This window comes from Loxodonta africana, chromosome 24 (assembly GCF_030014295.1).
Source record: "Loxodonta africana isolate mLoxAfr1 chromosome 24, mLoxAfr1.hap2, whole genome shotgun sequence".
Lineage (NCBI taxonomy): Eukaryota > Metazoa > Chordata > Mammalia > Proboscidea > Elephantidae > Loxodonta > Loxodonta africana.
In genome coordinates, this window is record NC_087365.1 from 35,938,782 (window position 1) to 36,059,684 (window position 120,903).

General features: G+C 47.1%; 2 protein-coding genes across 7 annotated transcripts; both read right to left on the reverse strand.

Moving 5' to 3' along the window:
- Positions 1 to 926: 926 nt before the first annotated feature.
- Positions 927 to 32,419, reverse strand: DSN1 (DSN1 component of MIS12 kinetochore complex). Of its 5 annotated transcripts, none has more exons than XM_010591662.3 (11): positions 32,231 to 32,413; positions 30,205 to 30,253; positions 29,669 to 29,995; positions 27,501 to 27,574; positions 26,158 to 26,230; positions 24,470 to 24,557; positions 20,052 to 20,111; positions 19,573 to 19,644; positions 7,944 to 8,088; positions 6,382 to 6,469; positions 927 to 5,755 (listed from the first exon to the last, which is right to left on the reverse strand). In XM_010591662.3, the coding sequence occupies exons 2-11, from the start codon at positions 30,236 to 30,238 to the stop codon at positions 5,652 to 5,654; spliced, it is 1,065 nt and encodes a 354-aa protein (XP_010589964.1). In that variant the 5' UTR covers positions 30,239 to 30,253; positions 32,231 to 32,413; the 3' UTR covers positions 927 to 5,651. The 5 variants fall into 5 exon arrangements, with proteins under 5 accessions (XP_010589964.1, XP_003411581.2, XP_023405986.1 ...); XM_003411533.4 differs by having other exon boundaries at positions 7,944 to 8,091; positions 32,231 to 32,411; XM_023550218.2 differs by lacking the exon at positions 29,669 to 29,995 and having other exon boundaries at positions 7,944 to 8,091.
- A 2,376-nt stretch (positions 32,420 to 34,795) lies between these two features.
- Positions 34,796 to 119,516, reverse strand: MTCL2 (microtubule crosslinking factor 2). Of its 2 annotated transcripts, XM_064276051.1 has the most exons (16): positions 118,656 to 118,763; positions 95,655 to 98,167; positions 94,636 to 94,860; positions 86,468 to 86,626; positions 72,548 to 72,610; positions 70,535 to 71,716; positions 68,050 to 68,190; positions 64,312 to 64,437; positions 62,395 to 62,625; positions 56,343 to 56,447; positions 55,184 to 55,351; positions 53,625 to 53,876; positions 49,111 to 49,182; positions 47,977 to 48,047; positions 45,325 to 46,675; positions 34,796 to 42,550 (listed from the first exon to the last, which is right to left on the reverse strand). In XM_064276051.1, exons 2-16 carry the CDS (start codon positions 95,703 to 95,705, stop codon positions 42,398 to 42,400), a joined length of 4,350 nt encoding a protein of 1,449 aa, XP_064132121.1. In that variant the 5' UTR covers positions 95,706 to 98,167; positions 118,656 to 118,763; the 3' UTR covers positions 34,796 to 42,397. The 2 variants fall into 2 exon arrangements, with proteins under 2 accessions (XP_064132121.1, XP_010589966.2); XM_010591664.3 differs by lacking the exon at positions 95,655 to 98,167 and having other exon boundaries at positions 118,656 to 119,516.
- Positions 119,517 to 120,903: the final 1,387 nt, after the last annotated feature.

Here is a 120,903-nt window from a genome sequence, read left to right on the forward strand (position 1 = left end):
GTTTTTGGTAGAACCCTTCAGGGCATACCATTCTCAAATACGCCCAGAGACGGTCAGCGTTTAGCATGTGGAAAGTAATTAATTTTTACCCAATGAACACAACAACTTAACAACCAGAACCTAAGACTCAGGTCTTCTAATTACCAGTTCTCCATTAAATCATCTATTACAGCTGTCAGCCACACCAAGTACTTTAGAGTGTAACATGTGAAATGGCATTTTTTTTTTTTCCAGAATGACTGCACACGTTAAGTTTCAACACACAACAACTTAAATAACACCAAAATGCACAGGACATAATCACTGCTCCTAAGGAGTTTTTTAGTTAGCCTAGTATTACTGATTAAGGAGACCTGGTGATGCTGTGGAAACCCAGGTGCTGTAGTGGTTAAGTGCTACGCTGCTAACCAACCGGTCAGCAGTTCGAATCTACCAGGCGCTCCTTGGAAGCTCTGTGCGGCAGTTCTACTCTGTCCTAAAGGGTCACTATGCGTCTGAATCAACTGGACAGCAATGGGTTTGGGTTTGGTTTGGTGATTTTAGAGCCCTAGTGGTACAGTGGTTACCAGCACCTTGTCAGCACTTGAAATCCATCAGCCACTACTTGGAAACCCTGTGGGGCAGTTCTCTGCCCTACAGGGTCAACTATGAGTTAGTATCAATGGGACTACAACAGGTTTGGTTGTTTTTTGGTGGTGGAGTGGCTAAGTGCACGCTGCTAACCAAAAGTAAAAAGGTAAGAAAATACATCAGTTCAAATCTACCCGCCACTCCTTGGAAACCCTACGTAGTAGTTCCACCACTCTGTCCCTATAGGGTCGCTATGAGCTGAAATCCACTTGACAGCAATACATTTTATTGCTGATTAAAAGGTTTTTTTTTTTTTTTTTAGGGTTGCTATGAGTCAGAATCAGCTCAACAACTGGTTCTTTTTTTTTTTTTTTAATTGTACTTTAGGTCAAAGTCTACAGCTCAAGTTCATCTCTCATACAAAATTTTATACACACATTGTCACTGACACTAGTTGCAATCCCTACATATGACAGCACACTCCCACTTTCCACCCGGGGTTTCCCAGTATCCTTCCAACCAGCTCCTGCGCCTTCCTGTCTTCTCATCCTGCCTCCGGAGAGGAGCTGCCAATTTGGTTTCCTGCATCTGCTAAAACTAAGAAGCATGCTCTTCGTGAGTATTATTATTTTTTTTTACAGTCCTGTCTAATCTTTGAAGAGTGGTCTTCGGGAATGGTTTTAGTTCTGGGTTAACGTAGTGTCCAGGGACCATGGCTTCGGGGGTTCACCCAATCTGTCAGACCATTAAGTCTGGTCTTTTTATGTGAGTCTAAATTCTGTTCCACACTTTCCTCCCACTCTGTTGGGGGGTCACTGGTGGTAGCTAGGCACCATCTAGTTCTTCTAGTCTCAGGCTGGTTGATGTGGCCCTTTTGTCTCTTGGGCTAGTATTTTCCTTGTGTCTTTGGTGTTCTTCATTCTCCTTTGTTCCAAGTGGGTTAGGACCAAATGATGCATATTAGATGGCTGCTTGTAAGCTTTTAAGACCCCAGACGCCACTCACCAAAGTGGGTTGCAGAACATTTTGATTAGAAGATATTCTCTTAACTGAAGTAGGCCAAATGGAACAAATATTACCAAACATCTAAAAGGCAGTAACTGTATACAACTTAAAAAAAAAAAAAAAAAAAAACTTTTGTGTTTTCAGTGACAGTTCACACAGAAAATTAAGTTCCCATTTAACAATTACTACACAAAATGTTCAGGGACACAGGTTGTATTTTCCACAATGTTTTAACATTCTCATTAATTCCATTCTGGATGTTTGGCTTCCAATAATCTCATTTCTCTCTCCTCTTACCCTTTCATCTTTCCTTTAATCGTTACCATTTCATCTCATATAGATGATTTTTTAAAGGTGTGCAGTACTCTCGTAAAATTATTTCATGAGGCAATCTGTTACTTAGCTAAAAGGTGACCTCAAGGGCTAGCTTCGGTTCTAGGTTTAGGAAGCATCTCAGGGTGATAGTCTCAAAGTCCTCTAGCCTCACCTGGTCAAGTCTGGACTTTTTGAGAATTTGAGTTCTGTTCCACATATTTCTCCCCTTTTATCAGGATCCATCTATTGTGGTAGCCGGGTACCATCTGCTACTTCTGGTCTCAAGGCAGATGTGTTATTTATCTTTGTAGGCTCAACCTCAAGCAGAATTCCTGAACCAAATTTGGGGAGAGGGAAAAACTAGCATTAATTGAACACAACCCCTTATTACATGACTTAAGTTCATTCACTAGCTGTATGTTGTTGGCTAGGTTATTAAGTCTCTCCATGCCCCAGTTCCTCATCCATAAGGAGAAAACAAAACAAAACTTATCTCCTAAGGTTGTAGTAAGAACTAAGCAAGAGTATGCACGTACAACACTTATAGCTTAGTAAGTATTGTTATTTTTCTATGCTTCATCCTGCTTAGCTGTTGAGGACACAAAAGCAAAAACACACTTCTTATTCTTGAGTTTGAATAAATTCTTATAATTCAATATGATATAATAAATAAACTGGAGAAAGGTACAACCACCTTTGGAGAGAATCAATCCCCATTTCACAGACAAGGAATTTGAGAATAAGAGATAAAGATTCACTCCAAAATCTACATGCATTCCCTTATACCACTCTGTTTCCAAGAGTAGGCAATTAACACTACTCCTTTGATTCTTAAATGCTGACTTTTCTTAGGGCCATCCAAAGTTTCCTCTCTTGTACTATTCTCTGGACAATCTCATTCAGGCTTCAATAACTAGACATTCGTAACTTCAAAGTTTTGATCTCTAGTCCACATTTTCTACCCAGCTTTCCACCTATATATCTAAGTCTAGTTGACTTCTGGAAACCTTAGTGGCATAGTCGTTAAGAGTTTGTCTGCTAACCAAAAGGCTGGCAGTTTGAATCCACTTGGTGCTCCTTGGAAACCCTATGGGTAGTTCTCTGTCCTACAGGGTCACTGTGAGTCGGAATCGACTCGTCAGCAATAGGTTAGTTGACTTCTAAACTACTGGCATTCCCATTTCATTAATTCGTTCATCATCCATTCAGTTGTTCCAGTCTTAGAAACACCCTCCCCCACCTGCCATCATATTGATACCACTGTTCAAAACTTACTACTATATTATTCAATCTAATCTTTATTTAACATCCCTGTGATATACGTTCTATCATTCTCCCAGTTTTATAGGTAAGAGGTAACTTTTCTTGGTCAGTTACTGAATGGCAGAGCTAGGCTTTTAACAAATATGTTACATGCCTACTATGTTCCAGGCACCATGAGCAATACAGGCAGTCCTTATTCATGCACTCCCAACACTTAGCATAAGCCATCATTTCTCACATAGGCTACTACAAAAGTCTTAACTGTTCTCCCACGTTCACACCTTGCTTGTTTCAATCTATTCTTCACACTGCCACTAGAATGATCTTTCAAAAATTAAGTTCTGATCATCTCTCCTCCTCTTAAAACCTTCTAATAATGTCTTGATTTGTTTTTCTCAGGTCACTCTTCCACTGGTGCTCTGCACTCCTGCTTTGCTTTTGTGTCCCAGAATGCTTCAGTCTCCCCCCTCTCCTCACGTCTTTCAAAATGTGTTCCTTTTGCCTGAAATACTTGTCCCATCTAGCTACTTCATCCTTCCCAAATCAGCTAAAACATCATTTCTAGAGTTTTCTCTTTTTGTTTCCTATGTTGCCACTAGACTATGAGCTACATAAGGGGAGGAGATCCTGCATTGTTTTTGTTCTTTGATCTCTCTCCAGTTCCTAAAACTGTACCTGTAGCCAGATCTCAGTAAATACATGCATGAAGCACCTTGAGTGCCCTGTAACAGAAAAGCTGCATAATGTCACTGACAAGATCCACAGCAATGTGTGGCAGTTTCATAGATGAATAAAGAAAATAAATGTAGGTTCATTGCATAGTGCCTGGGGTCTTATAAGCTTGCAAGCAGCTCTCCAAGGCACAATAATTAGTCTCTTTTCACTGGAACAACACAGGAGAGTCAGCAATAGGAGGAAGATATGGAATGTGTGGCTAACTGCCTCCACAAACAGCTATCTCCTCTGCCATGAGACCAGAAGAATTGGATGGTGCCATTATGAAACATTTTGATCAAAGATTCCATAGAATTCTGATCAAAAGGGGGTAAATGTAGAACAGAATTTACAATTTTAATGGACTCCAGACTTCCCGGAGCCATAAAGGATGGATGAACCCCTGAAACTACTACCCTGAGATAATCTTTAAAACTTAAACTAATAATATCCACCGGAGTCTTCTTAAAACCAAACACCACTTTAGCTTAATGAGTAAAAAATGTCTGCTTCAGCTTTTTGCTCTTTTAAGAACTACCTATATGGGATCAAACTGACAACAACTTGAAAGATTAGACGGGAACCTTACGGGCAGTGAATTTATGTTAGATGAGGGAGGAACAGTTCAGAAAAGGAGGGTGAGAATGGTTACACAACTCAGAACGTAACCAATGTCACTAAATGGTACATGTAGAAGCTGTTGAATTGGTGTGTGTTTTGCTGTGCATATATTCTCAACAACACAACAAAATAAATAAAATTAAAAGGAAAAAAAATGCATGTAGGTCAAAGCAAGGAGACATCATCTCTCACAAACTAGTGCTTGGACCAAGGTTTAAGACTTCAGATTTTGACCGGGTATTTTAAATGAAAGAAGTTGTGTCCCACAAGGGGGATCAGGGAACAAGAAACATTAACAATAAATTAGTTGGTGTTTTACTGGTAATTAATCCTGAGGACTGTCTGCACACTACTATTTACTTCAGCATCTTGGCAGAGAATTCTATTTTCTGCTAAACCTTCTTTGTGGCTTATTTTCTTATATACTCAAAATACTCATAAAGAAAACAGAAAGCTTTTTAATTATATGCAACTATTAACAAACACAGACAGCAATTAAAGAGAATTTAGCCCCCTCATGTCATGAGTCCAGGGTATAGCTTTCAACTCAATATTAAAAGCTAAACCCAACAGGCATCAGGGCATATAGAATAAGTGGTATTTCCTTCAATTTGGACATCTTGTAAAGTGATATACATAGCTCAATGCTGTAAACAATGCTCAGAACTTTTCTACCTAAAATCACCTTCAGAGCCACACAAGAAAACTGGTCTTGTGTCTTTACAGGCAGATCCCTACTTGGCCCTCAAAACGTTTCACTGGGCTTGGTCTTGAATGAACAGACTGTTTCAAAAACTGCAAAACATCTTCAGAGGTTGAAGATTTCTGACCATGAAGTAAGTTTTAAAAGAATGGGCCAATGGTTCTGAAGGCCATACTAAAAAAGAAGTTCCAAGCGTTTTGTACGTCAATGGAAATAGTGTCTAGGATTCCATGGAAAACTACCGTTGAGGGTAACGATGTTCTGTTGGATGCATAAATTCCAGCACTCTTAGAAAAAAATCAAAGTGCTTTACAGTCACCCTGTCACCTTCAAAGGCAACAGAGCCTCCAGATTATCAGTTAGAGATCACCAGCTCAGGCTGCCAGGCAGTCAGCACGTGCTGGACACTCTTCCCATTCCTGTCATCTTGACAGCCTTGCGGCAGAAAAGCTGCATAAAGTCACTGACAAGATCCAGTGCAATGCGTGGTAGGCGGATTTCGTAGCCGAAGCTTGAGCAGTTTTCGAGCTGGTGAGGGATCTACTCGTTGCATGCTTCTCTTCCCTGCAGAGGAAGGGAGTCAAAAAATAAAATTTCAAGTGAATTCATATAACATTTATTAAAAACTTACTGCACAGTCATGTGCCAGACAGTGAAGGACACTACCATGATAAATAAGTCTCTGTCCTCAAGGAGATGGAAAAGTAGGAAAGCCAGCCACAACTATAATAGATTGCAAAAAATAAGAAAATTCAGGTGTGTATGGAAAATATTCTGGTGAGGGAAAGCTACAGAGAAGCAATGTCAACGTCAACTGAGTTGAGTCTTGAAGAATAAAAAGACTTGGATTTGCCAAAACAACATGGTTCGTGGGCATTTAATTCTCAGCCCAGTGTGTTTCCGAAAAATTTATATCTGGAAATTTCCCATCAACTATGAGTACCTACAACATACTAGTTAGTGCGCGTGTGTGTGTGTGAGTACCTACAACATACTAGTGTGTGTGTATATGAGTACCTACAACATACCAGTTAGTGTGTGCGTGCGTGTGGCGGGGGGGGCGGGGGGGAAGGGATCACCTGATACAGTTGCTACCCTCTGGGACCATATGCTTTGAAGAGCAGTTTGTGACTGAAGGGCTAGCTAAACCCACAAAGCTATTCAAGCATCCCCTAAAGAGGCATGCTTACCAAGCTGTACTGACACCTTCTGGAGACACTGGGTACTTTCATCCATAAAGGCATGCAACTGCTTCGCCGATCCTTGCAGTTCATCCATCTACAGACAAAGATAGCTGTGAGCTTAAGGGCTCACCGGCTTCTTTGATATTTCTCAAATACGCCAGGCAAGCTCCTGCCTCAAGAGCTTTCCATTTGCAGTTCTTTCAAATTGGAATGCTTATGTCCAACATTTTCTGCTTGCTCCTCCGGATCCACACTCCACTCTTCTCCATCTCAGATCTACGCCCAGATCTGTATGACCCCAAGTCCTCTGGTTTCTGGTTGGGTTTGGTCAATAGGGAGCCCAAATGGGAGGGAGCTGAACATGGTCGGGGTATTTATTACCCAGGATTGCTCCTGGAAGGGTCCTCTTGAGTTGGCTGTGTCCCCCAATTGAAGGTCATGGCTCTTTCAAAGCACCTGACTATGTGACTTTCTCCCTCCAGATGCCACTGTAACTGCTCCTCCCACTGTTCCTTAGGGCCTAGAGGTAGTAATAGCTCAGCTGCCCTGAAGTCACAAATTCTTAAGGCTTCAAAACACTCACACACTTATAAGTTTTTTAAAAAAGTTGCCATCAAGTTGATTCTGACTCATGGCGACCCCATGCGTGCAGAGTAGAACTGTGGTGTATAGTATTTTCATGGCTGTCAACTTTTGGAAGCAGATCACCAGGTCTCCTCTTTTGCGGTACCTATACCCGTTACAGAAACCCCGGTGGTGTAGTGCTTAAGTGCTACGGCTGCTAACCAAAAGGTCGGCAGTTCAGATCCACCAGGCGCTCCTTGGAAATTCTATGGGGCAGTTCTACTCGGTCCTATAGGGTCGCTATGAGTTGGAATCGACTCGACGGCGGTGGGTTTGGGTTTGGGTTTATACCGGTTACACCAAACTCATTGCTGTTGAGTCAATTCTGACTCACAGCGACCCTATAGGACCGAGTAGAACTGCCCCATAGAGTTTGCAAGGAGCACCTGGTGGATTCAAACTGCCGACCTTTTGGTTAGCAACCGTAGCTCTTAACCACTATGCCACCAGGGTTTTCTGGGGTACCCACGGGTGGATTCAAACTTTGTAGTAGTGGCTGAGATCTTAGACATTTGCACAATACAGGGCACACTTTTATACATAGTCCCTCATAAATAAACTCTCCTCGAATTATCCTATTTCAAGTGCCATCTGCTCCCCACTGATACTTAGACTGATACAATACTACTGCCCCAAATGTCCTTATGGCTCACTCCCCCACTTCTTTCAAGTCTGTGTTAAAATGTCACCTTACAGAAGCCTTCAGTAACCACTCTGTAAACAGCAAGCTGATGCTCTCCCCGTCCTAGCTCCCCTACCCCGCTTTCTTAGCACTTACCACCATATGCTTACTTGTGATTTCTTATCGTCTTTTCGTATTTCCCTCAGGTGGAGTTGAATATACTTACCTCTCAATACACATATTCTCCAGGCCTCTTAGATTTCTAAGGACGACAAAGTGGCAAAGCCAAATAATTCAAACAAATAAACATGAGCTAACTCACCACCAACTCCATACAATCAAAGACCTTTTCTTGGTTCTGTAATATTTTCTGGTAGTCTGGTTTTGTATTCAGAACTTCACTCTGGGAAGACCCAAGATATGTTGTAGGTTCCACTTCAACTTCAATACCTTTGCCTTCAGCTGACCTTCTAAAAACAAAACAAAGAGCTATCGAGGAATTTATAAACATTTTCTGGGGAGGGCAGACCAAAGACAATCTTGGAAAAAACCTCCTATGAGGTTTTATTAACTTGAATCAATATTCATTCTACAGTAGGTATACCAACTCCTAGCCACCCTGTAGGACAGAGTAGAGCTGCCCCACAGGGTTTCTAAGGAGTGACTGACTGGTAGGTTTGAATTGCTCATCTTTTGGTTGGCAGCTGAACTCTTAACCACTGAGCCACCAGGGCTCCACTATAGGTATCGCCTCTCTTAAAAGGTTCTGAAATGATTGGCCAGTATTAATGTTTTTATACCACTGGACTCCTGAAAATCCTGGTCACTTGACGAGGTCACCTGAAATTCAGGCCAGATGACTCCACCTAGCAGTACGGTCCAGGTATAAAAAGGACTATATCTGGGGCAAAACGAAGCCAAGGCTTGATATCTTTAAGTCGGTGTCTATAATCTTTTTTCTTTTTAATTTTCATTGTGCTTTAAGTGAAAGTTTACAAATCAAGTCTCTCATACAAAAATTTATATGCACCTGGCCATATACTCCTAATTGCTCTCCCCTTAATGAGAGAGCTGGCTCCTTCCCTCCACTCTCTCTTTTTGTTTCCATTCCGCCAGCTTCTGACCCCCTCTGCCCTCTCATCTCCCCTCCAGACAGGAGATGCCAACATAGTCTCAAGTGTCTACTTGATCCAAGAAGCTCATCTTTTTGAAACCCATTGTCCAGTGCAATCCCTGTCTGAAGAGCCAGCTTTGGAAATGGTTGAAGTCTTGGGCTAAAAGAAGGTCTGGGGGCCATGACCACCAGGGTCCTTCAAGTCTCAGTCAGACCATTAAGTCTGGTCTTTTTATGAGAATTTGGGGTCTGCATCCCACTGCTCTCCTGCTCCCTCAGGGGTTCTCTGTTGCATTCCCTGTCAGGGCAGTCATTGGTTGTAGCCGGTTGTAGTTCTTCTGGTCTCAGGCTGATGTAGTCTCTGGTTTATGTGGCCCTTTCTATCTCTTGGGCTCATAATTACCTTGTATCCTTGGTGTTCTTCATTTGCCTTTGCTCCAGGTGGGTTGAGACCAACTGATGCATCTTAGATGGCCGCTTGCTAGCGTTTAAGACCCCAGACGCCACTCTTCCAAGTGGGATGCAGAATGTTTTCTTAATAGATTTTATTATGCCAATTGACTTAGATGTCCCCTGAAACCATGGTCCCCAAACCCCTGCCCCTGCTACACTGGCCATCAAAGCATTCAGTTTATTCAGGAAACTTCTTTGCTTTTGGTTTAGTCCAGTTGTGCTGACCTCTCCTATACTGTTGTCTTTCCTTTCATCTAAAGTAGTCCTTATCTTCTATCTAATTAGTGAATATCCCTCTCCCTCTCTCCCTACTCTTGTAACCATCAAAGAATATTTTCTTCTCTGTTTAAACTATTTCTTCAGTTCTTATAAAAGTGGTCTTATACAGTATTTATCCTTTTGCAACTGCCTAATTTCACTTAGCATAATGCCTTCCAGATTCCTCCAAGTTATGAAATGTTTCGCAGATTCATCACTGTTCTTTAACGATGCGTAGTATACCATCGTGTGAATATACCATAATTTATTTATCCATTCATCCATTGATGGGCACCTTGGTTGCTTCCATCTTTTTGCTATTGTAAACAGTGCTGCAATGAACACGGGTGTGCATATATCTGTTCATGTAAAGGTTCTTATTTCTCTAGCATATATTCCAAGGAGTGGGACTGCTGGGTTGTATGGTAGTTTTATTTCCAGCTTTTTAAGGAAGCGCCAAATCGATTTCCAAAATGGTTGTACCATTTTACATTCTCACCAGCAGTGTATAAGTGTTCCAGTCTCTCCACAACTTCTCCAAAATTTATTATTTGGTGTTTTTTGGATTAATGTCAGCCTTGTTGGAGTGAGATGGAATCTCATTGTAGTTTTGATTTGCATTTCTCTAATGGCTACCGTTCGTGAGCATTTCCTCATGTATCTGGTAGCTGCCTGAATGTCTTCTTTAGTGAAGGGCCTGTTCATATCTTTTGCCCATTTTTTAATTGGGTTATTTGTCTTTCTGTAGTTGAGTTTTTGCAATATCATGTAGATTTTAGAGATCAGGCGCTGACTGGAAATGTCATAGCTAAAAATTCTTTCCCAGTCTGTGGGTAATCTTTTCACTCTTTTGGTGAAGTCTTTGGATGAGCGTAGGTGTAGTGTCTATAATCTTTAACCAAAAAATAAAGCTGGCTAACACAACATTCAATGATGAAAAGACTAAGACCTTTCCCCTAAAAAGCAGGAACAAGACAAGGAAGCCCACTCTCACCACTGCTATTCAGTATTGGTCCTGGAAGTCTGTCTTAGTTATCTAGTGCTGCTGTAACAGAAATACCACAAGTAGATGGCTTTAACCAACAGAAATTTATTCTCTCACAGTCTAGGAGGCTAGAAGTGCAAATTCAGGGTGCCAGCTCCAGGGGAAAGCTTTCTTTCTCTGTTGGCTCTAGGAAAAGGTCTTGTCATCAATCTTTCCTTGGTCTAGGAGCTTCTCAGCACAGGGACTCCACGTCCAAAGGACACACTCCCCTCCTGGTTCTTCATTCTTGGTGGTAGGAAGTCCCTCTCCTGGCTGCTCATTTCTCTCTTTTATATCTCAAAAGAGATTGAGTCAAAATACAACCTAATCTTATAGATTGAGTCCTACCTCATTAACATAACTCTCTAACCCTACCTCATTAACATCATACAGGCTAGGATTTATAACCCTTAGGGAAATCATATCAGATGACAAAAAGGTGGACAACCACACAATACTGGGAAACATGGCCTAGCCAAGTTGCCTCACATTTTTGGGGGACACAATTTGATCCATGATAAAGTCCTAGCCGGAGCAATTTGGAAGAAAAAGAAATGAAAGACATCTAAATTGGGAAGGAAGAAGTAAAACTATTCCTTTTCACAGATGACATGATCCTATATATAAAAAACCACAAGAAACCTACCAGAGCTAATAGATGAATTCAGCAAAGTTGCAGGGTATAAGATTAACACACAAAAATCAGTTGGGTTTCTATACACCAGCAATGAGCAATCTGAAAAGGAAACTAAGAAAACAATTCCATGTACAATAGGATCTAAAAAAATAAAATACCTACGAATAAATTTAGCCAGGGAGGTGAAAGAAAGGCTTGTACACTGAAACTATAAAACACTGTTGAAAGAAATTAAAGAAGACCTAAATAAATGGACTGCCGTCAAATCTATTCCGACTCATAGCCTTATAGGGTCGCTATGAATCGGAATCGACTCGACGGCAGTGGGTTTTTTGGTTTAAATAAATGGAAAGACATTTTGTGTTAATGGACCGAAAGGCTTAATATTGAAATGACAATACTACCCAAAGCAATTTGATGCAATTCAATCCCTGTCAAAATTCCAATAGCCTTCTTTGCAAAAATGGAAACTACAATCAACAAATTTATATGGAATTGCAAGAGGCCCCAAATAATCAAAGCAACCTTGGAAAAGAAGAACAAAGTAGAAGGTCTCATACTTCCCGATTCAAAACTTACTACAAAGCTACAGTAATCAAAACAGTCTGGTACAGGTATGATGATGGACATATAGATCAATGGAATAGAACAGAGTCAAGAAATAAACCCATATATCTATAGTCAATTGATTTTCAACAAGGGTGATAAGTCTATTCAATGGGTAAATAGTCTCTTCAATAAATTGTGCTGGGACAACTGAATCTCCCCATACCAAAGAATGAAGCAAGATGCATACCTCACACCATATATGAAGATTAACTCAAAATGGATCAATGACCTTAATGAAAGAATGAAACCATAAAACTCTTTAAAAAAGCCAAACTCGTTCCTCTGAGTCTACTGTGACTCACAGCAACCCCATGTGCTTCTACAGGGTTTTCAACGGCTGATTTTTGGACAGCGGATCTCCAAGCCTTTCTTCCAAGGAGTGGACTCCAATCTGTCAGGTAGCAGCCAAGTTTGTTAACCGTCTGCACTCTTAGAACAAAACATAGGAGTAATGCTTCGGGACCTAGTTTTGACAAAGGATTCTTAGATATGAGGACAAAAGCACAAGCAACTAAAAACAAAACAGGTAAACTGAACTTCATAAAAATGAAAAGCTTTTATGTATCAAAGGACCTAATCAACAAAGTGAAGAGACTATTGAATGGGAGAAACTACTAGGGAACCGTACATGTGATAAGGGTTTAAATATGCAAAGTTTATAAAAAAATCCTACAACTAAACAACAAAAAGACAAACAACCTAATCAAAAAATGGGCTAAGGACTTGAATAGACATTTCACCAAAGATACACAAATAGTCAGCAAGCACATGAAAAGATGCTCAATGTCATTAGTCATTAGGGAAATGCAAATCGAAACTACTTTGAGATACTACACCACTTCACACCCACTAAGATGGCTATTATCAGAAAAATGAAAAATTGCAAGTTTTGCCAAGGATGTAGAAAAATCAGAACCCTTAACCACTGCTGCTAAGACTGTAAATGGTGCAGACACTGTGGAAAACATTTTGGCAGTTCATTAAAAAGTTGAACATAGAACTACCACCCGCACTATCCAGCAATTCCACTCCTAGGTATACACCCAAAAGACTTGAAAACAGGAACACAAACAGATACTTGAATACCAATATTCACTGCAGCATTATTCACAATAACCAAAAGGTGAAAACAAACCACACGCCCATCAACATATGAACAGATAAACAAAACGTGGTATATATCCACACAATGGAATAATATTTAACCATTAAGAGAAATGAAGTTGTGATACACATTATGACATGGATGGACCCTGAAAACAGTATGCTGAATGAAAGAAGTCAGACACAAATATTCTATGATCTTACATATTTGAAATATCTAAAACAGACAAATGCATAGACATCAAAGTTTATTAGTGGTTATCAGCAGCAAGGAGGAGATAGGGACAGGGGCACTGGGTCCCTGTTAAGGGTGATGAAAAACTTGGAAACAGACCGGTGATGGCTGCACAGCATGGTAAATGAATGTAATTACTGCAGTGTCAAATGAATTGTACACATACAAAAGGTTGTTGTTGTTAGGTGGCGTCGAGTCGGTTCTGATTCATAGCGACACTATGCACCACAGAACAAAACACTGCCCAGTCCTGCGCCATCCTTACAATCGTTATGCTTCAGCCCATTGTTGCAGCCACTCAGTCAATTCACTTCATTGAGGGTCTTCCTCTTTTCTGCTGATCCTGTACTTTACGAAGCATGAGGTCCTTCTGCAGGGACTGATCCCTCCTAACATGTCCAAGTATGTAAGACCCAGCCTCGCCATCCTTACTTCTAAGGAGCATTCTGGTTGTACTTCTTCCAAGACAGATTTGTTTGCTCTTTTGGCAGTCCCTGACATATCCAATATTCTTTGCCAACATAACAATTCAAAGGTGTCAATTCTTCGAAGTCCAGCTTTCACATGCATATGATGTGACTGAAAATACATGGCTTGGGTCAGGGGCACCTTACTCTTCAAGGTAAAATCTTTGCTTTTCAACACTTCAAAGAGGTCCTTTGCAGATTTACCCAATGCAATGCATCTTTTGATTTCTTGACTGCTGCTTCCATGGCTGTTGATTGTTGATCCAAGTAAAAGGAAATCTTTGACAAATTCAATCTCTTCTCCATTTATCATGATGTGGCTTACTGGTCCAGTTGTGAGGACTTTTGTTTTCTTTATGCTGAGGTGTAATCCATACTGAAGGCTGTGGTCTTCGATCTTCATCAGTTAAGTGCTTCAAGTCCTCTTCACGTTCGGCAAGCAAGTTATGTCATCTGCATAACGCCGGTTGTTAATGAGCCTTCCTCCAATCCTGATGTGCGGTTCTTTATATAGTGCAGCTTCTAAGATTATCTGCTCAGCATACAGACTGAATAAATATGGTGAAAGGGTACAACCCTGATGCACACCTTTTCTGACTTTAAACCAAAAAGTAGCCCCTTGTTCTGTCCGAACAACTGCGTCTGGATCTATGTACAGGTTCCTCATGAGCACGAATAAGTGTTCTGGAACTCCTGTTCTTTACAATGTTATCCATAATTTGTTCTGATCCACACAGTTGAATGCTTTTGCATACTCAATAAAACACAGGTAAACATCCTTCCGGTATTCTCTGCTTTCAGGCAGGATACATCTGACATCAGCAATGATATCCCTGGTTCCACATCCTCTTCTGATACCAGCCTGAATTTCTGGCAGTTCCCTGCCAATACACTGCTACAGCCGCTTTTGTATGATCTTCAGCAAAATTTTACTTGCATGTGATGCTAATGATATTGGTTGAGAACTTCCTCATTTGGCTGGATCACCTTTCTTCGAAATAGGCATAAACATGGGTCTCTTTCAGGTGGTTGGCCAAGTACTTATCTTCCAAATTTCTTGTCATAGATGAGTGAGCGCGTCCAGCGCTACAACCATTTGTTGAAACATCTCGATACTCCATCAATTCCTGGAGCCTTGTTTTTCACTAATGCCTTCAGCGCAGCTTGGGACGTCTTCTTCCCGTACCATCGGTTCCTGATCATACGCTACCTTTTTTTAAAAAAAATTTTTATTGTGCTTTAAGTGAAAGTTTACAAATCAAGTCAGTCTCTCATATAAAAATTTATATACACTTTGCTATATACTCCTAGTTTGCTCTCCCCCTAATGAGATAGCACACTACTTCCCTTGATTCTCTATTTTCATGTCCATTCATTCGGCCAGCTCCTGACGCCCTCTGCCCTCTCATCTCCCCTCCAGACAGGAGCTGTCCACATAGTCTCATGTGTCTACTTGATCCAAGAAGCTCACTCCTCATCAGTATCATTTTCTATCCCATAGTCCACTCCAATCCCTGTCTGAAGAGTTGGCTTTGGGTATGGTTCGAGTCCTGGGCTAACAGAAGGTCTGGGGACCATGACCATGGGGGTGCTCCTAGTCTCAGTCAGACCATTAAGTCTGGTCTTTTTCCCAGAATTTGGGGTCTGCATTCCACAGCTCTCCTGCTTCCTCAGGGGTTCTCTGTTGTGTTCCCTGTCAGGGCGGTCATCGGTTATAGTCAGGCACCATCTAGTTCTTCTGGTCTCAGGCTGATGTTGTCTCTGGTTTATGTGGCCCTTCTGTATCTTGGGCTCGTAATTATCTTGTGTCTTTGGTGTTCATTTGCCTTTGCTCCAGGTGGGTTGAGACCAATTGATACACTTTAGATGGCCGCTTGCTAGCGTTTAAGACCCCAGACGCCACTCTTCAAAGTAGGATGCAGAATGTTTTCTTAATAGATTTTATATGTCAATTGACTTAGATGTCCCCTGAAACCATGGCCCCTAAACCCCTACCCCTGCTACGCTGGCCTTTGAAGTGTTCAGTTTATTCAGGAAATTTCTTTGCTTTTGGTTTAGTCTAGTTGTGCTGACCTCTCCTGTATTGTGTGTTGTCTTTCCCTTCACCTAAAATAGCTCTTATCTACTATCTAATTAGTGAAAACCCCTCTCCCTCCCTCCCTCCCCACTCTCATAACCATCAAAGAATATTTTCTTCTCGGTTTAAAACTACTTTTTGAGTTCTTGTAATAGTGGTCTCATACTTCTCCTTTTGCAACTGACTAATTTCACGCAGCGTAATGCCTTCCAGATTCCTCCCTGTTATGAAATGTTTCATGGATTCATCACTGTTCTTTATGGATGCATATGGTACCCCTTGAAATGGCTGAATGGCAAACTTTTTTAAAAAGAAAATAACTGCTAAAACTTGACAGACTTACATACAGAGTAACAATATGTAAGCAGAATTTAAAAACTTGAAGAGCTAAGTTTTTTTAAAATTTGTAACTTTAAGATGATCTGCCAGACCAGAATCTCACAAAGGGATTAGAGAGTTTACTATGCAAATAATTTGAGTAAAAGCACTGCAGGGACTGGACAGTTCACTGAGCAAATTAGGTGACTGTGGCCTACCAGGGAATTGGTCAATTTGTGGTCTTGGTGGGGGGAGTAGGCTTATAAAAGAGCCAATCCCACAGAAGTCGAGGGGGATCTTATTAGCATCAAGAAGAAGAGCCAACGGCTCCATCTACCCTGAGACCAGAGGAACTAAATGACACCTAGCAATCGCTAATGACCTGTTCTCAACAGGGCTACAAAGGATGGAACCTGGTAAACGGGGAGAAACTTAAATTCTTAGGAAGTCCAGACTTACTGGGCCAGTTGAGACTAGAGGGCTCTCTGAGACTACTGCCCTGAGATACTCCATAAACTCTGAATCACAACTACTCCCGAGGTCACCTTTTAGCTAAATAACATTGGCTTATAAAATAAAGATTACTGATGAGTACTGTGCACTTTTAAAAAATTATCTAAATGGTCAATAACTGCTCTAAAGCAAAGATGAAAGGGTAAGGGGACAGGGAAACCAGATTACTGGAAGCAGAACATGAGGAACAGAATTAATGAGAATGTTAACACATTGTGAAAAGTGTAGCCAATTTTGATGAAGAATTTCTATAGTAAATTTAAAATGGGGACATAATTTGCTGTGTAAACTTGCACTGAAAATACAATATTAAAAAAAAAAAATCTGAGCTGGGAGTAGAGTGAGTCCTTTGGACCTGGGATCCTTGCACTGAGAACCTCCTAGACTCAGGAGACAGAGAGATCTGTAACATTGGAGATGACACAGAATGGCAGTGGCAGGAGACAGCAGCAGTGAGAATAAAGAGACCAGTGCAAGTCGGTTGTGGTTGGCTTCCCAGCCCACAGAGCAGGACAGTATGAGCACCTACAGGCAGGAAACTTGCTGGCAGAGTGCGGTTCTTCTGGGCACTTAATGGCAGAGCCAAAAGAGCTGTAGCACTTGCCCAAGCAGGGGCCAGGGGCCAGTGGCAGAGGCCAGGCCTGAGAGGGGGCTGGTGGGAGAGGCTGGAGCAAGGCCCCGCCTGTAGACACAACTGAGAAGCACGGCTTGCCTGTGGGCATAGCCAAGAAGCAGCTGAGAGTTGTCTTTGTCGTAAGCTGTCCTGATTGACAAACTGTATCCTGTCTCCTGAGTTGTTCCTGTTACTCACGATTTGGTTCTGATCGGAGTTGTAGCCTGTTACTTTCCTAAAAACCACTTAATCCTGAGTATGGTCTTTGAGTTCTATGTGGCCACTGCAATGAGTCCAGTAGAGAAGTAGAAAGTGCTCTGGGGAGGGCGGCCAGTATCAGAACTGGTATAAAGGTGGAGAGTAGAGTAGAGGGACATCTGACTTCTGCTTCACAGGAATCACCTTTGGGCTGATGGTGATTCTCATTCTCCCCGCTGAAGTCAGAGGACCTCTGATGCTACGTTACAATGACCCTCTAACAACTCAATTTACTCAGTGCTTACAAGGTGCCAGATAGAGCTAGGCACTTTCCATTAGAAACTTCTGTTAACAATCACAATAACCCAGTCAGGCAGGATATCCCCATTTTCAAATGAGAAGCCTGAGGCTTAGAGAGATTAAATGACTTGTTCGGTCACAGAACTAAGGAGTAGTAAGAATCTGAAGGGAGGCCGTCTGTTTCCAGACGTATACCTCTTAACCAATAATGCCACATCAAAAGCTTTTATTTTTAAAGTGTTATCTTATACCTTCATAAACAGAACATATAAGCGGTGAATAAAGTACCTGACAATACGTAATGACTAGATCAGGCAAGTTTGTCAAATCCTGTTCCTCAAGGTCCCTCTCTACTAAGAAGCTGCTTTTGCAATTAGTTTAGGCTATGGTTTTTGAAATTTTGTTTCTAGCTAAGATTCTGTTTGGGGAAAAAAGTTTAAAACCACTTGTTTGGATGCCAACTAATTAAAAATGTAGCATTTCCCCACTCTCCTATGCCTTCAAGATGCAGGAAGAGATCCTATCTCTTCTGTACACCCTCCCTTATTACCCCTTTCAAAACTTTGATCTCCCACAAAGGCCCTGACCAAGGGTCTCTCCCACACCTACAGTTCCAAGGCCATATGCTCACTGATATCCCTTGACTACTGTTCTTGGCCCTGCCCCAGGTTGCCAGGTACAGGGCTGAGATGTGCCTAACTACTCCAGGATGTGGAACAGCAACCGAAGACACGTCTATGTTCTCAGACTGAAAAAAATGACACCAACTCTCTCCTTCCTTCCCCTCACTGTCCGTTGACAGTCAGAGCGCTAATATACACTTCACAGAGGCTTATGAGTTCACTGGCCTGTGAGAATGCATTCATCATTCAGTCTGTACTGTTGTTCTTGTTAAGCGCTGTCGAGTCCATTCCGACTCATAGCGACCCTATGCACAACAGAACGAAACACTGCCCAGTTCTGTTTCACCCTCGTAATTGTTGTTATGCTGGAGCCTATTGTTGCAGCCACTGTGTCAATCCATTTCATTGAGGCTCTTCCTCTTTTTCACTGACCCTCTACCCCAGCATGATGTCCTTCTCCAGGGGCTGGTCCCTCTTGATAACATGTCCAAATTACATGAGACAAAGTCTCACCATCCTTGCTTCTAAGGAGCATTCTGGCTGCACTTCTTCCAAGACAGATTTGTTCATTCTTCTGCCAATCAATGGTATATTCAATATTCTTCAACAACACCATAATTCAAATGCGTCTACTCTTCTTCACTCTAATTATTCTCCTTCACTCTTATTTATTCTCCAACTTTCGCATGCATGTGAGGCAACTGAAAACACAATGGCTTGGGTCAAGTGCACCTGATTCCTTGTCACGGATTGAATTGCATCACCCCAAAATACGTGTCAACTTGAGTAGGCTGTGATTCCCAGTATTGTGTGATTGTCCACCATTTTGTCACCTGATGTGATTTTCATATGTGTTGTAAATCCTGCTTCTATGATGTTAACAAGGCAGGATTAAAGGCAGTTATATTAACGAGGCAGGACACAATCTACAAGGTTAGGTTGTGTCTTAAATCAATCCTTTTTGAGATATAAAAGAGAGAAGCAAGTAGAGAGACAGGGGGACCTCCTACCACCAAGAAAGATCAGCTGGGAGCAGATGGTGTCCTTTGGACCTAAGGTCCCTGTGCTCAGAAGCTCCTGACCAGGGGAGATTGATGACAAGGACCTTCCCACAGAGCCGACAAAAAGAGAAAGCCTTCCCCTGGAGCTGGTACCCTGAATTCAAACTTCTAGTCTCCTGGACTGTGAGAAAAAAAATTTGTTTGTTAAAGCCATCCACTTGCGGTATTTGTTACAGCACACTAGATAAATAAGACAGTCCTCAAGGTGACATCTTTGCTTTTTAACACTTTAAAGAGGTCTTTTGCAACAGACTTGCCCAAATGTGTACTAAAGGAACTGAAATCAATTCAGATCAAACTCCACGAGGTAAAGAGATGGTTTCCTGTTTCCAATTCGTAGATCTAACCTGGATATCTCTTCAGCCTCCTTCTGGTAATGCAGCAAGAGGTGATCCCAAGCCTGACGTTCTAAAGAAAATCTGTAGAATGAGAAAAAAGTTAGTTAATGTTTGATCATCTCAGTCTGAATCACTCAGGGCACCAGTAAGTACAACAGGTATATATTCTGGTTCTAAGATGTGAATAAAAAGGTCATTAAAAGATTGGCAATTTCTACGGATTCAGAAGATATCCAAGTAATTCAATCAAATCAAACACGAGTTTTTAAAATCATGTTAACGTCCTTATTCCCTAGGCTCCATTCTACAAAACTGGCCATCAGTATAGACCATAAAATGCTAATAAGGAAGTTTATTGTACTTTTAGTACCAATAGAAACAACATTTTGAACAGAATGTTTATTACTCATTTTTACCAGGTTTAATTATTTTTCTTAGGTTGAGAATGAATTCAGATTTTCCAAGAAAGGTTGTCTCATTTCACTTACTTTGCTATATATTCCTTCATCTCCGCCACTGATGCTTCCAGAGACAAATCTAATTCTTTTCTGGAATAAAACAAGATTATGAGATTAACACAAATCTCTCCAAAAAAACTCTTTCAATAGTATGATACCTTACATAATCTTAGTGGCAGTAAAAAATGGTCAGAATTTATCTTTCCACTAATATTTATTCTTGGACGCCATTTCACTTTTGTACTTAGATAACAGCTTTCAAAATGGTCACTTTATCTTCTATTTCTCCCATCAGTACGAATTCACAGGATGATCAGATAAGCCTTTCTTAAAATATACCTCTTTTTCTTTGCTTAAAAATTGTGTGACCCTATTTTTTTTTTAGGAAAAAGGTGAAAACCCCATCACTTGGCACTTACGGCTCTTAAAAAAAAAAAAATTTTTTTTTTTTTTTTATATTCTGGCGCCACACATCTCACCAACTTTTGATTCCTCCTGTTACCCTGTCTACTCTGTCCTATCATTCCTCATCGACTCGAGGGCACTGGGTTTATCATTCCTCTCAGCCTGACCTTCAAACACCTGGGGTTTTCCATCTCCACATTTTTTTTCCCACATCATTTTTTAGTCTCTTCTCCCATTAATCAAAACCTTCACACCCTTTTAAGGTCCAACAATAGTTTTTCATACAATCATCTGTGACCCCACTAAAACTGAAGCTATCCGTGGGCAGGGATTGTTTTATTCACACCAATGGTTCAGCTCTGTTAGGTAATTTTTTTTTTCTGGTTTTATTATTATTTCTATTTTATCCTATTGTACTTTAGGAGAAAGTTTACAGCTCAAATTAGTTTTTCATTCGAAAATTTATACACAAAATTTTTTATGACATTGGTTGCAATTTCCACAATGTGTCAACACTCTTCTCCTTCCCTGTTATACCCTGGGGTTCCCCGAGTCCATTTGTCCTGTTTTCTTGTACCTTCCTGTCTTCTCATCTTTGCTTTTGGGCAGGTGTTGCCCATTTGGTCTTGTATACTTGACTGAACTAAGAATCACATTCTTCAAGTGTGTTATTGTTTGCTTTATAGGCCTGTCTAATCTTTGCCTGGAAGGCAGACTTCGAGAGTAGCTTCAGTTCTGAGTTAGCAGGGTTTCCTCCAGTCTCTGACGGACCAACAAGTCTGATCTTTTTGTGTGAATCTGAATTTTGTTCTATATTTTTCTCCCACTCTGTCTGGGATTCTCTATTGTGATCACTGTCAGAGTGGTAAGTGGTAGCAGCTGGGCACCATCTAGTTCTTCTTAGCTGATGGAGGCTGCGGTTCACATGCTCCATTAGTCCTTTGGACTAATATTTTATGTCTTTGGTTTTTTTCATTTTCCTTTGCTTTGGATGGAATGGGATCAATAGCTATATCTTATCACAAGCTTTTAAGATACCAGAAGCTACTCACCAAAGTAGGATGTAAAACATTTTCTTTATGAACTATGTTATGCCAATTGACCTAGATGTCCCGAGACCATGGTCTCCAGTCCTCAGCCCCAGAACCATGGTCCCTCAGGACGTTTAGATGTGTCTAGGAAGCTTCTATAACTTTGCCTTGGTCAAACTGTGCTGATTTCCCTTATGTTTTCTTTCCCTTCATGAAAGTTAATTGGTCTACCAGTTGGTGATTTTCCCTCCCTACGCCTGTAACCATCAAAGATTGTTTTTTTCTGTGTACAAACTTTTTCTTGAGTTTTTATATTAGTGGTCTCATACAATATTTTGCACTGGCGAAAAACAAGGCTCCAGGAATTGATGGAATATCAATTGAAATGTTTCAACAAACAGATGCAGCTCTGGAGGTGCTCACTCGTCTATGCCAAGAAATATGGAAGACAACCTCCTGGCCAACTGACTGGAAGACATCCATATTTATGCCTATTCCCAAGAAAGGTGATCCAACCAAATGTGGAAATTATAGAACAATATTAATATCACACGCAAGCAAAATTTTGCTGAAGATCATTCAAAACTGGCTGCAGCAGTATATCAACAGGGAACTGCCAAAAATTCAGGCCAGTTTCAGAAGAGGATGTGGAACCAGGGGTACCATTGCTGATGTCAGATGGATCCTAGCTGAAAGCAGAGAATACCAGAAGAATGTCTACCTCTGTTTTATTGACTATGCAAAGGCATTCGACTGCGTGGATCATAACAAATTATGGCTAACATTGCGAAGAATGGGAATTCCAGAACACTTAATTGTGCTCATGAGGAATCAGTTCATAGATCCAGAGGCAGTTGTTCGGACAGAACAAGGGGATACTTTTTGGTTTAAAGTCAGGAAAGGTGTGCATCAGGGTTGTATTCTTTCACCATACCTATTCAATCTGTATGCTGAGCAAATAATCCGAAGAGCTGGAGTATATGAAGAAGAACGGGGCATCAGGATTGGAGGAAGACTCATTAACGACCTGCACTATGCAGACGACACAACCTTGCTTGCTGAAAGCAAAAAGGACTTGAAGCACTTACTAATGAAGATCAAAGACCACAGCCTTTGGTATGGATTGCACCTCAACATAAAGAAAACAAAAATCCTCACAACTGGACCAATGAGCAACATCATGATAAACGGAGAAAAGATCCAAGTTGTCAAGGATTTCCTTTTACTGGGATCCACAATCAACAGCCATGGGAGCAGCAGTCAAGAAATAATTGCATTGGGTAAATCTGCTGGAAAGGACCTCTTTAAAGTGTTGAAGAGCAAAGATGTCACCTTGAAGACTAAGGTGCACCTGGCCCAAGCCATGGTATTTTCAATTGCATCACATGCATGTGAAAGCTGGACAATGAATAAGGAAGACAAAAGAAGAACTGATGCCTTTGAATTGTGGTGTTGGCGAAGAATACTGAATATACCATGGACTGCCAAAAGAATTAACAAATCTGTCTTAGAAGAAGTACAACCAGAATGCTCCTTAGAAGCAAGGATGGCGAGACTGCGTCTTACATACTTTGGACATGTTGTCAGGAGGGATCAGTCCCTGGAGAAGGACATCATGCTTGGCAGAGTACAGGGTCAGTGCAAAAGATGAAGACCCTCAACGAGGTAGACTGACACAGTGGCTGCAACAATGAGCTCAAGCATAACAACAACTGTGAGGATGGCTCAGGACCAGGCAGTGTTTCGTTCTGTTGTACACACAGCTGCTGTGAGGCGGAACCAACTCAAGGGCACCTAAGGACAACAACATTTGTTCTTTTGTGATTGATTTATTTCACTCAGCATAATGCCCTCCAGATTCATCCATGCTGTGAGATGTTTGACAGATGCATCATTGTTGTTTATCCCTTTATTCCAATGTGTGTATGTACCACAGTTTACCCATTTATCGGCTGATGGACACTTAGGCTGCTTCCATCTGTTTGCTACTCTGAATAATGCTGCAGTGAACATGGGTGTGCATATGTCTATTCGTGGATACATTCCTAGGCATGGGATTGCTGCATCATATGGTACTTCCATTTCTCGCTTTTTAAGGAGGTGCCATATTTTTTTCCATCACAGTTGTACCATTCTACATTTAGAGTAATTAATTCTAATGGAAAAAAAGCAGGCAATGAAGATGCTGAAATATGACAGATGTATTTGGAACTCTGCCTGGCAAAGGCAAATTATTTGTGCCACCTTTCATTCATGTTTTTCTACTGAGGCCTGTAATACACAGCCTCTACCAAACTCTGGCTGAGATGCAGACAGGTGCTTAAACACACTGCATTAAAGAAACGCTATGTTGAACTAAAATATTTTTCATTTCCTGACTAGCAACATCAATCTAAGAGCCTGTGGAAAAGTATACCTTTGTGAAGTCAAAAGTTAGTTCATAATGTAAGCCCAAGTGACATGATATAGTTCAGGGCAAAGGGAGGAGGGGTTTGGGTATGGTGACCTTGTCCCTGTGGAGGAACTACCAGCTGCGGCATGAGATTTTTCAATTGCTGCTAATATTCTGGCTCGCCAACAGCCAAAGAACATGAGTTTATCTCCAACTTGCGTAGCTAGCAAAGATCTGAACAACGCTTTTACCCTTGTCTTTCCATGGCTGATTCCTTCTCATCATTCATGTCTCTCAGGTCTCAGCCCAATGGTCGTATCCTTAAAGGTCTTCCCCGAACACTACCTAAAGTTGCTCACTCCCTGAAGTCACTATCACATTTATTGATTTCTTAAAACTAGCACTGGCTGAAATTACTTCTTTTTATGTATTTATTTTGACTGTCTCTCTTAGTACAATGTAAGCTTTATGAAAAGTGGGGCCTGTTTGACTTCTTTATCACCACATCACCAGTTATCTAGAAGAGCCTGGTATATAGAAAATACTGGAGAAATGTTGATTGAGTAAATGAACAACTGTCTAATTCAATTATAATTTATGACAGAAGAAATTGCTCTTACCCTTTTGACTTTTCAAAGCATTTTTGTAGAGTTCCATCACTTTCCAGTTTGTCTGCAAAATGTTTTAATTCTTCAGAAAGAGAAGACGCTAAGAGAGAAAAAAGTTACTTGTTATAAAATAAAGATAATATAAACTTTCACAGTGAGCTGCTGACAAAGATATAACATACTTAGGATGGTCTTTATGGTTCCCTGTTACATTCTGATCCTCACCCACCCAAGAAAGTGGTATAAATACGCAGAAAAGTTTTATCTTCCTTCTTTAGTAGACTGGATAAATTGGAAGACAACTCTTTATGGCATTCATGATGGTGTTTGTATGCTTGACCAGTACGAATGCAGTTAGGAAAGTATATCTGAATGTGACATTTCTTTCAAGAAATTTGAACCCATGGCACTGGAAAGAAAAACATATTTATAAAAGCCAGGCAATGGGCAAGGGTGTAATAAGACATGTGGGAGACAGAGTCATGGGCCTAAGACGAAAAGGGGTCTCTGTGTAGATCTGAAGAGTTCACTATTGCATTCAGTGAAGAACGCAGAGAGAAAAGGGCATGCTAACTAGCTGTCAAGATAACTCTGGCACATCTATGCTAATTAAGATGACGGTGCAATTCTGAGAGAAACAATTTTAACTAGCAAGTAAGTCTGAATTCATATATTTTCTGGGTAACAGAGTATTTCAGACTGTGGGTTATTGTGTAGTCGAACTGTTAGTAGAACAGCTACTACATAGAGTTAAAACTGACTTCTGGGAAAGGATATTTGCAACTTATATCACAAACAGCTAATTTCCTTAATATACAGAGTTCCTACAAATTAATAGCAAAGAGACCAACATGTCACCTTAAAAAAATGAACAAAGGATATGAAGAGACAGTACACAAAAAATAAAGTACAAATGGCTCTAAAAAATATTTTAAAATGCTTAACCCTTTAAAGGAAAAAGGAACGTAAGTTAAAAATACAAAATACCCGTTACCACATACCGAATGGTAAAAAAAAATCTAAGTTTGATAAAATTGTAGGTGTGTAGGAGAAAAGAGCACTTGCATATATTGCTGGTGAGAGAATAAAATGATAGAACCTCTACGGAAGGCAATCTGGTAACTCCTATCATTTCATTTGACCTAGTAACTCTTAATTCTAGAAATTTATCTTATTTTTATTTGCATATATGCCAAAAGTTTTGTGTAAAAAGGTATTAATTACAGTATTTATTGTAACAGTAAAAGACTGGAAACAACCTTAAAAGCCCAACGACAAATAACTGGTTAAAGCAGATACAGTACATTTACATAATGGACTAGTATACGGCTGCCAGAGTGTCAAGGCAGCTCTATATGTGCAATACGAAACAATCTGCAAGATAAATTAGGTTTAAAAAAGGACAAATATGTATGCATTTGATTTAAAAAACATAAATGTTTGGAAATGCAAAAAATATCTCTGCAAAGACATGACAGAAACTAGTGGCTGTGACTGCCTCTTGGGAAAACAGCGAAGCCTGGCGGGGAAGCTCATTCTCCACCTTTGTACCTCTGAAATTATAACATAAGCACATATTCTTATTTCTAAAATATGAATTAAAAAAATAGGAATGGGGGTCCTACAAGTGAGGCTTCAGCTGACCTTAAGAGAGGGTACAGCCCAGGATCAAATCATACTCACCTATTCTAGCAACTTACCTTTGGCTCTAAAACTTTCAAGACTGAAGCCCTCAGTGTCCCTTAGGAAAGGTTCCAGTTTCTGAACAGAGAACTAAGGAAAGAAAAGCATTTTGAATACAACCACCAAGATTCTCCGGGTCAGTCCTGAGTTCACGTAACTTTAGATTTAATACACGTAAAACTAAACATGATTTAATTTTTATATCTAAGACTTTTCAAATGAACAAATAAACAGATGAGGAAAAAACTCTTTGTTGGTCAGAGTATACCTTTTGACTTTTGGTTCAGGAAATAAAAGATCACTTAATTTACACAAATAATGTGCTGTGAGGTTAAAAGTTACTTTTCGTCAAGCAGTTTGGCCTTTGTCCCTAGCCTCTGTGAAATAATCCTTAGAGCAATTGGGCTACATTGGCTACATCTGAGGGTTTGTATTAACGAGTGGGAGTCAGTCTGGGAGCCAACCTGGTTAACAAAATGAGCATGTGAGCTAGCTGATAAAAGCCTGAAACACTGAGTCTTGAGGAAGCTTCCTGTGGGAGAGAATCCTGGAAGGAGAGCTTCCTAGGGGAGGGACGTCATACCCTCTGCTTCAGGGACCCTTACAAGCCTTGCCTTAAGTGCCTTTATTTTGCTTCTGAGTTGTATCCTGTTATTCTTGCCTGTTCATATTTTGAGTGACTCCTGAGTTGTACTCTTTACCTTAACAGACCATATAACTGGTTAAGAATAGTCTGTGAGTTATGTCACATTGCAGCAAATTACCAAACTCAGCAGAGAAATAGAGTGCCGTGAGGAAGGGAGAAGCTGCTGTCAGACAATGAACAAGTTGGAAATCAAGAGATATGCTTGATCTCTACCCTATAACAACCGCTTTGTGTTGATTCTTATTCATAAAATTTATGTGCTTATCTACAATGATGTAAGCATTAGCCACGTTAATACATAACTTGTTCAATAAAATTATATAGCATGGGTCAAATATTATCTTAGTATACAGCCGGACCTAAAATGTCCACATTAACTTCGATTTTGAACTCTGCCCACTATAAATTCCCATCATTTGTTGCCATTGAGCAAAGGATACTGAACTGGCGAAACTTCTGCAGCAGCTTAGTTAGCAGGAGCAGCAGCAGCTGCAGCAGTCACCCATCCGCAGTACCAATGGGACCGGCAGAGAGCCCAATCCAGCGAGAAGTCAGTTAAAGGGGAATAAACGTGGCTTTTAAATTAATCCCAATTAGGGAGAAATATGTTTTAATCTTAACCAGTGTATCACGTATTAATTTCTGTTTGGGGTTGTGACAGTGAGTTTAAAAAAAAAAAAGAAAGAAAGCGTCTCCCAGTCCCAAGCATCTCACCTGGAAGCTGGAAAGCAGGAGGGCGCCAAGCCGCTTACTTTCTGCTAAGTTGACACTGATGGATCTGCTGAGCGCTAACATAAAACACCACATTAAAGAGCTAGATACTTATACACTTAACAAAGTAACAAAACTGGAAAACTTCCTCCTTCTTGGCGCAGTCCAGCTTAAGACCAGAACACTCAAGCAGCCCCCTCCGGTTAAAGGGAGAATTCATAGTCACATCTAATTTTTCCAAGATCACTTGAAGATCACATTTACCCATCTATGCATCCAAAACTTTGAAAAACGTTTATAAAAAGTTTTTCTGTGTATTACATTAAAATCTTATCTTGTTAAACAACGTAGATAAAAAGAAATTTAACTTTTTTTTTTGAGGACTCATATTCACCACTGGAAGAAAGTATATGGGAATGTTTGAGCATTTTTATGACTGACACTTATGTGCTTCAGATACATCATCTTAAGAGTCCTTTAATAAGTCCTGCAAAGGAAGCATTATTAGCTCTGTTTTACAAATGAGGAAACTGAAGCTCAGAGAGCAGATGACATATCTGAGGCCAGGGATAAGTGGAGCCAGAATGCAAACCCAAGTCTGTCACCAAAACCTGTGTTTTTCCCACTAATACCATGCTGCCTCTCTATAATGACTTAATAATAACACCGCTAGCAAGCATTTGTTGAATGCTGTAGAAAAGGCATTTTGTTAAATGCTTTACACACATCTCATTAGACCTTCAGGCAAGCACTCTTATCGGTTCCATTTTACAGATGATAAAACTGAGGCACAATGGCTAGGTAGCAGGTAAAGAGGTAACATGCCCAAGGTCACACAGTGAGTCATCAGCCTGAATTGGATGGTGTCCATATACATTTTACATAATCCTCAAACAACTCCAGGAGGTATATATTCTTTTTTTCTCATTATCTCCATTTAGATAACTCCAGTTATTATACAGCAAAGAAAGTGTGCTTTGAGAATTACGAGAGATATCTATCTTTTTGCCCTCCGGGCTAAGCTGGCTCTGTTTTTACAGTTCTCATCTCCTTTCTTAATTCTCATTGCTATGAGTCAAGAAGAGCAGGATACCTTGTCTGTAACCAAGGAAACTCGGTAGGTAGTCAGGAATAACAAGGAGATACCCAGTCCCACTACATCAATGATTTTCTGTTATTCAGAATTTTAAGCCCATATGCTCTAGGGTAGAGATGGGGGGCGGGGAGGAATCTTAGGGAACTGCTGATGTCTTCTTGGTACACCTATGGAGTAAGCTACATGGGCACTGTGACAGCCATTTACTGATACGCTGGGTAGCTGTTTTTTCCCAGGTTTACTTCTAGACATCTGGTCACTTGGAAGTGGGGTAATATCTTAAAAATAATCACAATAGCTAACATTTGAGAGTTTACTCTGTGCCAAGTACTATGTTATGTATCAACTCATTTATAAATATTAATCCTCACACAACCCTGTGTGTGACAGGTACCGTTACCATCCCCAGTTTACTGATGAGGGCCTTAGGGCAAAAGAGGTTAAGCAGACTGCTCAAGGTCACACATCTACCAAGTTCTTCCTGAAATGTGCTAGACTTTCCACATTATATCCTGTAGTTTGATGCTGAGATAAAGTTACTGCAGTAAATTCACACAAAATCATACAAATTACATTCAAATACAGCATTCCTAAAAACTAGGTTTTCATGCTCAATATTTTTCTGTGTCTTCCCTCTGAAATATTTTCAGTTATAAGGTCTAAAATCAAGTGCCAACCTACCCACCTTCTGTTCCACTTTAAGGTATAAGGCAGAAAGCACAGGAAGGCATCTTTAACGCCTCTGATCCTAGCAGAGGGGAGTGTTGGACAACTGTAAGTCACAATTTCTATTCATGGTATAGATTACAACGGGCAGCTAATACGATTTAAATGGCGATGATACTAAACACTCACTAAGTGTTTTACATTAGTACTTATAATCTTAGACTATTCCCACAAGGTGGGTAGTACAGTCTCCATTTTATGGATGAGGAAACTGAGGCTCAAAGAGTTCACATGAAGTAATTTGCTCAAAGTCAGCAAAGTCAAGTCTATGCTCCTATGCTCTTTCCGCCATACCTCACTGCCTCTTAACTGAGCTGGAACGTCACTGTCTTAGTAGATAGCACCCCACCTGTGATGCCCTGGTGAAAGGGAGGCAGGGACTTCCGCCGGTTCATTCCTTTCATACTTGCACGCCGCCAGGATTGCCTTCTGCCTTGATGATGGATAGATTGTTCTTGGGGGGACAAATGAAGGGACCTGGACTGAAGTCCTTCCTGGTGGCTGAGATCACAACTTCCCCCTTTTTGAGGACTAGAGCCAAGGTGAATTCTTTCCTTTGAAACATTCTGAGTCATCTCCAGGGAGGCAGGCGATTTAGCACACACTTCCATAAGGTTGGGACTTGATTTCAACCGATGATCGTGAGTCTTAGACATCACTGGTTCCTCTTCTAGCTCTTGTTATAAAAAAGTTAAAATACAAAATCAAACCCATCACAACAAAGTATCTGTGCAATAAGATGAAAAAGGAAAGTGCATGCCCCCATCATGGAAACACCGAGGAAGCATCTCTGCAAACTAACGAAGATATGATTCCAGATTCACCAGGAGCCAGAAAGCCTAAACCCCAGAGGCAAAAGGTACTGAATTTCACTATAATACTCACCTCGAACAGTCTCTGATCTAGACACTGAAGTCATTCTGGGTGGAAAACCCTGAAAATAGGAAAACAAGGTGATCTGTTCTCCACACTTCAGCCCCAGTCTCACTGGGGCTTTGCTACTTCAGAACAGGCCTCTTCCTCTCCAGTCTTTCTGAACTGCCCACTTCACCAACCATCTCTGCCCCGTGAAATGCTACCTACCTGGCAACACCATCTAGCACAATCCCATCTCACCTCCTCCACAGAGAATCACCAACTACTGTTGAACTTATTTCTAGAAGTACTCCTATCTCCCTTTGACACATATCTTACTTTGCTTCCCAATTATTTTGTGTTGAAGGAGCCCTGGTGGCAAAGTGGTTAAGCGCTTAGTCAACTGAAAGGTTGGCAGTTTGAACTCACCAGCCACTCTGCAGGAGAAATATGTGGCAGTCTCCTTCCATGAAGGTTACAGCTTTGGAAACCCTATGGGGCAGTTTTCATTTGTCCTATAGGGTCACTATGAGTCAGAATCAACTCAATGGCAATGGAAAAGGGAGTCCCTAATTCCCTAATTTAGTTCATGGCGTTTGATCTACCTGGTCTTCCAATTAGAAAAACTGTGTCCTCCTTTACTTCTCCTTATTCTTAACTGTCCAGATCCAAAGTCCTCTCTGTTTGACCTCCAATAGTCTCTTTAAATCTTTTCCCCATTCCCACTGTTACTAGTTTAAACCAAAACCAAACCCACTGCCATGGAGTCGATTCTGACTCATAGCACCCTACAGGACAGAGTAGAACTGCCCCCCATAGTTTCCAAGGCCATAAATCTTTAAAGAAGCAGACTGTCACATATTTCTTTTGCGGTGCTGCTGGTGGGTTCAAAGTGCCAACCTTTTGGTTAACAGTCAAATGCTTTAACCACTGTGACACCAGGGCTCCAGTTACTAGTCTAGTTCAGTCATAATATGCCCCTGGACTAATGTTAACAGTCTCTCCACTAGTTTTCCTACCCAGCGTTACTCTTCTCTAATCCATTCTTCACACAGCAGCAGCAGTTTTTCTAAAGTGTATTAAACATCTTTCATAAACTAGTCCCAACCTACCCCTTCCTGCTCTCTCCTGCCACTCCCCCCTACCTCTCCCATGTACACTGATAACACCATTCTCCGCACCACTTGTGAATCACTGCACGCATTGGTCTTTCTACCTGAAAACTTATTCCTCCTTCCCAACCTAGATCAAATGTGAAGCTTCCACACAACTTCTCCTTGGTGAAGTTGGTTGCTCCACTCCTTGGTCTCCCAAGCAGTGGCTGTGAAGTCTGTTCACAGGTCTCCCCAGCCAGACTGCATCTGTATTCCTAGTGCCCCTCACATACAAGTGGCTCCAAGAGGACAGGGACATGACTGAGGCATCTCTTCATCTTCTAGCCTTCCTCCTCCCTCCCAGAAGAAATCTGTACATAGGGGTGCTTTGTAAAAAGAAATAAATCTATGTGGAAAGAAGATTCAGAAAAGATAATAGGAAAAAGAGGGTGGCCTCGGATCTAAATTCTCAACAGTCCTTATGACTGCATCACACAGAAGATAACAAGCCCGGATAACAGCAGCAACTGTCGCTTGTTAAGAGCTTATAATGGGTCAGGACCTGTGCGATGTAAGCGCTTTATTTACATCATTATCCCATTTAATCCTTTCCCCAACTCTAGGAGATAAGCACTGTTGTTAACTCCACTTGGCAGAGTGGGAAAATGAGGCTCACACAGGCAAAAAGTCTGGCTCAAGCTTGTTACGCAGCCAGACTGGAGCACAGGTGGAATTCGAACCCAGGCCTCAATCAACGTTCTCGATCGTAGACCGCAGGTTCTACAAACCGGCCCCGAGCGGGCGGCGCGGCCCGTCCTGAGGCTTCCTCCCCCGGGAGGAGGTTCCGTCGCCTCCCGGGGCGGGGGGGAAGATGGCGGCCGACCGGGGCTGACCCGACGCCAAAAACGCTGCGGCGGGAGCGAGCGGGGCCGCGTCGGGGGAGAAGTTTGCGACTTTCTGACCTCAGAGCGACGCCCGTCCAGCTCAGAGCCTCCGCTTCCGAAACACAAGCCAAAAGCCACTCTCTTCGCAGCCCCGGGTCAACCACGAATGCCCGCAGCCGCCGCGGCCGCTCCTTCCGGGTCCCGATCCGGATCTTGTGCGCCGCCCCCCGTTTGCTCCGCCAGCGCAGCTTCCGAAACTCCCGCCAACCCAAGGCCCATGCGCGGCCACCGTGGGCCCGCGCACGCGCTACGCGGCTCTGCACCAAGGCGCATGCGCAAGTGGGTGGTCCGCGTTCTTGTCAGCCCCGCCCCCTCGGCCAAGTATTTACTAGGCCCGGCGCGGGCACGCCACTGTCTTCTCTGCAGTCCGCAACTTTGGCATGTGCGGTGTCTTCCCGGCACTCACCCGACAGGACCCGTCTAAAGTAGGGGAAAAAAGACCTAGGGAGGTACTTGCCCAAGGAAGGAAAGCTAAGCAGCAGGTACCTGATGCGCTGCCCCGTAGCTCGGCATGGATCCCCTCTATCGTTTTAACTCCGAAAGTGTGGACTTAGAGCTCCAGCCTGCCTGTCTTATCCCACTCCTGCTCTAGGACTTTTTCTCCTACTGTAGCCCCTTATTACATTGGCCAAGTTCAAGAACTCTCCAGCCTTATCACAGACAATCCACTCTCCAAGTTGCTTGCAGCTCCTCTGCCCACCTCACGTTGCTTCCTGCCTCTTCCTTTGCTCTAGCCTTTTTCTCTGCCTGGCAAGCCTTTCCCAGCATTTTTTCTGGCAAAACTTCCAGCTGAGGAATCCTCTCTCTGAGTCTTCCCTGAGGCCCCAGGCCGAAAGCCAGATGCCTCTTCTGCGTTCCCAGGAGCCCAACCTGCTCCACTACCCTTTGCTGGCCTAGGAACCCCCAGAGAGCAGGCTGCATCCTCAGCACCAAGCATGGCACCATCAAAATGTTCCCTTGGTGTGCAGCCCTTTCTTTCCAATCTGAAACCTCCAAATGTTGAAGAGCAGGCCACAAAGTCTGAAGTGAGATGGCTTGGGAGCATGACTGTGGTCATCCTACCATAGTAGCTGTGGTCCTTGGAAAAGTTTTCTAGTGACAAGCAGGAATCTGCCTTTCTGAAATTTCCACCCTTTGATTCCAACAGACATCTGAAAGCAGAGATTTGCTCTTGGTTCCCTGAATACAATTTTCTGGGGCTCAATGGTACCCAGTTCCTTCTATGCCCAGTCCTTGTTTCCACTCTTCATTTGTCATTGTCCCAAGAATAGAACATAGTGTTCCCAGCCAGGGCTGGCCATCCTGGGGCACAATGAAAATATTGCTTCATGGAATACAGACCTAATACATTATCCAACTATGTCATTTCCCTGCTTTGAAATCTCATGGCTCACTACTGCCCACAGAATATATAAAAATTCTTTTGCTTGTAAGGCATCGTGTGATCTGACCCAGCCTCCTCTTTCATCATTCCCCACCCAGTTTCCCAGTTCTGCTCTGCTCTTTTACTACTAGGCTTTCACACATGCTGGTCCCTCTCCCTAGAACCATTTCCTCTCAGTCTCCTGCCTACCAATACATGACCATTCTCTTTGCTGGTCAGCATCTCAACTTTCGGCCTCAGCTCAGATGTCCCTTCTTCCATGAAGCCTTCCCTGATTCCTCTGGGCTCTAGAACCCTCAGCTCCCTCCTGCCGTTGACATTTGCTTCCTTGTCTTCTAGGCCCATCTCTTGTATCCTCAACAGATGCCTAGAAGATGCCTGACTGCTGTTAGGCCCTCAAAAAAGAGGAGAGCTAAAAACAAATATGTGGTTGCCATTTCCTAAGATGGCCCCCAATGATCCCTGCCTTCTGATGTTAATGCCCTCCCACATTGAACAGGGTGATCTGTATAACCAATAAGATATTGCAGAAATGATAGTATGTGGTTCTCAAGGCCAAATCAAAAGACATTGTGACTTCTGTCCTGCTCTGGGGGAAAGTCCACCACCATGTTGTAAGGACACACAAGCAGTCCTGTGGACTGCCCACAGAGTGAGGAACTGAGGCCTTCTGCTGACAGCCAGTACTGACTTGCCAGGCACTGTGAGTGAACCACCTGGCAAATGGATCTTCTGGCCCCCAAGTCTAGCCTTCAGATGATTGCCAGTCTGATCAACATCTGACTGCAACCTCATAAGAGCCTGAGACAGAACTACCCAGCTTCTGAATTCCTGATCCACAACATCTGTGTGAGATCAATGTTCTATGATAATTACACTGCAATAGATAATTAACCTGTCTGAAGTATCCTTTTTTTATGTCTTAAGTACGAAGGTTCATTCCGTCTTTTTTCTTTTTCAGCAGTTTGTATTTGTTTCTCAGTAGTCATATCGCACTTCGTGGAAGACTCTGAGGTGTCAGCAGTCAGCAGCCGGGGACACCTGGTGGTCCCTCCCAAGTGACCCCAACCAGCCAGCTTGTTGTGGCATTCCCAGACCTCATCCTTCCCAAGCAGGTGGGGGTGGGGTAGAGTTAGGTTTCAAATCTCCAGGGGCCCCAACCAATCCACAAGGGAGATCAGAGAGGCCAAGTCCAAGGAAACTGTTCATATGACATACTTTATTTCCAATCTACAACCATTAAAAACCCTTTGTAAGTTTACACTGTACAGTTATTCTCATGTTTGAAATAAGACACAGGGCGCAGGGAGAGCTGGTGGATTGGGCTGTGGTCATCCTGGCAGCCATTCCATCCTGGGAAGGAGCCTTCTGAAGACAGGAGTGGGGAAAAGAGAACAATAGACAGGAGAGAACAGTTTGGCCCAGGGATGCCCTTGGTCCTTTCCCTCCCGAGGCCCTTTTCCTGGGGGTCCCCCAGGGCCCACGACTGCAGGACCATCACCAGGAAACCAAGCCAAGCAGGAAGGGGGCTTCACAGTATTGGCAGGGCTGGGCAAAGAGATCAGGTAGAGGAGGAAGGACAGCTTCTGGCTCTCTTGCCCAGCCACTGGGGGTTGGAGCTGTTTTTTGGCACTGTCTACAAGGTCTCCCTGGGGGCGGGAGGAGGAGGAGATGGAGATTCTTCCCTTGAGGAATTAGGTTTCTTTCCATTTGCAGGGAGGCCACTAGACTCATTGTGAGGTTCCCAAGTGATGAACCAACAGGATCTTTTGCCTCTTGCTCCCCAAGACTCCCACCCCTGCCTGGCTGGCACAACCTCACAGAGCCTTATATAAAATCCAGACGAGTGGGAGAGGTGAGCACGGATGGAGCCAAACCAGGCACAAGGAAAGGAAAAATTGATTCCTTTTCCCTGCCCTCCAGCTTCCAAGATAAGACCACTGACTGAAGGATTCCATCTCTCAGGAGTCCAGATGAGGTTGGTGTTTCTACCTGCTCTTGGCCTAGGTCAATCCCAGACCCTTCCTAGGCTGCACTAACTGATAACCTCGATCAGCAGTTGGCAAACTCCAGTTGGAGGGCTGCTGAAATCCAGATTGCTGGGCCCCACCCCACAGGTTCCATTCAGTAGGTCTGGGGTGGGACCAGTAATTTGCATTTCTAACAGTTCCCAGGTGATGCTGATGCTGCTGGTCCAGGACCATGCTTTGAGAAACACTGGCTAGAATGATACTTCTGACCTCCTCAACTTCAGCAGCCTGGCACCCCTGGACAGTACTAGGGACCTGGGGCATGGCTGGCAAGGCCTAGCCTCAGAGGCACCAAAATATCTGGGAAGATGCTGGGGATGGTTGTGTAGTGAGCCCCCTGTGCAGAGAAGTAAACTAAGGCACAGAGATCAGTGGCAGAGCTGAGAGAGGAGCCAGGATACCAGGGCCCAGCAGAAAGGGGATGGTGCTACAAGACCCCCAAAACACGAAGGGTGCTCAGAGGGATCACTCTGGTGCTTGTCACAGAATTCTAGAATTGGGCGGGCCAGGCTCAGAGAAGTTAAGAAATCTGCCCAGACCTGGGCCAGGTCTCTAGTCTTGAGGCCGAGGTCCCTCTCCATAGGAGGAGTTTGAGTGGCTTCAGAATGGGGTGTGACAAGGCAGCTAGGCTCGCACTGTCATGGCCTTTCAAGGATACTTAGAGGAAACCGAAGCTCCTTTCCTTGGGGACTGGTGTCCAGAGGGCTGGGGAAGGGCAGGAAGAGAGGGGACCAGGGCTGATGGGGTAGACAAGGGAAAGTGGAGGGTCTAAGGAGGGTAAGGTAGGGTGGGCAGGGCTGGCTGGTGGTGGGAAACTCAGGCCCAACATCATGTCCCCAGTCCCCTTTGCTTCTTGGGCCTGTGGACTTTGCAGACTACATACACCGTTGGGAGGGATGATGGGTAGGGCCAGGGTTAGCTATAGGTTCTCTCAGGATAAGCTGTCCTGTAGGTGGTGGGATTCAGGGAAGAGCAGAGGAAATGGAGGGGTGTGAGACAGACAGACAGCCTCTCCCTCCTCGGTGGGAAGTGCTGAGATTGAGGGGACAAAGAAGACAATGTGGCTCAGGACTGGGACTGGTGGAGCTCAATGAGGGCAGGCCAGGCTGGTGCTGCCTGAGGCATTGGAGGAAGGGGCCCCTTTGGTGGGAGAAAATATAAACATAGAACCCAGGAACCATCACCCAATCTGACGGCAAACACTGGAGTTGGGAGACCATAGACACAGGTACTTCTCTGATAGGGCAAGAATGTGAGGGCCTGGGGGTGGGGGGTGCTGGGATTACAAGAAAATCCAGGAGAGGGGTGCAGTGCTGGGTTGGCCATTCTGGGAGGACCGAGGGAGAGATGCTACAAGTAAGCTGGGGATCCAGAAGAGGAAAACCTACTGTGGACCTGGGCCACTCAGTCTGCTGGCAGGAACCAGCCAGAAAAGAAGAGCAGGCAGAAGGGTGGGAAGCTTTGGGGGAAAATGATACAAAAGAGAGTGGCCAGGAGGAAGAGGGCAAACAGACTGAGCTCAGAAAGAGGAAGGGACTCACCTAAGACCACAGAAAGGAAGGGCAGGGTCTCATTCACCACTGGAGATGCAGAACCTGCTGGCAGCCAGGTCACATGGGTCCTAGTCCTGGCCTGCCTCTGGTTTGCTGTGTGACCTGGGGTGAGCTGCTCCCTTCTCTGAGTCCTCAACCTCAGTCTGGGTTGGTCCAGATGATCTTGTGGCCCCTTTCTACTCACTAAGACTCAGTGAGAGGGGTGGTGTTGGTGTCACCCCCAGGGCCAGGACACTGAGGAGCTGGTCTAACTCAGACCCCTTTACATTTATGCAGAACCTTATGCTTTTCCAAGTAGACTCGCAGGCACAGTATTGTATCTGGTCCTGACCACACAGCCACATGAGGTAGGAAGGGCATTATCCCCACTTTATAGCTGGGGAAATCGAGGCATACAAAAGCCACATGATCTGGTCAAGGTCATTCAGGATGCTGGCAGTTAAATATTTTTAAAAAATAGTCACCTGGAAAACAGGTTATCTTAGGTTCACCTGCTGAAACACCAACTGGCTCAGTGCATTGAAGGACACATGCTATAAATTAGTAGCAGAAGAATTTGTGTCCTGGTGCAAACATGCTTGCTTCCCATGATTGGATGATGAAAGTTACACAACCTGATGTGTTTCTCCTTTTACTGTGGCTGTCAGGTAACTCAACAATAAAATTTAATTGCATGATTGTGGTAATAATACCAGGTAGCTTTGGGGAATAATTCTTCTTGCTTTTTGACTTCCTATTTCTGTTGTCTTGGTGAACATATATGACTTAAGATTGTAAACTGCTTTTGATGTTTTTGGGAAATTCTCAGGGTTATTAAAACAAATCAGAGCTGGGCTGAGGACCAGGGCCCCAAACTCTCAGCTTAGTACTCTTTTTAAGATATAGCATCGTACAACATTGTGGCTATTGATGAAAAGAAAGATGGCTGTGAACATAAATGGTGTGGCCAGTGGTGCTCAAGGTCTCCCTGGGGGTTTGTTAAACATGCAGATTCCTGGCCCTGAAGTCTGGGGTGGGGCCCAGGAATCTGTATGTTTAACAAGCCTTCAGCAGATTCTGATGCAAGCAGAACACCCTCTGGGACATGCAGGTCCAGGCATTTGGAGTGGATTTGTTTCATGTCTGGGTTGGGCGAAGGCATATTTTGTGTGTTTTATACCCACACAAAGCCAGCAGTGGGGCATGTGGGCAGTAGGTTTGCACAGCAAGACAGAGTTGAACTGGGGGATCCAGATGGCCAAGGTTCTGGTCTAATACTCAATAACTTTCCAGTTGTGCGACTCTAGGATGACACCTGAGCCTCAGTTTCCTCAATTTTGAAATAGGAGCACTAACCCCTGTCCTTCCAAGGCTGCTTCCCAGAGCTGTTCGCAAGAGGTCTGAAGGAGATGCGGGATAGGGAAGTAATTTCTAAATAGTAAAGTGCTCTAGGCGGGATGTGCGGGGGATTATTATTAACAAAGAGGTAGTGGGAGTTAGGAGGGCTGGTGAGGCTGGAAGAGGAGGGATATTCTGGATGGGAGGGGAGAAGGAGGAAGGGCCTGGAAGTTGGGTGTACAAGAGGAGGAAAACAGGCTGGGTGATAAAACCATGAAAGGTACATGGGCGTGGGCATGATGGAGCCATTTCAGGGGTCAGGGTGTAAGAGGGTCAAGTCTTTGGGCCCTTGGCCTTGTCAACAAAAGCCAGACATGTAGGATGGCACCTGGGAGGGCAGCTGGTAGAGGGGTGTTTCTGGGAGACCAAAGGAGGAGGTCATTTTGAGTTTATAGAAAGTAAGACCTTTTGAAGGTGCTTTTAAATTAGGTCAGCCTTTAGTAGAAAAAGAGCTGGAGGAAAGGGTTGGCAGGGAGACAGGGAATTGGATTCTGACACCTAATGCATGCACGGCCTAAGGCCCACTGATGAACAAAAGTGGTTTAATTTTCATCTCAGATACAGACACCATTTCTCCCAGGAGGGCCTAATTTGGCTCTGGGAAAGGGTCAGATGTAAGAAATGGGAAGTTTAGAGTCAGCCCTGCTAATTGGCCCCCCACTTCCCCTCAAGCAACTGGTGTCAACCCATGGACCCAAGCCAAGGGGACTCTAGGAGACTGGGGCCCCAGTGTTCCTTGGGACTTTGGTTGTAGAGAGTGGGAATGAGGGTGGGGGTGGCAAGGAGGAAGAGGGACAGAAGAAGAGGAGAGGGTTAGGTGTAAAAAGGCAGAAGGGTAGTGAGAAAGGGGAGAAAGGCCGTGTTCCTTCCTGGGACCCCAAACCTCCAGGGAAATCCCTACTGTGGGTCAGGCAGTTTTCTGCTTTGGGAATGTTACCAAGACTTAAAAGGCATTTGAAGGAACAAACCAAACTTAGAAATTACATTCCAAAAGAGTAGAGAGTTTTTACAAACCAACCCTCCCACCCCAAAAAAGAAACACAACCAGTTACCAATTAAAATGCTAAAAATCAAATCAAACCAATATTTACACGTAACATTTTCAACTCTATTAAAGCCCCATGTCCAGAGGCTTCTGTAAGAACGGTGATGAGTGACCTTGCACAGCAGCATGCAGAAGCTAGAAACGGGGGCTTACAGAAAACCGAGAGCTGGAGCCCCTGACACTGACTGGGGGCTGGGGCCTGGGTGTTGAGACAACGAAGATGGCAAGGACAATCTTGGACGAAACGATGGTAAGGCTGAGCGGTCCGTAGGCTGCAGGGTTCAGGTCTCACGGGGATTTCTCCCCAAGGCTGGGAGTGCAGCCTCCCTGGCCTTCTGCCACTCTGGGAGGTGGCAGAAGGCTTCTGGTGACTTATGGCCTGCTATGAATCCTGTCACCTGGAGGTAACCTTTAAGGGGCCTCCTGGATCTCACTGGGTGGGGAGCAGTGGCATCCTCTGGGAATTGGCCCCTGGCTCCATCGGCCCACACAAGTCACAATGGCACAAGGGTGAGGCTGGTAAGACTGGCATGGTCCTGATGTTCTGCTGATGGGAAAGAAGAGGAAGGACTTTGGGTAGCTGGTCCAAGTGACCCTTAAAGGGCAGGACAAGGAGATGGCAGGTAGGAGTCAGGAGTGCAGAGGTGTCTCTTGAGTCCTGGGGGAAAGCTAGCTAAGCTGCTGGCTTTTGGTCTTCCTAATGTGGAATTCCGCAGACAAGTCCTTTCAGCCTGGTGTTTTTATTCCGGGTCCCCAGGAGTTACAGGACTGCTGTGTGCATGTGGGCATGTGTGCAACCAAAATGGTTCGCTGGCACCAAGGGGGAGGCCATATCGCAATAACTCAGATCATAATCCGTCTGATCACCCGGGCAGTTCACGTGCCAAGTGGGGGAGGGTGGGCAGTGGTGTTGGAGCAGGGAGAAGAGCTGTGAGGAGCCATAAGGCTAAGGAGACAGGCCGGTGGAAAGGCTGGCAGGCTGGTGAGAAATGAGCCAGGTGGATACTCTCTGATCCATGCGCAAAGCTGCAATAAATGACATTCTGGAAGTTCAGTCCTGTTTTCCTGCAAGTTCTCACTCAGGGAACTTGGAGGGATCTCCATGCTCTTTACAGAGTAAGCCACGGTTGACTCATTTAAAAAACGTGTCAGAAAGAGGGAGAAAAATGAGAAGCGAAATGGGAGAGGATTTGGGAGGTGGTATGTCAGTCCAAAGGAGCCCTGGTGGTGCAGTGGTTAAGCGCTCGGCTGCCAACCAAAAGGTCAGCAGTTCGAACCCACCTGCTGCCCCTTGGGAGAAAAATGTGGCGGTCTGCTTCTGTAAAGATTACAGCCTTAGAAACCCTATGGGACAGTTCTACTCTGTCCTCTAGGGTTGCTATGAGTTAGAATCGACCTGACGGCAACGGGTTTGTCAGTCCAGCCCTGCACCCTGTTAGCAAGCATTGACAGACTGACTGCTCGGGGTTGGGCAAGTACCAGGTGTTCTTGGAGGCTAAATGGTCAGTGGTGTTGGGGGATCAGGCTGCAGAGTTCCTGCAAACCTGAGTCAGGAGACCTGAGCTTGGATGCTGAGCTGTCTCGTCCGCATAGGGGATCCCAAGCCTGTCCATTGTGTCAGAAGTTTCAGTTTGTCCCAGTGGCGAGAATACACGTCAAACTCCAATAAATTACCTTAGGAACTTTGGGGTAAATTAAATTATTAAAATAAAGTAAACCACCTTAAATATTTATAATAAGAAAAACTCAAAAACAGTCTAGGCGAGAAATGCACTTTCAAGCCCCAGTTTACTCCCGTGTCCTGGGGCACTGACCTCTTGGAGCTCTCCTTGGCCTGGCCTGGCCAATCAGAAGTCTCTTACTGGAATATCTTTGTCCTCCACCAGCCCCAGGATGTAAACACAGTGGAGATGTGGTGCCCTTTCAGGCTGCTGAGAAAGAGGCCCAGGGCCAAGGCAGTGAGCATTTAGGCCTTTATGCCTGCACCAGGTCTTAAGACTGACTCTAACCTGTTTCTGTCCTCATAGAGTTGCCCATGAATTGGGGCTCCCCCAAGTCACCTTGGCAAGGGTGGCAGTTCCAATGGCTCCCGACCCTGAGCGCCACATGTTCCTACCTCATCTCCTGGTCCTTGCTGCATCCAGACTGTGAGCAGGGAGATCCAGGGCTCCGGGATTCCAAGCGGAGATTCGGCCCTGGTACTGCCCTATCATATCCCCTAGAGTCACAGCAATCTAGAGCAGCAGGGCTGGGAGGAGGAGGTGGTGAAGGGAAGGAAGGGGTGGACACCGTGCCCAGCTCCTTCAGGAGCCACGAGTTGATCCTAGAGCAAAGCCTGGTCTTCTTGTCGATGTTTCCCCTCCCAGGGAAGGGGTGTGTGGTTGTCATGGAACAGCTCTGTGAGCCCTTTTTCCCAAGGGGCATGGCCAAAAGTGTATCCCATCCTCGGATCTTCCAGGAGGGTGAGGGGTAGAACCAGGCAAGGCTGGCCCAGTCCACCTTAGGACCCCGGGAATGGGTTCCGACGTATCTTTCTGTAGATGCTTCCAAAGCCCAGTTTTGGTCTTTCTCCCACTCACTGCCTTCCCTGGGAAGTTGGAGATCACCACCCGGCGGTCAGCAGGAGACCTGCTTTACCTTGATGTGAAAGCTGTCTTCTGGCAGTGGTGTAGCTGTTATGCTTCCATGGCGAGACGATGCTGAGAGTACAGGCCCCTCACTGTCTCTGGTGTCTCTGCTGATTCCCTTCTGCTGTTCAGGGCTGGGCCGGTTGAGGTGGGGCACTCAGGTGCTCTGTCACTCGCTGGGGGGGGCTGCCCTCTCCTCCCCACCCCAGCCGGACTCTGAAGGGTGCAGCCTGCACTTGGAAGGAGAGTGGCGGATGGCAGAGCGGGATGGCCGGGCAAAACAGGAGGTGAGAGACTGGGCACTACAGTCACAAACAGCATCCTGGGAAAAGGGAGGGAGGGAGTCAGGAGGAGCCAGGAGGCACTGACCACCCAAGGAATGGGTGGCCAGCCAGGTGAGGCAGTTGAACTCAGTTGTGCCCAAGACCAGGGCTTTGAATCAGCTCTGTCTGGTTAGAAACCTGGCTGAGAATTTACGTGGGGTGGAAATACAAATTCTCAGCAGGGTTCGAATCAGAATGAACCGGTTCAAAGCCCTGCCCAAGATCAGTTCCCAGGGGCTACACCCCTCCCTGGGCTGATTTTTCTTTTTATTGTTTTTCTCCCATTTTAGCAATGAATAGTGTTCATCATAATAAATTCTGGAATAAGCAGAAAAGAAAATTACGCTGTCATGGCCCTAGAGATCAAAGATAAATTCTCAAGTATGCTTACACACACATTTACCAAAATGACCTCATCTTCTATAAACTATTTCTCAATTGCAAAACATGAACACTTTCCTGTCTCTATGTATGTCTAGACCTCCTTCTCTTTAATGGTTGTATACTATTCCACCAAAAGGAAATACCTTAATTTATCTAATTTACTTTTGATGTGCATTTAGGTAGTTTCCTTTTTTTTTCTTTTTACTATTACCAACACACACATATACAAGCATTGTGGTTAAAAGTGCTGCTTTAGAACCAGACTACTTGGATCAAATCCCAAACCTTCCACTGACTGGCTGTGTGACCTTGGACAAGTTACTTAACCTCTCTGAGCCTTGATTTCCTCCTGTCTAAAACGAGGGGTATGAAACCTTCTTCAAAGTTGCTGTGAGGGTCAAATCTGGTAAGGCATGTAAAGCATTTGGCATAATGTCTACTAAGCACTCAATAAAACCAAAACCAAACCACTGTCCATCAAGTTGATTCTGACTCATAGCAACCCTATAGGACAGAGTAGAACTGCCCCATAGGTTTCTAAAGCTGTAAATCTTCATGGAAGCAGACTACCACATCTTTCTTCCACAGAGTGGCTGGTGGGTTCAAACTGCTGACCTTTTGGTTAGCAGCTGAGCACTTTAACCACTAAGCCACCAGGGCTCCTCAGGCATGCAATAAATGTTAGCAATTTTTATTAGTAATACAGTACTTTTTTTTTTTTTTTTTAAATACAAGTATCTTTTTCCATCTCTGTGAATATTTCCGTAGGCTACAGTCCTAGAAGGAGAACTACAGGGTCAACAGGTAGCATGCACCTTTTATATATTGAAAAAATATCTGCATCAACTTTAAAAACAATAAAATACAGCCACCCTTGTACTGTTGTTTCTTGATATAGGTGCAGGCTATATGGGTGTGCTCAGTTTGTGAACATTCAGTAAACTGTATGCTTACAGTATGCTCAGTATGGGCAGAGTGATCCAGGGCTCCGAGATTCCAAGTACATATTAAACTTAAACTATATTTACAGACTTAAAATAAACTATATCAATAAACCATATTAAACCTAAAAAACTTTTTTAAAGTTATTAAAAAATAAATATTTAAAAGATTTTTTAAAATGCAGCCAGCTGGATGAGAGTGGAAGGAAAGAGTTCACATACTAGGAGCTGTATAAATCAGACACAGTCTTTTGAAAGATAATTTGGCAACACTTACCAAATACCTTAAAAGCATTCATACATTTTTATCCTAGAATCCCATTCCTGCAACTCAAGCCTAAGAAAATAGTAGGAAATGTGGAAAAATGTTTTTGCAGCAAGATGTTCACAGCAGCATTATATTTATAATAGAGAAAAACTAGAAACCACCTAAACATACAACAGGGGAAATGGACTTGTGGGTCAGTCACAGCCCATCCCCCACACAGCCCTTCTCACTTCTCTGAGCGCCCGACTACAACCTTTACTGAGTGCACAGTGGACCACGATACTGCCCCTGGCCACAGCTGAATGGACCAAGGAATACACCCAATTCAAGCTGAAACAATCAGAGTTTCTTCCAGAAAGGTGGAATTGGGACAGAAGGATTTGAGTCTGTCTCTGTGAGGTGCTGGAACAGCCCAACTAAACCATGTGCAAATGCAGCAGAGAGAGAGAGGAAGAAGACATCGGAGAAAATGCAGCTCAAGAGAGGGCAGAGGGACAGAGAAACTGTTAAAGGCCTTTGGGTCCCCGCCCTTCGGTTCCACAAGATCCTCTAGCACTCTTCTGAGATGACTTCCATTCTGCAAACCGAACTGAAATGCATTCTTTTACTAATATGCAAATAATCCCTAACTAAATCAGGAGTATATCCGGATATACTCAGGAGTGAGGTGTGCAGCAAAAGATTCTCAGAGAAAATGTGAACAGTAGGTGTGGAGTCTTGGTGGGGTGGGGCAGTGTTGTGCTAGTAAATGTTTAGCATCTTGCTTTCTGGAAGATAGCAAGGAGCCTTGATTCGTAGTGTTTGCCAATTCTCATGGTGTAAATCCTACTGCCCTGGCTGATTTCAAAATATTCCAAGGTAATATTACTGAACACGGAGATGCACACAACTGGCTCCAGCATACCATCGGGTGGCAGAAGAGCAGAGAGCCAGATGGGATGCTGACCGTCTCTGGTAAAGCGGCTGGTTAAGCCATGCTCACTAGTTTCCTGGTATTCAGACCATGTGTCCATCAGCTCTGTGTCATTCCATGTCTGAGGCCTTCCAACCCCCATCCCAGACCAGCACAAGAACTTTTTGAGACACACAACCACATTCCTCAAGTCGAAAAACCAAAAGAGCTTGGATCTTATAAGCCAACACCACCTCCCAAGAAAAAGGGCAGGCCCCACCCACCTACCTCATTGGGAAGGACTAGGGCTCCGTCTCCGTCCCGGAGGACACCATCCTTCCCCACCTGGGGGAGCAGGGTAGGCCTGACCTCCTCAGTGCTGCCTGACTTGGCTGCCTTCTTGTTCAGGAGCCTGGCCACACCCTCTGGCTGGTGGTAGCTGGCAGGAGAGAGGGGCTCCGACTTCTTGGTGCTCTCCTCCCCTGCCACGGAGGTGGGGCTTGGCGCTCGGCCGCACACATTGCGGAAGAACTCCTGCACAATGCCATACTTGGGAGGCTCGGGCTTGGCCCGGGCCTCAGACATACCCAGTTTCCAGACAGACTCAGTGCTCCCCGAGTGCTCCACCACGCTGAAGAGGCTGGACAGCCCGTCGTTGATGTTCCTCAAGACGGGGCTGTCCCTCGTGGTGGTGGAGCGGGCCCAGGCCGAGCCGTTCTGCTTACTCTGGTGCAGGTTCCACAGGCTACGGTCCTTGGTGCTATCCAGCTTGGACACTGAGCGCCTCTGAAGCTTGGGTGAGCCATACTTGGGTGAGCAGCACGGCCGCTCAATGCGCGAATGGACCTTGTCCAGGGAGGAGGCGATCTGCTTGCTGCGCACAGAGACGAGCGAGGAGCTGCGGGGTGACCAGCTCTTGCTCTGGAGGCTGCTGCGGGGTGGGTCAGTCTGCAGGCCCACACTGACTGTGCGGATGGTCTGGGTGCCCACACTGGCCAGGCCCACCGTTTGGCTGGACGTGCTCTTTACTTTCCTCCCCAGCGAGCCCGAGCGCATGGCCTGGCGCACACAGTTGGTGATCTCCTTCATGTCGTCACTCATGTTGCCCGACATCTCAAAGTCATGCAGGGACGCTGGGAAGCCGGGCCCAGCAGTCGAGGGGTCGCCCCCTGAGCTGCCATCCAGGCGCTGCCGGGAGAAGTTGCACAGCCACCGGCCGTACGAGCTCTCAGCCAGCCCGTCTGCCTCAGCCGACTCTTTGGGCTTGGCCGTGGTGAAGAGGAAGCCAGGCTCAATGATGATTTTGCCCTCCTTATCGTGGACCACAGGGACACCCAGGCGCCGGGCCACTGGGGGGCTATAGTAGACGCGGATGCCTGTCTTGTCGGGAGCCGTGTAGCTGCGCTGCATTTGTCTCCCCGACGGGTCATGACAGGCCATTGCACCCAGGTGGTTGCAATCCCGTGGTGATAGTCCAGGCTTTTCCTTCGCATCCTTCTCTGGGTCCACTGACTCAGGACTCACAAAGGCAAAGGCAGGATTGCTGGACAGCTTCTTGCCCCGCGCAGCTTCGCCAGCAAGGTAGGGGGAACAGTCAAGCAAACTTTCAAACTCAGACATCGAAGAAACAGACTTGGTCCTGGGAGGAGCAGAAGAGGAAAATGGTATTAGTGGAAGGTAACATAGACCCAGAAAACACACTGGTCCACCTCCCTGGAACATACGGGGCAGGAGGGCAAGGACCAGGGCTGTCTTGCTCACTTCTTGTAGAAGACACTGTTGGTGGCCTGCCTCATACTCTCTCCACACTCACACCTACACAACCAGAACTATAATGTGCACACCTGCCATTCTCTACCTGTGGGCTTTTGTCTGGCTGTGGGAGCATACTAACCTCCACACAGAGAAACTGGAAATATCACAGAGTTAATGTCCCTAGACACAACCCTCATTAAACAACACATGATGATTTGGTGGAAAAATACCCCCGGCTCCTTATTCCTGGGGTGGGATTGCTGAGTTGCACATTCCACATCGGCTCCCAGAGTGTCTCAGTGAGACTGAGCTCCAGTTGCCCGCAGGAGAACCTGCTTGATAACACTCCTCTACGGGCTGCCTCGCTTCACTTCCAAGTGTTTCCTGGAATCCTCTCCCAAATAAACCACTTGCTTTCAAATCCTTGTCTCAGAGTTTGCTTCTAGAGGGTCCCAAACCAACATTCCTTAAGGTTCCTGATAGGAACTTGGCACCTTTGTTACCTGATGACTGAAAGTGCCAGGCCTCTGTAAATGCATCTCATGTGTCATACCAGTTACTCCTCCCATAAACTCCAGGAGACATCCCCACTTTTCAGGTGAGCAGACAGAGAGGGGGAGTCCTGGCCCAAAGCCACAGAGCTAGAAATGGCAGAGCTGGAATTCAGACCTGGCACTCTTGACTCCAGAGCCCCCCTCCTAACTCCAAGGCCCATCTTGCTGTATGGCCCAGGTGGTTTCTGCTTCCCTCACTCCTTTCGTGGGTTTCCCATTGGTGGAGACATGGTCCTTAGGCCTGGATGTGCCCCTCGACCATAGCCCAGGGCTGGGCCCAAAGGATGCTGCTCACTCATGCCAGGAACGGACATCCATCTTGACTCTCCTAACTCCAGAGATAGGAAGAAAGAACCTCAAGAGGCCAGAATGGAGAGAGAGCTTCTCTCCAGCTAGGATATGCTGAGTCCCAGTTTTCCATGCTCAGAATCAAACCAACAAGAAAATCGCAGGCTGGAATCCTGATCACCCCTAGCTTCCGAGCTCCTGGGTGGCTCGGGTTCCACAGAAACCTGTTGCTCTCCCACCCCTGCTGAGATGCAGTGGTGGGCACATGGGACGGGGGAGGAGAGAGGCAAAGGGCTGGGAGGGCCTGCAGGGCAAGGCAGAGCAGGGCAGGGGATGCCAGCACCTCTTTAAGCTGGTTCCCCCAATCTCAGCTTCAGAAACAGCCCCCTTGTCATGAGTCTTCTCACTGTGCACCTGTCAGGGAAGAGACAACAAGGGTCAGTTCCAGCTGTGAGAGCCCCAAGGGAAGGTGACAGGAACTGTGGGTGTTCCCAGTGTGGGGGCTGACCCTGGACAAGTCGCTTCTCCCTATGCCTCAGTCTCCTCACCTGTAGAATAGGAGGGACATCAGCAATTATCTACAATGCCCATTGGTCAGTTTTGCCTGCAATGTATCTAAACCCCTTCCCCCCGTTATTCTTTCTTCTCCCTGGCAGTGAGGGTGTGGGTATGTGTTCTAAGCTCAGCCACTCAGAGCTTCAAGAGAGAGCTCCCCACCTGCCCCTGGGGAAGAGTCCATTTAGAACTTATTCTGAGGACAGCAGCAGCAACAAAGCATCCAGTGGCCAGTTGTTCTGTTAGTGGTGACAGAAGTGACCCAGTGGCTCCTGCTCAGGGGCTTGTTTCCCCTTGGTTCCAGAGGCACAGCCCCCCTGGATCTATGCTGATTTTCCGAACCTGCATCACCAGGCCCCTCAAGTCCCCAGTAAAATCCTCTCCTGTTTCAGCTTCCCAGAAATGGTTTTTGTTGCTTGCAAACAAGTCTTTTGCTTGACATGCCACTTCTTCAGCAAAAGGGCTTGTGTGTTCAGCTTTGTTATTCTGTGTGTTGCTATATTGACAATGCCCCTGAGGCTTATGTGAAAACTTCACCAGTGTGACCTCATTGATCTCTACAACCAGGGCTGGGCCAAGGCAGAGAATGTGATTCTCACCTTACCAATTAGGCAACTGGGGCCCAGAAAGGGAAAGTGGCTTACCCAAGACCATACAGCCTGGCTTTTCAGAGAGGCATAAAATGAAAGCAAGATAGGGCAAGGGAACTGGCCAAGGATACATACAGAGGCACCCAGCCATCAGGCATGGAGAGGGCCCTTTGCAGGTCCGAAACCACAAGCAGGAACCATGAAGTAGAGACCCCAGGTCTGAGGAGGAGCCCAAGGTGCAAAGATGTAACCTATGGGAGTGGAGTTAGCATCTTTCTTTCTGGTGTAGCCAGGAGCCAAGAAGAGAGCAGACGATCAGCTAGCCTACTCACCTCTTTCCAGCTGTTGTCCTGTTTCTCCAGGTCTGAGTGCTTCAGGACCCAGGTGTCATCAGCCTTCTGCAACTGGACAAGGGTAAAGCGGATGGCTCAGTGGGAGGGAAGCTGGTGAGCAGGGCCCCGCCCTGTGCAGGGCTGTGCCCCAGCTCCTCTCTGCAGCACAAGGGAAGGCCCAGATCATGGACCAGGAACCATCTGCCCAGTGCACAGCAGCATCAAGCCACTCATAAGGTAGAAATGGATTTGAAGAATGATAGTGAAAGCAAGTATCTACAAGCCTGGTAATACCAAAAGCCAAACGCACTGGCGTCGAGTCTATTCCAACTCATAGCAAACCTACAGGACAGAGTAGAACTGCCCCATAGGGTTTCCAGGGAGTGGCTAGTGGATTCGAACTGCCAGTCTTTTGGTTGGCAGCCATAACTCTGTAACTCTTTAACCACTGAGCCACCAGGGCTCCACAGGCATGGCAATAGGTGCCATTACAACTACAGTAGAAACGGTTGTTATTACTTCGTTAATTCATGCTACCATTCATGGAACAGCTCTATCAGCTAAGCAGCAGCTATGTCACATCAGGATGACAGATGCAAGACCCTCATACTCCCGCTATGGTTCTTATCACCAGTGGAACTGGGGCACTTTTTCCGCTGAGCCCTGAGCTGGCCTCTGATCCACCCCTCTTGGTACGCCGTCACCTCCAGGTGGTGTGTGAAGGAGCCCGTTTGCTATTCACACATTAGTTAATTTAATCTTCACAGCACCCTTACAAGGTGTTACCGTTATCATTTCCATTTCACAGGTGAGAGGCTCAAGATTGAAAGAAGGAAAGGAACTGCCCAAGGTGGTGCAGCTGAGTGAGTGGCAATGATAGTCACAGTGGCACAGCAGGTCCTGTGTGTGGTAGCCTGTCACCCACCTGTTGCTGTAACCTTCTTGGGAGGATCGCCTTGGGCAAATGGAACTCACTTGCAGCCAATAACAGACTAATGTAGGGCACTCAGAAGGCCAGCCCCTTGCCTCAACGTGGGCAGACTCTATGCGACAATTTACTACTTATACACCAGAACTCTCCAAAGGGTCAGGCTGAGGGCGGTCTTCAGCTCAAAGTATATCCTTGCTTGACCTCCTCCCCTCTCCTATCCCACATTCCTCTTTCCCTCAAGAGATCACTTGCACACAGAGCAACCAACCCACCTTGGTTTGCCCAGGACGTTCCCAGTTTTAGCACAGAAAGTCTCACATCCCAGAAACCCCTGAGTCCTGAGAAAACTGGGAGGCTTTGCCTCTTTCCACTTCATTTACTGTCCTAGTTTTAAAGCTGAAAGACATGGGAAACTCCCAGTCCCAGGCAAACTGGGACAGGTTGGTCGCCCTGCCTGTATGTGAACCCATGTCTCAGACTTTGCTTCTTGGGAGCCAACACAAGACAAATAGTAATAAGGGAAACAACAAAAATAACACCCATGTGAATGACAGCAATGACAGATGAAGACCACAGAATCAAACCAAGCCCCAGTCAGAGGGATATCTTGGGAGCACTCTGAATTATCCCGAAGTATTTTCATGTCTATCTCCTTTCACCTCTATAGCTGCCCTGTCAGTTGAGAAGGTCAACAACCATCCTCCCGTTCTATAGATGAAGCTTGGAGATCAGACATGACTTGGCAGGGGTTGCACCTGGCAGCGCCAGGTGAGGATGGAGCTCCTAATCAGAACCTCTTTCCCTCCAACTACCCTGGCAGCTGCTTTCACAGGGCTGGTTTTCGCAGGCTTCAGTTAGATGGGTAGTTCAGTTCAAAGAAGGAGGCTGCTTTTTGGGGCCTGGTTTGAAGTGGAGGCGGCCAAGGAGTGTCAGAGAGACACAGGAGGCCAGAGCTCAAGGGCCAGCCAGTCCCACGCAGGATCCCCTGATGTGGAACAATGGTGGCACCCAGACTCTGTGCCCTGATAAGCCCGCAGGACGCACCCACCACCTGTGGGCTGCTACATGTTTCTCAGGTATGTCATGCAGCTTGTCTCATGATTTCAGAACAAGTATTAAAATATTTTGTGTTAATATAATAAAAAGATTTTCTAGAGAGGAATTTAGGGAGCCCTGGTGGCACAGTGGTTAAAGCAATTAGCTGCTAACCAAAAGGTCAGCAATTCAAACCCACCGGCTGCTCTGCAGGAGAAAGATGTGACAGTCTGCTTCCGTAAAGATTTATAGCCTTAGAAATCCTATGGCGGCAGTTCTGCTCTGTCCTACAGGGTCACTATGAACCAGAATCGACTCAACAGCAATGGGTTTTAGTGGCTAGAAAGGAATTTGGGCCGATGGTACAAATAGATGCATCTTATCTGCTTTTCACGTAGTACATGGACTGTTCTGACTTTGGATGCTGTCCTGCACTCGCCAAGCACAGATTCCTAGTGGCGGTGACCCCGAGGGGAGTTCTGTCCCTGCAGGGGAGTGGGTAGGGCACAGGATCAGGAACTCACCAGATTTCCAAGTTCTGCCAGATCCTGGTCCTGCCCCTTACTCACTGTATGTCTTGGGGGCAAATCATTTCACCTCAGTCCTCTCATCTGAAAAACGGGTTTAGTGACAGCAACCTTTGAGGACTGCCAGAGGATCAGAGATAACACATGGAAGAAGAAAGGCAGTCAACAAATTCATGGAAAGATGCTAACCCTTGACTAGCAATCAGAGAAATGCAAATTTAAACAATGAGATAGCATTTTACACTATGAAACTGGCAGACATTTTAAAGACTGGGAATAGCAAGAACTGGCAAAGATAAGGCAAAACAGGGCCCTTCTTGCCGTGCTGCTGTTGGGAAGGCCAGCCTGGAAATTTCCATCAAATATAAAGGTGTATGCCTTTGGACCTAGCAATTTCACTTCGAGGAATCTATCCTACTGATATACTCATGCACGTCCATTTACAAACAAAGAAAATCGTGTGGGGATGTTCATTGTGGTACTGCTTTTAACAGTGAAAAACTGGAAATTAGATTTCCTTAATATGGAACAGTAACTTATGGTGCCTTCATACTGGGGACGCTAAGCAGCAGTTAAACAGAATGAGACTGATCAGTTCTTCATAAAAGAGGCAAAGTGTAGCCAACATGTATGATTCAACTTCTGATTAAAAAAATATTGCTGTGGATATTAATTTAAATATCAAGAAAGGGAGGGAGTGGGTTAGAGTAAATTTTTATTAATGTTTGGGTCTTATATGAAGTTTTGATTTATGTAATTAAAAAGTAAAGCACCACTCCCAGAGTCTCCTTTCAGCCAAACAATAGATTGGCTTATAAAATAAACCATATCATCTGTGAGGAAGGTGCTCCCTTAATCAACTATATGAGACCAAAAGGTCAACATTTACCCAAAGCAAAGATGAGAAGGCAAAGAGGGGCAGGGAAGCTAGATAAAAGGGAAGCAGAATGGAAATAATGAGAATGCTGACACATTTTAAAAATTATAACCAATGTCACAGAACAATTTGTACAAAAATTGTTAAATGGGAACCTAATTTGCTGTATAAACTTTCACCTAAAACACAATAAAATATTTTTTAAAAAAAAGTAAAGCAAAGAAAACAAAAGTAGGTTAGTGGTTACCAGGGGCTGAGGGTGGTGGTGATGGCAGATTATTGGTTAAAGGGGCACTGAGTTTCTGTTGGGGTGATAAGAAAAAATTTGGAAATGGATAGTGGTGATGGTTCTACAACATGGTGAAAGTGATTAATGTAACTGAATTATACACTTAAAAATGGCTAAAGTGGCAATTATTTTGTTACATACTTTTTGCCAAAATAACAAAGAAATAAATAAAGGAAAAAGTCAAAATAAATAGAGTGGTATATAGCAGCTTGGTAAGTGGAGCTGGGTGCATGATGTGAACTCTAGTGTGGGTGTAGTGGTCAATGATTACTTTTTCTCTCTCCTCTCTTTTGGTTAGAGGACTCCAGTTTTCCCACAGGGAACCACCTTTGGTTCCTCCCTCTTGGTTCCTGGGTTTTGGTGGACTCCAGGGGTGGGAACATGACTCAAACCTGGCCAATCAGAGTCTCATGGAAAAGAGAAACTCTTCCCATTGCAATTACTAAGTTGTAAGATATAAGCACAAAATGAGCAGTGGCCATCTTGGGAGTAGCTTGCTTACAAAGAAAGCTAGCACAGAGGATAACAAGCCCAAAAGACTGAGACAAAGAGAAAGCCTTAGTCCCTTCTGCAGTCTCTGGACACCTGGATCCAGCTATACCTGAAGGAAATGCTACCCCTGTACCTCATTGCTTAAGCACCTGGATCCAGCTATAGCTGAAGGGATCATTACTCTGAACCTCATTGTCTGAGCACCTGGACCCAGCTACAGCTGAAGGAGATCCTGTTCCTGGCTGGACCTCATTGTCTGAACACCTACACCCAGCTATACCTGAGGGAGACACTACCTCTGGACTTTTGTTACAGTGACTTCTCCTTGTGACTTCAGTCAGCTTGGGCTAGGGCAGGCCTCACCTGGCTCAGGCGGTTCTGCAGCTCCTTCACCTGCTGCTCCACCTGCTGCTTCTCACCCTGTAGCCGCTCCACAAGTTGCAGCTTCTCCTGGCTCCAGTTGCGCTCACTGATCTGCAGCTGCCGCGTCAGCTCCATGACAGCGCTGTAAGACTCAGCCAGCAGGTGCTGCTGCTCCTCACGCTCTCTCTGTAGGGCTGCCTTCCATTCGGGCCCTGACCGCTCTCCAGCCCCCTTCCCGGCTTTCAGCTCCATCTGCAAAAGAAGTGCAGACTGGGTGGCTGGCACCAGGAGGACCCTTCTCTCTCCCTTCCTCTTTCCTCCATCCTGGGTTTTAGCCTCATAAATCAATGTACCCCACAATCCTGTGCTGTGGCCTGAGATGTTAAGCCTTGGGGCCAGTCAGGTTCCCAGGGGTAACGGCATCTGGAATGGCTGGGTTTGAGGGGGTCAGATGGAGCAATGGACACTAGGAAATGCCCAGATGGACAGGAGCCATAAGATCTGTAGGGAGGGTTATGAGGAAAGAACTGTGACACCTAGAAGCCAGAATCTGTGGGAACTGGGAAGAAGGTAAGGATCATGGCTGTGCGCAACAAGGCGGGGCAGAGGTTTCAGGAATGAGGGTCAGGCCGCTTACTTGCTGGGTGACCTTAGAAAAGAAGCTAAACTGCTCTGGGCCTGTTTTGTCCCCTTCCTAGCAGAGATAATCAGATACCTACCTCCAAGGCGCCCGTGAGGCCTGGGAAGGCAGCCTGCAGCAGGGGCAAGTTGGAGGAACCTGGGCCCTGACCTTGCAGAGTTATGGGTCAGAGCATTGTCTCTGAATAGGAGGAAGCCTACTTTCTCACTTTTTCAGACCAGAGAGGGGCAGCAACTTGCCCCCAAGCACATTAGCAGACACCAAACTCCCAGGACTCCTGGTTAAGGCTTGTTTGGTCATACTCAGTTGTTGGAGGGAGTCCCACAGTTGAATGGAGGGAACAAAGCAGAGCCAGGTAGCAGGGGGTAAAGGGATATACGGATGAGAAAACAAAAAACCAAACCCACTGCCGTCAAGTCGATTCCAACTCTTAACGACCCTGAAGGACAGAGTGGAACTGCTCCATAGGGTTTCCAAGGAGCGCCTGGTAGATTCGAACTGCTGACCTTGTGGTTAGCAGCCGTAGCTCTTAGCCATTACACCACCAGGGTTTCCCAAGAGGAAGAAGTAAATAAGGCCAGCAGGCAGCAGGAGTCTGGGCATGCGTGTGAAGGACATCGCCTGGTGTGAATAGGGCACTTAAGCATTTGGCCCCCACTGTGAACCTCAGGTTGGACAGAGGTGTCCCCATACCTTTTTGTCAATCCCCCATCTTATCTCCCTGGTCCAGTGACTCCTTGTCCCCACTATTTCTGGCACCCTTGCTGTGTGACTCTAGGCAAGTCTCTTGCTCTCTCTGGGCCACAAAATGAAGTGATGGGGTTCCTATGTTTCCAGAAGCATAGTCTGGGCATCCTGCTCCCAGATCTGACAGTTGGGGGTATGGCTGAGATAGGAGCAAGTGGGGTGGGGGACTCACCTGGGCAGTGTGGCCCTTGAGTTCTGCCCGCTCGGTCTCCCAGGTGGCCTTGGCCTTGGCAAACTGCTGCTGAAGCTCGATCAGACCACGGCGCTCATCCCGGAGCAGCGAGCACAGCTCTTTCAGTGTCACCTTCATGTCAGCCAGTGTCTTGATGTACTCATTGGGCTGTGGACAGGGGCAAGGCTTGGGTCAGGAGATTTTGGAGGGGCAGGGAAGGGAGTCTGGGTCTCAGAGCATTTACCAAGGAGTCTAGCCTGGGACTCTACCAGGCCTTGGGCAAGTCCCACGACCTATCTATGTCATCTCATCCATAAAATGGGCATGACAAGCCTCGCTCTGACCACCTCCTAGGCCAGCATGCGTCCCAGCCTCACATAAACAAAAATATCTGCAGTTACGGTAATAATCCCTTAGCCTAACTCTGAGCTAAGCCCTGGCTTCTTCCAGGCTCCATGGCATCTAGGCCTTGGGTTGTTCTCCCTGCCCAGGATCTGCCTCTCTGACCCACTGCAGGCCAGATGGGGAGTCTGAACCAGGAAACTCCCCAACTGTGCCTGACTGAGTCCCAAATCTCTCCTGGGTCCCTAACCTTACTTCCCACCCGCACCCCTGGGTCACTGTGTGCCCCCTCAGAACCTAACCCCACTGCTCCCTCTGCCCCATAGCTTGATTTGAGAGATCCCGAATGCCAGACCACAAGGCACTTCTGCATATTATCCAGCCTCATGTCCTTACCCCTTCCATGTACATCCCAAGCTCCAGCCAATCCCAGAATACCTTGCCACACCTCTTTGCACACACAGTTCTCTTGGCCCAGAATGGCCTTCCCTACTCTCTATCAAGCAAGCTCCTATTTATCCTTAAAAATCCACCTCCTATGATGCTTTCCTTCTCTGTGATACTGTCCCCTACACTCCAAACAACTGCTTTCTCTCCTGGGATCCCACAGTCCCTCATCTGGCCCTCTGTCACTGTCCTGAGATGACTTATGTACCCCACACTACTGGGCATCTGAGGCCTGGTGACCACACAATAACCCTTGGCAGTTCCAGCTCCCAGACTAGGGCTGGGGTCAGAGAAGGCAGTAGGAAGTGACCACTAAATGGACAAAGGAACAAGTGGACAGGACAGGATGGGGAAGGGGTGGAGAATGTACCGTGTTCTGGGTCCAGCTGTCCCCCGTGCAGGTTTTGTTATCACCATGCTGGGCGTTTAACTCCTCCTCCTCCATCAGCAGGTATAGTTCCTTCATGCTATTTACCTATTTTGTAAAAAACCATACTCAACAGGCGGTGGGAGGGTATCGTGCTTGGGGCCCCAGTCCTTAGGGTGAGGGGCTTCTGGCTAGTGGCCCAGATAGGAAGGAGGCTCCCAGCACAGTCAGGCAGGAAGGAGGAATGGGAAGGCTTATGGTACAAGATGGACCAAGGACACCCCAGCTCCGCACAGGTTTCACAAATCTTAACTTTGACTTCCCAGCACCATCTAGGCCAAGGAGCGTAGCCGGACAGTCAGGGCGCCTGGCCTCCCACACCATCTCCTCTGCCCAGGGACCAGGAGGCGTCCCTGAGAGTTATTCAGAAATAGCCACACTGACAGGCTGGGACAAGTGGGCACTGTGGTTGGAACAAAAGGGCCACAGGTGCTCCCATGATTACAGACGAGGGCAACAAAGGTTTGGGTGGGCAGAGGGACTCTTCTTGGGAGGGCAGTTTGTTGCTGACGGGTTCTGGGCAGTGTCCACGGCTAGCCAAAGAGACAAAGGTATTAACTCGGGGTGGGAACAAAGTGGAAGGAAGCCACCTTCCAAAAGGGGTGTTCATTCACCACGTATTTATTGAAAACCTACCATGTGTCAGGCCCTGGGTCAGGAGCTGGGGATACATCAGTGAGCAAGATAGACAAAAATCCAGGCCCTCTTCAGCCTTACCTTCCAGTAGCAGGGAGACAAACAAATAAATAAGGGAAATGTATGACACGTCACTTAAATATAATGAATGTCATGCAGTGGTAGGTTATGGAGAGAAACAGAGCAGGGAAAGGAGCTAGGATGTGCTGGGTGTGGGTAGTCCAGGAAGGCTTTACAGAGAAGGTGATATTTGGGCAAGGTTCTGAAGGAGGTAAGAGAATAAGCCATGTGAATACCTGGAGGAAGAGAGTTCCAGGAAGAGGGCACAGCAAAGGCAAAGGCCCTGAGGTAGGAACATGGCTGTTTGAGGAACAGCAGGAAGGAAGCGAGAGAGGTATAGGGAACAATGTCTGGTTGACTAGGACTTTGGCTTTTGCTCTGGGTAAAGTAGGAGCCAGGGAAGGACTGCGAACCCATGACACAATCTGACCTTATTTTTATAAGATCACTCTAGCTGCCACATTGAGACACATTACAGGGTAGCAACAGAGCCCTATAATGCATAACTCCACGTGTGTATCATTCACATGGTTCCCCTGCAGCTGTGTAACACGCACTGCAAGAGCAGAAGCAGAGAGGCCACTTAGGCTATGACAATAACGCAGGCAAGAGGTGACAGTGACTTGTACCATGGGGCAGTGGAGGAAGTGGAGCCTGGTTAAATTCTGTATAGATTTTGGAAGTAGAGCTGTCAGGACCTGCTGACAAATTGGAAAGGTGTGAGGAGAGAGAGAAGAGCTGAAGAGGCCTCTAAGGTTTTTGGCCTGAGGCAAGGAGGAATTGCCATTAACTACAGGAAGACCAGGTTTGGAGGTAAGATCGGGAGTTTGGTTTTGGACATATTAAGTTCGAGAAGCTTACTAGACACCCAAGAGATCCCATCCAGTGGAGGGCTGGTTATACAAATCTGAGGTTCATGAGAGACATCTAGGCTGGAGGCATAAATTTGGAACTCAGTGTCCAATAAGGCCATTTAAAGCCATGAGGCTGGATGAGCTCCATAAGTGAGTAAATATAGGTAAAGAAGAGATGAGGCTGAGGGCTAGGTACCCTGATGTTAAGAGGTCAGGTCAGAGAGAAAAGGAGAAACTGTTAAAGGAGACTGAGAGAGTAACCAGCACGGTGGAAGGAAGCCAAGAAAGTGTGATGTCCTAGAAAACCAAATTAAGAAGGGCTTCAAATTCAAAGAATACACTGAGGCTGGGAAGCATGTAATGGGGTTCAGGGTCTGTATGAATAAACACCCCAATTCCATCACTGGTCACAAGCATCTAAACATTGTTTTTAATTGTCAATATATAGGTGCACAGTTCCTCTTCTGAAATCCTTGGGGATCAGGTGTGTTTGGAATTCAAAATTTTTCAGGATTCAGAAAGATAATATAATGCTGTGACGTTTAATGCTATGTGTCAACTTGGCTAGGCCATGATTCTCAGTGGTTTGGCAGATATTATGTCATCATCCTCCATTTTGTGATATGATGTGAGCAACCAATCAGTTGGAAGGGAGTTTCTTTGGGGGTGTGGCCTGCATCCAATACATATGGACGTTCTGGTAAAGCTCATGTTCTCTCTCCATCCTGCACTCATCTCATGGTTTGACCTCCGGTTCTTGGAGAAGCCTTCATTCAGGTGCCTGCCCTGCAGATTTTGAATTTACCAGCTCCCACAACACTGTTAGACAGCAGCCTGCAGCCTGACCAGCAGATTTTGGATTCGCCATCCCCTGCTACCACGTGAATCAGGAGAAGCATTCAGCCTGCCACCTGAGCCACAGGTTTGGGACCTGCAAACCCCTACGATTGCGTTAGCCATTTCCTTGAAGTAAATATCTCTATATATATTTATACATACACTTCACTGGTCACTATGAGTTGGAATCGACTCAACAGCAGTGGGTTTGGTTTGGTTTTTGGTCTTGATCCTCTAAAGAACACAACCTAGAACAGGTGCCTGCGCTGCAGATTGTGTAACGGCCCCAGCAGAGACTAGGGAAACACCCCATGTTCAAGCACATTAATATTCCCCCACAAACTTACGAATATGAATATGAAGCGGGATAAAGGTTTTGCTGCCAAATGAATGTTAGGTCAAGTTTTGCCAACTGAGATACACACACACAAACACTGTCAGCTTTCAGAACTTCTGGATTTAAGAATTGAGGATTAAACCCAAAAAACCAAACCCACTGCCATCAAGTCGATTCTGACTCATAAAGACTGTATAGGACAGAGTAGAACTGCCCCATAGAGTTTCCAAGGAGTACCTGGCAGATTCGAACTGCCAGTCTCTTGGTTAGCAGTCGTAGCACTTAACCACTACACCACCAGGGTTTCCGAATTGAGGATTAGGAACCAAAAATCTGTATCTATAAAAAACGAAACCCAGTGCCACTGAGTCGATTCCGACTCATAGAGACCCTATAGGACAGAGTAGAACTGGCCCACAGAGTTTCCAAGGAGCGCCCGGCGGATTCGAACTGCCGACCCTTTGTTTAGCAGTCATAGCACTTAAGCACTAGGCCACCAGGGTTTCCATATCTATAGTAGAATGGGGATAATAATTGTATTCCTCTTGCAGGATATTCATAAAAGTGAAATGCAAAAATCCACTTAAAGCACTTAGCACAGTGCCCAGGACAAGATAAATACTTGATATATGAGAGTTATGATTCTCAAATATATACCTATGTATATCTTTAATTCTGCATATGTGAATATGCATATTCTTTATATACATACATACACATTTCTATTTTTATAATATATATGGTTATGTTTGTATCTTATGTCTATTTTGCTAAATATTTGCATTTCTATTAGTTATGGACACATATATATACTATTTCATTTTCTATGCGTAACCCCTTTTTTCCCTAAAGTATGTGTGTCCACATGTGCATATGTATACACTCACCTATACATAGCTCTATAAAGTAAGTTTCTCTCTCTGTTATTCCAGCACATAGAAATTGCTAAGAAGATTTTCACCAAATGTAGAGGGTTTGCCTGAGACAAACTGACTTAAAATACAGCCTGTGTGGCCTGGAGGCAATGCTGTTGGGGATTTAGGAGAGCATCTTCCCAAGCAGCCAAAATTAGGCTTCATCCAGAGGCCTGTGGGACTTCCAAACAGGAGAGGAGGGTCCTAGGTTTTCAAATGCCATGGAAAAGAAAGCAGACCAAGAAAGTCACAAAGGCTGATGCTCAGAGGGGTGCCCTTGCTGGGCTCTTGGGCTGCTTCTGACAATGGCACCTCAGTGTCAGGTGCTCCAGGACAGCAGAGAATGGGTCCATTTAATGATGGTTTTTTTTTTTTTTTTTTAGTGATTCTCCCAAGTGGCCACGGGGAGGAGGCTGGCCTGTGAGAGGGACTGTGAGCCCCACTGGCGGGAGGAAGATGCACACTCTTGCTACAGGCTTAGGTCTAACCAGCATCCTGATTCTCTGGGGCACTTAGGCTACTCTGGGGGACTGGTGACAAAGGTACTGGCAACTTGAAAAGTGCTGCTGGCCCCACCACACTGGATCGGGAAAGGGGTTTGTAGAGAGAACCCGGAGTCAGAGGGTGGCCTGAGGAACCTGTACCCAAAAGGTCCAGACCGAGGTGAGCAGTGCCAACTCAACTATGACATCCTTATCCTTAGAGAGCTGCTGAAAGGAGGCAGGGAATTTGAACAACAAAATCTCCTGCACAGGCTGAGGGATAAGTGGGCCACGCGAGACTTTCCCAAGCTTCACACATTCCCAAAGCACCACTCTTCACAGCTTCTGCCACTTATAAGTACTTAAAATCTAATGTTTTTAAGTCAATCTATGTTATGGATTGAATCATGCCCCCCACAAAGATATGCTGAAGTCCTAACCCCTGGTACCTGTGAACATGGCCTTGTTTGGAAATAAGGTCTTTAAAGACGTATCATTAACATGAGGAGTTAACTGCAGTAGGGTGGGTCTAATCTAAGCTGAGTGAAAGAGAGGATGAGGCACAGAGAGACAGAGGAAAGACAGTCATACATTCCAAGAAACACCTGGGGCTGCCAGAAGCTGAGAGAGAAAAGAAAGCATCTTCCTCTAGAGCCATTAGAGCGAACATGGCCCTGCCAACACCCTGATTTCAGATTCCTAGCCTCCAGAATTATAAGGCAATAAATGTTTGCTATTATAAGCCACCCAATGTGTGGTACTCTGTTACTGCAGCCCTAGGAAACCAATACAGCCCACTTTTTCTGGCTAAATAAATATATTTTAAAAGGGAACTTGAGCCAGTATCCATTGCCATAAATCAAAGGTAACATTAAAAATAAATAATTACTCTAAAGCAAAGATGAGAAGATAAGGGGACAGGGAAACTACAATACTGGAAATGGAACAACTAGGACCCAATTAAAAAGAATGTTGACACATTGTGAAAAGTGTAACTAATGTCTGAACAATTTGTGTAGGAATTGTCAAACGGGAACTTATTTTAATGTGTAAACTTTCACCGAAAATGCAATAAAATATTATTAAAAAATAAGTAAAATAGGTATATTTATACAATGGAATAATCTACACCAATAAAAAAAGAACCAACTTCTGCTACCTGTAAAATATGGATAAATCAAAAAAAAAAAAAAAAAATGCTGAGCAGAGGCAGCCAGACACAAAAGACAATATGCTGTAGCAATTCACGTATATCAAGTTCTAGAATAGGCAAAGCTAACCTACGGTGTAAGAAGTCAGAATAGCGGTTCCTGCAAGGGTGGGTACTTTGACTAGAAAAGGGTACAAGAGAGCCTTCTGGGGCCCTGGGAACACACTCTATTGTGATCTGAGTGGGGGTTATACGGCGTATGCTATAGAAATTCATCAGGCCGTACACTTAACATGTGTGCACTTCACATAAATTACACCTTAAAGGAGTAAAATAAGTACATATTATGACATAATATAATAACAACGAAGCTAGAGTATTAAATTCACCCAGTTAATATTGTCTGCTGAAGGCTCTGAGATCCATTAAAAAGGGCAACTAGCAAGTGTTTGGAAGGTGGTAAGGACCCACCAGCTCCCAGAGAGACCTGCGCCTACTGAGGCAGAGACCAAGCCTGTCTTCTGCACCATGAGGTCCCTGGCACCTGCCACAATGCCCAGTAAAGATCTGGTTCTCCACAAACAGATGGTGAATGAGCAAATGAATGTGGGGACGGAAGCCTGCCAGCGGCTGGTACATGACCTCAGGTCTGTGGCAATTCTATCGGGGTGGCCCTCTCATCCTACCTGGCACCCCTGCAGCGCTGGCCCCAGGCCCAACCATACCTCCAGGAAGTCATCTCCCTCGTTGGGCAAGACCTTGCCCTGCCGCCAGCGCTTCAGGAACCACCGGAGCTTCATGAAAAGCAGCAGGAAGTTGTGCTTGAACTGCTGGGACTCCTGCACCAGCATGTTTTTTTCCTGGCTCCAGAATTTCTGCTCCAGCCTCCGCTGAAGGCTCAGACTCTGCAGTTCAAACTCCCGCCTCAGGAGCGCCCTCTGCTGGTCCTCTTTCAGCTGAGAAGGGGGCAAAAGCGTGAGCAACCTCCGCAGTCTTAGGGGCACATTTTGTTGTTGTGTGACGTGTAGTAGATTCTGGTGCTTCCCCCCCGCAACCAACTCCAGGCTTCAAATAAGGGCAGAGAGGAAAATCTGAATAGCGCCTGTGGGTGATCCCTGCTAGAGACACCACCATTAGCAGCACATTCTATTAAGACAAGCATTGTCCTCTGCTACTCAAAAAAAAAAAAAAAAAATCCAGCCCGTTGCCATGCAGTTGATTCCAACTCATAGCTACCCCATGTATTACAGAGTAGAACTGCTCCATTGGATTTTCTTGGCTACAAGCTTTATGCAAGCATATTGCCAGGCCTTTCTTCCATAGTACCAGTGGGAGGATTTGAACCACCACCCTTTCAGTTATCAGTTGAGCACAAGGCAGCAACAACCATAGTTACAAACCAGGGAAGGAGCTGAGATTAGAACCCAGCTGTCACACTAAAGAGCCATGACATCATATATTGAGCACCTACTGGGAGCCAAATGCTTCACATGAACTCTCCTGTTAATGAGGACCCTGAGAGGGTGAGTGATGATGGCAGGGAGGGGGTAACCCAAGTGTGGAGAGCAAATGACATGCTAGGAGTAAGGAAGGCTGCTCATCGCTGGTGCAAACAAATAGGCAATACCCCAGGAAGCAATGTGGTGTCAAGGCTAAGAAAGAGCCAGAGACCTGCATTAGAATCCCAGCCCCACCTCGCCCTGAATGTGCAACCCAGGGCAAAGCACATTAGCAATCTCAGCCTCAGTCTCCCCATCTGTAAGTGGGGACATCCCATAGAGGAGGATGTAAAGATTGAAGGATACAATGTGTGGGAAGTGGTTTGGGCAGGTCTGACACACAGTAAGGGCTTAATAAGGGCTGGCTAACTGAAAGGTCAGCGGTTAGAACCCACCAGCCATTCCACAGGAGAAAGATGCCGCAGTCTGCTCCTGTAAAGACTACAGCCTTGGAAACCCCATGGCGCGGTTCTAGCCTGTCCTATGGGGGGCTATGAGTTGAAATCGACTCGAAGGAAATAGGTTTGGTTTGGTTTTTGGTTTATTATCAGGACTAAGAAGCACTAGTGGCAAGTGGTTAAGCACTCTGCTGATAACTGAAAGGTCAGCGGTTCAAATCCACCAGCTGCTCCATGGGAGAAAGGCATGGCAGTCTGCTCCCATAAAGATTTACAGCCTTGGAAACCCCATGGAGCAGTTCTACTCTGTCCTACAGGGTCGCTGTGTGCCAGAATTGGCTAAACGGCAACGGGTTTCGTTTTGGAATTATCGGGATAATGGTCTTGATTGCCTGCCAGGCCTGTGGCCTTTCTGCTATAGGCTTTTGCCTCTAATGGGAAAACCAGCAACAGTGCTAACTGAAGCGATTTTGAGTATACTCTCCCATTTCTGGGAAACTGAGGCTCAGAGAGGGGACAGGACTGGTCTACAGTCACACAGGCAGCCAATGACCAGCCCAGGACTTCAGCCCAACACAGCTAACGCAGCCTCACAAGTGCAGTTAACACCCCAGCAGGGCAGCAGGGCTGAAAGGCTTGTGTTTCTCTTGCCATTCTTGCCTTCTGAAGACTTCGAGGCCTCTGCCTTCAGTTCAGAGAGGAGAGGTTGGGCAAGTGCAGGGAGGAGGCACTGGGCACCACACACCTGGACCATTTTCTGATTAAAGTTGTCAGCTTCCTCCTTCCGCAGCTGCCGTTCCTGGGAGAGCTGCTCTTGCAGGCCCCGGAGGCTGTCATGGGCCTCAGCCAGCACCAGCTGCAGCTCCTTGATCTGAGATGGAGACGGGAGACACAGGTAATGAGGAGAGAGACAGAGCAGAAGGAAGGCAGAAGCTGTGGGCAAAGCATGAGAGTGGTAAGGAAGCAATGGCAGTTAGCAGGACCTGAGAATGTCCCAGCCAGCCACTGCCCTTCAGGTACAAATCAGGCACAGTGGTTGTCCCTAACTCAGAGGCTTATCATGAGGATTAAATGAAACAGTGCTTATCAAAAGCTAGCTATTGTCATAATCTTAACTTCATAATTTCACTCTGAAATTCATTTGAAGAAAAAAGTATATCGTAGACTAAATAACCACCACAGAGGGGGCACAATTACAGAGGCTTCCTAGACATATTCAAACAACTCACAGGATTGGTTGACTGGGTTAGAAGTCTTGGAGGACAACTTAGTCAATTGGCACAACGTAGTTCACAAAGATACTGTTCTATACCCTAGACTGGTCAGTAGTGCCCGGGGTCTTAAAAGCTTTTGAGTGGCCATCTGAGATACATCTATTCATCTCTACTCATATGCACCAAAAGAGAATGAAGGAAATCAAAGGCTCAAAGAAGAAACTAGTCCTAATAAATGGGACTAATAGCCCACACGAACCACAGTGTCCTCTAACTTGAGACCAGAAGAACTAGATTGGTGCCCAGCTACCACTACTGACCGTTCTGACCAGGGACACAATAGAAGGTCCCACGTAGAATAGGAGAAAAATGTAGAACAAAATGCAAATTTCTAAAAAATGCCAGACCTACTGAAACCATTGAGACTAGAGGAACCCCTGAGACTATGGCCCCAAGATAACCTTTGAACTTGTAGGTCACCTTTCAGCCAAATAACAGATTGACTTATAAAATAAACAGTATCCCCAGTGAGTAATGTGCTCCCTTAAACAATTAAGTATATGAGACCAAACAGTCAACACTTACCCCAAAGCAAAGATGAGAGGGCAAGGAGGGGAAGGGAACTTAGATGAATGGAAACAGAAAAAACAGAATGGAAACAATGAAAATGCTGACACATTGCAAAAATTGCAACCAACAGCACAGAACAATCCATATAAAAATTGTTAAATGGAAACCTAATTTGCTATGTAAACTTCCACCTAAAACACAATAAAATATTATTTTTAAAAAAATTGTGAAAACTAAGTTTGATTGATAAAGATGTTCACTGCTCTATTGTTTTATAATTAAAAAAACTTAGGAACAACTTAGATAATAAATAAATGATAGAGATTATTATGAGTTTAATGCATCTATATACATGTAAAAAAATCCATTCAACTATACACTTAAGAATGGTATCCTTTATGGAACATATAATGTTATACTTTAATAAAAAGTAAAAGGCAAATGTTTTCTTATATATATTCTACCACAAAAAAAAAAAAAGTATGCCTCAATAGAATAACGTATAAAAGACACAGACACACACACCCACACACACCCGAAAGGTAAGCAGTGGTTAACTGTGTGATGATCTTGTCTTTCTTCTTTTTACCTTCATGCAATGCTGTTCAGGGATTTTGCTGTTGTTATTTCCTGTTTATAACAGCTATGAAATAAGTTCTTAAGAGAAAGACAATCAAACATTTTCAGGGGACATGGTGTTTGAAAGTATTTGTAGCTAAAACAGGCAAAACTAATCTGTTATAAAGTCGAATAGTGACTGGAAGAGGACACAAGGGCAGCTCTGGAGGGCAGGTCATGCTCTGTCTATGGATCTGGGTGCTGATTATATAACAGTAGAGTCTGTGAACGTTATTTCCATAACTGAGCTGTGTGCTTACAATATGAGCGCTTCTCTGTATGCATGCTATACTTCAATAAAAAAATTTTTGAAGTATTTCTGGTAACACAGGAAAATATTTATGCTGTCACATTAAGCAGGAAATAATAAGGAAATATCAGCCCCAACTTCTTTACAAAATCTTCCTAGGCGTGGCAAGATGTCCCTCCATAAAAAAAAAAATATACTTGTTGTTAGGTGCCACCGAGTCAATTCTGACTCATAGCGACCCCACATGACAGAGTAGAAATGTCCCATAGGGTTTTCTAAGCTGTAATCTTTACGGGAGCAGATCGCGAGGTCTTTCTCCCACGGACCCACTGGATAGGTTTGAACTGCCAACCTTTCGGTTAGCAACAAAGTGCTTAACAATTGTGCCACCAGCGCTCCTAAATACTTATTATGTGGCTAATAATGTGATAGTCTGGCAATTTGAGGGCCCACTGACTTGACGTATATCTTGTATACTGGTTTCGTATTAAAAATCCTTGCAGGGCCTAGGTACCATCTGCTATCTCTTGTATTCCCCTTGTACTCATTGCCTAACACCATACCAAAACTGAACCCACTGCCCTCAAGTCGATTCCAACTCATAGCAACCCTATAGGACAGGGTAGAACTGCCCCATAGAGTTTCCGAGGAGCACCTGGCAGATTTGAACTGCCTACCTCTTGGTTAGCAGCCATAGCACTTAACCACTATGCCACCAGGGTTTCCTTGCCTAACACAGAGCCCAACAAATTGTAAGCGTTCAGTAAAGAGTGGATGAATAAAACAACAACTGAATGTATGTAGGAAATTATTTTCTCTGCAGATGAGCTGGCCTATTTTCTTTTCTCAGAAAACGAGAACTAAGTATCTTATCTTTTTTTGTTTCCTTTTTGCCATGGCTGCTAGGAAGCTCAGACCACTTCACTTAGTTTGATCTACCAACTCCAAGGGAACGTCTACCCCTGAACAGTTGCAGGTTGGTTTTCCCAGAAGCACAGAGTTGCCCACCCGGAGACGCCCAGACAAAAAGGATGCTCAGGCTGGGGCACACACAGGGCTCTCCATGGTTCAGGAGCGCCAGGGAGGCCCCACCGAGCTCACTGGAGCTTTTTCATTATGAAGAGTTGAGGAGGGGCTTAGCAGAATTGTGAGGGGCTCAGAACCACTCAGAGTTCCTCAAGGACCAGAGAATCCTAATGAGTCTACAGCTATCAACCATCTTAACCCTTCTACATTACAGATAGGGAAGCTGTAATGTCTGGAAAGCAGAAACAAGCTCAAGGTCACACAGCCTTACTGGTAAAACCAAAACTTGAACTCAGGTTCCCTGAGTCCTAGTGGCATGTCATCATCACCACCCTCATCCTGACCTAACATGAGCCAGCCCTTAAACTAGGTTTTTTGTGTATTTAATCCTTTCAACAACCCTAGGAGTGATCACTTTCATTTTACAAGTGAGAAAACCGAGGCTCAGAGAGGTAAAATGGCTTATCCAAGTTCTCAGAGCCAGTAAATGGTGGATCCACAGTTTGAATCCAGACAGCCTGACATATAGATTGCTACCTTCTGTTACATAAATCAGTGATTCCATTAAGTGACATAAATTATAAAATTCCCAGAGGCATTTAGTGTAGAAAAAAAAGACTCAATTTCTTCAAGTGAGTTTATGAATTTCCTTTTTGCCCCGGCTGCCAGGCAGCTTGGAACCAAATGGATATTCATGATCATCACCAGCTGATCTATTCTCCATTGACCACACTTGCTTTTGGAAGGCCCCAGCCTCTCTTCTCCTCCCCACCCATCACCCCTGCTTGCTCAGGTCTAGGCCCACCTCAGAGGCGTAGGAGTCATTGTCTTCAGCTCGGTAAGGCCTGAAGTTCCGGCTAGGGTCGGGCTTGGAGTCCAAGTCGCCAGTGCGGAAGGCCTCTCGGATTCTGGGCTCCCATTCTGGCAAATCCCTGAAGTCAGGTGGCTGCACCCAGAGGCACAAGCAGAAGAGACCAAAGGTAACCATGGAGAGAGGTCCAAAGGATGCCAGAAACGTGCCCCCGTCCCAGACCTCTGTGTTCCTCAAGAGGCTGTGACCATCACCTGAGGGCTGGGACCCAGGAAGATCACCTCTGCAGTGCAGACCTGGCTCTGGTTGGGGGCACTGTAACCACTCAATGAATGTTGAAAGGATGAATGACTGGGTAAGTGGTTGGTGAAAACACTGATTTCACAAATATCCGTCTTGTGCACAAACATTCCAGCCAGCTCTAACTACCCTAGCACGTGCGGCCCCAGCTCACTCCTCCCGAAAGAAGAACCAAAAGAGTGACATGGAGCAATCTGCTTGATTAAGAAAGGAAGATCAAGCCAGATCAATAGGGCAGGGCTTAAAGAAATTATAGCACAGCTATACAGTGTAGTTGTCAAAAAGAAAGAGCTAAATCTCTCTGTACAGATGTGGGAAGACCCACGCATTGCTCTCAGGATGAAGACCAAATCTCCCTAATTCTCTCTGCAGGCCAACCTTGCTCCTCTCAGTTCCTTGGACATGCCATGCTCCCTCTGACCATGTCTTTGCATGGGCTATTCCCTCTGCTTAGAACACCCTTCCCCTGATAATCCATTCGTCTGATCTTGGCTTAAATTGGAGGCCTTCCCTGACTCTGGGGCCTAGATTAAGTTCCTTGTTCAGAAAACCATGCTTCAGGTCCCTTACCTCAGTTTCCATCTTTATATTCATTGGTGAGATATTTTAATTAACATCTTCCCCACTCAAAAAATAGATGAGCAAATAGATGCTTTACATGAGAAAAGTAAGTTGTATAATAATAGCAGGGATAACATAAAACAATTTGGAGAAAAAAAAAAAAACCCAAGAAATACATGAGCGTATATGCAAAGACTGAGAGGGGCAAGCCATGATAATGAAAATGCTCTGTATCTGTGCAGTTCAAAACAGAAGCCACTAGACACATGTGGCTACTGCTACTGAGCGCTTGAAATGTGGCTGCTGCAACAACGAACTGAATTTTCAATTGTATTTAATTTTGATTAATTTAAACGTTAAGTAGCCACATTACCTAGCAGCTGCCATATTGAACAGCACAGCACCTCTAGGGAACAGGAAGCAGTGGGAAGAAGGCTTTCATCTTTTTATCTCAGGTACTACCGAAACTCTTCGAATGTTTACATATTACTTTTGTAATAATGCTTTTTTGCTTGTTTGTTTTTTGACAAGTATATTTGCCATTTTAATTTTCCAAATCATATTTTATGAGCATCAAGACTGGAAATTCATTATCTTTAGAAGCCTGAGTTTCTTGCCTTTACACAAGGTCTGACCAAAACTTTTTTTTTTAATTATACTTGTTTTAAAATACAAAATTATAAAAAAAGAAGAAAAGGCACCTGGCAAAAAAGAGAGGGCCTCAGAATCAATGCCAAGATCTATCAATAGCAGAATTCATAAGTGAATTGGGGTATGCTCCCTCAGTGGGATCGGACACAGCAATGAGAAAAAAACAAACTATTCCTATATGCAACAAGCAACATAATGCTAGTGAAAGAAGTTTGTACTGTATGATTCAATTTATATAAAGTTCAAAAATGGAAAAAAAACTAAATCAATGGGGGTTTTCCTTGGGAACACGGTTAATGACTAGAAAGGGATATAAGGGGGCTTTCTGGGGTCACAGGAAGATTCATTAAGCTGCACACTTGTGATCTGTCCATCTCTCTGTACATATGTTACTGTTATAGATTGAATTGTGTCCTCCAAAAATGTGTGTCAATTTGACTAGGCCATGATTCCCAGTATTGTGTGGTTGTCCTCCATTTTGTGATCTGATGTAATTACCTATCTGTTGTAAATCTTAACCTCTAAGATGTTAATGAGGCAGGAGTAGAAGCAGTTATGTTAATGAGGCAGGACTCACTCTACAGGATTAGGTTGTGTCTTGAGTCAATTTTGAGACATAAAAAGAGAATTGAGCAGAGAGGAAAAGGACCTCAGTACTACCAAGCAAGAGGAGCCAGGAGCAGAGTACATCCTTTGGACCCAGAGTCCCTTCATTGAGAAGGTTCTAGACCAGGGGAAGACCGATGACAAGGACCTTCCCCTAGAGCAGACAAAGTCTTCCCCTGGAGCTGGCGCCCTGAATTCAGACTTCTTGACTCCTAAACTGTGAGAGAATAAATTTCTGTTTTTTAAAACCAGCCACTTATGGTATTTCTGTTATAGCAATACTAGATAACTAAGACAGTTACATAACAATAACAAGTTTACATAACAAAGAGTAACAGGGCCTGTGACTAGGACATTCTACCTGGAAGTCTGAGCTGAGGTCTTTGGCCAGAAGAATCTCCTTGGAAGGCCCCTGGGAGCCCAAGGCAGGCAGCGATGAGAAGGGTTCCAGCTGCTCCTTTCCAGAGCTCCCGAGGACAGTGTCTGCCTTTCGTGTGAAGGCATTGAGCTCCTGCTGAAGCATGCTCAGCCGCACCAAGATGGCATGGATGAGCTTAGTATCCCTGGGGCTTTCACTGTTGTCAGGGGCCTCATGCAGCCGAAAGTCAGCACATTCGTTGTCCAGGCACAGCCGGAGGCCAGCTGAGAAGCCATTGGCATCAGCCACCAGGACGTCGATGGCCTTGCTGACCAGGGCGGCCTGCTCCCTCAGCCCAGGCAGTGCCTCGGCCTCCCTGGCTCTGCAGAGCCGAGCAGCATGGGGCTCGTGTGCCTCACCAAGGGGAGCAGGCACACACTGGGCAGAGTCTCCAGCCTCAGCATCTGTCTCCAGCATCGGCAGCGTGCTCTGGCAGGAGGCAAGATCACAGCGCTGGAGGTTGGATAGGAGCACGCGGTTCTCATACTGCAGCTTCTTGACCTTGCCACTGAGCTCACCGATCTGCAGCTTAGCAGCTGCCAGCTCCTCCTGAGAGGGCTCACTGAGCACGGAGCAGCTGTCTTCTGATAGCGTCACGTCCAGTTCGTGCTCCGTGCGGTACTTGGCCAGCTCATTTAGCAGCAGCTTGTTCTGGTCCTCAAGCTCAGCTGAGGAGCGCCGCAGCAGTTCTGCCTCCTCCTCCACAAACTGCAGGTGCCGCCGCAGCTCCGCCAGGCTCTCCCCGCACTCACTGCCACCTAGCGCGGAGAAGGCCAGGCGTGCCTCTGGCCCCCCACAGCTGCTGCCGTGATCCTTCATGTCATCCATCTCAGCCCGCAGCCCTCGGTTCTCCACCTCCAGCTCCACGATGCGGCGGCTCAGCAGGTTGGCCTCCTCCTCCACCAGCTTCAGATGTACCTTCAACTCCGTCTCACGTGAGTGGGGGGCATCGGCCAGCTCCTCGGCAGACAGGGCGCTGTCCAGGTCGCCATAGAGCGAGCGGTACTTGAGCAGCTCCTCCTTCATGCTGTCGTTCTCCTTGGCTAGCTTAGTGAGCTTCTTGCACATGAGGGCCGACTCCTCCTTTGCAAAGTGCAGCTGGCACTTCAGGTCTGCGCTGTCCTCCTGGGGCCGGACAGGGACAGACACAACCCAGTCAAGTTAGTGTTGGGAGGCTCACTACCAGCCACAACATTTGGGGAACATTAACTATGTGCTGGGGGCACAGGGATGAACCAGACACAGCCCTGGCCACCAAGGGGTTGTGGGTCCCCAGAGGAAGCAGAGAGGGGGAAGTTGATATGGCTGCAAGGATGAAGCCCCACACATAGTCTGATGGCATCTAGGAGGGCTTTCTGGAGCAGGTGGCATTCTGCCAGTTTGATGTTACTACTGTTACTACTCTAGTTTCCTCATCTGTAAAATGGGCAGAAATACTCCTTCACGGAGCTGTAGACAGGATTAAATGAGATAGTGTATGGAAAGCTCCTGGCATCCTGACAACACAGGTGTTCAGTTGTTCTTATCAGTACCACTAGAAGTTAACATCACTGCGTGCCTGGCCTGTGCTACACACAGCACTTTATCTATTTCTTACAACAAACCCACAATATAGGAATCATGACCCCTTTTGACAAGTGAGGAAACTGAGGCCAGAAAGGTGAAGTGGCTTGCCCCAATCACATGGCAACCAAATGGCAGAGCCAATATTCAAACCCAGCTCCCCATCTCCAGACCTCTTGACTTAACCGCTGTGCTGTCCGGTAAGTCAGCTAGCTGCTATGGGAGGAGAACCATGGGCTCAGGGTGTGGCTCTGGGGAGTAAAGACGGCAGCAAGGCAAGGGGAGGACAGGGTAGAAGCTGGGTGAAGGGCACCTCTGGAGACCCACTGGGCCACTTGGAGTGAGGTCTTAGGCCTTCAGACAAAAACTTGCCTGGGGGGTGCTGGGAAGTACCTGCACCGAAGGCTTCTTGTCTGTCTTCCCCAGGGAGCGAGTTCCTCTTTTCTTCAAGGAATGCTGGAGGGAGATTAAAAAAAAAAAAAAAGTTAAGAACTAAAAGCTTGCAAGGGCAACACAGCATCCAAAGAGCAGTCACAGTGCCAAGGGTGACACTTGGGGCCTCACTCCCCAGTCATGTCCTGGCCTTCACCAGCACCAACTGCTGAGGTGGAGGGGCCCTCGAGACCACCCAGGGGCGGCAACTGGGGGACAAGCCAGAAGCACTTGAGGAGATGGTTCTAACATACCTGCCCAGGGTTCCTCCCCTCCCCCTCCACCCTCATATTGTGATCCAGAGGACCTGGGCCAAGAACCAGAAACCTGGGTTTCTGTTTGTTATCTGTCTTTATTCATTCATCAGATATTTCCTGAGCACCTATTATGTGCCAGGCATAGTTAGTTTGGAGAATACAGCAGTGAACAAGACAAATAAGCACCTGTGAAGGATTCTTTGGTGGCCTGCCCAGACCCTTTCCTTCAGGGCTGAGGCACTCATTCCCCCAGGTAAGATCTCGCAGCTAAGTCCCTCTTCCCAGCGATGGCCTTGGCTGGGGAAAGCCACTTTGTCTAAGGTCACGTGCCCTCCTCGGATGTAGCCCTCATCCAATGACTAGTCAATGCCACCTTGCTTCAGCTCAGGACAACTCTAAAGGGCCATCCCAGCTCCAGAGCTCCCCATGGAAACCACTGAGGCTACCGGTGTGACTGTGCTTCTGCCTCTGCCTCACCTCCTGACGGTGGTATTCCTAAGGGGACTCCTCTATGAACCTCTCCATGCAAGTCATCTCAGAGTCTGTTTCCCAGGAAATCCTGTCCTCATAAAACTGACAATTTGGTAGGAAATTTCATTCACAATGAATACTAATAAAATGAATATGGGTGCAACATCATAATTACACCAGAGGCCTAGAAAGGATTGTGAAGGACTGATCACAAATAACTAAACAGTAAAAGTTTCCAGGCAGATTGAAGCAAAATAAGGCTATAACAATAATCATGACTAAAATACTCAAAGCAATATGGAGAAAAAAAATCCATATATTTGATTATGTAAGTAAATTCCAATTAAAAAAAAAAAACTCTAAGTAAAAAGATAAATGAAAAACTGGGGGAAATATTTGTAATGTATAACACTGACAAAGGGTTAACATCCTAAATATGTAAAGAGTGTCACAAAATAGAGAATAGAAAGGCCAATAAACCTATAGAAAAATGGGTTAGAGATATGAAAAATGGTTTAAAAGAAAATGCAAATGGTTCTTGACCATACGAAAATGTTCAACCCCACTCAGAATAGAGAAATGCAAATTGAAACTATACTGAGATACCATCTCTCACCTCTCCGACTGGCAAAACTCCCAACATCTGACAGCATATTGTACTGGTCACAGGGTCACAGGGTAACAGGGACGCTTACATATAGCTGGCAAAAACTGTACAAGCCCTTATGGATTTGTAATTTGGCAATACCTAGCAAAATTATAAATGCATGGACCTTTTGACTCAGTAATCTCACTTCTAGGAATCTATTCCAAAGATACACTGGCAAAAATACAAATAGATGTACGCACAAGGCCATTCAATGCAGCACTATTTGCAGTAACAAAGGACTAGAAACAACCCAAAAGTTCATCAGTAGGGCAGCGGTGGAAAACACTACAATGTGTTCACAGAGTGGAGTACACTGCAGCAATAAGGGTCACAGAAAAGTAAAAATAAATATCTCTAGTTATACTATGGGTGCTCCCAGGACATATTCAGTGAAAAAAAAGGCAAGGTGGGGAAAAACATGCATCTACCATTTATCTAAGTGGGGAATGGAAAATACAAAATTTTTGGTGTTTTTCAAATAATAAAGGAGCCCTGGTGGTACAACGGCTAAGTGCTTGGCTGCCAGCCAAAAAGTTGGTGGTTCTAACCTACTCAGCAGCTCCGAGGGAGAAAGACCTGGCAATCTACTTCTGTAAAGATTACAGCAAGGAAACCCTATGGAGCAGTTCTACATTGTCACATGGGGTTGACTTGACAGCACCCGACAACATGGGGGAAGGAGGAAATAGGGTACAGGGGACAGGAACATGAGCTAGACCGCTTCGACCATATCTTCCTTTATCTATTTGATTCAAGAGTCATGAAATTTTTACAAAATTATAGAACAAAATCAAAATTATCTAAAAATCCATTCCTATAAATTGAAAATAAAATGAAGCAAATGACTAACTGAATATTCAGTTCATGGCATAACCACATGGAGAGGAATTATTTTAAGTGACTTTATAACCAATAATTTAACTATACATGCCTAATGAGATATAACCTAAAGATAAGAGACTAGCAAATTATCTTAAACCATTCTAAGTATATATACATACATATATATATACATATTTTAAGATAAAATACAATGTGGACATCCACGAAGTACTGGTATTTTTATTCTGAGAATGCTGTGAAGTCTGGGATAAATCAAATGACTAAATCATGTTGACAAGTGGGATGTTTCAGCTTAAAAGAAAGTGTACACATGATAGGTAAGGTTAAGTTAAAAACCCTGTAGGCCTGAATTTGAACTGGAAGTATCAGTGTGAATTCACGTTGTATTTTACCTTCAAAAAAAAAAAAAATCCTAGTTCTCAGAATGGGAAAGACCTAGACAAAACCCAGTAGTAATGAGAACCCGTAGTACCTAGATTGCGGTTTCTAAATACCATTTCCTACTAGGAGGAACCAGGGCTCCTTGGAGAAACAGCTGATTTTCAGTCAGGGCGAGAAATATTCAGGATGACTATGGAATATTTTGTTATACCAGAAAGCGCAGAAGTTATCAAAGATTTGGCCAAAAATGGAATAATTTGAGGATAAAAAAGGAAAAAACACATAAAATTTTTAAATCCTTGAGCTTATGATACTTAAACAAACAAAATATATCTATTGGTGTCCTTTGAAGGATGGTAGGGAACGGATTTTTTATTTTTAAAGCCATAAATGAAGGGAAAGAATTATTTATCCTCTTTTCCTATATGAATGCACCTGAGGGTACACAGTTAATGAGGGGGTATTTCAATTAATAAATGAAGAAGACATGACAGGATTGGAAGTCATCATCGTATGGTGATCATCCATGGACGAAAATACAACGAGAAGACAACCAGACATTATATACCTCTAGCAAGAAGTATGTAACACCACCCATGACGTAGCCTTGACAAAATTTTTTTTAATCTGAATTTAGTCAAGCTTCCAGATCTAACTACCAATTCACAGAAAATATGTTAAGTAACATCATGGAGATGCAAGCAGCTAAGCCCAGATTCAAAGATACTCTATAGAACAAAAGATCCCATTTTTTCTTCGGAAAAAAAAAAAAAAAAGAGAGAGAAGGGGAACATACAGATCCTAAGAGAATTAGGAAACACATTGATCAACTGTAACTATGAATCTTATTTGGATTCTTATTCAAACAAACTATAACAAAAAAAGATGCAACCAGGTAAATTTGAATACTGACTGGATATTTGACATCATGGAGAAATATTGTTCATTGTTTTTAGATGTGATAATAGTACTGCCATTGCATTTTTAAAAGAAGAATCCTTATCCTCTAGATACAAAGGTGTTTACTGATGAAATGATATGCCTGGCATTCGCATCTAAATAATTTGGGGGCAAAGGTTAATGGGTGGGGGTATAGATGAAACAAGATTGACCCAGAGCAGGTAAGTGTTGAAACTGGGTCATGGGTACAGAAAATTTATGTTATCAAGTGGAGTGCTTTAGATCAAGAGAGACAATCGTGCACATCTCTTCCCAATTCCGGAAACCCTAGTGGTGTAGTGGTTAAGTGCTATGGCTGCCAACCAAAAGGTCGGCAGTTTGAATTCACCAGGCACTCCTTGGAAACTCTACGGGGCAGTTCTACTCTGTCCTATAGTGTCGCTATGCGTCAGGATAGACTCGATGGCAATGGGTTTGGTTCCCCCTCCCCACAATTCTGAGTCTAGTGACTTCACATTATTAGCTTGATATCAACAATGGTGGGAGTATTCACACCATGGAAATCAACAAACACTACAAAGCAGGGCTATTTTACCCAAGGACTGGCTGTTAAAAATGTACTGGCATATTACTGCTATTCCCTTTATCTTTACATGTTTAAAATTTTGCGTGATAAAATAATTAAAAATGAAACTATGAGAATTGGGTATACATCATCACTGGAAAGAATCACCTTCACAGGGAAAGGGCTCAACACTCTAACACTAGGGTATTTATTCTCTAACGCCAGACAGCTTTGAAGGCACCAGGCACTCCTCATCCGTATCCATTCTGGAATCCAATAAATGTTTGAAAACTCAGTCACAATTTCCATTTGCCTTCCAAAATATAACAAACCAGGCAAAGAAATTTTACAATAATCATTACTGAAGTTTCTCTCACTGTTTTAGAATGTTAGTCAATTAAACGCACTTCTTCCCATGAGAGGGGTGTGGTGTTATATGAAATCACACTTATGCTGCTTTTGAATTTTCAAGTGTAGTCTTGAATATGCTCCCCAGGTGATCTGGATATATGCCCTTCTACACCCTCCACCTCTCTCACCCCATCCCTGAAGGGTAGAACCACTAATCTAATCCACTTCCCACCCCCCAACCCCACCCTCATTTCACTGAAGCAGAGACAGAGGCAGGGACTTGTCTAAGGTCCCATGGCAAATTCATGGCTGACTTGGGACCATTTCTTAACATAGTTCTTACCTAGTTCCAAAAACTTGGTGGGAGAAAATGTGAGGGCCAGAGTGCAGCTAGCACAGTGGTTCTCAACCTGGGGGCACAACAGAATTACCTGGGGAACTTAAAAAAAAAAAAAAACTGATGTCCAAGGCCCCACTCCCAGAGATTCTGATATAACTGGTCTGGGGTCGGGCCCAGGCATCTTTATTTTTAAATAGTTTCCTAGGTGATTCTAATGTGCAGCCAAGGTTGAGAAACACTGAGCCAGGGAGAGGAATATCAGACGGGCTCTTAATTATATCTTAAAGTCCCATCTAATCCTAAAGAGAACTTTTTGAAACACAAATGAGAGACAGGAAGGCAGAGGATGATATTTCAGATATTTATTGTGTACCAAGGGCAGGGAGACAACACTTGAAAAGGGTTGACATGGGGTCTTTCCAAAGCAAAAAGGAAGGAGAAGGAAAGGGAGGTAGGAGACTGTCATGGACTGAACTGTATCCCCCAAAAATATCTGTCAGCTTGGCTAGGCCATGATTCCCCTGTATAATTGTATGACTGTCTACCATTTTATTTTCTGATGTGATTTTCCAATGTGTTGTAAATCCTATCACTATGATGTAATAAGACGGATTGGTGGCAGTTACACTGATGAGGTCTACAAGATTAGATAGTGCCTTAAGCCAATCTCTTTTGAGATATAAAAGAGAGAAGCAAGCAGAGAGACATGGGGACCTCATACCACCAAGAAATTTCATTTTATCCTATAAAGTAGGCAATGGATTAGGTGACAACAGCCCCTTCAGGCACTGCAATCCATGGTGCTAGGACTTCTTAGAGGAGATAAGGTGGGTGACAGACAGCAAGGGGGGCCAGGGGTCTCCAAAGGTACTGAGGGGTCCCAAGCATCACATATAAACAAATGAGACAATGTAAAGTCATAAAAAAGGATTGAGGGATAATGAGATTTGCTGACAGGGCAGGGCGGGGGGGAGTCTCTAAAGCACTTTGTCAAGGGAAAGAACCTAGAAAACAAAACCTACAACCCAAATGTCCACAACTGACGAATGGATAAACAAAATATAGTATATCCACCAACGAATTATTATTGGCCGTAGGCAAGAAAGAAGTACTGATACGTGCTACAACATGGACGAACCCCTCCAAAAAAAAGTGAAAGAAGCCAGACACAAAAGGCCACACGTTGTATGATTTCATTTATACGAAGTGTCCAGAATAGGCAGAAAGCAGACTAGCAGCTGCCAGGGGTTGGGGTCAGGGGGTAATGGGGAATGAATTAATGGGTACAGGTTTTATTCTGGGGTGCTGAAAACATTCTGGAATTAGTGATGATGGTTGCAAAACTGTGCACTTTAAAAGGGTGAACTTTATGATATGTGGATTATATCTCAATAAAGCATGTTATCATTTTTGTAAAAATATGGGGGTTCATATTAATATATATAAAAATATGGGCTATATATTAATACAGGGTCGCTATGTGTCAGAATCAATTCAACGCCAATGGGTTTGGTTTTGGTTTTATATTAATATATGCATAGAGGAAAATGTCTATATGAGAATACAGGAAACTTCCACCCTCCCCCTTTTTTTTGAGTAGGATCATAGGCCTCCAGATATTTTTTATTTTCATATTTGTTTAATTTCACCCCTTCTTATACCCTTACCTATCCTTCTATCCTCCTTAAAGACGGCCACTGCTGACATCTGCTGGAGCTCCTTCTAGTTTGGCTCTGCATTTAAAATACTGAAATAGAAGATGTGGTTTTAGACTGTCTTTCCTTCCCGTGTTTATTTAATTCTGAGAGTTTTGATTTTTATAATAAGCACCTTAACCTGTTGCCACTGAGTCAATTCCGATTTATAGTGAGTGATCCTATAGGACAGAGTAGAACTTCCCCATAGGGCTTACTAGGATGTAATTTTTTTTTTTTTCCTGTATAAGAATGTTTATAGTATCTTTATTTATAATGGTCAAAAATTGGAAATGACCTGTTCTACCGGGAAATTAATAAACGAACCGCGGTACACCTATACAATGGAGCTCATCAGTAAAAAGGAAGGAACTCCTGATACATGTAACACACGGATGAACTTCAAAAGCAGTAAACCGAGTTAAAGAAGCCAGTCAAAAGGCTACATGCTGTGTGATTTCATTTATATGACATTTTGGAAAAGGCAAAACTATAGGAACAGAAAACAGATCAGTGGTTGCCAAGGGCAGGCAGGGAGACTACAAATGGGCACCTGCGAATTTTGGGGGGTGATGGAACTGTTCTGTATCTTGATTGTGGTAGTGGTGACACAACTATGTGTATCTGTCAAAACTCACAGAACTGTACACTAAAAAGGGGATATTTTACTGTGTGTAAATTATGGCAAGGCTGCAATCTTTCTGGAAGCAGGCTGCCACATCTTTCTCCCATGGAACAGCTGGTGGGTTTGAACCACTGACCTTTCAGTTAGCAGCCGGATGCTTAACCACTATGCTTTCAGGGCTCCTTATAAGCACCTTAACAAACAAAAACCAAACCTGTGTTACAGAGAAAAATCTGAATGCTATTTCAAGTTAAAATAGAGAGGTTTATTAAGGGTTTAAGTGAGACACCCGTGGCCATGAGTCAATTCCGACCCACGGTGACCCAGCATGACAAAGCAGAACTGCCCCATAGGGTTTCCAAGGCTGTAATCTTTAGGGATGCCAACTGCCACATCTTTCTCCCATGCAGTGGCTGGTGGGTTAGCAGCTAAGCGCTTAACCACCATGCCACCAAGGCTCCTTTATAAGCACCTTAAAAAAAACCAAACTTGTTGACATTGGGTCGATTCTGATGCATAGCGACCCTAACGGACAGAGTAGAACTCCCCCATAGGATTTCCAAGGAGCAGCTTGCTGGATTCAAACTGCCAACCTTTTGGTTAGCAGCCATAGCTCTTAACCACTGCGCCATCGGGGCTCCTTAAGCAGAAGAAAAACCAAAAAGATCCAGCATTTTTTAAAACTTCTATATTCCTGCTATATTACTCTCTGTACATTACAGAAACAGTATATACAATATAATGCCATCTTTATTTTTAAAAATAAAAAGATACATAGAAATATGTGTTATATCAGCATAGAGAAAGAACTTGAAAAATACAAACCAAATTGCTAATCACGGATTGGAGCAGACATGAGGGAAGAGGTAGCAGTGTAGCTTTCATCATTTCTATTTAGTTTATTTATCTATTTATCGTGTTTTAGGTGAAAGTTTACAGCTCGTTAATTTCTCATACAAAAATTTATACACACATCTTTATGTGACCCTAATTGCAATCCCTATAATGTGACGGCACACTCCCCCTTTCCACCCTGGGTTTCCCATGTCCATTCAACCAGCTCCTATCCCTTTCTGCCTTCTTCTCTCGCCTCTGGAGGGAAGCTGCACATTTAGTCTCGTGTATCTACTTGAACTTAGAAGCATACTCTCTACGATATTATTTTCTGTTTTATAGTCCAGTCTAATCTTTGCCTGGAGAGTTGGCTTTGGAATGGTTTTAGTTCTGGGTTAACAGAGTCTGGGCGCCATGTCTTCGGGGGCTCCTCTAGTCTCAATCAGACCATTAAGTCTGGTCTTTTTACATGACTTTGAGCTCTGTACCCCACTTTTCTCCTGCTCTGTCAGGGACTGTCTTGTGTTCCCTGTCAGGGCATCTATTTAGTTTTTGAATGTCTCAAAATTCAAAGTATAAAAACGAATATAGTGAAAAATCTTTATCACCCAGTTGTCCTGCCAGAGGTGACCAGTGTAACCTGGTATATCTCTCCTCAAAGGGATAATAGGCATGGATTTATGTGCTTTTGTAGTAATATTTTTCATTCACTGAGCTTACCTTACTTTTAAAAAAACACATATTTTAATACATATATATGTAAAACCACGGAGCCCTGGTGGGGCAGTGGTTAAGCGCTCGGCTGCTAATCAAAAGGTCAGCAGTTGGAATCTACCAGCCGCTCCTTGGAAACCCTATGGGGCAGTTCTACTCCGTCCTACAGGGTCACTATGGGTCAGAATTGACTCAACGGCAACAGGTTTGGTTTTTGGTTTCTTATATGTATAACCAGAAAAAAATACTGGAAGTATCTGCACATATGCCCACTTCCCCCCGTCACAAGTAGTAATTCTCTCTGGATGTAGGATTACAGGCGATTCTCTTTTTCTTATGCCTTATTTGTGTTTTCTAATCTTTCTCTTTCTCACTTGGGGTCCCATGAGTTGGAATTGACTTGAGGGCAAACAACAACCGTCTTTCTCTACTAAGCAGTACTACCTGGGGGGGCCGTGGGGAGAAGTCACAATAAAATGTTCTGAAAACATACTTTCCCCAAGAACAGTCGCTGAACATTTCCAATAGGCAGGGTACACGGCAGGCAGGTCAGGGTGAGCTCTGAGTGGGTTGAAATTCATCAGAAAGAGAGGGTGCTTAGCAGAAGAAAGGGGCCTGGGAGGCAAATCTTCTTAGGGCAAGAGGGGTTCCAGCCTTTTCTGACTGGACCTGACCAGTCTCTCTCCCTTTTAAGCCATTCTGGCTCCCGCACTGCTCTGTGGTCTGGAGGGAAAACAAGGAAGGCTCATACAGCACAAGACCTTCTTCCCTCTGCGGATAGCAGCTGGCCCTGCGGCCTGGGGGCTACAGCGGCCCTCACAGGGAGCCGCAGGCTGTCAGAGCCCCTTTGTGGAGCCCCCAGGAGGAGAGCCAGTCCCTGCCCAAGAGGCAGATGCTCTGGCACTGGGCCTGGGGAAGGCGGGATGTGGTTGGGGCGGCACCAGGGCACCACCAGCAATGCCAGCCACAAGCCCAGAGAGGTGTCCCAGCCTCAAGGGCACACTCTGGCCCAGCCTGCAGCAGGGCCTTCCTCCCACCAGCTACTCACAAGGCTGCCTTTGAGCAGGAGCCTCTTTAAGCATCCTGGCCTAACAGCTCCCAGTAGGAACATGAACTATGTCCTCCCTTGTCCTTCTCCAGGACTCTGTTAAATCCATGCCACTGCCTCCTCCAGCCTGAGCACAGCTCTGAAGGGGCCCTGTGCCCGCTAATACCTTCCATGCTTCCACGCTGCCGGTACACAAAGGCCAGCCCTCCCAGGAATAAAACACGCCTTCCACCAAAACAGCTGGGCAGATGTTTATCAAATGTGGAAGGGGTGTTTGGAAAGACCTGACAGGAAATACACACCTTGCTGTGCGCGTACACAATTACTTTAGGGGGCCTAGGCGAGGAGGGTCCACCTCAAAGACAGAAGCGGTCTTCCTCCAGATTAGCTGAAAAGGCTAGACAGGGAGGCTGTATGGCTCCTGGTCCGGTGAGACCACTTGGTGGGAGAAAACAAAGAGTGGTTTAGACATGAGCCCCAATCAAAAGTCACAGGGAGTGCCTCTGCCAACTGCAGGCGTTGATTTGCAATGTAGCTGCTCCTTCCAAGGGTGCCTGGCGGCTCTCTGGGAATGTTCCATGGGAGAGGCAGCAGAAACGCCATCTATTTCATTAAGGTAAATGCTTCTCCAGCCCCACTGCCATCTTAGCGGTTGCGATGGTAACGATAATGGCTATTTGCCAAATCCTTATTCCATGCTAAGCATTTTACCTGTTTGTCTCATTTAAACCTCCCAAACACTTCAGGAAAGTAGGGATTATTATTCTCATTTTTTAAATGAAGAAGCTGAGGACTGGCATTAGGTGATTTGCAAAGCCAAGATTCAAACCCAGGCCTGCCTTGTTTTCCCTCCAGACCGCAGAGCAGTGCCGAAGTTGGGGCTCCAAGTCCATACTTATCCTAGACCACACAAACCAGGGTTAGAACTCAGGCAGTCAGCACCCTTCCTACACCACCACTGGGCTTGCCAGGAAATCAGGACGAGAAACCTGTGCCTAGACGTGACTCATTCACGTCAGCAGCCTCTTCAGAGGTTCTGAAATACAAAAGGGTCTTAGCAAAGCTCCTGGCTCGGGCGAGGAGGCAGGGGCATCACCATAAAGGTTAACGTGGGTTTGGGAGACATACAGTCCTGGTTTGAATCCCATCTTTGTCTTACCCCAACCACGTGACCCTTAAACGTCCCATCTATACCCAGCAATTCTGCTCCCAGGTACCTACGCAAGAGAATGGAAAACATATATTCGCACAAAAACTTACAAATGGCTGTTCATAGCAGCATTATTCACAATAGCCAAAAAGCAAAAACAAACTAAGTGTTCATCAACTGACAAATGGATAAACAAAATGTGGTCTGGCCTTACAATGGAATATTATTCAGCCATAAAAAGGAACTAAGTATTGATACATGCATAACATGGATGAACCCTGAAAACATTACGCCGAGTAAAGATCACATATTGTATGATTCCATTAATACGAAATGTCCATAAATTACTCTATAATGAAATTTATAGAGACAGAAAGTAGAGGAGTGGTTGCCAGGGGCTGGAGGAGCAGGGCATGGGGAGTGTCTGCTAAGGGATTTTTCTTTGGAGTGATGAAAATATTTTGGAATTAGACAGCAGTGATGGTTGCACAACATTGTGAATATACTAAAAACCGCTGAATTGTACACTCTCAGATGATGAATTTTATGGCATGTGAGTTATATCTCAATAAAATAATTATCCCCCAAAAAGAGTTCTCTCTATAAAATGGGGACAATACTAAGCACACTGGGAGACTGCTGCAGGGTTCAACAGCACGATGACGCATGCGAGATGCCTGATGCAGTCCCTGGTACAGAGTAAGCACTCGGACACAGCAGCTGTATTACAATAAATCACGTCAACACTGATAAAAGCTTTCTGCCCAAAGTACAGGAAGGGGGAACGATCCTGGATGAGGGGAGGCTGGTGTTACGCTCTTGAGCTCCAGCCCAGCTGGGCAACAGTGCCACAGCTGAGCATGACCAGGGCTTGCCACCCTCCCTTCTCTCTAGCTAAGAGTTATCTCCACGGCAACCACAGAGGCTCAGGCCAGGGACTCCTTTTCCCAGCCGGGTGACAACATCGCCACAGCAACCTGTCAGGATGGCAAAGACAGATCTAGATGATGGGACGTGAGCAGCTCTGGCAGAAGAATTGCTAAGGGACCCTTGTCTCCATGGAAACCATGTCAGGAAGGAGAGGGAGGAGGGAGAGAACAATCACAAATAAACACAGGGCTCACGCCTTCTTACCCGGGATCCTGAGACACCAAGGGGTACATCAGTGAGGGTTAGACCAGGCTTGCTGGCATCAGCCTCAAAGGAGAAGTGAACCAGTATTTCTTGAAGAACTACTGTGTGCCAGGCACCACAGGGGCTCTTCACGTGCTCGACTTCATTGTTTAAAATTTCACAAACAATACCCAATACACCCTTATTATAAAAAAACCTAATTACAGCATTAATTAATCCCACCATTTCTAACTCTTCAGTTTAGTGGGTCTTCCTCCCGACTTTTGCTACGCATTTAAACACACACATACACACGCTGCAAAAACAGTTTGTTCTATATCACTTTTCAAAAAAACTACTGGGATTGCTCTATATGTATAGCTCTGTAGCTTTCTTTTCCTGCTAAATAATGAACCTTCGAGATCTTTCCATGCCAGTACATATATATCTCCCTTATTCTTTTTAACCTCTTCACGGTATTCTAGTGTTCTATGGTTACTCAATCTTACTAATGATCATGAACAACCTTGTATGCTGGGTACTGTTATTATCTTGATGTCACAGATGAAGAAACCCAGACTCAGAGAGAGGAAGCGGCTTCAGGGTTTCAGCACCATCTCTGTCAAGGAAAAGCTGGGTGAACCCAGGCAAGCTGTTCCTCTGTGGGCCTCAGTTTCCCCGTGTATACAACAGGGATAAGCTGATCGCTAAGGCACTTTCTGAAATTGTCTCCCCTTTTCACCATCAGGGGTGGCAGCGATAAGATGTATGAAGATGGTGGCTTCTATTACAGGCCAGCGCGTGCCTACTGAGCCCTGGAGCAGGGCAGGCTCCCCAGCAGCCCTTAACGGCAAAGGCCTCCTCTCTCCACACTGGGAGGCTGTTGGCACATACACCAGCATGCTGGGCAGGAAGGGTAGCTGAAGGACTGTTCTAGCCTCAGGGCTGTGGCCTCTGTTCTGGAACAGTGCATGCTCGCCCTCTGGGGAAGTGAACATGCGGAGCCTACGGCAAGGAGTGTGTCCCAGAGGGATGCAGGATCCAAGGATACCTGGGGAGCAGTCAGGCAGCTGAAGCCTGCTGTGCCTCTGGAGTCAGAAGCCACCTTGGGGCTGTCTGGGACACAGACCCCTGAAATCAAATGGATTCCAGCCCTTAAGGGTCACTTAAGCTGACAGTTTCCAAATGGCACTCTGCAGAGCCTGTTACGCATATACAACCTTTAAGATATCTTTCCTTCTCTCAGGGGCAGTTTTCTTATCCACGAAATGGGTATGATCACTAGATCATTGGGCTCTTATCAAAATTGTTGAGATAAAGTGTCTTGTACAGTGCCTATCATGCTGTACTCCTAACACACAGCAGAAGTTAGGAGAAGGCATGCCAGGTAGGGGAACTGGCATGAGCAAAGACAGAGAGGCTGCTGCCCGGGGGGCCACATTCAGGGAATGTTTAGTGTTCTGAGATCTGTGTCATTAGACGTTGGCCTGGGACCCAGCTCCAGCATGGACTTCCCACCAAGTGGTAGCACCTGGGAGTCCATAAAGCATCACCACAAGTTAGCCCAGTTAACCCTCACAATGACTCAGGGCATTATTGCCCCATTTTACAGATGAGGATACTGAGACACAGAGGGCCAGGCCCCATGCTAGGCATTTTGTTGTATTTTCTGTTAATCCTCCTAGCAGTTGTGATTCTTTGATGGGTGATTGTCTCCATCATTAGCCTGTGAATCTGTTGAGGACATGAACTGTTCACCACTGTATCCTTAGTGTCTAGCACAGTGCACAACAGGTGCTCAGGAAATGTGTGCTGGTGGAACCAGGGAATAAACACCTGGCAGGGAGGCCTGCCCGTGCCCATTTCCCACAAACAGAGACAGAAGTTCAGAGCCCCAGGCTAGGTGGGGCTTGCACACACCCTGCCCAGGATGGATGGGCCCTCACCTCTCGAGGTCGTTCCAGCTCCGTCTGCAGCACCTGCTTAGCCAGCTCAGTCTCAATGAGCCGCTGCCGAAGCTCCTCATTCTCCTCCTCCAGGCGCATCCGTTTCTTCTCCACCACCTCCAGCTCCTTGTGCAGCCTCACGGAGATGTCCTTAGAGACCTGGGCAAGGAGTGGTGAGAAGGATGTGAACAGGCTGAGTGAGGCCAGCTCAGACGGCAGTGTCCACACAAGCGAGTCCCAAAGACCCCCATCTCAGCAGCAGAGCAGCCCTGAAGCAGGCATTATCCCCACTTACGAGATGAGGAAACGGAGGCACAGAGAGGACAAGTAACTCACCAAGAACCAAAACCAGGACCCAAATCCAAACCCAGGCACTCTACACCACAGTGCCACCCCAAGGACACCGTAAAGGCCTGCTTGTCTCTTAGGAATGCCTTTTCATTTACCTGGGGCTTTTAACTTTTCCAAAGCCTCTCCCAGCCACCCTCTTGCCCAATTCTCACAAAAGCCTGTGGCAGGAACAGGAGGTCATTTTAAAGAGGAGAGCAGAGTAGAAACCCAGAGCAAGATGGGCAGCTCTGGAGCCATTTGAATCCCATTTCTGCCAGTGACCAGTGTGTGATCCTGGGCGAATCATTTCCCCACTCTGTGCCTCAGTCTCCTCAATTATAAAATGGGTTCACTAATGATCGGACCAACCTCATGGGCCTGACAGGAGGATGAAATCAGCTATTGCACAAACATGCATGGCACAGTGCCTAACACACAGTGAGTGCATGCTGAGTGGTGGTAGCTGTCATGAGAAGCTGAAGCCCAACAGGGGCATGACTTTCCGGGATCTGTTTCCAGTTGTTGGAATACTGAACATGCCCCAGTGACAAAGCCTGGGCAGGTATCCAAAGCGTCCCTACAGGAAGGAGCTAACAGAGCTCATGGTTCTGGGACTCTGCAGCAACAAAACCCCTGTTCCTCAAGGACACCCTCTATCCCATCCCTCCCTGCCTGGGGCTGGGAGAGGTCACAAGAGGGGGCCTCTGCATGAGAGAAACAACTGGTTGCCACGGAGTTGATTCCAACTCATGGCAGCCCCATGTGTGTCATGGTAGAACTGTGCTCCATAGGGTTTTTTTAAATTGTGCTTTCGATGAATGTTTGCAGCTCAATTTCTCATTCAAAAATTTATATACATATTGTTTTGTGATATCCATAAGGTTTTCCGTGGCTGATTTTTTGGAAGCAAATCACCAGGTCTTTCTTTCGAGGAACCTCTGGGTGGGCTCAAGCCTCCAGCCTTTTGGTCAGCAGCCAAGTACATCAACTGTTTGTACCCCCAGTGACTCCAAGGATAAGGAAGGTCCTGGTAAAACACAAGACTCCATCCCTTGGCAGGCTGGAGCAAAGGCATCTGGGACTAGAGAGAATGGAAGGAGGGACCAGGCTGAGGAAGTACTGGTTGTTGAAGACCTACCGTATGCCAGACTCATTTCTCTTCATTCCACTGTGTCCCATTTTACTGACTTGCGCAGGGTCACACAAAGCAATTGCAGGCGGAGCTGGGCTGGCCGCCCCGGGGGCTTGGCTGAAAGGCCATTGTGCAGGGGCCACAAGGTGTGAAGGGGCTCAGCCAGCAGGAGGTATGTGGGGGGCAGACAGCCCAATACCCCACGCCTGCCAGTCTCGGAAACGACTGTGGCGCCTCCTCCCTGCCGGAAGGGAAGGAGGCCCTCCCTGGCTCTGCCTTCTGCCTGGACCTAAGCCCAGCTTGGCACGGACCCCTTGGCAGCGTGCGAGGCAGGCCAGGAAAAACAATGGCCAGAAAGGAAAGGTGGCACTGTCTATAGCCCTCTCTCCTCCCTCCACTAGCCACTTTCTCTCTCTGCACGTGGAGATTTCCAAGGACAACAAGGAGCTAGACAATTAGGCTCCCGCTACAACCCCTGGACACCACCAAACTTTCCCCCACCCATAAAGCAGGGTCAGTAATCCCTACCTCAATATCAGAACAAGGACTCTGCAGATGGGAAAAGCTGGATTCAAGCCCAGCTTTAGCACTTACTGGCTAGGTGACCTAAAACAATTATTTAATCATTCAAAGCCACAGTTTGTTCATCAGTAAAATGGGGTTGTTAAAATCTACTCTTGAGGGCTGTTATGAGGAATAAACAACATGGTGGACACGAAGTGCTTAGACCTGTGGCTGGCACACAGTAGATACTCGATAAATACTAGCACTTGTTAATGTATCATGAAGATTACTGCTTCACTATTCTCAACAACAACAAGCAAAAAATAATTAAAAAAAAGAGTACCGCTTCAAACCCTGGTGGCTTAGTGGTTAAGTGCTATGGCTACTAACAAAAAGGTCGGCAGTTCAAATCCACCAGGTGCTCCTTGGAAACTATGGGGCAGTTCTACTCTGTCCTATAGGGGCGCTGTGAGTCAGAATGGACTCGACAACAACGATTTGGTTTGGTTTTTTTTAACGGTGTGCATTGATTTGTCCACCGTGGCCCAACTATCCACCCCCATCCTCACTCTTGAGTTTGGTATTAGAGTCTTTGCTGCATGTTTTCTGTCCCCAAACTTCTGGCCGAGGTCCCCCAGTTTTGGGCTCTTCACCCAGTGAACCCTTGTTCTGATCAACACTCCATTCACTCATTTATTCAGTGGGGACAGTAGTGGTGGGCTATAGAGCTCAAGGGCCTCAGACCATGCCTGGCCTCAGTCACATCTCTGTGTTCCCGTAGCAGTGTAGCATCTGGCACACAGTAAGTACCCAATAAATGCTTGTTGGAAGAACAAACCCAAGGCTCCAACAGGCAAAAAAGAAGGGACATGAAGGCATGAATGACTGAATTATATGGGGAGCTGACCCCTCCCTGGCAGGCTGGAGATGCTCCCCTCAACTGCCCGCCCCACTCACTGCCCAGAAGAGCTGTGTCCCTGACTGGGGACCTCCTCTCCTCACTATGCTCCCACCTGGGCCAGCTCCTGCCAGCTCCTCTCCACCTGGGCAGGTGTCCTCATCCCCACTGGGGTCCAAGAAGCTTTGATCAGCATAGATCCCTGGATCCTCTTGGGTTCATGACTAGCTCTATGTATTTCACCCCTTCCCAAGCCCTCTGTGAGTCCCTAGTACTCTCCTGCCCTATCCTCCTATTTGTTCCCCAACCCCAAAGGCAGCTATCAAGAGAGCCCAACCTCAGGCAGCTTGCAGAATTTCAATTTGGACAAAAGAGCCATTAAATCTCAGATCCCCACAGTGCCCTGTGTCCCTGGTGGAGGCCAAAGGGAGCAAAGAGCACTCGGCCAGGGAGGCAGGAGTCTTGTGGCCTGAGCATGTCCCTTCGACCCTTGAGCCTCAGCAGTCCTGGGGCCCCTCTGTTCTCACAGGTGATTTCTAGGATCAGCTAACACCTCCTGAGCACTCACCACGGCTGGCACCTTGGCCTTTCTTCCCTTCAGAAAGTGCTTTGATTATTATCCTCATTCTGAGGCTCAAAAAGGAAAGGTCACTTGCCCAAGGTCACACAGCTAGAAAGCTACAAAAGCAAGATTTGAAATGAGGGGGGTCAACTCTAGAGCCCTGATTTCAACCTGACCCTACTTGAAGACAAGGGTATGAGTATCAACACTAAAAGTGTTAATGATAAGCCCGACTGAAGGCTATAGGGACCATGGTCTCACTGAACATCTAGCTCAGCTGGCATAACATAGTTTATAAAGAAAACGTTCTACATTCTACTTTGGTGAGTAGCGTCTGGGGTCTTAAAAGCTTGTGAGCGGCCACCTAGGATACTCCATTAGTCTCACCCGTTGGGAGCAAGGGAGAATGAAGAAAACTAAAGATAAAAGGGAATGATTAGTCCAAAGGACTAATGGACCACAACTACCATGGCTTCCACCAGATATGAGTCCAGTACAATGAGATGGTGTCCAGCTACCACCGCCAACTGCTCTGACAGGGATCAAAATAGCAGGTCCCGGACAGAGTTGGAGAAAAATGTAGAACAAAATTCTAACTCACAAAAAAGGACCAGACTTATTGGCCTGACAGAGACTGGAGAAACCTGAAAATATGGCCCCCAGACGCCCTTTTAGCTCAGTAATGAAGTCACTCCTAAGGGTCACGCTTCAGCCGAAAATTAGACAGGCCCATAAAGCAAAACGAGACTAAAGGGGCACACCAGCCCAGGGCGAGGACTAGACGGCAGAAGGGGACAGGAAAGCCAATAACAGGGAGCCCAAGGTCAAGAAGGGAGACTGTTAACATGTCATGGGGTTAGTAACCAATGTCACAAAATAATACATGTACTAATTGTTTAATGAGAAGCTAGTTTGTTCTGTAAACCTTCATCTCAAGTACAATAATAAATAAAAAATTTTTTTACAAAAACTTATTTAATCCATCAAATAATAATAATAAGCCTGACAGTATGGTTACTCTGTGTCAGGAGCCTGCAGCACCCCACATGCCCATCTCATTTGATCCCCTCAACAATCCCCAAGGTAGGGGGGCTGAGATACTAAGGGAGGCAAAGCAGCTGCAGCTTCCGGAAACCAGAGCAAATCCCCAAAGCACAAACAAATGCGCTCAGCCATGAGGTAACTGTTTACAGTGCTGAGGCCTGACTCCTGCCAAATCCAGCCTGCAGCCTCAGCCTGCAGCTCCCCTCTGCAGCTCCTCAGCTTGCTGGCCCCTCAGCTCAGGGGCTCAGGGGCTCAGGGGCCTCAGGGGCTCAGGGGCCTCAGGCATAAGGGCAACACTGTCACTCTGAATCCTCAGAGAGGGGGATGGGAACGCTCATGAAAGAGTGCTCCCTGGCCAGCATTCTGGGCTCTGTGTAGCTGAATCCTCCAAAGAATCCCAGGAGGGTTGGAATGCCACCCGCAATTTACAGATGAAAAATTGAGACTCAAATAGGGGAGGTGACCTGTCTAGGTCACACAGCAATTATCCCAAAGCCGAAACTTTTTTTCCCAGCAACACCTGTTTCTTAGAAAGGAAACATTCTACTCAGGTGTCCTTGGGCCTCCTAGGGGGTCACTTCAGGTGGTAATTTACATCCCAGATTCCCAGAGCCTGACACCAGGGTACCAGTTGCTGAGGGTGAGGGTGAATGTGCGTAGTGAACAGGCCCTCCGGGTCATTCTTATCTACCCTAAGCGGCTGAGATGTCCCGCCTACCCTTCCCCACTCATGGCCCCAGCCACTCGTTCTACTAAACCAAACCAAACCCACTGCCATCGAGTCAATTCTGTCTCATAGAGACCCGACAGGAAAGAGTAGAACCGCCCCACAGGGATTCCAAGGACCGGCTGGTGGATTCAAACTGCTGACCTTTTGGTTAGCAGCAGAGCTCTTAACCATTGTGCCACTAGGGCTTCTGCTAAACCAAAACCAAACCCATTGCCGTCAAGTCAATTCTGACTCATAGAGAGACTCCATAGCACAGAGTAGAACTGCCCCATAGAGTTTCCAAGGAGCACCTGGTGGATTTGAACTGCCGTTCTCTTGGTTAGCAGCCGTAGCACTTAATCACTACGCCACCAGAGTTTCTGGGCTCCTACGAGTACCTTATAAATTCTCCTGAACAACAAACAGTATCACAGCCAACATTTGCTCATTGCTGGGGGAACACTCTGTGCCAGCCTTGAATTATTTCATTTTAGCCTCACAAACATTACAGGTGGGGACTAGTTTTAGCTCCATTTTCCACAGGGGGGAACTGAGGCTGAGACATACATGAAGGAGCTTACCCAAGGCCTCACAACAAGCAAGTGGCAGAGCCTGCCCTCTCCTGCCAGGCAATGTCCCTGCTAAGGTTCATGGATTCTGTCAGCTGTGAGAACCAGCAGAGGGTGAGGGAGGCTGGGAAGGGGGCCTGAGGCCCGAGGTTTGATTCATAGCTCCCTCACCAATAGCCCATCTGCCCGATAACAGCACTGGAGCTGCAACAGCCCTGCAGATTGGGCTGGTCTAAGCCCCACATTTGACAGAAGGGGGAAATAAGGTCCTGAGAGGTAGAGGGTAGTCAGGGTGTAGGCCAAGGAGCCGGCAGAGCAAGTCAACAATGTCCCCAAGCACAACTGCCTAGACAGGCCCGGCCCCTCCCCACCTGGGTCCAAGCAAGCCCTCCCAGGCGACACCAGGGAAGTTTGCAATCTGGGGGCCTCTAAGAATGTCCCAGAGCACCCCAGCACATTAGTGCAAAGGTGTTATCCAGAGGCTTCCAGCCCAGACTAGGGCTGTGCATGAGCTCAGAGCTCCAGTTGCAGGAGCAGGGAGAGGAGGGAGGGAGGGAAGAGGGCAAGGCTGATGCTGATTGGCCAGTTCAAATCCCAACAGAAGGGGCGCTCTCCCCGCTCCACCCAGACTCCGGAGAGCCACCCCGCCCCAGCAGCTGCTCTTGGGCCCTCCCAAGGAGGCACTGGCAACTCGGTCAGCCTGCAGCGTGCTCTCCAGCCCCAGCCTGTCCTGCGCCCCTTCCTCATCTCTCTCAAATCCGACTTTTTTTGACCTTCACTGAAATCCCCAACTATCTAGACCCAAACTCCATCTGAGCTACGCAGGCTCCTCCTCATGCTCCCCCTTCAATTCTGGGATTGGAATTTGAGTATCTGTATAACCGTTAGGAGCCCTGGTGGCACAGCAGTTAAGCACTCAGCTGCTAACCGAAAGGTAGGCAGTTCAAACCCACTAGCAACTCCTTGGGAGAAAGATGTGGCAGTCTGCTTTCATAAAGATTACAGCCTTGGAAACCCGATGGGGCAGTTATACTCCACCATACAGGGTCACCATGAGTTAGAACTGACTTGGTGGCCACGGTTTTTGTGTAACCATTTATCCCGAGAGCTGCCCTTGCAGGTAGAGCGCACCTTGTGAGCTCAGTCTCCTCATCTGACAGTCTCCTCAAGACAACGGAAGGTCCAAAAGCTTGAGGGAGTGATGCTCACTGTTTACTTCCTCTGGCCCTGGGACCTATGAAACCCTACCTCCTGCCTCAAGCCTTAATTAAGATTTATTTTCTTTTACATCCACTGGAAAGGCTTGTCAGCAGCTTGAATTTGCCTGAGTCTTCTGGCAAAAGGTTCTGTCTTCTCCAGGCACGTGTGTGTTGGCCCTCACCAACCGCAGCCTCAGGCTGCACGGGTCAGCACCTGGACTACCTTCCAGCTCCCCGACACCCTATCCTGTCTCTCTCCCCTGGGCTCTTACTGAGGCCATCTTCTTTGCATAGTCTTCCCTCCCCTTCCTGGCTCACGCCCTCTTCTCCGTCAGGCCTCAACCCAGAAGTCACTCTAGGAAAACTCTCTAGGGCCCCCAGGCTGTGCCAGATACTCCCACCCCCAGTTCCTACAACCTCCTGATCACACTGGGCTGAGTTCTGGGAGTAAGGAGCCGGGCCCAGGTCCTCCCTGAGTTTTTGGCCCCCAGGCCAGGGCTTACACAGACAGGCAGGGCAAACTTTTCCGGAGGCCCCACCTGCCAACCTACATCCTGAGGCAGAGAGCAATGAGACAGCAGAAAGGCTGGGCAGTGAGGCTTGGGAAGCCCATGGACCTGACCTCTGTCTGCCACCTACACGCTTAGTGTGACTTCGGAAAGGTACTACTTTTCTGTGAATGCCAGTTTCATCATCTGGAAAATGGGAATAATAATGGCAGCCTGGGTGTGCTAAGCTGGCATTTTACACACATTATTTCATTTAATCCTCATAAAACACTGTGAGGCAGAGGTTGCAGTCACACCCATTTTACAGATGAGGAAACTGAAACATAGGTGACTTGCTCAAGGTCACAAAATCAGAGCTTATGGGAGCCAAGATCTGAACTTGCCTATCCACCTCCAGGGCTTTCACTACTCTCCGTTGGCACAATAAACAACCTCTGTGGAACTGCGCAGGGAAAATTCGAAGCCCAGCACAAGGTGTGTGGTCAATAGCCAATAAACAGTAGCTGTTATCAATAGGAATTATATTATGATATTGCTTTGCGGCACCCCTGGGATCCCCATTTTACAAATGAGGAAACTGAGACCCAGAGAGGTGTTATAACTCGCCCAAGGACACACAGGGAGTGAGTTGCAGGGCTGGCCTGGGTCCCACTCAGGCTTGTTACCCCACCCCCTAGGGCACCTCCGAGGCTTGGGGAGTGCCCAGGCTCACCTTGACGTCCTGCTCCAGGCCGCGAATTAGCTCACCATCCACCTGGCCGGTCTGGGCGGCACGGAGGCTGCGACGCTCGGCCTTGCGCAGCCGGTACTGCAAGATGCGGCAGGTCTTGCTGGCCTGGTCCAGCTGCTGCCGCAGCTCCTGCAGTTGGTACACGTCCTCCTCCATGTAGACATCTCGCATCTCCAGCATCTCTGCCCGCAGCTCCTCGATCTCGTCCTGCAGAGAGGGGAGGTGATCAGGTCACTGGGCCCTGTGGCAGCAACTAGGACACCTGAGTGCTGGCAGCACCCGATGGTATGCCAGCACCTCGGGATGCCTGGGTGTGATAGGCTGAGTAAGAGCCCCCTACAAAGGTTCCCACACCCTGATCCCCAGAATCTGTTAATGTATGTTATTTTATACGGAAAAAGGATTCTGCAGATGTGATTAAGAATTTTGAGATGGGAATAAGAACTACTTTAGACAAAGGGAAAGCAACACACAATACAGGGGAGGTCAGCACAACTGGACTAAACCAAAAGCAAAGAAGTTTCCTGAATAAACTGAATGCTTCGAAGGCCAGTGTAGCAGGGGCAGGGGTGTGGGGACCATGGTTTCAGGGGACATCTAAGTCAACTGGCATAATAAAATCTTTTAAGAAAACATTCTGCAACCCACTTTGAAGAGTGGCATCTGGGGTGTTAAACACTAACAAGCGGCCATCTAAGATGCATCAATTCGTCACAACAACCCACCTTGACCAAAGGAGAATGAAGGACACCAAGGACACAAAGTGATTAGGAGCCCAAGAGACAGAAAGGGCCACACGAACCAGAGACTACCTCAGCCTGAGACCAGAAGACCTAGATGGTGCCCGGCTACAACCGAAGACTGTCCTGACAGGGAACACAACAGAGAACCCCTGAGGGAGCAGGAGAGCAGTGGGATGCAGACCCCAAATTTTCATAAAAAGACCGGACTTAATGGTCTGACTGAGACTAGAAGAACCCCGGTGGTCATGGCCCCCAGACCTTCTGTTGGCCTAGGATAGGAACCATTCCCGAAGCCAACTCTTCAGACATGGATTGGACTGGACAATGGGTTGGAGAGGGATGCTGGTGAGGAGTGAGCTTCTTGGATCAGGTGGACACTTGAAACTATGTTGGCATCTCCTGCCTGGAGGGGAGAAGAGAGGGTAGAGGGGGTTAGAAGCTAGCAATATGGACACGAAAAGAGAAAGTAGAGGGAGAGAGTGGGCTGTCTCATTAGGGGGAGAGTAATTGGGAGTATGTAGCAAGGTGTATATAAGTTTTTGTGTGAGAGACTGACTTGATTTGTAAACTTTCACTTAAAGCACAATAAAAATTATAAAAAAAAAAAAAAGAATTTTGAGATGGGGAGACTCTCCTGGATTATCAGCTGGGCCTAATGTAATCACCACTACCTTCAGGATGGAGTCTATTCCGAATCACGGCTACCCCATGTGTTTCAGAGTAGTACTGCTCCATAGGGTTTTCAATGGCCGTGATCTTTTTAGAAGTAGGTTGCCAGGCCTTTCTTCCAAGATGGTTCTGGGTGGATTCAAACGGCCAACCTATTGGTTAGTAGCCAAGTGCTTAACCATTTGGGCCATGCTGGGACTCCTTAATGTAATCACAGGGGTCTTTATAAGTGAAAAAGGAAGAAGGGGAGTGAAAGTCAGAGAAGGAGATGTGACGATGAAAGCAGAGGCTGGGCTGCTGCCATTGCTGAAAGGGGGCCACAAGCCAAGGAAAGTGGGAAGCCTCTAGTAGCTGGAAAAGGCAAGGAACGGATTCTCCCCTAGAGCCTTCCCAAGGAATGTAGCCCTGCTTAGATTTTGGTTTTAAGATTTCTGACCTGCAAAAGAAGCCCTGGTAGTATAGTGATTAAGAGCTCAGCTGCTCCTTGAAAACCCTATGGGGCAGCTCTACCCTGTCCTATAGGGTCACTATGAGTTAGAATCGACTCAATGCCAACAGGTGTGGTTTTTTGGACCTCCAGAACTATAACAGTGTGTTGTTACATAAGTCACAAATTTGTGGTAATTTCCTTCAGCACCATAGGAAACTAAAACACTGCGGAAGCAGAAAAGGCTCGTTCAACAAGCACTTCCGAGTACCAACTATGTACCAGGCCCTGTGCTAAGCACTGGGAGGGGGTGGGGACACAGTGGAGACCAACACTGACCCTTCTGTATGGAGCCCCCAGTCTCAGTAAGGAGACACATAATAAACAAATTTAAAAAATGCAGATACCATTAAGTGCTATGAGGAAAACAACAACAACAGAGTAATCGACTGGGTGTTATAAGAGCGATGGGAGGTGGTGGTATCTTAGACGACAAGGAACAAGAGGAACAGCCATGCAGAGACAGCCAGAGAGAGATTATGCCAGGCAGTGGCGAAGCCCGAGTGCAGGCCTAGATGCAGGAAAGAGCTCAGTGTGTCAGGAAGCAGAGGAGGCCATGGGAGCTAAGAGGGTACCTTGAGGCTGGGGAAACGGACAGGGGCCAGCCATTTGGGCCTGAAACGGCTGAGTAAGGAGCCTGGGTTTGGGTTTTAAGTAAGCATTGGTGGTGACCTCACTTCCTCAGGGCAGCTCCTGTCCACTTCTGTCACCAGCTCCCAGATGATCCTCACTTCCCCTTTTTAACCATTAGCTCTGTCTGTAAGCCTTTATCTAAAAGCCTGTCTGTCTCCCCGGAAGACTGAGCGCCTGGAGGGCCACCTCACGTCTGCCTCTTTTCCTTGCTGTATCTCCACACCCAGCTGGGGCCAGGCACACTGCAGGCTACCAACAAATACTAACTGAACGAATGAATGCATGCCTAGTTAGATGAAAAACAACAAAAAAGATGTACCAATATGAAACAACCATCAGACACTGAAGTGTAAGGGGGTCAGTGGGAAGCCCCAAAGGCAGAATTGTATAATTATTACATCTATTTTACCGATGTGAAAACTCAGTCACAAATGGGGAAAACAGTGCCTACTGTTAATGTGAATGAATGGGTTAAATCAGATCGTGCACTAAAAAAGGAAACTGAGTCAAGGCGCCCCTGAGGAGTAAGAGAAAGCCCCCAAGGACAGTGCTGATGAGAGGAGGGAGGTGGGCCCAAGGAGCAAAAAGGGCTCTTTGTGGGTCCCCATTGAAGAGGGGACCGCAATCTGGCCACCAACTCTTAAGCCTCCATTTCCCCAACAAAAATGGGAATAAAGGGTCTGGGAAGGGGGACCTCTTATTTCTCATCCACATGTTTCCATCAGGGGAGAGAACATCCACTCTGCTGCCCCCACCCCAGGGGAAGCTTCCAGGGGGAGGGGTACTTCCAGCTTCTCTTCAGATACCCCTCACCCACCATCCCCAGGGAGAATGTGGGAAAAGGTATAGAACTTATCTGATTCTTCAGTCTAGGGAAGGGACCAAACACGGCCAGTCAGGGGTTCTCTCTGTTCACATCTGTCTGCTCACAGGACATGGGCAGGCGCTGCTGATTCATATGGTCAGCTTAGTGGGTGACTCCCTGTGGGATAGGGGTGGGTGTCTGGGGTTATCCAGTGCCCCCTGAGACTGGGTAAAAAGACTGGGTGGGTTGGTTTAATTCAGGGGGCAGGATTAGGAAGCAGGACCCTCTGATCCAGTTCTTAGCAGTATGAAAGCTGACTGAGATTTTTACATCTGGTTGACTCCTGGGACTATTTCTCAAAAGTTCTGAACTCGAGAGGGGAAGACAGAGGTGGCAGATATTTGCTCTCTCAGCCCCAAGAGATACTGTCCCAATGTCAACTGAAGGGTTTAATCCCCACTTGCCACCACAGCCTATATCCTGAGGGTGCATTTGGTGGCACAAGTGGACAAGTCTGCCTGTGCCAGCTGCAGAGAAAGTCACCTTGCCAGGCACCCCACCACCACCTCCACCCTAATATACACACAGACTCACCACTCCGCAACCAGGCCAAGTGGACAGAGCTAGAGTAGGAAAGGAGGAAGTGGGGCAGTCAATGATCATACCAGTTAGAAAAATGGGGAAGTGAGGGGTCCACATGCCATTACAGCTGGCAGATTAAGGAAGCATGACGGAAACACCACTCAGGAAGTGTGGGCCAGTCGGCTAAGTCTGAGATAAGTCAGTCTCCAGATGGGCCTGTGTTCAAATCCTAGCCATGGCATTTACTAGCACCTTACTTATTCTCTTTTGTGGTCATACTGACAGGACCTGGTGATGCGGAGGATATGGGGGTCTGAGTGAACCCCAAGTTCAGGGGGAGTCAAGGGACAGTGTAGGGGCTGCACCAGCTCACAATGCTGGGCTACATTAACAGACGTATGACATTTAGATCATGGGAGGTGATGTTCCTCCACATTGGACCACATACAGAGCACTGGGGTCATTTTTGGAAACCATTTTTTTCTTAATTATGATGAGTGTGTATGTGCGTGTGTGTGTATACATATATATATACACACATACATACATACACATGCACATACACGTATACAGTCATTTCAATATTTTTTACATGTACAATTCAGTGACATTAATTACATTCATCATGGTATGCAAACATCACCACTATCTGTTCCCAAATTGTTCCATCAACCTTAACAGAACCTCAGTGCCCCCCAGGCAATGATATTGTTCTTCACTCCCACTCCCTCCACTAATACTCTTTGGTCTCTACACCTGTGCCTACTCTAGATATTTCATATACGTGGAATCATACAATACTTATCCTTTTGTGCCTGACTTATTTCACTCAGCATAATGTTTTCAAGGTTCATCCATGTTGTAGCATGTATCAGGACTTTTCTCTTTATGGCAGAATAATATCCCATTGTATGTATATACCATATTTTGTTTATCTATTCATCTGTTGATAGACATTTGGGTTGCTTCCACCTTTTGGCTATCATGAATACTGTTGCAATGAACACTACCCATACCTGTTGCCGTCGAGTCGATTCCAACTTACCACGACTCTATAGGACAGAGTAGAACTCTTCCATAGGGTTTCCACGGAGCAGCTGATGGATTCCAACTGCCAGCCATTTGGTTAGCAGCCATAGCTCTTAACCACTGCGCCACCAGGGCTCCACTTAGGAACTCAGAAATGCAAATTATTGGCCCCACCCCAGACCTAACTGAATTAGAAACCGTGGGGCGTGGCGTGGGGAGTGGCAAGAGATTCTGATGCAGGGTAAAGTCTAGGAACCTCTGCTTCAGAGTGTTTCCTTCCAGCCTTTTTCCTCTAAAAGGGAAAGCATCCTGTCTCTCAGCACAAGTGCCCCAGCCCAGGGCCTGACACAGGGCAGAATCTCAATAAGCATCTACTGAATAAATGAATGAATGAATGATCTTTCTTGCATAAGCAGCTGTCTCCCCAGGCCCTGCCCTTCACCACAGCCAGTTTCTGAAAATGCAAGACGTTGACAGTTCCATCTCTCCGTGGTGACCAAGGGGGGCTCCTGGCCTCCTGGGGGCTTGTCCCAGCTGCAGGCAGAACATGGGTCAGCCCCTCCTGGTACGGCCCCACGTGAGTGAGTGAGTGGACAAAGGCCTGCCTGTGGCTGGCAAGGGCCGGGTCTGCTGGGCCTTGGGCTGCAGAAGCTGGGGATGCCCAGACTTAGAAAGGGGCTTGGGTGGGGGCAGGGAAAGGGGCTGCTGGGACACAAGGAGGGTCCCAGGAGGGTGGGACCCTGCTTTATTTAGCTCAGAGGTTTTTACACTCACCGGGCTCAGGATCTGCTGGGATTCCTCAGCCCTGCAGCCTCACCCCCACTCCCAGGAAATGTATGTTTTAGCAAGCTCTCCAGTGGCAAGGAGGGGACAGAAGAGGGCACAGTGGTACCAGCTCCTTAAAAGACAGCTCAGCAGCCCTGCAGGGCACCTCTCAGCCCTCCCCCACCCCCACCTGTGTGGAAGTGGGGAGGGAGGCGCCAGACTCCCACTGGACACAGCAGGCCTCACGGATACAAAATGAGGTTGGCAGGGCCCCCTCTAAAACCTGTGGGGAAACCCTAAACCTCACCCTCCACTCATAGTCAGGGTGGGTAAAAATACAAATCACACATAATTCCTCCTCCTGGTCCTGAATACTTTAGTCCTACGGTTCTATGCTGCTCCGCAGTGCCCACCTCAGAGCCTAGGAGCCCCCCGAGCCCCCAACCCCAGAGACAGAAAGGCCAGGCCCAAAGAAGCTGGGAAAAGACCCCCAGGCCAGCAAGGCCTGCCATTCCCCTACACCCAGCCCCTCTGGTCGCCCGTTTCAAGTTGACCTCTCTTGCTTGAAGGCTGCCCTTGAAGTGTTACCTGATTATTCAACCTGGGCTGCGAATGACGGGAAGAGAGAACCGGGTGGTCACCCTTTGCCTTTACAGAAAATGTTTGCTTTGCTCTGATTGTACAGGTAATTCCTGTTTATTGGAGAAAATCTGTAAAGGGCAGATGGCTTTATATCTCTTCCACTGGTTGCTACTGACTTCTCCATCAGGACCAAGCCCTTATCCCAGAACCCAAGCCAACCCTTGTCCCTCCCTATTCTGATCTTGCCCTCGCCCTTTCATACTCTACCCTACAGTCTCCAGATATGCCATGATGTAAAAAATAGCTACCTACTGGAGGGGACAGTGGAGGTTCAGTGGTAGAATTCTCACCTTCAATGCATGTCATGTGCCGCCATCTGTCAGTGGAGGCTTGTGCGTTGCTATGATGCTGAACAAGTTTTAATGAAGCTTCCCAGCAGCAAAGATGGACTAGGAGGAAAGGCTTGGCACTCTACTTCCAAAAATCTGCCAATGAAAACCCTATGGATCATAACGGTCCAATCTGCATCTGGTCCTGGGGATGGTGCAGTACCAGGCAGCAATTTATTCAGTTGTGCACTGGTAGCTGTGAGTCAGGGGTCAACTACTCAACAGCAGCTAACAACAACCACCCCCACCTACTGGAAGGCTCACTAATTACCAGGCCCTCAGCAGTTCGAATCCTCCAGGCACTCCTTGGAAACTCTGTGGGGTAGTTCTACTCTGTCCTATAGGGTCGCTATGAGTCGGAATTGACTCGACAGCACTGGGTTTGGTTTTTTTGGTTATACATGCATTATGGAGATCTGGTGATGCAGTGGTTAAGAGCGCAACTGCTAACCAAAACATCAGCAGTTTGAATCCACCAGCCACTCCTTGGAAACCCTATGGGGCAGTTCTACTCTATCCTATAGGGTCACTATGAGTCAGAGTCGACTTGGCAGCAATGGATTTGGTTTGTTTTGGGCATACATATGCATTAGGAGCACTGGTGGTGATGTGGTTAAGCACTCGCTGCTAGTCTCGGGACAAAGATGAGGCAGTCTGCTTCTGTAAAGATTTACAGCCTTGGAAACCCTATGGGTCAGTTCTACTTTGTCCAGTAGGGTCACTATGAGTCGGAATTGACTCAACGGCAATGGGTTTGGTTTTTAAGGGTTATATGTGCATTACTCACTACGAGTCGGAATGGATTCAACAGCATAGAACAACAACAATACATGCATCATTGATTGATGGTTTAATCCTCTTACTAACCCCATGGAGGTAGGTACTGAAAATGTTCCTACTTTGAGGTAAGGAAACTGAGGCTCAGAAGTTTCCCACAGTAGCTCATGCACGAGAGTAATGGAGCTGGAATCCAAAAAAGGCATCTCATCCTGGGCCTATGGATTGTAACTATGTGTTCCACTTCTACATTTGCTTGGGCTATTGCCTCTGCTACATGGCCTTCGCCAGGCTAACTCACCTCCCAGAACATTCCCTCCTCCCCTAATCTGATTCAGACTCATGCTCTGAACTCCATGATTCCTTGTGCTAACAACTTTGGGTTGTACTTGTCTATTTTCAAGTCTATCTTCCCCAAGAGTTGAGGGGAGAGCAGGAGCTGAGTCTGGTCCCCAGGATCATCCAGGAAGGATGTGGAATAGAGCAGGCACCAATCACTGTTTGTGGGTGGATGAATGAATAAATGAAAGAATGAGTACGGCTTCTGCTCCACCCAGCCTCTCTCCACAGCCCAGGGCAGACTAGCCATCCTGATCCCAACCCCAAGCCTGTTGCAAGGAGTCAGGGAGAGATGGGTAGCTCCAGGCCTGGTTGCAGACTCCCATGCCATCCCAGGGACCCTCCCGCCCAGCCACCCATTCCCTGCCCACAAAGTACATCTCTGTCCACCTCTGGCAACCCATGAGGTCAGCCTGCAGGAAGCAGCCTCTCAGAGGCAGACTCACTCCCTGGGATGAATTGGTTCCCTAGGGCCCTAAGGGAATTGGCCAGGAAGAGGTTCTTGGGTCAGGCTGGCCTGGTGGGCCAAACATGAGCTCACACTGCTGCTAATAATAGCAAGACCTCGCAGGCCGGCACAGGGCTTCAAAGTTTACAAAGACATTCCATCTGAATCATCTCATAGATCCTCACAGAAGTCCCAAGGACAGGCAGGTCAGGAATTGCCATCCCTGTTCTACAGACAAGAACCACAGAGAAGCACAGGGAAGGTGGGATGTGCCCAAGATTCAGATCTCTGGCTTTGAGATCTTTTCTCTGCACCAGAATTCAGGGACTCCGTGAACTTGGGGAAAAAATTACATCTTTATTTTCACTAACTTCTAACTAAAATTTAGCATTTCCTTCTATTTTGGGACTATGCAACAAACCAAGGTTATATTAGCAGTACCTGTGACTTTGCCACCCTAAGAAACCACAGATATTTTCATATCATGTAACAGTTATTACAGAAATGTCAAAATATTGTATACACTCAGCAGTAATTTGAAATTATAGCAATTAGTACATCCATCACCAGCTCTTATGAGTTAATAAACACATATATTACTATATTATAATTTTAAATATATTTTGATAACTGTATTTCAATGTATTTGTTTTCCTTTGTACTTCATCTTAAACCCCAAACCAAACCCATTACTGTCGAGTCAATTCTGACTCATAGCAACTCTACATGACAGAGTAGAACTGACGCATAGCATTTCCAACACTGTAATCTTTATGGAAGCGAATTGACACGTCTTTCTCCCGAGGAGCAGCTGGTGGGTTCAAATCGCCAACCTTTTGGTTAGCAGCCAAGTGCTTAAACCACTGCGCCACCAGGGCTCCTTGTATTTCATCTTAAACATTTAAAAACATTATTCTGAGAATTAGTCCCATTCTCAGCAGACAGCCTAAAGAGGTACATGGCACAAAATAAGATGGAACCTCTATTCTCTCTGGAGCCAACTGCCTCATCTGTGGAATCTGAGCCTCTCATTCTCCACCATCAGCGCATAAAGCTGGAAAAGCAGAGCTCTGCTTTCAAAGCCATTTTAAATGCTTTAAGAAAGAGTGCTTTCTGCAAGAAGCCTACACAACTGTAAGATCTTTGTATAATCTTTGTACAATGGGGACAGAGGGAGTAGTTTAGATTTGGGAGCCACTGGAACACCTGCATGTGACTCCAGACACATGGGTGAGACAGAATGTCTGTAGGAGGAGACAATGAGAAAGCCATCCCTGACCTGTGGGGCTAGGGATGAAAATGATATGGCAATGGCTGGCTTGAAACCAGCAACAGCCCCCAGGTGGCCCTGATGCTAGAGGAGCAGGGAGGGAACGAAGGGGATACAGGCATCCCAACGGCAAGGGAAGGTTGCCCTTTAGCAGCCACCAAGAAGCACCCAGCCACCCTCTACTAAAGAATCAGCCCCCATAGGGCTGGGGCGGACACTGCAATTTGCCTGTTCACCCAACGTCCAGGGAAAACTCTGATATGGGCCCTGCAGACCACGTTCTAGAACCTCTGGGTATGCCAAGGCTGAGTCAGGAGCAGGGAACTGGCATCAGCCCATCCAGCTCCCACAGGGACAGCACTACCTGGGCCTCCTTCCACTGTGTCCCTATCTCTCACCCTGCTTGCCTCTGAACATCTAAATCCCATCTCCGCCAAGATGCTTCCCTAGTTGCTCCAGGGCATGGCCCTTTTGTTTGAACAATCAGTGAGAATCTAAGGTGGGCCTGAAACCCTGGTGGCATAGTGGTTAAGAGTTCAGCTGCTAACCAAAAGGTCAACAGTTCGAATCCACCAGGTGTTCCTTGGAAACCCTATGGGGCAGTTCTACTCTATCCAACAGGGTGGCTATGAGTTGGAATCAACTGGATGACAATGAGTTTGGGTTTTTTTTTTTTTTTGGTTGAAGGTGGGCCAGACTCTGTCACCAAATTAGTGGATTGAATCCTCACAGCACCCACTCTGCTCCCCACTAGTTGGCTCACCACTCAGCACAAGAATTTTTTTTAACCACAATACTACCCTATTTAAAACCCTTCAATGATCACCAAAACCGTAGAAACAACCCAAATGGCCTTCAACTGGTGCATGGATGTGGTACATTCATATAATGGAATACTACCGTCTCATAGAGACCCTATAGGCCAGAGTAGAACTGCCCCATAGAGTTTCCAAGGAGCGCCTGGAGGATTCCAACTGGAATACTAGTCAGCAATAAAAAGGAATGAATGACTAATATCTGCAATCACATGGATGAATCTGAGATGCATTATACTAAGTGAAGGAAGCCAAACTCAACAGGCTACATACCATCGATTCCACTTCTATGACATTCTGGGAAGACCAATCTATAGGGACAGAAACAGATCAGTGGTTGTCCAGGGCCAGGGTGGAAGGAGGAATTGACTACAAAGGAGCATACGAGAGAAAGTTTTGGAAATGGATAGTGTTCATGGCTGCACAACATCGTGACTAATTAATGTCACTGAAATGGCTAAGATGGCAAATTTTATACTATATATAGTTTACCACAATAAAAATATTTCAAAGGGGGAGTGTTATGAATTGAATTGTATCCCCTAAAAATATGTGTTGTATAAATTTTTGTGTGAGAGACTGATTTGATTTGTAAACCTTTACTTAAAGCACAATAAAAATAAAAAAAAAAAAAGTATACACACACACACATGTGTGTGTTGTAAATCCTAACCCTTATACCTGTGCTTATAATCTCATTTGGGAATGGGTTTTCTTTCTTAATAAGGCAGTATTAGTGAAGGGTGTGTCTTAAATCAATCTCTTCTGAGATATAAAAGCAAAGATTAAGCAAGCAGCAAGCACAAACGGAGGGGAAGACACAGGTCACATGATTGCCAATGAACAGACACTGAAAAAGGCAAGGATCTTCTGCCAGAGTGGACAGAGAGAGAGAGAGAGAGCCTTCCCCTGGAGCTGGCACCCTGAGCAGACAGAGAGAGAGAGAGCCTTCCCCTAGAGCCGGCACCCTGAGCAGACAGAGAGAGAAATAGCGCGCCTTCCCCTACAGCTGGCACCCTGAGCGGACAGAGAGAGCGCCTTCCCCTGGAGCTGGCACCCTGAGTGGACAAAGAGAGAGAGAAACCTTTCCCCTAGAGCTGGCACCCTGAATTCGGACTCCTAGCCTCCTAACTGTGAGAAAATACATTTGTTAAAGCCAGCCTCTTCTGTTATAGCAGCACTAGATAACTAAGGGGGGTGCCGGGAAACTTTGGGGTGATGGAACTGTTCTGTATCTTAACTGTGGTGGTGGTTGCACAACTGTATGCATGTGTCAGAACTCGTTTTACTGCATATAAATTACACCTCAGTACATACGACCTACAGACAAGACAAAACATAACCTTCGCATACAAGGCCCTACCTGGCCTGACCCCTGCCCATCTCTCATCTTCCTCTCTCTCCGCTCTTCCCCTCGTTCAGGACACTCCAGCCACTTGAGTCTTCCCTCAGCTCCCAGAAGACATCATGCCTGTCCTGTCCCTTTGCCTTTGCATGTGTGTTCCCTCTGCCTGGATTTTCCTGCCCTCCATCTCAACACGGCTGCTCCTACTCCTGCTCAGAGTGTCCTCAGAGAAGACCTCCAGACCCCTCTACGACTATTACTGTCCATCTCAGCCCTTTCTTGCTTTCATGGTACGTATCCCAGGCTGTCTTAGTTTCCTAGGGCTGCCACACAAAGTACCATAAACTGGGTGGCTTATGAGAACAGAAATTCATTGCTTCACAGTTACAAAGTCTAGGAGTTCAAAGTCAAAGTATTGACCATGTTGATTCCTTCTGAGGGCTCTGAAGGAGAATCTCTTCCATGCCTCTCTCCTAGCTTCTAGTGACCCCCGGCAATCCTTGGCATTCCACGCTGTACCTCCATCTTCGCATGGCTGTCTTCCCTCTGTGACTAAGTCTCTCCTCCTCTTTTATAGGACACTATTACTCATTTGGAGCCCCGGTGGTACAGTGGTTAAGAGCTATAGCTGCAAACCAAAAGGTAGGCAGTTTGAATCCGCCAGCCGCTCCTTGGAAACCACATGGGCGGCTCTACTCTATCCTATAGGGTCGCTATGAGTCAGCATCGATTCAATGACAGTGGGTTCAGTTCATTCACTCATACTGGATTAAGACCTTCTCTACCCCATTAAGACCTCATATTATTTTAACTGACAACATCTTCAAAGACCTATTTCCAAAAAAGGTCTTGTTTACAAGTATCAAGGGTTAGAACTTCAATATCCTTTTGAGGGGACACAATTCAATTTATAACCCAGGCTTATTCAAGATACTAATTATTTTACTTGTTTATCTGATTACTTGTGTAATGTTGAGCTCTGCCTCTTGAATACAAGCTCGGGAGGGCAGCACCTAGCACAGCGCCTAGCACACAAAGGAACAGCCCAATAAACAGCTGCTGAATGAATAAGTGGGTGCTAACAGGGGAGGATCATGATCCCTACTCCCTCCCCTTACAGAAAATCACTTCGATCTGTACCGTTCATGTCTGGATCTCATTCTCTGATTCTGTGAAGCGGATGCTCACAGAGACTGTGGATCCCAGTAGTGGGCCTCAAGTCCCAGCCCACCAAATCCCAGCTGATGGGCAGACAGACCCAAGAACAACAGAGCTGAGCCGAGGGACCCAGAACCTTCACTCTGCAGGACAGCAACCACTCCCCGGGGGAGCAGGAGCCTCTGCCTGGCCCATCTTCTCCCCCACTCCCCTGGTCACCACAGTCCCTCCCTTGGGCCAAGGCCCAGGCTGCCCTCCCATCTGCCACCCTGGCTCAGGACCATTTGTCCCTCGCCCTGGCTCTGGCCACTCATTCCAGCCCCAGAAGGGCTGACCTGCAGGTGGGCCAATAGTGACCACAGGGGTGACAGGCCAGCCCCACCCGAGCGGCCAGGGCAGCCATCTGCTGTCCCTTCTGTCCATCTCCCAGGGGGTCTGTCAAGGTTCCAGATGAGATCATGGCACCTGGGTCCCCAGGAAGGGCAGGAGGCTTTACAAAGTCCCACTTCCCTCCCAGCTCAAATGCAAAGACTCTGAGCACAGCAGCAGGGGGAAGAGAACCCAAAGACTCTGCCTCTTCCCAGAGAGGGACACTGAGGCCTAGAGAGGGCCTGGGGGCCAGCACACAGTCTCCAGAGGGTCCAGAGTCAAACAGGGAGGGTCCCTGGGCTCTTGCCACTCAGCCCAGAACTCAATCCAATTTAGTCTCCTTGGCTGGAAGCTGAGCTCCGATTTTGGGAGAGCCAAGGTCAAAGCCCACAGAAAGAGAAAGCCAGGATGCTGAGCCAGGCATCACCATGCCACAGCAATGTCAGCTGGTACGGAGGCTGCCTGGTCCCAGTGACCAGAGTCTTGCTTCTCTGGTTGAGGATAACGAGGAAGACAAGGGCTCTGAACTTGCCTCGCCAGCACCAACAAAATATCAACAGCCAAGTTCCTCCCCGAGGCTCCCCGTGCCAGGCACATGCCCAGCAGTTTGCGTCATCTCACTGTATCCCCGAACAACCTCCAACTGATGATGAGGAATCTGAGGTCGGAGAGGTCAAGTATGTTGCCCAAGGTCACATGCTAAATGGCACAGCCAGGATTCGAGCCAGTTTGAGCTATTACAAGCTATACTAGATGGTCTCTATAACGGGACACTAACAACAATAATAACAGCTAACATTTATAAGGGCTTTCCATGTGCCAGGGAGTCCCTGGATGGTGCAATGATTAACACGCTCAGCTGCTAACTGAAAGGCTGGAGGTTTGAGTCCACCCAGAGGTGCCTTGGAAGAAAGGCCTGGTGATCTACTTCCAAAAAACCAGCCATTGAAAACCCTATGGAGCACAGTTCCACTCTGACACACATGGGGTTGCCATGAGCCAGAATCAACTCAACATCAATTGGTTTACCATGTGTCAGACACCAGGCTAAGAAAACAAACCCATCGCTGTCGAGTGGATTCTCATTCACAGCAAACCTATAGGACAGAGCAGAACTGCCTGAAGGCTGTAATCCTTACAAAAGCAGACTGCCACATCTTTCTCCTGTGGATCGGCTGGTGGGTTTAAACCGCTGACTTTTCAGTTAGCGGCTGAGCATTGAACCACTGCTCCACCAGAGCTCCAGACATCAGACTGAGTACTGAATACCCAGTATCTGATGCTGAATGACAATCCTCTCACGGCAGGTGCTAGTCTTATTCCCATTTGACAGACTAGGAGACTGAAGCTCAGGAAGATGAAGGCCCCATAGCCAGTCAGAAGTGAGCCGCTGACACTCCCTCTGGCAGGGAACTAAGTGCGTGTGTGTGCGCGTGCGCGCACGCGCACGTGTGTCCATCTGTCTGTCCATGTTGGGGTGATGAGGAGATGCCTTGAGACCACTGGTTTGTCACTGACCTATTCAAGGTTCCAGGTCAAGGCCTCACTGACAGAGCAGAGACATCCGCAGCCCCTGCTGCCTCTTGGGGGGTGTTCACAGCAGGGGCGCCTGACAGTGTCTGTCCGGTCCTTTCTGTGTGAACAGGAAGGAAGGCAGCTTTGGGATGTGGATAAGTTTAAAAACATCCCCCAAAGGGTCACTGGGCTGCAGCCAAAGCTCCAGACGGGGAGAGAACAGGGCTCTGAAATCTTTACAGAGGGGAAAAGTGAGGCTCAGAGAGATCCAGGGAGTGGCTCAGGGTCCCAGAACACCCCAGCATTTCACACCTCTGAGCCTTTCCTCGTCTCATCCACCCCTCCTGGCATCCTAGAAAGAACCACAGGATCCCAGTCTTTCTGCCTCTTGCCACATACAGGCTGTGTGACCTTGGGCAAGCCCCTTAACCTCTGAGCCTCAGTTTATGCCTGTGTAAAAAGAAGGGGCTAAGTCCTGCTCTGGTGAGGGCAGGGCTGACCTGAGATGGATGAAGGTGAGGGCTGTGAAGCGCTGTTCAGATTCACCAGTTCTCCAACAGTGTGCTGAGCACCTGCTCTGTGCCCAGCACTGTTCCAGGCACTGAGGACATAGCAGCAAAGGAGACGGTCAAGGCCCCTTGCCCTCTTGCAGAACATGAAGGGGACCGGACATGAAAGTTGTAATTACCCAATTAACAATCTAATTACCATCGAGGTAGGTAAATGCCCCACAGGAGCCTACAAGAAGCTCCTAGGTGTCTAAAACAGGAGTCTGACCTGGAGCAGCCAAGGAGGAGCTGCTGGGGTTCAATGCACTGAAGGTGGAGGGTTACCAGAAGCAGGGGGAGGGAACAGCAAGTGTAAAAGTCCTGAGGTGGCAAGAGCATAGAGCATGTAAAAAAGCAAGGGGCTGAGGAGGGGCGTGCCAAGAGTGCCTGGGAGCTTGGGTGGAGCAGGGGTGAGGCGAGGCCAAGAGAGGCAGGACCACACAAGCTGCTGTTCAGCCACTCACCTTGGGAAGAGCCAAGGAAACAGGAGGGGTGGGAATTGATCATGGCCCAGAAGGTCCAAAGGGGGCCTGGGGCAAACACAGGGTAAAGAGTTTTTTGTCTGGCCCAGCCTAGCTGTTGTTGTGTGCCGTCAAGTAGATTCCCACTCATATTGACCCTATAGGATAGAGCAGAACTGCCCCATGTGGTTTCCTAGGCCAAAATCTTTCCAGGAACAGATCGCCAGGTCTTTTCTCCCAAGGAGCCGGTGGGTGGGTTTGAACTGCTAACCTTTGGATTAGCAGCTGAGCTCTTAACCACTGAGCCACCAGGGTTCCTTCCAGCCTAGGTAGGGAACCCCAAACTTTTTTTCCACTGGACACTGAGTTTCTCTTTGTGGCCTGGGCAATGGAAGATTATTTACTTTGGTTTTAGAAAAAAAGATCCCAAAGTTGGTTCTCCATCAGCAAAAGAATATCATCAGGTTACTGAGTCTCAGGACACTGGTCTTGGCCATTTCGGGAAGACTGACATGTGGGGGAGGGGTGGGTGGGTGGGTGTGCAGAAAAGTGTGTTTGGGATGTGTGGGTAGGCGAGGAAAGAACAGTGTTTGGGTTGTGTGGGTGGGTGGGTGCGAGGTAAGAGAGTTTAGGGATACCAAGAATTTAATTCAGATCTATGCGCACTTCCCAGACCCCCATCCTGTGCCAACACCCTCGGAGGCGCACCCAGAGCCAGGCACAACCCCTGCCAGCAAGGGACCAGGGCTCACAGGAAGACAGACCTGAGCCTGGTATAATGACTGAGGGGGGCTGACATCTGTTGAGTCTTTCCTATGGGCCAGGCCCCAGCTTCTCTGCTGACGTATTTAATCTCTTTTTTAATCCTCACAGCAACCCCATGGGGCAAGCACTACCAGGATCCTCATTTTACAGTTGAGGAAACAGAGGCTCATAAAGGAAAAGGTGGAGTCAGAATTCAAGCCCAGATCTGCTTGGCTCCAGACCTTGGTGCTCTGAACTGAAGAAGAGCTGGCCTGATGCTCCCACCTTCCCTGACTCCTGCCACACCTCAGGGAGGCCAGCGTTCCCCCGCTAAGAATGCAGATGCAATGCTGGCCCGTGGCCTGCAGGGACACCCCGTGGCCTGCAGGGACACCCCAATCTCCTGCCTTCCTCCCATCCCAGCTCCAAGTTTCTTCCAGCATCAAAGAGCAGTAAATATGACCTCAGATGAGATCCTGCATGTGGGACATGGGCGGAGTGACCTTAGAAATAACCTTGGCTGCTGATCAGGCCCCAGCCTCCAACTGAGCTGAGCCCCCTCCCTGGGGGATGCCCCCACCCCAGATTGAATGAACACTGTGCCCAGAAAAGTGCTGGGAGTATCACAAACCTAAAATCTAATCTTCCCAAGTGCCCTGCAAAAAAAGGGATTAACACTCCCATTTACAGGCGGAAAACTGAGGCTTGATGAGGGTACTTGCCCACGGTCATGTACAGGGAGAAGGTGACAAAGGGAGCTTTGGACCCAGAGCTGACCCCAAAGGTGGAGTTTGTTCATGAGACCATATAATCTTCCCTCCCTGGGCCCCCGCGGCAGGCCAGGCTTTGTGTCCAGTGCTGCAGACTCCTGCAAAGGGAGGAGCTCCTAGCCTTGCTCTAAATCAGTATGACCTCCTCCCAGCAGGATGTTCACGGTGCCTTGGCTTGGCATTCAATGCCCTTCCAATGTAGGCCCGACCCCTCTTCCCCGCCTTCCTCCCCTCACTACCCCCAGCCACCACACCTTCCAGCTCTTCTGTTTCAAGCCTACAGTTTGCCTCCAGGTTCTGATCACTGCCTTTCATTTGATCACACAAAGAATATTTATTGAGCCCCTACTGCGTGCCAGGCATAGTTCTAGGAGCTAGGCACAGAGGCAGACGATCGGGCTAACTCTCCAGCTGTAACGCCCCTGCTCCTGGTGCCCACACCTCCTCCAGCCTCCTCTCCTTGCCTCCTTCATCATTTCCCAGCCAGAACCAGGCACCCTTTAGGGATGGGAGTGGCATGGCCTCCCTCAGCCTCCAGCAAAGGGGGAGGAGGAGGAAAGCAGAGAAGAGGGCAAGCAGGAAATTCCTTGGAGATTAGAAAGGAGTTGCCCAGGCCAGTGTTTCTCCTGTGGGCAGGCCTGACAATTGCTCCATTTCACTCAGCCCTGGGCCCAGGCCAAAGTGCTGGACATCAGGACCCTGGGGCCCTGCTCTGCAGCTTCTCCAGACTTGGTAACTTGCCAGCCCCCCATCCATCCATCCCCCAGCCCAGCCCCTAGGGCCCCTAGATTCAAGAGGCTACAAAATCAAGCCTTAGCTACACTCATCACTGTTTCCAGCAGCCTTCTGGAAGGAAGGCAGGGAGAGAAGATGAGAACACGGGGAGTTTGTACACATTAGCTCCAAGGAGACACGAACCAGGATTTCCTGTGTTTCTTGTGTGGGTGAAATGTCACAGTGTGTGCGTCTGTGTGTATGTCTGTGTACCCTGCTTTGTGGGTCTCTGACTCCTGTTGGCAGATGCTACATGCTGACATTTGCGTGGTCTGTATTTGTGTCTTGCTTATGCGTATGTCACTGCCTCCTGCATAGGAGAGGGTAGAAGAGTGGCTGGGGAAAGGGAGCTCCTTAACATTGTCTGAGTATATAAGCTGTGCTGCCTCAGTCACATTATTAGCCTCAGTTCCTCATCTGTCAAATGGGTCTGATATGAGAACCCTCTACACAGGATTGCTGTGAGGAGACAAGGGCTTACTTAACCTGGAGCCTGGCACATTGGAAGCACAATCATTGATAGTATTCACATGCAAGAACCAGAGAAGTCCAGGGATCAGTAGTCTGGGGGTCCGCCACCGAGCTCTAACATCCTAGCACCCTGAGCTTCAGCCTAACCATTATCTAACTTTCAAGGTTTGACCCAAGTCCCCATCACTTCCTCCAGGACCTCTAACATCCATGTGTGTGTTTTTGTGGGTGTCTGCAAGCCTTGGGTAGGTGTCCAAGAGTCTCTGCTCTCTCTTTGGGGAACAGGCAGTGGGGTATCTGGGTGATGAGCTGTGTCTGTGCCCACCTGGCAAGGGTGCATCTATGGATGTTCGTGGGATGCCAGCTCGCATGTATAATAACTCTGCATGGGTCTGTGTGTGTACGTGCATATGTATGCATATATCCGATACATCTGGGGGCGTCTCTAGGCTGTGTGTCTGTCTTTGGGTGTGTCTGGGGATGTAGCATGTGTGTGTGAGTGTCTCTGAGCGTGGGGGTCTCCTAGGTAGCATGAGTCCCTGTTCTGTCTGTCGGTAACAGGAGGCTGTGTCACTGCATGGGTTCGTGTACTTCTCGGGGCACGTATTCTCTCTAACACGTCCAGAGGTGTGCCTCTGGCAAGTACACAACGTAAGCATGTCAGTAGATGTATTGTGAGACCTGTGTGAGAGTAGGTCTAAGAGCTGTGAATACGTGTATATGTGTTTATGTGTGTGCAAGAGAGAATGTGCCCAGGGATACACACCCAGCCCTCTGGGAGGAATGCTGGACCCCTGGGAGCTCTGTGGTTCCCCACTGGCAGCAGCTGCCCCCTCAATCCCCTACACCCCACCCACCCCCCCGCCCCGCCCCCAGGATAGGGGGACTGCTGAAGATTCCTAAAGGGCCAGGTCTTATAGCAGCCCCTAGCCACCTCTCAGCTACCACAGGGAAGGCTGGGACTCAGGGCAGGGGCCAGTCAGGAGCTTTACTGACCACAATGATTGGCCATCTGCCTCCCAACCCTAGTGACATCAGGCAGACCTGGGAGCCCTCCTCTCACAGCTCCTGGGAGCTGAGAGCTCTAACTTGGTGGTCACTGTGTCCAGACATCTAGTACACAGCCTGGTACCCAGGAGATGCCCAGAAAATATGTGTTGAATGAATGAATGAATGAGTGAGTGAGTAGACAAATGCCTATGAGGAACGGGGAAGAGCAGGGCAATGACTGGACAGGTACTAACATTTACTGTGCACATGATCTAAGTCATCACACTGAAAAGGGTCCCCACAGCCCTGGGCAGGCATGCTTACTTTACACGAGAAGAAACGGAGGATCAGAAAGGCTGAGTAACTCACCTGGTGGCAGCCAGCTGGTAACTGGCACAGCCAGGTGAGAGGCGGCCCGAGGCTGCCTCCTGCATAGGAGAGGGTAGAAGAGTGGCTGGGGAAAGGGAGCTCCTTAACATTGTCTGAGTATATAAGCTGTGCTGCCTCAGTCACATTATTAGCCTCAGTTCCTCATCTGTCAAATGGGTCTGATATGAGAACCCTCTACACAGGATTGCTGTGAGGAGACAAGGGCTTACTTAACCTGGAGCCTGGCACATTGGAAGCACAATCATTGATAGTATTCACATGCAAGAACCAGAGAAGTCCAGGGATCAGTAGTCTGGGGGTCCGCCACCGAGCTCTAACATCCTAGCACCCTGAGCTTCAGCCTAACCATTATCTAACTTTCAAGGTTTGACCCAAGTCCCCATCACTTCCTCCAGGACCTCAGATTCCCAGTCACACTCTGCCTACTGTACTGGTGCAATACTTCCACACACACATCCCCCAAGCTCCCTCTCACAGGCTCCAGGCCCCCAGCATGCTGTATTTACACCACTTGCTCCCAAGAAGGCCCAGCCCATAGCTTGGCACACAACAGGGTTCCTCTCACCAACCTGGGTCCCAATCTAGAAACCCCATCAGCAACCAAAACCTCATGGCTGAGTTCACACTGTAGAAAGAACACAGGCCCTGGAGTTAGACCTACCGGGGCTGGAATCCCCTCTGTGTGACCCGGACCCTCCCTTCACCCAACCTGGATTTGGTGGTTCCCCTGGGCCCTTCTGGAGCTGACACGCAGGGTGGCTGCACTTGAAACACTCACGTCTAGAGCCTCCAAAGAGGTAGGGAGGCCTGGCTTCACCAGCCCTCATAGCAGAGAACATGATCACGCCTTCCCATCCTCCCTGGAGCACGCTGATTAACATTCTAAGGCTGGGGGGTCCACCCTCCTGGCTTCTCACAGCTCCTCCAAAAATGAAGACAAAGCCATTGTTACTATTCATTGGCTAAGAATAATTCCCTATGAGATGCAGGATTTTACTGCTTACAAAGCGTTTTCTTGTCCATCTGTACCTCCCTGATTCCTGAAAACAATCCTAAGAGGTTATCTGGGCAGGTTCCATCATCTACATTGTACAGATGAGAAAATACAGCTCAGAGAGCCCAAGTGACTTGCCAAGGCCACACAACAAGTGGCAGAGTCAGGCCTCAAAGGCAGGTCTTTGAGCTCCAACTCTCAGATTCTTCCATCCTCACCTGGTGAGCTCACATCGTTTGTGGGTGACTGTTAATGGTGATGAGGAGCTGGACAATGAGGGCTTTGAGGGTCAACCACAGTCGATGTGTCTACTCTGCAGTTAAAGTTGCATCTTAGAATCTGGGAACCTCAGAAGTTAATAATAACCTTCAGACTTCCTTGGCTGGAAGGGACTCTGGGGTCAGGCAGTCCAACTCTAGCCACCACATAAATCTCCCCCAAAACCTTTCTCGAGTCATCACACCCACCACCATTTTGCACAGTTTACAAGCTGCTTTCCACAAACCCTATATCTGTATCCAAACATGTGAGGTCATCCAGTCTCTTTTTGAATAACTCAAGTGACAGGGAGCTCACTACCTTCTCTGTAGCAGCTCCTCCTACCTTCTCATTGGGAAAGTTGCAACGCTCTTTGCACTTGCCCCATGTGGGCCCCAGAGCTGGCCTCTGCAACAGGAGATCCACCAACATCACCCACTGAGGGTACCCCCTGGCAGTTTTAAGTGCCCCCACCAGCTGGGAGGTGAGCCTGAGCAGGGCCACCCACGGGACTGCCCAGCAACACGGGGCCTTCAGCGGACACGCTGGGGATTTGGAGTCCTTCTCCTGGTGATTCAGTTTCAGCATCTTGGAAGCCAAGTAGCCCAGAGGGACAGGAAACATGTCATGAGTTCAACATACTCTTACTCCAAACCCTGGCTGCCTGGAGACCCAATCTGGGGACCTGGGGCAAGCCCCTTCCCTGCTCTGGCCACAGTTTACACATGTGTGGAATGGAAAAAAACACCTCCTGTAACAGCCCCTACGTATTTTCATCCCGCCTCTGTGAGGCTGGCAGCCAAGGCAGATGACCTCCAGAGAAGTTAAGGAACCAACCCAAGTGTACACAGTGAGAATTCGCACGACCTGGCCCTGCACACCTATCTCTCAGCCCATCTCCTTCCCCCTCCAGACTCAGCACTGTTCCTCGAACTCAACAAGCTCTTTCCAGCCTCTCTTGGCCTGGAATGTTCTTACTGCAGCTCCTGGCTCAGCAAGCTCCATCTCAGCCTTCCGCTCTCAGCCTCCCTGAGCACCCCAGCCCCCACCTTCACGCGCTCAGCATTCAGCATCCTTCTCTGCCCTTATCAGGACCTGTAATGTGTGACTAGTGTCTAACCCCAGTCTCTGCCATGAGACCCAAAGCTCCATGAAAACAGACACTTCACCCTTGTCACGCTTGGATCCCCAGGTCTGGGCTAGTGCCTGGTACACAGTAGGTGCTAAACAAATACTTGTGAATAAATGAATGAAGGGCCAGAAGAGCGAGCCCAGCCTGCTTCAAGTGGGAAGAGGGATCTACTCGGCCTCACAGTATCCACAAGAGAACATGCTAGGTGCACACGGAAATGTGTCCCCTCGTTTGAGGGGAGCTGTAACCACAACCACCTTCATTACAGTGGTCCCACCTTCAGTGGGACCTTTGGGAAGACTCACTCTTCCACTTAACAGATAGGGAAACTGAGGCCTGCCCTGGGGAAAAAGACTAGAGGCTGAAGAAGTGGATAATCCTGATTCAGACCCTGCCTTTCTATTCTATGAGCATTTACTGAATACATGCTGGAAAGCAGATCCTAGAAAGGAAAGGGGAGGGAGACACAGTTGAGCAACACTCTAATAAGGGAAAATCCCATTTGGCTAGAAGAATCACAACGCAAAGCAAAGTGAGTGCCAACGGACAGGCATAAACAAGCAGAGTGCTGTTAATTCGGTAGTTCTTGACCAGGGATACTCTGGGTGTGTGTCAGGCCAACAACTGACAAGAGGGGGCAACGATTCTGCCGCTTCCACAACTATGCCCAGCCAGTGGTGCCAGACCCCATGAAGCTTCCAGTCTCCCAGGCCAAGGTGGAGACCCATGAAGGCTGGGCTGTACCTAAAGTTGCCATGATGCCAGGCAGTGGGCAGACGAAGCCTGGCCTGCACCCACTAAATGCTCATGTCCACTGAAAGGGTGAGGCAAAGCTTGCCTTCCCAGGGAATCTCTCAGATTCCCCCGTGCTGAGGGAATGCCCCCTTTCAGTCAGCAGCTTCCCTTCTCCCTGGGCACATGGGAAGGATACACACCAGCCATCAACGGCCGCTGTGTACGTGGCCTGTCTCAGAGAGGGCAGAAGACAATAAGTGTGACTCCCCTTCCTGCACCCCTCACTCCACAGGGTCACCCTAGGATTTAGGAAGCTGCCTTGGAACCGGTTCTCCCACGACATCATCCTCTCAGGCTGTGGAACCGTTAGACTGGGCGGAAGTCGGACTGGAGCCAAGGGGATGTTCCCAGATGTCATGCTTTCAAACTGGACCCGCCCTAAAAGGCAGGCGGGGACAGGCCTGCACCCAGGGAAAGCCCTGGGTAACGACTCAGGATGGTGTTCTGGTTTCTCTTTGGCAGCGAATGGCTGGCGGCTGCTCCCACAGGGCGGCCACTGGAGCCCAGCCCTGGGCTACAGCTTTCCCTGGCAGTGGTGCATATCAAGCCTGTCCCCAAAAGGAGAGTCACCAAAGGCCTGGCTTCTAGGCCTGGGTGTTCTGAGCAGTTGAGTGCAGGTCCAGCCCCCCACTGACTAACCCCCCCCCCAGCAATGTATCTAAGCATCCTCTAAAGCAGCTTTCTCAAGCCCCCTCCCCCCTAAAGTAAATGCCAGAAACATTCAGGGCCCTGTGGCCAATTTCCTCATCCAGGTTCCTCCTCAGGAGAGGGCTCCCCAAATAAAGTGGGGGCACAGAGCCCCAGATCGACCTCAGGGTGGTCCCCAGAGGGTCTGGGTGGGTCCTTCTTTCCAGGCCGCTGGGTGGGAAAGTGGGCCAGCTGGTGCCTCAGGCCTGCGGGGCTGTGACAGCCGACGCCTCCCGCAGCCCCCCACGCCCCCCATCAGCGCCTCTACCTTGAGATAGTCATTCTCGGAGCGCAGCTCCTCCAGCTCGCGCACGAAGCCGCTCGGCCCGCAGTCCAGCATCTCCTCGGTGAGGTCGGAGAAAGCGAGAGAGGCACTGAGTGGCAGGCGGCTGCTGCCCACCGACGACGCTGCCACCGACGGCTCGTCCGGGGAGGCCGGCGGCCGCGGAGGCTGCTGCGCGGGCGGCGCGGGCTGGGGTGGCTGCCCCGCGCGGGCCCCCGCCGGGCCCCCGGCCGCCGACTCGGCGTCGCTGCTCAGCGCCAGCTCCAGGCCCAGCAGGCGTGCCTCCTCTGAAGCGCAGTCCGACACCTCCGAGCTGCTGTCTGTGAGGCTAGGCGGTGGCGGCGGCGGCCGGGGCCCGGGCCCAGGCCGCGGACGGCCCTTGGCGCGGACCCCTGCACGGACCCCGGCCACTCGTGGTCCCGCGCCCCGCGCCCCAGGCGCCGCCGCGCGCCCCTTCTTGTCGGGCCGCGATGAGGACGCGGCGCTGCAGGCGGCGGCGGCGCCCGGGCCTGGGCCGCGGCGGCCCTTGGCCAGCGACCAGCCGGCCACGTCCTTGGGCCGGGCTGGTGACGGCGCGCGGTGGCTCTTCTTCCTCTCCGGAGTGGGCGCCGGTGGGGGCCCGCAGCTCCGAGCCGGGGGCTCGGCCCCCGGCGTCTCCATCACGGCCTCCCTCCGCCTCAGCGAGCGGCACGCATGGCCCGGGCCCGCCTGGACTCCGCGCCCCTGAGGAGGGTCCCGGCGCTGCTCCGGCCGCTCGGTCAGCGGCTCCGCTTGGCCCGCCTCAGCCCGGGGGCTGCGCTCCGGCCCGGACCCACGCCGCACGGTCTCTCGGCTGCTCTGCGCTCGAAGAGAGCGGCCCGACCGCCTCCAGGCGCCCCGGCTTCGGCTACGGCTCCGCCCGGTGCCCGCCCCCTCGACCTCGCCGCGCCCCCGGAGCGCGCCCGGGCCCCGACTGCCTCCGCGTTGATCGCTCCCTTGGGCTCGGAGTCCGGCTGCGGCCCGGGCCCCGGCTCCGCCCGGCGCGGCCCGCCCCCCACGCAGCCCCGCCAGCTCCCCGCCTCGCCGCCTCGGCTCGGGGGCGCGCGGCTCCGCGAACAAAAGGCGGACGCGGCGGGAGCGGCAGGGAGGGACGCAGGCTGGGAGCCAGGGAGGGATACGCGAGGCAACAGCGACCCCCTCGGGGGTCAGGCAGGCCCGGGCAGCCGCTGCCCCGGCTCCCTCCTCCTCCGCTCGGCCGCCGCCCCCTTCACTGATGGCCTTAGGAACGCCCCGGGCTGAGGCGCCCCTGCGACCCGGGTCCGGACAACGGTCGCGTGAGCGGCGCGAGAGAGGATTCCCCAACAGAGGCCAGGCGGACCTCAGAACGCTGGAGCCTCGCTCCATTCAGACACCAGGCACCTCGCCCCTACGCCGAGCGTGCGCGGGTGTACGAACTCCGCCCCCTTTAACCTTGCCAAGCAAAGCCAATTATCCCATTGTACAGATGCGTACACTGAAGCCCAGGGAGAACAAACCATTAGCCCAAGGTTGATAGCAGAGCTGAGATGGAACCCACGCCTCACACCTCCAGGTGTGTTCGGGCTCTTCTACCTCGGCTTCCCTCCCACAGGCCTAGGGGACCGTGGAGCCCTGAGTGCATCCCCGGCTGTGCACACCTTGACCAGCTGTGAACCCAGGTATGCTTCTCCCTGTTTCGCCTCCCCGGATTTCAGGCTCTGCACAGCTAAAATGGAGGCGACCCGTCACAGGGTGTCAGACCAGCAGTGGAGTCCCCGGTGGGGGCTGGCACGGGCTGGGAACGGTTGCCCGGACCCCCACTCGCTTCCTCAAGCGCAGCACCAGCAGAGTGCTCTGGTGGGCAATGTTTCTTTCTCTTCAAGGCTCCTGGACGTGTTGTTTCCTTTCCCCATATGTCTGTCACCGTCTCCGCTCCCCACCTCACCCCCACCAGCCACCAGAGGGCAGATACAGATTAAGTCCAGCTGGGCACAACTCTCCTCTGGCTGCCTGTGAGTGGGCGCTCATTCTCAGGATGGCACCCCCTTGTCACCCACCCCTCTCAGGATGGCACCTCATTATCACCCCTTGGGGGAGGGCTGCATTTACACCTGTGAAGTTTCTTCTTCCTCCTCCTATTTCTTCCAGCCCCTCTTTGTCCTACTCCTCTTTTTTCCTACTTCCCTTCCTTTTTCTTTTCCTCTGTCTCCACCTTTTCCTCCTCTTCTCCCGTTTC

Bases quoted from the DNA above. Each gene is read 5' to 3' on its own strand.
- DSN1 (XM_003411533.4), bottom strand. From the start codon at position 30,238: ATGACTTCAGTGTCTAGATCAGAGACTGTTCGAG. The intron at 24,558-26,157 runs GTAAGTTGCTAG...TTTCTCTCTTAG, and splicing joins TGAAAGTTTTAGAGCCAAAG to CGTCTTCTCTTTCTGAAGAA. The intron at 20,112-24,469 runs GTAAGAGCAATT...GTTTTATTCCAG, and splicing joins TGCTTTGAAAAGTCAAAAGG to AAAAGAATTAGATTTGTCTC.
- MTCL2 (XM_010591664.3), bottom strand. From the start codon at position 119,330: ATGGAGACGCCGGGGGCCGAGCCCCCGGCTCGGAGCTGCGGGCCCCCA. The intron at 55,352-56,342 runs GTACATTCTCCA...CCCTGTCCACAG, and splicing joins ACAGCTGGACCCAGAACACG to CCCAATGAGTACATCAAGAC. The intron at 42,551-45,324 runs GTAGGTGGGTGG...CCCTTTTCCCAG, and splicing joins CCCTAGTCCTTCCCAATGAG to GATGCTGTTTGTGACTGTAG.